This window comes from Mytilus edulis, chromosome 13, assembly GCF_963676685.1.
Source record: "Mytilus edulis chromosome 13, xbMytEdul2.2, whole genome shotgun sequence".
Lineage (NCBI taxonomy): Eukaryota > Metazoa > Mollusca > Bivalvia > Mytilida > Mytilidae > Mytilus > Mytilus edulis.
Window position 1 is genome coordinate 65,948,190 of NC_092356.1, and position 144,179 is coordinate 66,092,368.

At 32.0% G+C, this 144,179-nt stretch overlaps 4 protein-coding genes across 4 annotated transcripts in view; 3 read left to right on the forward strand and 1 right to left on the reverse strand.

Moving 5' to 3' along the window:
- LOC139500609 (exocyst complex component 8-like) overlaps positions 1–33,084 on the reverse strand; it is a gene marked incomplete at its 3' end in the record, with an annotated part of 39,644 nt that extends 6,560 nt beyond the window's left edge. Inside the window, 9 exon segments of the mRNA XM_071289362.1 lie at positions 2,420–2,471; positions 2,946–3,092; positions 4,710–4,833; positions 5,364–5,517; positions 7,866–8,008; positions 8,984–9,081; positions 9,941–10,036; positions 17,845–17,994; positions 32,975–33,084. Of these exon segments, the coding sequence (XP_071145463.1) occupies positions 2,420–2,471; positions 2,946–3,092; positions 4,710–4,833; positions 5,364–5,517; positions 7,866–8,008; positions 8,984–9,081; positions 9,941–10,036; positions 17,845–17,994; positions 32,975–33,041 (1,031 nt within the window).
- Positions 33,085–37,066: 3,982 nt separating this feature from the next.
- Positions 37,067–108,231, forward strand: LOC139500618 (uncharacterized). The gene is made up of 20 exons (XM_071289368.1): positions 37,067–37,241; positions 38,180–38,470; positions 46,051–46,098; positions 47,399–49,717; positions 51,767–52,219; positions 52,694–52,755; positions 58,088–58,321; positions 60,830–61,054; positions 66,744–66,795; positions 71,965–72,111; positions 73,467–73,655; positions 75,918–76,121; positions 77,449–77,597; positions 81,585–81,852; positions 82,216–82,289; positions 83,267–84,503; positions 91,685–92,386; positions 101,716–102,236; positions 105,600–105,814; positions 107,038–108,231. Exons 1-20 carry the CDS (start codon positions 37,070–37,072, stop codon positions 107,123–107,125), a joined length of 7,650 nt encoding a protein of 2,549 aa, XP_071145469.1. The 5' UTR covers positions 37,067–37,069; the 3' UTR covers positions 107,126–108,231.
- A 10,071-nt stretch (positions 108,232–118,302) lies between these two features.
- On the forward strand, positions 118,303–119,130 carry LOC139500472 (E3 ubiquitin-protein ligase TRIM50-like). Its single transcript, XM_071289210.1, has one exon. It carries the CDS (start codon positions 118,303–118,305, stop codon positions 119,128–119,130), a length of 828 nt encoding a protein of 275 aa, XP_071145311.1.
- A 10,744-nt stretch (positions 119,131–129,874) lies between these two features.
- Positions 129,875–143,705, forward strand: LOC139500473 (uncharacterized). The gene is made up of 5 exons (XM_071289211.1): positions 129,875–129,937; positions 132,869–133,454; positions 138,627–139,132; positions 142,666–142,880; positions 143,449–143,705. Exons 1-5 carry the CDS (start codon positions 129,875–129,877, stop codon positions 143,534–143,536), a joined length of 1,458 nt encoding a protein of 485 aa, XP_071145312.1. The 3' UTR covers positions 143,537–143,705.
- The last annotated feature ends 474 nt before the right edge of the window (positions 143,706–144,179 follow it).

Here is a 144,179-nt window from a genome sequence, read left to right on the forward strand (position 1 = left end):
ACATATTTAGTATTTAGCAATCATGTTTATTCTAGAATAACCCCCCCCCCCTCAATTTTTTTTTTCACATCCCCCTTTCCCTTATTCCAAAACTAATCTCAATTCAAATTTCTAATGGAGTTTGCAACAATAACTACTCATTTTAATACATCATAAAATATTATAAAATGTAAAAAAAGTGCTTGTTATCAATGAATGGAAAAGATTGTTTTAATTTATCAGTTGGTAGTAAAAGTGAATATACATTGTATATTGTATAAAACAATGATTTAAGTTAATTCAACTACTATTCTGGACAAAGAAAGATAACTCCAATTGAAAATTTCTTGCTATTGCGCAATATTGTGCAATTAGATATTTCTTGCTATTGCACAATACTCTGCAATTGAAAATACTTGCTATTGCACAATACTATGCAATTCCTAAAGATTTCTTGCTATTGCACAATACTGTGCAATTGAAAATTTCTTGCTATTGCACAATACTGTGCAATTGAAGATTTCTTGCTATTGCTGAATACTGTGCAATTAAAAATTCTTGCTATTGCACAATACTTAATATAATAATTTTAGATCCTGATTTGGACCAACTTGAAAACTGGGCCCATAATCAAAAATCTAAGTACATGTTTAGATTCAGCATATCAAAGAAGCCCAAGAATTCAATTTTTGGTTAAAATCAAACTTAAGTTAATTTTGGACCCTTTGGACTTTAATGTAGACCAATTTAAAAACGGGACCAAAAATTAAGAATCTTCATACACAGTTAGATTTGGCATATCAAAGAACTCCAATTATTCAATTTTTGATGAAATCAAACAAAGTTTAATTTAGGACCCCGATTTGGACCAACTTGAAAACTCGGCCAATAATAAAAAATCTAAGTACATTTTTAGATTCAGCATATCAAAGAACCCCAAGGATTCAATTTTTGTTAAAATGAAACTAAGTTTAATTTTGGACCCTTTGGACCTTAATGTAGATCTAGACCAATTTGAAAACGGGACCAAAAATTAAGAATCTACATACACAGTTAGATACGGCATATCAAAGAACCCAAATTATTCAATTTTTAATGAAATCAAACAAAGTTTAATTTTTGACCCTTTGGGCCCCTTATTCCTAAACTGTTGGGACCAAAACTCCCAAAATCAATCCCAACCTTTCTTTTATTGTCATAAACCTTGTGTTTAAATTTCATAGATTTCTTTTTACTTATACTAAAGTTATGGTGCGAAAACCAAGAAAAATGCTTATTTGGGCCCCTTTTTGGTCCCTAATTTCTAAACTGTTGGGACCTCAACTCCCAAAATCAATCCCAACCTTCCTTTTGTGGTCATAAACCTTGTGTTTAAATTTCATTGATTTCTATTTACTTATACTAAAGTTGTGCGAAAACCAAGAATAATGCTTATTTGGGCCCTTTTTTGGCCCCTAATTCCTAAACTGTTGGAACCAAAACTCCCAAAATCAATCCCAACCTTCCTTTTGTGGTCATCAACCTTGTGTCAAAATTTCATAGATTTCTATTTACTTAAACTAAAGTTATAGTGCAAAAAAACAAGAAAATGCTTATTTGGGCCCTTTTTGGACCCTAATTCCTAAACTGTTCGGACCAAAACTCCCAAAATCAATCCCATCCTTCCTTTTGTGGTCATAAACCTTGTTTTAAAATTTCATAGATTTCTATAAACTTATACTAAAGTTATAGTGCGAAAACCAAATGTCGGACTACGACGACAACGACGACAATGACGCCAATGTGATACCAATATACGACCATAAAATTTTCAATTTTTGCAGTCGTATAAAAATCTAATAAATAGAAACTAATGAATTATGAAATCTAGGTTGTAGCTTGATAAAAGAGATGAAAACACCTTTAGAGTTGTTTGTTATACTCTAAAGACGGCTAAAATATCAAGAATCAATACATACTGTTGAATAGAAGCGGTCAAGTTAGAATTTTGTATAAATTTTTATTGATATTTCTGCCATCTTTGCAGAGTTATCTCCCATATCAATGAAACTCTCCATGGGAATTTTAAAATTGTAAATTTTGAGTTTTCCTAAAGTTAGATTTTATGGGACTTTTTTCTGTGTATATTGGGGGTATAATGCTAAAGATTAAAACTTAAAAATCTTGTGTTGCAATTACTTCAAGGTTAGGGTCAAATTTATGCTATAATGACTGGACTATCTCTATTAAATTCATTTACCACTTTTGAGATTTTTGATAGTTTTGTATATAAACAAACAGTTTAAACAAAAGTAAAGTTATCCAAAATTTAAAAAAAATCCTCTCATCTTTAAATGCAGTGTTATCTAGAGCATGTCACATTGTATAGATAGCTGCATGTTGAGGTTATTTGTATCAATGGGTTGATGTCACAAAGGTATATCTTTATCTCTGTAAATACCTGAATTCTTTAACTACTGGTACTTTTGGACAGTCTTTTAAATGTTCATTTACTGAAATACAAAAATTTTATTTATAGTAGTTAAAATTTAAAGGCAAGTGTATAATATTGCCACTTTGTGGTAACTTCATATCAGTATTTTGTCTTACATTTTAAATTTAGGCTTAAAACTGTCTTGCTTTTAAAAAAAATCTGTAGACATAACTCATGATTAATATCTAACCAAGACCTCTAGCCTTATTCATTACCATAATTAATAAAAATGTTGTATACATAAAGATATGACTGTGGATAAAATATCTTTGAAGAAAAAGACTTGCTTTTAATTCAATATCAATATCTCCAAAAGAATTTATAAAAGTTTGACAAAATTATTGATGTCTAAAAAAAACTTAAACAATACAGCGAACCTAAGTATTGATTACACTAGAACTGACCCCACAATTTTAAAAGATCATTAAAAGTATGCTTTTACTGCTTGAAATTTGCAGGCTTTGCAATAATATATATTAATGGTAAACTATACCTTTCTCCACTAAATCTACTGCTCCTTCAAAGTCTCTTTGTGCTATACACATATCTAGATCTTCTGGAAGTTCTTGTATCCAATCAGCATTTAAACAATCAGTTTCTATGGCAACCATAGTTTCACTATCATCCTCAATTGGAAATGCTAACAGAAAAGAGAAGAAATAATGTTATTTATGTAGTTTAAAACAAAATGTCAGAGTTGTTAGTACAGAATGAAATAATTCAAAAAAATATGCCCTTTCTTAATTATTTAGTATTATCAATGAGTCCCTCAGAATTTGTAATTCACAAAGAGAAGGGCCCTCTTAAACTTGCAGCTAGGTGAGAGTTTTTTGCTCCAAGTTGAAGGCCTCACTGTGACAAAAGCACTGTTATTTTGCTCTTTGCATGGTTTTTGCAGTGTAATAAATTTTTGAATGACAGATACCACATATCTATCCCTTGGTTTTTTTTATGTATCATCTATTAATATTTTTAACTTTTAAGGTAGATCATAGGTATATATTTCCTAAGATAGAATTTTTGTGTACTTTGCCGAAATGAAGATTATATTATGTTTTCATAAAAGAAAGGGTCACTGTGCTCTTTTTCAAGCTACAAGTGGTTCAAAATTTATACCAAAATTTGCATAGATTGTTTATGAAAAAAGGATTTGTGTGAATAAAAAGAAATCTATGAGATAGAATTTTAAATGAAATATGACAAGATAGGATTTTTTTTATGTTTTAAAAAAATTTAAAAAAAGTGACACGAAACTTGTTTTCTTGGAACAAGTTAATAGTCCAGTCAATCTAACATAAATTTGACCCTAACCTTGTAAGTAATTGCAACAGAAGATTTTTAAGTTTTAATCTTTAGCATTATACCCCAAATATACACAGAAAAAAGTCCCATAAATTTAACTTGCGGAAAACTTAAACTCATGATTTTAAAATTTCTATGGAGATTTGCATTGATATGGGAGATAACTCTGCAAAAAGGCAGAAATAGCAATAATTTTTTTTTCTCAAAATTATCACTTTACGACTTTTGTTCAGCAGAATGTATTGATTCTTGATATTTTAGCCGTCTTTAGAGTATAACAAACAATTTTAAAGGTGTTTTCATATCTTTTATCAAGCTACAACCTAGATTTCATAATTCATTAGTTGATCATTTATTAAACTTTTCATGCATGTCAAGGTAAAGAATCTCAAATTGAATAAAACTAATTAAGCATATATTCTTCTTTTTGTGGTTTAAAATTATTTTAAACAAGGAAGATGGTGAACAAATATTATTTACAGATATAAACAATTATTGTATTATACCAAATATTCACATTATTTTTTCAAAATGGTCACAAAGCCATAAAATTGTAATTTCTTTAATGAAAAATGTGCCAAAAAACATAAAAATACCCATAACACTTCGGTTTTGTACATATCATGTGCAGAAGATTATATAATACAGTCAAATACGTACATATTTTACATGAATTTTAGAAAATCAACCAAAAACTGACATATTTTTCCAAAGTTATCTCCCCTTCCATTGCAAAATTTGAGTTTTCCTCGAAAGTTAGATTTAATGGGACTTTTTTATGTGTATATTTACGGGCTTAGTGCTATAGATTAGAATTAAAAGATTTTCTGTTTTCTTTATATAAATAAACAGTCAAAACAATGAAACAGCAACCTAACGTTAATTAAAACCAAAAGACATTTAGAGGAAAGCATACAGTCTTTAATATGTATACATGTATAGACTATAGCCTTACATTTCCTCTCCTCCTCGGGAGTATGTGCCTGTTGTTCAGCTAACAGTATAGCTGCCTCTTTCTTTTGTTTGTCTCTGGAAGCTTTAGCTTTCTTTGTTTCTTCTAGTATGTCTAACCAATGCCTCTACAACAAAATAATATTTTGGAATTTAGAATATTTGTATCTTTTCTTAAATATTTGGAAACCTTGAGCTTTCTTGTGAATTAAATCATTTAGGCAGTTTGAAACTCATTTCTGCACATTCTATATGAAAAATCCAGATCTGATGAAAAATTCTATGGTGGCCTCACAACTTTGTTTATGTGGTGCTATAGAAACAACAGCACATAACTTGCAAGAAACATACACGGTATTATTGTATTTCCAATGTATAATTTTTTTTTCTCTTTTGTGTTCACAACTTGATTATATGTTTTGTTTGTTTTCCATCTAGTGTAACATTGTTATTATTTTTTTTAACATTCTACGCCTTGAGTATTACAATATCAAAATGTTCTTATTTGAATTAGGAAATGGAATAATATAAGCTAACAGCTTGTTTCTGGATCCTATAATTATTCACTTGTATTAATATGTAAACGCCAATTTGTGTACATTACTTAACCTGAATTTAATTAATAAAATATGTTTACATTATTACTTATTACACAAACCTTTGCTTTAGCTCCATCAGCCTGATACATCTTAGCATCAGGAAACATCAGAATCTTAAATGCATTCTTTATAGGTCCAGCATCTCTAACATTAACTATAGCAAGACTGTCCAACTCATATAGGCCCTGGAACCTGTACCTTACAGGACCTCTCCTGAAAATAAATTGACATTAACTATAGCTAAAATGTCAAACTCATATAGACCTTGGAACCTGTACCTTACAGGACCTCTTGAAAAACAAGAGTGCACACACTGAAATGTCTCGCCTTCTTTACTAATCATTGATAGTATGTTGATAGTCCTAAATATAAAACTTTATTACAACTGTCACATAAACTTCACATTAACCAAGAAAGCCAAACATTGACCAATAAACCATGAAATTAAGGTCAAAGTCAGATGAACCATTTTAGAAAGACATGTACAGCTAACAATTCTTTCATACAACAAATATAGTTGACCTACTGCTTATTGTTTAAGAAAAACAGACCAAAACATTAAAACTTAATACTGAGCAATGAACCGTGAAAATGAGGTCAAGGTCAAATAAAACCTGCACAACTAATACATAGATCATAAAATATTTCCATACAACAAATATAGTTAACATATTGCATAAAGTATTAGAAAAAAGACCAAAACTCAAAAATTTAACTTTGACCACTGAACCATGAAAATGAGGTCAAGGTCAGATGACACCTGCAAGCTAGACATGTACACCTTACAATCCTTCCATACACCAAATATAGAAGACCTATTGCATATAGTATAAGAAAAACAGACCAAAACACAAAAACCTAACAATAACCACTGAACCATGAAAATGAGGTCAAGGTCAGATGACACCTGCCGGTTGGACATGTACACCTTACAATCCGTCCATACACCAAATATAGAAGACCTATTGCATATAGTATAAGAAAAACAGACCAAAACACAAAAACTTAACAATAACCACTGAACCATGAAAATGAGGTCAAGGTCAGATGACACCTGCCAGCTAGACATGTACACCTTACAATCCTTCCATACACCAAATATAGAAGACCTATTGCATATAGTATAAGAAAAACAGACCAAAACACAAAAACTTAACAATTACCACTGAACCATGAAAATGAGGTCAAGGTCAGATGACACCTGTCAGCTAGACATGTACACCTTACAATCCGTCCATACACCAAATATAGAAGACCTATTGCATATAGTATAAGAAAAACAGACCAAAACACAAAAACTTAACAATAACCACTGAACCATGAAAATGAGGTCAAGGTCAGATGACACCTGCCAGCTAGACATGTACACCTTACAATCCTTCCATACACCAAATATAGAAGACCTATTGCATATAGTATAAGAAAAACAGACCAAAACACAAAAACTTTACAATTACCACTGAACCATGAAAATGAGGTCAAGGTCAGATGACACCTGCCAGCTAGACATGTACACCTTACAATCCGTCCATACACTAAATATAGAAGACCTATTGCATATAGTATAAGAAAAACAGACCAAAACACAAAAACTTAACAATAACCACTGAACCATGAAAATGAGGTCAAGGTCAGATGACACCTGCCGGTTGGACATGTACACCTTACAGTCCTTCCATACACCGAATATACAAGACCTATAGCTTATAGTATCTGAGATATGGACTTGACCACCAAAACTTAACCTTGTTCACTGATCCATGAAATGAGGTCGAGGTCAAGTGAAAACTGTCTGACGGGCATTAGGACCTTGCAACGTACGCACATACCAAATATAGTTATCCTATTACTTATAATAAGAGAGAATTTAACATTACAAAAAATTTTAACTTTTTTTTCAAGTAGTTACTGAACCATGAAAATGAGGTCAAGGACATTGGACATGTGACTGACAGAAACTTCGTAACATGACGCATCTATATACATAGTATGAAGCATCCAGGACTTCCACCTTCTAAAATATAAAGTTTTTAAGAAGTTAGCCGCCGCCGCCGCCGCCGCTGCCGCCGCCGCCGGATCACTATCCCTATGTCGAGCTTTCTGCAACAAAAGTTGCAGGCTCGACAAAAACCAAGAGAGTGTTATTTCTATCAAAACAAACTTTGATCATCTAAAAATATACAGACATTGAATTTGGTAGCAAATCATAGCCTCCATCATATAAAGCTTATATTCCCTATTCCATGTAACTTTGATAGTTTTCGTTTAAATTATTCATATCTCTTTCGTGCTCTTGACATAAGATATTTGTCTTCCTTTGTTGACTTTTTACTGTGGATTAATGTTCATTGGATATTTATGTGGCATTGGGTTGAAGTCTAAAATAACATTTATCCCACATTTTCTTAAATATTCATATGTGAATATATGATCTATTACTACCTATCTCACATCATCTTTTATTTATATATGCCATATAATGTGGATATAATGGGTCTATGGTGGTTAGTTGTTTCATTGGCAATAATACCACATCTTCTAATTTTTATATATATATATACCTATTAGGAAGCCATGTAGCTATCATCAGACTATCATTCAGTAGGAAGGCATGGACTTTCTGTATTTGTGTGAACGATTCAGCATCCAGCTCAGCCAAGTCTCCATTGTGTATCAAATGTCGTCCTGGAACTTCTGTTACACTCTGTCAATAAATAACAAATCATTCAAAAAAGATTTTGTCACTTTCTACCTGAAATATTTTATTAAATACACAAATCAGTGGACATCTCAACAAGACTGATTTTCTTGCTTCAGCTAGTACGAATCAAGTTGAAATAACCAATGATAATCTGTTTATTGCTGTTTGACCTATGATAATGTTGTTAATTTCATCAAAAATGGCATGTGTGCCATGCATGCCCTAAGTTTCTAGTGATAATTTTTCATATCACTCTATTGTGCTGAGAAAAAAATTTATCAGTCAGTGCAATCAAAAGAAAATTTCATTAAATAGCAATAGCAGGTCTTTCCCTGAAAACAGAATGTTGACACCTTTTATTATTTTTTTTAACTGCTGATTATTTTTATAATAATTTTATCAAGTGGTAGTTTGTATGTCCTGTTTTATAATTGTGTGTAAATTAACTTTGTATAACTATATCATGTATATTTGATAGAAATGTGTTCCAAAACTGTCATCAAAATGTTAATATATAAGCAGGATAAAACAAGAATGTGTCCATAGTACACGGATGCCCCACTCGCACTATAATTTTCCATGTTCAGTGGACCATGAAATTGGGGTCAAAACTTTAATTTGGAATTAAAATTAGAAAGATAATATCATAGGGAACATGTGTACTAAGTTTCAAGTAGTTGTGACTTTAACTTCATCAAAAACTACCTCGACCAAAAACTCTAACCCAAACTTCGCACTTTCATTTTCTATGTTCAGTTGACCATGAAATTGGGGTCAAAACTATAATTTGGCATTAAAATTAGAAAGATCATATCATGGGGAACTAAGTTTCAAGTGGATTGGACTTCAACTTCATCAAAAACTACCTTGACCAAAAACTTTAACCTGAAGTCGGACGAACGAACGAACGGAGGCACAGACCAGAAAACATAATGCCCCTCTACTATCGTAGGTGGGACATAAAAAGCAATGACTTACAGAACAGCCTTCAACTTTCTCCAACAGAAATGCCAGATTTTTCCTGGTATCATCCTCTGGATTCTCTTGGGTTTGATCTTTGGGTTGCTCAACAATAGCTATATAATAAAGTAAAAAAAAATATTTAATGTTTCCTACATATTACATTTTTGTACAATGCAAGAGAAAGGTATGAATCAATTCAATGTTTCAGAATCTAATGCATTGTGGGTAAAATTTTCAAAAACGTACACCAAAACGTTGTGACTGGTGAAAAATTTGCTAAACAATTGATATTCAACCAATGATGTAACATTATTATCATTTCGGTGTACATACAATGAGATTACCCATATTCCTTTAGATTCTGAAAAGGCCAATTGGCCAGGTACGAAAATCAGTCTGAAAATAAAATTGACCAAAATGTTATAATAGCTCTTCAACAAATAATAAAACAGACAGTGTTGTGAGATCTATTAATATTTTGCAGTACAGATAGCATCAAATTCTCTACTGACAAAATAATTAAGATACATGTATACCTAAAGATATCAACCGACAAGGACTATAAATTTTAACATGTTGTGGTATTAATCTACATTTTTTTTAATTGTAGATCTAAACCTTTTTTTTATTCAACCAGTTGTTTTATAAAAGCAGTTAAAGAACTTGTCAGTGTGTTGTTTGGTAGTTTAATCTTTCAAACTGTAAGCTATCAAAATAAACCTAGATGTAGTTTACAGACAGTACTGTTGTGAGTTTGTAGCTATCCTCAAAACAATTCTTTACAACATTGCACAAGAATTCTAATCCAGATTATATTAAAATTTATCATTTAACTTACCGGTACTAAAAATCATAATTGATACTTTCATGACTTAAAAATATTCAGCTATTATTTTCTTTACCCAGCTCAATGTCATAGTTTTGTTGTTCAGATGTTAGCAAGTTAAAGATGTGGTATTAAGCTAAACCAACCTTTATCACTAACTAGTGACATCTCCATCATGGATGACATCAAACTTTTCTCCTCTGTCAGAATGTGACTCAGCTGGTACATCTCTCCTTCCAAAACTGTCATCAAAATGTTTATATAAATAAGTGAAATATGTAAATGTGGTTAGACTTCAAAATCTAAGTTCTTGACTTACATATACAAAAGAGCAATATTGACCAAAATTAAATGCATAAAATGGTAAATTATTGCCATCTGAATTCTTAACAATATAGTAAACTAGAGGCTCTAAAGAGCCTGTGTCGCTCACCTTGGTCTATGTGAATATTAAACAATGGACACAGATGGATTCATGACAAAATTGTGTTTTGGTGATGGTGATGTGTTTGTAGATCTTAATTTACTAAACATTCTTGCAGCTTACAATTATCTCACTCTATAACAGTACTTTCTGTGGAAAATGTTATTGAAAATCTTCAAATTTAAAAAAATTTGTTAAAATTGACTATGAAGGGCAATAACTCCTTAGGGGGTCAATTGACTATTTTGGTCATACTGACTTATTTTTAATTCTTACTTTGCTGTACATTATTGGTGTTTACAGTTTATCTCTATCTATAATAATATTCAAGATAATAACAAAAAAACAGCAAAATTTCCTCAAAATTACCAATTCAGGGGCAGCAACCTAACAACCAATTATCCGATTCATCTGAAAATTCCAGGGCAGATAGATCGTGACCTGTTTGTTACCGGACACATTTTTTTAACTAGATACCCCAATGATGATTATGGCCAAGTTTGGTTAAATTTGGCCAGGTAGTTTCACAGGAGAAGCTTTCTAAAAGATTACTAAGATTTACGAAAAATGGTTAAAAATTGACTATAAATAGCAATAACTCCTAAAGTGGTCAACTGACCATTTTGGTCATTTGACTTATTTGTAGATCTTACTTTGCTGAACATTATTGCAGTTTACAGTTTATCTCTATCTATAATAAATATTCAAGATAATAACCAAAAACAGCAAAATTTCCTTAAAATAACCATTTCAGGGGCAGCAACCCAACAACGGAATGTCCGATTCATCTGAAACTTTCAGGGCAGATAGATCTTGACCTGATGAACAATTTTACCTACTGTCAGATTTGCTCTAAATGCTTTGGTTTTTGAGTTATAAGCCAAAAACTACATTTTACCCCTATGTTCTATTTTTAGCCATGGCGGACATCTTGGTTGGTTGGGCGGGGCATCGGACACATTTTTTAACTAGATACCCAAATGATGATTATGGCCAAGTTTGGTTAAATTTGGCCCAGTAGTTTCAGAGGAGAAGATTTTTCTAAAAGATTACTAAGATTTACGAAAAATGGTTAAAAATTGACTATAAAGGGCAATAACTCCTAAAGTGGTCAACTGACCATTTTGGTCATGTTGACTTATTTGTAGATCTTACTTTGCTAAACATTATTGCTGTTTACAGTTTATCTCTATCTATAATAATATTCAAGATAATAACCAAAAACAGCAAAATTTCCTTAAAATTATCATTTCAGGGGCAGGAACTCAACAACGGAATGTGTGATTCATCTGAAAATTTCAGGGCAGATAAATCTTGACCTGATGAACAATTTTACTTCCTGTCAGATTTGCTCTAAATGCTTTGGTTTTTGAGTTATAAGCCAAAAACTGCATTTTACCCCTATGTTTTATTTTTAGCCATGGCGGACATCTTGGTTGGTTGGGCGTGGCATCGAACAAATTTTTTTAACTAGATACCCCAATGATGATTATGGCCAAGTTTGGTTAAATTTGGCTCAGTAGTTTCAGAGGAGAAGATTTTTCTAAAAGATTATTAACCCTTTCGCCGATGAGTCCCGGTTTACCGGGATTCACGCTTCAGACGGCTGACGATGAGTCCCGTTTTACCGGGATCGGAATACCTCTTTTATGTTTCCCGCTCAAAACAGTGCAAACATGAGTTATCTTTCTTTGATAATTACCCGGATGAAAGTGTAAACATGGCGCTTCCGTTTGTTGAAAACCGTGTCAAAATCAGATGAAATTTACGGAGTTTACGAGAATTTGAAATGAGGGAACATTTTTTTTGAAAGAATATGGAAGAATTGAAGCCAAACTAGTATACTTTTTTGACATAAAATGTCGTTTTAAGTACAAAACACTTGGAATGGACATCGTTCAGTGTGAGGAATTTGTACAGCCTCATAAAATTTTTCAAAATTTTGCCGTTTTGGGTAAAAAAAATTACGATTTGGGGTCAAAGAGCAGAATTTTGAGAATTTCACCTAGAAAATGCCGAAAATTTGAAAATTTGAATATTTAAAGAAGAAAAAATAATTAAAACATGAACAAAACTGTGAACATGGTGTTAGTGAATGAAATAAATACACAAATAACTACAAACAAGCTTTTATTGACATTTATTATGATGATCTCCCACTTGAGATTTATAGTAGCCAGGGAAGCCATCGTCTCAGAGTAGCTTCTGTCTGGGCAGCAATCGGTGAAAGTGCTAAGATTTACGAAAAATGGTTAAAAATTGACTATAAAGGGCAATTACTCCTAAAGTGGTCAACTGACCATTTTGGTCATGTTGACTTATTTGTAGATCTTACTTTGCTGAACATTATTGCTGTTTACAGTTTATCTCTATCTATAATAATATTCAAGCTAATAACCAAAAACAGCAAAATTTCCTTAAAATTACCATTTCAGGGGCAGCAACCCAACAAAGAAATGTCAGATTCATCTGAAAATTTCAGGGCAGATAGATCTTGACCTGATGAACAATATTACCCCTGTCAGATTTGCTCTAAATGCTTTGGTTTTTAAGTTATAAGCCAAAAACTGCATTTTACCCCTATGTTCTATTTTTAGGTTTGGGCGGCCATCTTGGTTAGTTGGCCGGGTCTTCGGACACATTTTTTAAACTAGATACCCCAATGATGATTGTGGCCAAGTCTGGATTAATTTGGCCCAGTAGTTTCAGAGGAGAAGATTTTTCTAAAAGATTACTAAGATTTACGAAAAATGGTTAAAAATTGACTATAAAGGGCAATAACTCCTAAAGGGGTCAACTGACCATTTCGGTCATGTGACTTATTTGTAAATCTTACTTTGCTGAACATTATTGCTGTTTACAGTTTATCTCTATCTATAATAATATTCAAGATAATAACCAAAAACAGTAAAATTTCCTTAAAATTACCAATTCAGGGGCAGCAACCCAACAAAAGGTTGTCCGATTCATCTGAAAATTTCAGGGCAGATAGATATTGACCTGATGAACAATTTTTATCCATGTCAGATTTGCTCTAAATGCTTTGGTTTTTGAGTTATAAGCCAAAAACTGTATTTTACCCCTATGTTCTATTTTTAGCCATGGTGGCCATCTTGGTTGGTTGACTGGGTCACCGTACACATTTTTTAAACTAGATACCCCAATGATGATTGTGGCTAAGTTTGGTTAAATTTGGCCCAGTAGTTTCAGATAAGAAGATTTTTGTAAAAGTTAACACAGGACGCCGCCGGACGCCAAGTGATGAGAAAAGCTCAATTGGCCCTTCGGGCCAGGTGAGCTAACAAGAGGCTCTCAAGAGCCTGAATCGCTCACCTTAATTTTTTTGGTTAAATCTCTCATCAATGATTATTTTGGCTTTTCAATTTATTTAAATGTTCTTTGAATCGTCCTATTTTCTTCAAAAGCAAAAAAAAAATCATTTTCTCCTATGTTCTATTTTAGCCATAGGAGCTATATGTTTCTGACATACAAGGAAATGAAATATAAAATTTATACTAGATACTCTGAAACTCATTTAGCCTAAGTTTGGCTGAAATTGATACAGCAGTTTCAAAGGAGAAGATTTTTTAAAGTAAGTCAACATGATGAACAAATTGTGAAAAAAGTCTTTAAAGGGCAATAACTCCTTAAGGGGTCAATTGACAATTTTGGTCAAATTGACTTATTTGTAGATCTTACTTTGCTTAACATTTTTGCTATTAACAGTTTATCTGTATCTATAATAATATTCAAGATAATAACCAAAAACTGCAAAATTTCTTTAAAATCATCAATTCAGGGGCATTATACCTGAAAAAACCAGTTACCCAATTCGGCTGAAAATTTCAGGACAGGTAGACCTTGACCTAATAAATACTTTAACTTCTTGTCTTATTTGCTCTAAATGCTGGAGTTTTTGAGATATAAGCCAAAAACTGCATTTTACCCTGTGTTCTATTTTTAGCCATGACGGCCATGTTTTTTGACGAAATTTAAAATAAAGCACAAACTTTATTTTATACACCCTACTGATCATTCAGTTGAAGTTTGGTTGAATTTGGTTTAGTAGTTTTAGAGGAGAAGATTTTTTAAAGTTAGCAAATATGATGAACAAATTGTGAAAAATTGTCATTAAAGGACAATAACCCCTTAAGGGGTCAATTGACAATTTTGGTCATATTAACTTATTTGTAGATCTTACTTTGCTGATCATTTTTGCTGTTTACAGTTTATCTTTATCTATAATAATATTCAAGATAATGACCAAAAACTGCAAAATTTCCTTAAAATTACCAATTAAGTGGCAGCAACCCAACAATGGTTTGTTTGATTCATCTGAAAATTTCAGGGCTGATAGATCTTGACCTAATGAACATTTTTACCCCATGTCAGATTTGCTCTAAATGCTTTCGTTTTTGAGATATAAGCAAAAAACTGCATTTGACCCCTATGTTCTATTTTAAGTAATGGCGGCCATGTTTTTTGACGGATCAAAAATCGAAGCACACTTTGTGCAGGATAATCTAAGGAACAATCATGCTAAGTTTCATCCAAATCCATTCAGTAGTTTCAGAGGAGAAGATTTTTTAAAGTTAGCAAATGTGATGAACAAATTGTGAAAAATTGTCATTAAAGGACAATAACCCCTTAAGGGGTCAATTGACAATTTTGGTCATATTAACTTATTTGTAGATCTTACTTTGCTGATCATTTTTGCTGTTTACAGTTTATCTTTATCTATAATAATATTCAAGATAATGACCAAAAACTGCAAAATTTCCTTAAAATTACCAATTAAGTGGCAGCAACCCAACAATGATTTGTTTGATTTATCTGAAAATTTCAGGGCTGATAGATCTTGACTTAATGAACATTTTTACCCAGTCAGATTTGCTGTAAATGCTTTTGTTTTTGAGATATAAGCCAAAAACTGCATTTGACCCCTATGTTCTATTTAAAGTAACGGCGGCCATGTTTTTTGACGGATCAAAAATCAAAGGATACACTTTGTGCAGGATAATCTAAGGAACAATCATGCTAAGTTTCATTCAAATCCATTCAGTAGTTTCAGAGGAGAAGATGTTTGAAAAATTGTTAACGACGACAGACGACGACAACGTCGACGACGACGACGACGGACGCCAAGTGATGAGAAAAGCTCACATGGCCATTTAGGCCAGGTGAGCTAATAATATTCAAGATAATAACCAAGAACTGCAAAATTTCTTTAAAATCATCAATTCAGGGGCATTATACCTGAAAAACCAGTTACCCAATTCGGCTGAAAATTTCAGGACAGGTAGACCTTGACCTAATAAATACTTTAACTTCTTGTCTTATTTGCTCTAAATGCTGGAGTTTTTGTGATATAAGCCAAAAACTGCATTTTACCCTCTGTTCTATTTTTAGCCATGACGGCCATGTTTTTTGACGAAATAAAAAATAAAGCACAAACTTTATTTTATACACCCTACTGATCATTCAGTTGAAGTTTGGTTGAATTTGGTTAAGTAGTTTTAGAGGAAAAGATTTTTTAAAGTTAGCAAATATGATGAACAAATTGTGAAAAATTGTCATTAAGGACAATAACCCCTTAAGGGGCCAATTGACAATTTTGGTCATATTTAACTTATTTGTAGATCTTACTTTGCTGATCATTTTTGCTGTTTACAGTTTATCTTTATCTATAATAATATTCAAGATAATGACCAAAAACTGCAAAATTTCCTTAAAATTACCAATTAAGTGGCAGCAACCCAACAATGGTTTGTTTGATTCATCTGAAAATTTCAGGGCTGATAGATCTTGACCTAATGAACATTTTTACCCCTTGTCAGATTTGCTCTAAATGCTTTCGTTTTGAGATATAAGCCAAAAACTGCATTTGACCCCTATGTTCTATTTTAAGTAACGGCGGCCATGTTTTTTGACGGATCAAAAATCGAAGCACACACTTTGTGCAGGATAATCTAAGGAACAATCATGCTAAGTTTCATTCAAATCCATTCATTAGTTTTAGAGGAGAAGATGTTTGAAAAATTGTTAACGACGACGACGACGACGACGACGACGACGACGACGACGGACGCCAAGTGATGAGAAAAGCTCACATGGCCTTTTAGGCCAGGTGAGCTAAAAATGTAAGAACGAAAATTAAGGTTTATTAAACAGCAAGGATCACTTTTTAGCTCACCTGGCCTAAAAGGCCATGTGAGCTTTTCTCATCACTTGGCGTCCATCGTCGTCGTCGTTAACAATTTTTCAAACATCTTCTCCTCTGAAACTACTGAATGGATTTGAATGAAACTTAAAATGATTGTTCCTTAGATTATCCTGCACAAAGTGTGTGCTTCAATTTTTGATCCGTCAAAAAACATGGCCGCCCTTACTTTAAATAGAACATAGGGGTCAAATGCAGTTTTTGGCTTATATCTCAAAAACGAAAGCATTTAGAGCAAATCTGACATGGGGTAAAAATGTTCATTAGGTCAAGATCTATCAGCCCTGAAATTTTCAGACGAATCAAACAAACCATTGTTGGGTTGCTGCCACTTAATTGGTAATTTTAAGGAAATTTTGCAGTTTTTGGTCATTATCTTGAATATCATTATAGATAAAGATAAACTGTAAACAGCAAAAATGATCAGCAAAGTAAGATCTACAAGTTTATATGACCAAAATTGTCAATTGACCCCTGAAGGGGTTATTGTCCTTTAATGACAATTTTTCACAATTTGTTCATCATATTTGCTAACTTTAAAAAATCTTCTCCTCTAAAACTACTCAACCAAATTCAACCAAACTTCAACTGAATGGTCAGTAGGGTATATTAAATAAAGTTTGTGTTTTATTTTCTATTTCGTCAATAAACATGGCCGTCATGGCTAAAAATAGAACACAGGGTAAAATGCAGTTTTTGGCTGATATCTCAAAAACTTCAGCATTTAGAGCAAATAAGACAAGAAGTTATAGTATTTATTAGGTCAAGGTCTACCTGTCCTGAAATTTTCAGCCGAATTGGGTAACTGGTTTTTCAGGTATAATGCCCCTGAATTGATGATTTTAAAGAAATTTTGCAGTGTTTGGTTATTATCTTGAATATTATTATAGATACAGATAAACTGTGAATCATCAGATTGACCTAGACTGTATCTTAATCAAGTGTAGGGCGAACTCATGCCCATTTCTTTCCAGAGGTTCCTAAGAGGCTTTACAGATAGTACATGGCCTTTGTTACTCTGTTTAATTTACAACAAACATTAATTTATTAATTTAGTTAATAAGGCATTGTTTACCAGGTGAGCGATTCAGGCTCTTGAGAGCCTCTTGTTTTTATTAGCCTTATATTGAATCGCCAATGACTACATTAATGGATCATGAATAGATCTTCTATTTATGTAATTAGAGATAAATTTAAAACAAATATTCTAAGTACAATGGCAGATAATAATAAAAGATACTGCTGCAAATCAAACAAATTTCAGTTTCAACCAATTGCAAAGCTACATGATTTGCAGTAAATAAAAAAACAAAATTGAAAATATTTTATAAGCAAATTACAAAAGTTAAAAAAATAAAAGAAATATACATTGACAAATAAGATGCATGATGTGTAATAAATCTTACTTGAAATTTCCTTGGCAGTTTCTATAAACTGTGAGTAATTTTTGTACACATTATGTTTTAAAGCATGTGCTGTCTCGTCAGATAATATCTGGATCTTCTGTTTCATGACCAACAACTGATCTTCTCCATTCTCTGTCTGTTTACTGACAACTAAAACAAAATATAAGAAACAGTAAAAACAATCGGTACTTGAAAAGGCTGAGCCTTGAAAAAGCTCAAAATTATCTCCCTTTGGTGCAAAAATACCATTTTTTTTTGCATTAAATTTGAAATATCTTTTTAAACTCATCGGTGACCTATTTTTTTTATTGTTGTTTTCAAATAAGCTGTACCGGTACATAAACTAAATAATTGAAAATTTAAGCTATTTCTGTAATTAGGTTATTTTTTTATTTCGATATTACCTCTATTTCTCCAATTAGTTCGATCAACAGAAAAAAGGACATTAACAAAAATGTATGCTTCTTCTGGAGGCAGATTGTGAGCTTAAAATTGAACGATGACCCCATTTTTTATTTCATTTTTCTTTTAAGTATATATGATAAAGTTCATTTATAAAAAAATATACAGATATAGCGAAATCCTATATTAGAAAAAAAATTATTTATATCCAGGAACCCCCTTAAAAATGTTCAAAAATATGAAATACAAATGTATTTTATGCATATTAAACAATACATGACTGTTTGTCCAAAATTATCTATTAAGTTTTTTTAAAGGCTGCATACTAGGCATAACAAAATTGATGGAATAAATCTAAAAAACGTCTTCTCATTCAACTCATATTTGAATAAGAATATAGCAGTGCGAGCAGACCCAAGGGTTAAAAGTGTGGGGTGCGAATATGTTTTGGAAGCGAAAGTACTAGATACCTTCCCATGAAACTAAACTATGAAAATTTGCTAGTGTTAAGTTCTGCAAAGCCAATCATGAAGGATCAGAGACTCAGGTTCTAGATTTGAACTCTTTATGAATGTTATGCAGACAGATGTAAACAGTTGGATAAATATGTCGACAATGACACAGAAAATACAAAATGTAAAAAACCCTTCTGTTACACATGTACACTTGAAAAGAAGTTAGCAACCTTTTGCTTAGCTCTATATTTGAGTTTCATGTGATATATAGTAAACATGGGTATTTAGAGTTAAAATATGGTATATTTATAGATTATTGTTTATCGTCTCAACATGCTCAAAGAGATTGATTTTCTCCCTTGAGCTGGTACAGAGAAAGCAAGAAAAGCAATTGAGGTGGATGCCCAATGATAATCAGTTTAATGCTATTTTACCTAGTATGATGATGTTGTCAATTTCATTAAAATGCCAAGTGGGAAAAAAACCCCACAATAGTGGAATAAAATAACTATGACAGTGCTCACTAATATTAGGTCGAGTCAAGTTTCTGTGTATAAACAACTGTAATTGGTAAGAGATTCCATTGCTTTATTGTGTATGGGAAAAATGAAGTCTGTACGAGTCTTTGGAAGTATAAATATGTCTGAAGGTGTGTGAATGATGCTTCTGGTTCTTTAAGTCTGATGGAATGTGAATTGTGCTTAATAGTATAGCAACAAGATGATGTGTGATCTCATGATCTTGTACATCATTAACAGGTGTGCACATAATCTGCAGACCTACTAAAGAGCGCCTGGGGAAGAACATAGTTGAAAAGAAAAGGCGCCAGTAGAAAAGAAAAGGCGCCCAGGATAATAAGATTATAATATTTTATAGCAACAAATGTTTTTCTGAATAAAATAAAAATAATAAGGCCTATATTAAAATATTGTTTGTTCCATGTTGTTTGCCCTTTTCCAACCCTATTTTTCATTTTGTTTTTTGAAACAGGGAAGGTTAAGGTAGGTAAAATATTTTATTTTTCTTTCCCAATAAATAATTTGTCTTGGTACATTTTTTGTCAAGGGTAGGCGGGTAGGTATAATATTTTATTTTATAGATACAAAATCTGCATGATATCAATGTTGTCTGTATTGCTTTTGTTTAAGTATTCTTTTACTTTGGAGTTTCTGGGACTATTATTATAATTCTATTCAAAGGAAATTTTTGAAAAAAATATAGAATATGGAATTAATTCATATGCACTACTATCTTTTTGCTTCAAATATAAAAATATAGGACTATGTGGCATATTTTCAAGAGTTTTACCTTACACATGTTACACTAAAATTCTGTACTACAAACCCTTACCTCAACATAAGGGTTTCCACATATTTCAATGACTTTCTATACTAAGTATATACTAGACTAGTATAGAAAGTCCCTGGTTGTAGTTATATACATGTCTGTTCAGCTTTCGACAATATTGAAATTCAAGATCCTCGATAAAAAAAATTATCTTGCGTTCTATTATGTTGCTTTATATGTTTTTTGAACTTACCAGTTTCTAAAAAAAATTTCTTTAAATACAGATAATATAATTAAATTTGTTTGCATTAAAATTGCTCCAAGGATCCAGCTAAACTGTCATAATCTTTCTTAAAGTAAGGAAATCGAAGGAAAACGGGTAATTTTTAGCCATATCATTTGAGAAAAAAATCAACGATCACAATGTGTTTAATATTAACAATTATAGGTAAAAGTACGGCCTTCACCATGGAAACTTGGCTCACCCCGAACAGCAATCTCAGCTTGTTTTTGCATAAGTTTGAGTTGCTTCAAGGTTCAAGTAATACTGATGTTTCTTAAAATAAGGAAATCGAAGGGAAACGGGTCATTTTTAGCCAATGACTGAGGGGAAAAAAATCAGCGGGGGCTGTGCCCCAAACCCCCCTATATTGAGGGCGTCAATCGGCGGCCCCAAATCCCCTGCCTCCCCTGAATTCAAACCCTAGTTACTGCCCTGTCATCTATATCTTCTTGATTGATTCTGAATTGTGGGGGTCCCAAAATGAGCAAGAGTACTGTGTTAGTGACAGACAAGTGCTTTGTATGCCTGGCTCTTCATGTTTTGATTTGATGTTTTCAGGTTTCTTTTTTTTAAGAAAGATGAGTGTTTATTGGCTTTCAAGATATTGTCATCTATATGTTTGTCCCAGTTTATGATTGATTGTAACGTGATTCCTAAGTTGCTTAGCAAATGTAACAGTTTCTAAAATGGGATTGTGAAGAGTGTAAATATGTTTAGCTTCAGCGGACACAATTATGAACAATTTTTGAAATGTGATTAATAATTTATTTATGTAGACTACTTTTCTTTAGTTGGTCATACCATAGAGTTTAAGATGCATGAAGGCTTTCCATTTTGCATCATATCCAACATAATTTTCTATTCACATTAGGATACTTTAGTAAGATTTGCATGATCTCCTTTACAGGTCAAGTTAGCCACATATGGACGCAATTCCGAACAGCACTAAATTAATATGGGGACAAAGTCCCCAATAACAGTAGAAAAATCAATAATTTTTTTTTTTTTTAAATCGGTTTCATGAAATTTTCATTGTACTATAATGAACTCAAAATCGTTCAATTTTTTTGATGTCATGTTTTGAATTCCCGCATCTGCGCAGAAATCTACAATGTACTTCCTTTTTTCGGTGTCATATGGTATTTTGAACCCCCTAAAAATTGAACCCGGGGTCAAAATATCATGCGGTAAAATGACCCCGGGGTCATTATACCGCATGGTATTTTGACCCCGGGGTCATTTTTCACATATGGTATTTTGAACCCCCCTGCGGTATATTGAACCCCCCTGTTTTTGATAAATAATATTGAAGATAATCTAATTTACAAATTATTGGCTATAATATTTTTTTATTTGAGGTCTATGGTAGGGGGTTCAATATACCGCAGGGGGGTCAAAATACCATGGCTAAGTAAAATTTTCAAAATATCTTTTCCAGCATATTTAATACATACAAACTACTTATTGGAGTATTATAACTATGTTAAGGAGCTAGAATAGATTGAATTTTTGAAATTTAAGGTCTATAGTAGGGGCTTCAATATACCGCAGGGGGGTCAAAATACCATGGCAAAGTAAAATTTTCAAAATATCTTTTCCAGCATATTTAATACATACAAACTACTTAGTGGAGTATTATAACTATGTTAAGGAGCTAGAATAGATTGAATTTTTGAAATTTAAGGTCTATAGTAGGGGGTTCAATATACCGCAGGGGGGTCAAAATACCATGGCTAAGTAAAATTTTCAAAATATCTTTTCCAGCATATTTAATACATACAAACTACTTAGTGGAGTATTATAACTATGTTAAGGAGCTAGAATAGATTGAATTTTTGAAATTCAAGGTCTATAGTAGGGGGTTCAATATACCGCAGGGGGGTCAAAATACCATGGCAAAGTAAAATTTTCAAAATATCTTTTCCAGCATATTTAATACATACAAACTACTTAGTGGAGTATTATAACTATGTTAAGGAGCTAGAATAGATTGAATTTTTGAAATTTAAGGTCTATAGTAGGGGGTTCAATATACCGCAGGGGGGCCAAAATACCATGGCTAAGTAAAATTTTCAAAATATCTTTTCCAGCATATTTAATACATACAAACTACATGTTGGGGTATTATAACTATGTTAAGGAGCTAGAATAGATTGAATTTTTGAAATTCAAGGTCTAAAGTAGGGGGTTCAATATACCGCAGGGGGGTCAAAATACCATGGCAAAGTAAAATTTTCAAAATATCTTTTCCAGCATATTTAATACATACAAACTACTTAGTGGAGTATTATAACTATGTTAAGGAGCTAGAATAGCTAGAATTTTTGAAATTTAAGGTCTATAGTAGGGGGTTCAATATACCGCAGGGGGGTCAAAATACCATATGGCAAAGTAAAATTTTCAAAATATCAAGTTTTCTATTTGAAGGCTGTATAGTAACCTTGTTACGTTGTATCAACAACATTTGGTGTTGTAGATAGAAGGTCTTTCTACACATTTAAACCTGGGATTGTTGCAGTGCAGCATAGCATAAAATCATGCTATGAATTAGTTCAAAAAAGGGATATATTCCTAATGAGAACATCAAGAAGCTAAAACCATGAAGCAAAATGGTATTAAATAAGTCTTTATATGTATAGGTGCACAGTGATATCAATATTGTTTTTACAACCCAGCGTATACCAGTGAATACAGCAATATTGTACAAGACTAACCAATTTTCACAAATATTAGGATAACTGACCAGGCCTCTATATACAGATAATTACCCTTTTTTTTATTTTGAGGTAAAATCTTTATCTTTAATTTTCATTATTAAAAGCTCAAACCATGTAGATATAAGAATCTATATTCTCAACTGATGCATAAAAGACAGTAAATGTAAACTTAAAAAACATTTAAGCATAATTCAAACAGTTATGCACATTTAAAATTATCATTAACTACTTACTCATTATGTTTTATAAGCTTTAGCCTTGGTTGTTTAGTTTTACAGTTACTTATTTTATTATTTTCTTTTCAATATGTATCCTTTAATGTTAATTTCTTAATAATGGTATCACTTTGTGTGTTATTTTAAATAAATAATAACTGATGAAATAGGAATTTCAAAAAGAAAAAGATAATATGAAGAAAAAAATCAAAGAAATTAGGATATGACTGTCAGCTGATAACTTTTTAGAAGATAAACTACCCTTGATTAACCTTTTTATATGTTAAGAGCAAGAGAAGATTTTTAAAATGCAAAGTAGCAAAACATTATGTCGGAAAAGATAAATATTTTTGAATGAAGCGCTATTTATAAACAAATAATACTTTTTGATACAAATATTAATACTTGCTGTTCAAGTTCAATGTTCAAACTTAGTATTTAAAAAAATAAATGAGTATTTAACAAGTTATTTTTTGAAAAAATAATAAGCAGAATTTCAGTAAAATTCAATTTGCATTACAATTCTGCAGATGATATTTTTAATTTGCTTCCTAATACTTTACTTTTGGACTCTTACACTTAAAAAAATTGTTGACAGACAGACAGACAGGTGTAACAACAGACAAATTGAAAACTATAGGGCTCATCCATCAATTACTTAAGATACTACAAAATGGACAGACAAAATTTTCTTTTCTTTTTTCAATTCTTTTAAAAATAAAAAAAAAATTAAAAAAATACTGTAAACTAGTATTTCGCAACCAACCCACACTTTTATAAGCCAATACAATTTTTAACTAACCACCCTGAATTTTTTTTCACAATTAAATTTTTCTTTTTGGACTGTTAATGAATTTAAAGCAAGCTTCTTGCTGGTAATATATTATTTGCAAATGCCTGACAATTCCATTTATTGTAATATTGGGCTTTTCATCATACAATGTATATGAAGGCCTGATCAGTAAAAGGAGTAAATAACACTAACAAGAGTGCACACACTGAAATGTCTCGCCTTCTTTACTAATCATTGATATTATGTTGATACTCCTAAATATAAAGCTTTATTATGACTGTCACATAAACTTAACATGAACCATGAAAATGAGGTCAAGGTCAGTTGAACCATATGCCATACAGACATGTACAGCTAACAATGCTTCCATACAACAAATATAGTTGACCTATTGCTTATAGTTTAAGAAAATAGACCAAAACACAAAAACTTAACACTGAGCAATGAACCGTGAAAACCAGGTCAAGGTCAAATAAAACCTGCACGACTGACATATAGATCATAAAATATTTCTATACACCAAATATAGTTGACCTAAGACATATAGTATTAGATGAAAAGACCAAAACTCAAACACTTAACTTTGACCACTGAACCATGAAAATGAGGTCAAGGTCAGATGACATCTACCCGCTAGACATGTACACCTTACAATCATTCCATACAACAAATATAGTAAACCTATTGCAAAAAGTATGAGAAAAACAGACCAAAACACAAAAACTTAACTATAACCACTGAACCATGAAATTGCATAAAGTATGAGAAAAACAGACCAAAACACAAAAACTTAACTATAACCACTGAACCATGAAAATGAGGTCAAGGTCAGATGACACCTGCCAGTTGGACATGTACACCTTACAGTCCTTCCATACACCAAATATACAAGACCTATTGCTTATAGTATCTGGGATATGGACTTGACCACCAAAACTTAACCTTGTTCACTGATCCATGAAATGAGGTCGAGGTCAAGTGAAAACTGTCTGACGGGCATGAGGACCTTGTAAGGTACACACATACTAAATATAGTTATCCTATTACTTACAGTAAGAGAGAATTTAACATTACAAAAAATCTTAACTTTTTTTTCAAGTGATCACTGAACCATGAAAATGAGGTCAAGGACAATGGACATGTGACTGACGGAAACTTCGTAACATGAGGCATCTATATACAAAATATGAAGCATCCAGGTCTTCCACGTTCTAAAATATATAGCTTTTAAGAAGTGAGCTAACACCGCCGCCGCCGCCGTAGCCGCCGCCGGATCACTATCCCTATGTCGAGCTTTCTGCAACAAAAGTTGCAGGCTCGACAAAAATTATAAAATAAAATACTCACCACTGCATGACTTGGCCAGGTTCTGTTGTTGGGATCACTGCTAAGGAAACTATGTAAACTGTCAAACTCTAATGTATCCATTGTAATTTTAAATGATGAATTGATTAATTGCTGATTCTTACATAGCTAGCTAGTTTTTATGGAAAGTCCTTTTTGGAATACTTTCTCATTGGTAGACCAATCATCATCAACTCAAGCAATAAAAGTTTGACACCATTTAACAAAATAGGTATTGAAGGTCCAGGGAAATGGTAAAGGTGTGAAAGTCTATTGTTCAGGTATATTGGTTGATTGTCATAATTAATTGTTAAAAAAACAAATTGTCATTACCACTGATTTGTATAGTATACATTTTTTGGTACAAATCCTTGTCATAATTTATAAACAAATGATTACCTTTGAAATTATTAAAATGGAGGTTTTCTTTTGTTTACTTAGTCTGCTACATAGTTTTCAAAACATCCAATGTCAGTCCAATACACTAATGGTTGATTAGGATATATTTCCTTGTTCACTTATTAATGAAGCCACACCTCAAATGAACTTTATGAAAAAAAATACTTTGCCAAGGTATTGTGACCCCCTACCATGGTATATTGACCCCCCTACTATAGACCTTTAATTTAGAAAAATTAACTCTTTTGCATAGTAATTATACTTACAAGAAGTAGTTTGTATGTATTTAACTTGCTTAAAATGGTATTTTGAAAATTTTACTTAGCCATGGTATTTTGACCCCCTACCAGGGTATATTGAACCCCTACTATGGACCTTTCGTTTTAAAAGTTCTTGCTACTGTAACTCCTTTGCAACAACATCATACTTCAAAAAGTAGTTTACATGGTTTATAAGTAGTTTTTATGTATTTTACTTGCTTGAAAAAAATAATTTGAAAATTTTACTTTGCCATGGTAATTTGACCCCCTACCACAGTATATTGAACCCCCTGCTATAGACCTTTAATTTCTAACATTCTAGCTACTGCAACTCCTAAACATAGTTTATATACTCCAACAAGTGGTTTGTATGTATTTTACTTGCTTGAAAAGATAATTTGAAAATTTTACTTAGCCATGGTATTTTGACCCCCATACCATGGTATAGTGAACCCCCTACTATGGACCTTTAATTTCAAAAACTCCTTAACATAGTTATCATTCTCCAATAAGTAGTTTGTATGTATTTTGCTTGCTTGAAAAGATATTTTGAAAATTTTACCTTGCCATGATATTTTGACCCCCTACCATGATATATTGAACCCCCTACTTTAAACCTTGTATTTATAAAAAAAAAACTCTTTAACATAGTAATTATATTCCAATAAGTAGTTTGTATGTATTTTACTTGCTTGAAAAGATGTTTTGAAAATTTTACTCAGCCATGGTATTTTGATCCCCCTGTGGTATATTGAACCCCTTACTATAGACCTGTCATAAAAAAATTTTTATAGCTATTCTAACCCCTAAACATAGTTATTATACTCCAATAAATAGTTTGTATGTCTTTTACTTGCTTGAATAAAAAAAATTGAAAATTTTACTTTGCCATGGTATTTTGACCCCCCTACTATGGTATATTGAACTCCCAACTATACATCTAAAGACCTTTAATGCTAAAATAGCTAGCGACTGTAACTCCTTTACATATTTATTATACTCCAATAAGTAGTTTGTATTTATTTTAGTAGCTTGAAAAGATGTTTTGAAAATTTTACTTTTTAGATTAACTGAGCCATGGTAATTTGACCCCCTCCCCCTTTTTTACCATGGAGAATTAAAACTTAAGTCTACCATTCTATATAAATATGTCACATTTCAAAGAATTAAAGTGTCCAAGCTACATGGTCTAGTTATAATGCTTTAAGAAGTTTTTTGATTGAAATTTTGTTGGTTAAGACTTCAGAGCACTTATACCAAGCAAATATTTTTCTTTTAACCAATCTCCCCTTCTTGTATTAATGATTTTTAATATTTGATTAGCTTTTATGTAATGTTAAATGTTTTATTAATCATCTAGAATGAAAAAAACAGGGGGGTTCAATTTACCATGGGGGGGTTCAATTTACCATAGCGGTATTTTGACCCCGGGGTCATTTTACCATGGGGTTCAAAATACCATATGACACCGGTCTTGTTTGTATGAAACTTTGAGTAAAATATATATTTATCAGTCTAGTGTAAAATAGGAAGGAACGCAATACCAATGCCATTTTTAATAATTCCTTAATATGAAAAAAAACATTACCTGATGATAGCGTTTCTTTGTTTACATTGCATATGACGTCATAACTTTAAAACGTCACAACTAAAATCCCACACAACAGAACCAAAATTGGAAACGTTACGGTATTTCCGTTTCTTTTTTTTAACAAATACAAATGTATTTAAGTTACAAAATAAATAATTCATACAGACTTTGTCCCCATTTACAGGTAATGCCTGCCTCATATTATATCTTGCAGAAGAAATCAATGACAACAGTCTAGATTGTTAAGCATACATTTTTCTTAATTTCAAACTCGTTTCCAGAGGAAAATAAGATGCACAAGTTTGTATTTTACTTCAATTTTTTCAGAAGTGGTTGCAGACGAAATGTCTGCCATGTTAAAGGAAAGATTTTCAAATTTGTTTTGTTTTTATGTAAGTTCCTCCTTTTAAGGAGCACTGCATTCAAGTTTTTTCATTTCGGTGGTGATCCTTTCATTTATCTATGATTTTTTTATAAAGGTCAACATTTCTTTCGGAGTTCTCTGGACTTGTCAATAAAGTTAAGATATTTTCCTTTCACCATAAATAGGGTCACAAGAGTCTAAAAAAAGTCAATTGTGGGTGTATTTTCATGCGCGGATCTAGAAATTTTCATAAGTGGGGGCCCACTGACTGCGCTAAGAGGGGGACCGCTCCAGTCACGCTTCAGTGATTCCCTATATAACCAACCAATTTTTTTCACAAAAAGGGGGGGGCCCAGGCCCCCCCCTCTAAATCCGCCTCTGATTTTGGCAAGAAAAAAGGCATCACACATATGAACAGAATCGGGAGATATTTTTCTCTCTATATATATATATAAACAAAAGAAGGCAATATGCACTTACCTTTATGTGTTTTTTTATATAATTTCCAGGGGAGATTGTTGTTCTTACAATAATTTTAGAACGATTTTGTCATCATGATCAACTTTCACCAGAGCTCCAGATAAGAATTCTCAAATTGGGTTTTTTACCCACCATTTTCTTATATAATTGGGTGATAAAGTTTTTTAATTGCATTATCAATTCCAATTCACCCCTCATGTTAATATCAAATTGGGTTTTTCACCACCAAGCTCCTGAAGGTATTGGGTTTTTTCATCAACACAATATTGAATATTTAGGCAAAATCAACCCCAGATTTTTTTCCATCTTAAATATGTTTCTTTCTTTGTTTAGCTGTTTTATTTGGTTTAGGGTTAGGGTTAGGGTTATTTGCTAGCTGTTTTATTTGGTTTATTCACTGAGGAGCAATTGTAGGTTAAATTTGTGTCCCGTTCCAAACCTTCTGCCAGTTTTGTATTTTCTCACAAAAACGGATATGTGTATTCACATGCACTCGTCTTACACCTTTATATAATAAATTCTGAGACCAGTGCCTGTGTGTGTATTCATTAATTATTAACCGTAAAATGAAAAAAAAAAAACTACATAAACTCTAATTATACTTGAATGATTTTGGTTTATTCAATTTATATAAATCTGGGTTTAGTTGTCTTTTATTAGAACTTTTGGTTTCTCATGCTTTATCATGTCATAATTGATTTGGCCTTTCACTTTTTCCAACTGATTTTGTTTTTGACGAAACCCCGTGTTTATTAGCAATGTTCTCGTTAGAAGGTACGCACACACGCCCGTGCTTTCGATGGACGCTTCCTAAAACACTGGCTTGTCTTGTTATCATAACTTAAACTTTCCCTCAGCTTTTCAAAAGAACATGAAGAAGCTGAAAACATGCTTCTATTTAATATTTTTACTGGACATTCACTTTCGTTTTAATTCAATGTATGTTATGATAAATCTCCAGCAATGCAAACAAAATATGACTAAATGACACAAGCTAATTGGATAAACGCAGAGAAGACCGAAATGTTTTCAAAAACATGTGTACCTATTGAGCAACGGGAAAACTCCAACAGGGACCCATTTCAGCTACTTGATGCAGGGATCTATTTTTAGAACGAAAGGAGATTTCCAATTATAAATATTACTAGAATACACCCGTGATATCGCGGGTCCGTGACTGATATGGACCATAATTTGCTATTGGGCTCGTTTCCTATAACGATAGAAAAGTGATAAAAATGTGTATTACTGTAAGAAAAGTTGTAACTACATCTAAATATGCCTTTATTTTTATCAACATACAAGTGTATGCTACTCTTCCCTAGAAAAAAATTTGAAATTATTATACGACAGTATTTTTGTGTCGTTTCTCGCGTTACTTTTCGCTTCCGAAGTGCATAACGCTGACTGATTTATAGATAATCGTCACCGGTATATTCGTAACTTTTGCTTTCAAATAATAAAGAACATCGACCAATAAGAATAGTCAGAAGAAAATGCCGAGAACTATAAGTATTTCTGTAGCAGGTGTAAGAACACTAGCGTTACTTTGGTTTCCAATTTCGTAACGCAAATTTTAGATGATGTAATCTGCTTTGTTGTAATAGAATTCTTTATAACAATATGCAAATATGAACTCTCGCGAGATGTTCAAACAGGTAAATCAGAGATGATTTACATTTTAGTTTTGTTCTTCGTAATAATTAAGTTAGAAAATGACGTTATCGTTATGCGTTACATTTCAAACGAAACAGAAGTCCAGTTATTTCCTTTTTTTTATTAAAATTGTTTTTGTCGTTAAGTTATTATCATTTCCGGTCATACGTGAAACATGTGACTAACATGTGATCACGCCCTTACGGCCGGATGTATGAAATACTAGGTCTAAACATTGTTTTGTTTCCAACGGGATGTTAGCAAACATAATCTGTAGACTTGTTTCGTCTTGTTTAAAAAAGGAAAATACAATTTTCAAAGAGATTGCACCGGGGGTCTATTGTTTTTCCTATGTGCATAATGTTACATACGATCTTGAGAGCCGTGGTGTAGTGGTTAGTGCATCGGACTACTAATTCTGGTTCGATTCCCGTCTGGGATGAAAATTTCAGGAACTGAATTTTCGGCTCTCCCTTGACACCATTTGCGAGTATGGTCTCGAGGTAACGATGATAGTCCGTCAGGAGGGGACGATAAATGGCTGACCCGTGTTAAGAGAGAGCCATATCTCTTGCACGTTAAAGACACCCTTGTAGATTTCGAAAAAGAGCAGGCTAATGCCGCTACAAGCAGCACTCGCACCCGCAAAGTGGAAAGGGATTAATATAAGTTGCAAAACTTGTTTCACAATCCACTATAAATAAATATGTTTAAACTAAACATGCTAAACTAACTATACGATCTTGTGTGAAAATAAATGCCCAATGACTTGACAAAATCGATTTCAGATTTGACAGACGTTATGACACACTTTGTTTCCTGATAACGATGTAAAGGGTCCTTGGAAAATTCAATCGACATTACGTCTCTTATCATTGTGCCGATGCTCGTTGGATTGATTTTGCTTCAGCAGTAAATATTACGTGATATTTTAGGTGAATAAAGATAACTTAATAAAAAATACATGTTAATATACCGTTACACTTGGAATGTACAAAGTTGGTATCTTTGTGACGTCACAATTTTTAATTATTTTTTTTTATTCATGTTCTGCAAACACTTTTCAGAAACGCAATAAACTTGTCAAAGGAGAAGTAAACTTTTACCATGCATGACTTGAAAGGAAGTACTTTATTGATTTTAGCCCACTAAAGTAGGTTAAAATGTGGAAACCATGTAGATGGTGTACAGGTCACAAATATCACATGGTGCCTATTTTAAAGATTTTAATTCCATGTTAAAAGTTTTTTTCTTTACTGGATTTAAAGAATTTTACATTGCCAATGATTTGGAATAAATTGTATATAACTGGAATTTCAAAACCAAATATAAATACATTTTTTTGGCTAAAACATCAAGATACAACGATTATGGTATCCTGTATCAATGAAGAAAATATGGAAATTTCTGAATAAATTGTACTAATTGTTTTCAAAACAAGCACATATTTAGGAGTTTTATAATACTGTTACATTTAAGATGGATTTTAAGAAAAAGTATACTGTTTAGACTATTTTAAGCAGATTTTGCAATAAAATAAAACTAAAAAAAATGCTTTCGGTTTCTTATGGTTTCCTGTCACGTTTAAAAAAAACTTTAATTAAACATTGAAAATAAATTTCATGAATTTTAAATATTAACATGAAGCAAGTAACACTAGTAATGGTGTTCATTTATGTCTTTTGAAATATATTGTACAAAATAAAGAAAATAAAGATTGGTTTCCTGTTTGGTTTCCTGTCATGTAAACGGTGAATCAAAATGTATTATTTTTTTCTTGAAAAACTCAATTGCTCCATTAATACTATTATAACACCAACACAACCCACAGAATAAAAGTTAAAGTTTTAGAACTTATAAAAAAGGATACAAAAAGAAACCAAAGGCCGAATACCAAATTATGGTCCATATATAACTATGCGTATGCCTTATTTTAGTATTGGTATTGTCATCTGATAAAGTCATGCCGATTATAACATGTATAAGGTGCACAGTTTTCTCTGCTTTCAAAATCTTTCTGTTTAAACCCGTCGACCTGGAACCTTCAATTATTGGTAATATTAATAATTTGGAAAACAAAAGGGCCTGGAATGGAGTATGTTTTACTCAACAGTATACAGCAAAATTCTAAATACACTGTTTGGTGGTGCGCCTGTCAGATGCGGAACGTACAGATAAGGTAATAGGTAACAGGTGAATATACTATTGGTATCGGTGTCGGACTCGATCCGGAACTTCTTAATTATTGGCAATCTTAATTACGTGGAAAACAAATGGGCCTAGAGTGGAGTAATTTTTAATCAACACCATTGTACTATATTAGTTATATATATAAAGTTGAATTCTTTGATTCATCGGTTTTACGTGATGACGGCTGACAAATTGGACCTCGTAATTTTAGTATTATAGATAAACATAGATTTACACGACGACTGTAAACAGATAAGAGTAAATAACGCAAACAGTAGCCAATTAAAGGGTTGAGAACTCATGGTTTGGGCAAATAATTGGGTTTTCCTTTGAAATAATTGGGTTATTGAACCCTGCAATGGGCAATTGCCTTGGTTTTTTTATTATTTTTATTGCGTGATCATGCAAATACGCAGCTTATCTGGAGCTCTGTTTCATTAAGTGCACTTGAATAATATTATCATGAAAACAAGGGAATTTTAATAGGGTTTTTATTTATAGAAACATTCTTTAATAATAATAACCAAATATGAGTTCAGAGGGCAAACATTTGAGATCGTTCGTACAAGTTTTGTGTCCAGTCGTAAATTTATATTGCGTCCGGTGGGGCTAGTTGTAACAGAGAGAACATTACACTTGTCTGGGTAAAAGGCCATATCTAATGTTCAGTTCATTGTCTATATAAATTTCTTACAATGGTCAGGATCAAAATCCTGCTTAGATAGAACTCTTGCCAATCCATGTTCAACTCTACCCTCCATGGTTTTCAATTTCCTGTTCAAACTAAAACCAAGTCAAAGTCGGGCGGTCATGAAATGGAAATTCCCTAAAATGGTTTTGAAATAACAATTCTGATTGGATTATCTGAAAGCAAGAACTTTTTTGATTAGTCAATGATAATTGGTCTTTTACTTTCGGTTTGGGTTGTTCTTGGAACACAGTCCAACACCAACAGTGTCAACAGGAGAAGTTTTGCGTAGAATGCTACAGATTCTTCTGTTGATTTGATTTAATCAATTGATGATGAACTTTTCATAGATTTTAAGAGTAAATTTGTATGTCTTGTTATGGATACATACAACAGTAATAAGTGTTTAAAATGCAGTCAACTTTCGTTTTTAAGCGAAGTGGAAGTCCCAATTTTATTGATATCATTTGCTTCAGTGTTTGTTGAAATTCAAGGCTAGCTTATTAAATTTAAAGCATTATATGTTCTTTGGTTATAAACAGGACAAAATGATTATCCGATCAATCATCATTGAAAATTGACAAATTGTTGCTTTCATTTTCCGTATATATATATGTATGCATCTTTATACACATGTATATTGGCTAACTACTTTTTGCCTCTTGATTTTTCTGATTCTCATTTGCTGTTTATTAGGGCTTTCCACTTTTCTGTTGAAAGACCTTTTGGTTTTCTTCTGATGATAATTTTTTTCTTTTTCTGCCAGATGTCGCTTAGATTTTTTGCATGTGATATCGATAGTTATTGCAACTTTAAAACTGACCCTGTTTAACCAAACAGTTTTCATTATTATAAGAGTTATCTCCCCCAATGCTATTTTTGTTGTGTACGCATCGGCAACCATAAAAGATTATGACAAATTTATGTCACCAACTTTGCTCCTCAGGATCTTTAGAATATTAATTTTGACCGAAGAGGTCTGAAAACTCCATATGAGAGTTATTTCCCCTTTTATATTTATAATAATTAAAATGTAATTGTTATTGGTAAACAATAAGTGAAAGAGACCTGAATTGAGGTCTTTGGACCAAAAAGAAGAAAACAGGGTCAAGGTCTAAGGTCAAGGTCATTTCTAAATAAACAACTGGACATGACCTTGTTTAAACTGGAAGTAGTTAATTTGTACTTGATATTAATATAAAAGTATATAGAGCCAGATAATTATTTGGAATCAGTGTCAATTTTTTTAATTTTTCAATCCGGAAGTAACAAATTATCTCCCTTTTTAAAAAAATATTGTATATAAACCATATATATTTTGAATCAGCGTACAATGAGCTATCATTTGAAGCTGAAAAAGACATTTAAAACCGAATTTTACTATTTTTATATCAAATTAAAATGCTTAGTTGTTGGGGAAAGACGGCTTAAGCTGTCAATTCCCTATGTGGCTGGCCAGTCTGCCAAGCCTCTCAGTCAATCATTTTGTTTTTATTGATTGGAAAACCCCTCCAAATTTCATAGTGAAATTGATGAGAAGGTTACACACAAATGAACAGATTGATTTTAAACACTTTTTTTACACATTTCCCTTCTGTTTTTCGAGAAATTATTGTATGTATTGGCCGTTGGCAATATTGTAATTGAGTTTGTGCCATTAAAATATTTTGTATTTGTATTATATCTTGAGCTCTCTATACCTTACTCTATTTACATCTCAGTCATGGTAAAGTGGCTTTGAAACTTTTGTTTAATTTACATGTCATGCATGTATTGCTATTTAATTTTCAACATTTGTATTTTACTAACAAAATAACAAAAAGACAAATTGTATTTCATGTACTGTAAATTCAGAAATTACTGCAAGCTTTTTATACGACCGCAAAATTTGAAAAATTTTTCGTCGTATATTGCTATCACGTTGGCGTCGTCGTCTGCATCGTCGTCGTCGTCCGAATACTTTTAGTTTTCGCACTCTAACTTTAGTAAAAGTGAATAGAAATCTATGAAATTTTAACACAAGGTTTATGACCACAAAAGGAAGGTTGGTATCGATTTTGGGAGTTTTAGTCCCAACATTTTAGGAATAAGGGCCAAAAAGGGCCCAAATAAACATTTTCTTGGTTTTCGCACTATAACTTTAGTTTAAGTTAATAGAAATCTATGAAATTTTGACACAAGGTTTATGACCACAAAAGAACGGTTGGGATTGATTTTGGGAGTTTTGGTTTCAACAGTTTAGGAATTAGGGGCCAAAAAAGGGCCCAAATAAGCATTATTCTTGGTTTTCACACAATAACTTTAGTTTAAGTAAATAGAAATCAATGAAATTTAAACACAATGTTAATGACTACAAAAGGAAGGTTGGTATTGATTTTGGGAGTTTAGGTCCCAACAGTTTAGGAATTAGGGGCCAAAAAGGGACCCAAATAAGCATTTTTCTTGGTTTTCGCACCATAACGTTAGTATAAGTAAATAGAAATCTATGAAATTTAAACACAAGGTTTATGACCATAAAAGAAAGGTTGGTATTGATTTTGGGAGTTTTGGTCCCAACATAATAAGGGGCCCAAAGGGTCCAAAATTAAACTTTGTTTGATTTCATCAAAATTGAATAATTGGGGTTCTTTGATATGCCGAATCTAACTGTCATGACTGTGTATGTAGATTCTTAACTTTTGGTCCCGTTTTCAAATTGGTCTACATTAAGGTCCAAAGGGTCCAAAATTAAACTTAGTTTGATTTTGACAAAAAATGAATCAGTTAGGTTCTTTGATATGCTGAATCTAAAAATGTACTTAGATTCTTGATTATTGGCCCAGTTTTCAAGTTGGTCCAAATCGGGGTCCAAAATTAAACTTTGTTTGATTTCATAAAAAATTGAATAAATGGGGTTCTTTGATATACCAAATCTAACTGTGTATGTAGATTCTTCATTTTTGGTCCTGTTTTCAAATTGGTCTACACTAAAGTCCAAAGGGTCCAAAATTAAACTTAGTCTGATTTTAACAAAAATTGAAATCTTGGGGTTCTTTGATATGCTGAATCCAAAAATGTACTTAGATTTTTTATTATGGGCCCAGTTTTCAAGTTGGTCCAAATCAGGATCAAAATTATTATATTAAGTATTGTGCAATAGCAAGTCTTCTCAATTGCACAGTATTGCGCAATGGCAAGAAATATCTAATTGCACAATATTGTGAAATAGCAAATTTTTTTTTAATTAGAGTTATCTTTCTTTGTCCAGAATATCAAGCAAGAAATATCTAATTGCAAAATATTGTGCAATAGCAAGATTTTTTTTTAATTGGAGTTATCTTTCTTTGTTCAGAATCAACTTAAATCTTTGTTATATACAATATACAATGTATATTCACTTTTTACTACCAACTGATAAATTAAAATAATCTTTACCTTTCAGTGATAACAAGCAGTTTTTTTACATCTTAATATTTTATGATGTATTTAAATGAGTAGTTATTGTTGCAAACTCCATTAGAAATTTTAATTGAGATTAGTTTTGGAATAAGGGAAAGGGGGATGTGATTAAAAAAATTGGGTTCAATTTTTCTCATTTGAAATTTCATAAATAAAAAAGAAAATTTCTTCAAACATTTTTTTGAGAGGATTAATATTCAACAGCATAGTGAATTGCTCTAAGAGAAAACAAAAATTTTAAGTTCATTAGAACACATTCATTCTGTGTCAGAAACCTATGCTGTGTCAACTATTTAATCACAATCCAAATTTAGAGATGAATCCAGCTTGAATGTTGTGTCCATACTTGCCCCAACCGTTCAGGGTTCAACCTCTGCGGTCGTATAAAGCTACGCCCTGCGGAGCATCTGGTTATTATTGAGAAAAATGTGACAGAGTCGTAAACGCAATAATTTAAACTCTCATTTTGAAATATTTTAAATAAATTAAACAGGATTTTTCTTAAAATCGTAAAAATAAAAATCGCATTTAAGTCAAAAATGACAAAATCGTAATAATATACGCCACAATAATTTCTAAATTTACAGTATTAACATAGGCAATTGGTTAATAAGATAGTAAAAAAGATTTTTCTGTTGTCAAATAGGGAAGTAAATCAGAACAATGGCAAGTGGGAATGATGGTGATGTTGAAATGGAGGACCTGACCGAGAAGCAGAATCCCACAAAGGAAACAGGAGTTCCAAACAATTTTGGTAAACCGTCAGAATTCAGACCTCAAGAATTCAACCAAACGTATACGTCTGGACAGAGTGAGCCTGGACAAACACAGCAAGGTTAATACAATAAACATAATATTTAGAGTTTTTTGTAAATACTCATAAAAAAAAAACCCACTAAAATCACCACAATCTAGTTATCATATAAATATAAAAGTGAAATTCTAACACAACGTCCTTCAAACGCTTCGAGTACACACCCGTGGTAAATATACTTTATTATGAATGAGCTACTCAACATCATAGAACATTGACGTCAGAATATAGGCATTTTACGGGAAAATACACGCTTGGAACTGAAAATCATCACAACAAAGAAACAAGCAAACGATGCTAAATGTGTTATATAAGCCACTTTTTGTATACATATAAGACATTAAAGTACAATTATCATTTAGATTCGTCCATTCCTATCCAAAGATGTTATTGTGAATAATTTAAGCGTGTGACTTATTCAGTTTGCTGCATTCTTTTACGTCAATTTAATGGTCGGTTAAATTATGGGAACTGCAAATAATGCCTTCATCTAGAGCACTTTGATCCAAAACAATTGCCGTATTTGTCCTATTAGAATCAAGGTAAAATATTTGTCAGAATTAAAGGGCCAACCCGTGTTAAAATCATGTTATATTGAAACCCCCATGAATTATTTCTTAAATATTTTTTGTCCTCTGCACAACACTTAAATGGGACATAGAAAAAACTGGGTGGCCCTCCATATGTACATGTATGTCTGTCCATCTGCCCAGACTTGTGAGCCTTCATGTTGACATGATTTTTTAAAAGAGTTATGCCCATGCATTTGCCTTTGAAATTTTGAAGCGTTTTGAAAAGCAAACATTATTAAAAGATTAAAATAATACATTTTATTGTTTTATTTTTAAAAAAATGCTGCAGTTGAGAGCTGCTGGAATCAACTCAGCACAAAATGTTTAAAATTCTTATATATTCACACATATTGGAGTGAAATTATGAATAATGAATTATACTTTTAGGACCTAATAGAACGATTGAAAATGATAAAAGTCCCTTGGCATCTTTGATACAGAGAGTTTCTTTGATTGGAAAGGGTAAAGATCATGAAGATACACCACAGCCCAATCAGGAACAGTTTAAAGATTCTGCTTCTGCGTCCTTTTTAGCTGAAAAAGAAAAAATGATTGATAATATTGGATCAACATCTATAGCTTCTAATAACGGAGAAAAATGGACTCCAAACATACTTGATAGTTCTACTAGTGTCAAATCAGACAAATGGAATGCTCCAAGTTCAGCAGGTCATGCAGGTATAGTGGTTTAAGTGGTGATTTTTAAGCCATTACTTCAAATATTTTACAGATCATATCAAATGTTGGTTGAATCAAATCTGTTTCACAAATGACGGCAGATATAAGTGCAATCCCATCCTCATTTCCTTGATCTTTTGAATGTGACCTAGCAAAATAGATTTCCACAGAACATGAGATCACCAAACCTTTCTGGTGGCTTTTGAGTTGCTCACTCTTTACATTTTTTATTCAGCCATGCTGAAATTAAAGGTTGCATTTCTGTAAATATCTACAATGCAATTTTCAATAGGAACTCCTTTTATCATGTTTATGACTAAAACTGTACCACTTTTACTATGAAGTTTTGAAAAAAAATATACCCTAGAATGAAAAGTTTATATGCACTACTTTTTTTCAAAGGTCAAAATATACAGCTGTGCGGCATATTTTCAACATGTGTATGCCCCAAACTTCTATGAGTTTAAACTTACACTAAAATTCTATACTTCACCAACCTTGACTTTTGGGTTACAATAGATTTCAATTAGATCAACAACACCAACAATACTTTATTTTAAGAGGGTTACACAGTTAGCTATTTAACTTATCTTCCCTGAGGCCTTCATCATGAAAAATCAAACAAAATGCAAACATATACATTACAAACATTTGTATAAAAAGTCAAGTATGAAAATAACGTTCATTAATACAACTTGATAAAATAAACATGAAGAAATAATTAGTTTTCCATATTATTTATACATCTGGGTTGATTTCAATAAATGATCTGTTATTTTGTATTTGAAAGAATTGATATTTGTAATATTTCTTAACAGTATTGGCAAATTATTCCACAAGAATGATCCAGAATACATAAAAGATTTTTTGAACAATTCTATTTTGGGTTTAGGGAGTATGAGCATGGTTTCCTTGAACAGTATTTCTCAAGGGGTATGGATATCTGTCTGAAACATAATGAAATTTGTTAGTAACATATGATGGGGCATAATTTTAAATGCACTCAAATGCCATCACAAACTTGTGATATTTTATTCTCTGTTCAACTGTCATCCAGTTTAAGTGTTTGAATAAGGGCTCAGAAGGAGCAAAAGGGTCTATCTCTAGTATAATCCAGCAGCTCTCTTTTGTAATTTTAATATCCTATTTAAGGAGGCTCGAGGGTATAAAAATGTCAGAAAAAAAAATAAACATTTGTTTTTCATTACAAATTTTATTTATTACCATTTGTAGTTGTTACTTTATCATATGGTACAAAACAAAATCAAAAAAATTAATTCGTGTTGGCCCCAGATGACTTTTAAAATGTAAACATCATCTAAAAAGTTCTAAATTATCTCCCTTTGGTGGAAAAATGCCATTTTTTGGCTTTAGAATTGAAATATCTCTTTTAACTAATCGGTGACCTATATTTTTTAATATAATTTCGATATATGCTTTACTAAAACTAAATTATTGTAAAATTTGAGCAATTTCTGTAATAAATTTCTTTTTTTATTTCGATATTACCTTTATTTCTCCTATTAGTTCAACAGGAAAAAAACACTTTTACAAAGATGTATGCTTCTTTCGAAGGCAGATTGTGAGCGCAAATGAACGGTGACCCCATTTTTTTATTTTATTTTTCTCTTAACTATAAGATAAAGTTCATTTATAGAAAAATATTGAGAAATCCTATATAAATGATTTAGACCCGCGAACCCCCTTAAACCCTCACTGCTACAACTACTCCACACTAATTAATTAGTGGCAAGATATAACCATTATAGAATAATTTTCTGTAGTCTAGATTTAGAAATTTCTTAATCTTTTATAGTAGAAATAGCCTACATGAAATTTTCGAGCAAATCACATCAATTTGGTTTGTCCATGTGAGGGAAGGGTCAATTTTAATGCCTGTGGAAGATTGTATCACTTGATTGTTAATAGTTAAACAACACTCATTGTAATGTGGCATTGCTCTTTGCTTTGTTTCAATTATCATATATTTTGTTTTATTTTCATCAAAATGCATATGCTTATTTACTGGTAACATTCCTAAGTTATGTCTCTATAATATTAAACATGGAGATCATATCTGGGAACCAGTGCGTAAACAGAATTAATTATCTATGAATATTATATATCTCCCCAAAAGAGGTGTGGTTTGAGAAACAGCTGTATTTACAAAGTGCTGTGCAACCTATAATGTGATCACTCCAAATTTTGAGAAATTGCAGTTGAGGACATATCATGAAACTTGTTATCTGTTTTCATGACTTGAAGAATATTTATTCATGATTCTAGCCATCAAATATATGCTTTCTAAATGTTATTTGCCTTTAAATTAGTTAAAGATTGGTCAAACAGCTACTTTATTTTAGATGTACAAAAAGCAATTGACATATACAGTCGACTCTCGTTATGTCGAAGTCAGCCGGACCAGAGAAATATTTCGAGATACACGTAGTTCGACTCAAACGAACACCGGAAGTTCGACAATCTAAGGGACACAACTCTTGCTAAGCTTGGTAAAGCTGAAATAAATCCGGGTGAATATGGCAAGGGGATCGATATTCTAGTATCAGATCGATGTGTTTGTATGTCACAGTCTTTTATTATTATAATGATATTATTTTTACTTATTCAATTGTTTCAATTAAAAAAAAATCCTATGGCTTTTCCAAGAGTGTAAATTCCAATCGATGGTTTCGTTATTCAGGTCGGTTATAGCTGACAAAATTGTTTATTCTCGGATACAAAAGATTTAAGAAAATTTTGATTTCTATTCATTTTGTTTTATCCCACTCTTTCTTTTCAAAATATAACAAGATCAAAGACGCCGTTTGAGTAGTTTTTAGGTGATCATCAACGGAAGCCATAATCCTCACTTTATACACACCCAAGCTCATTAGTGTAAATCATAAATTAATTGTTTTGTAAACATTTTAAATACTTTTTCATGAACATTAACAATGTATCACTAATTATTTATCAAAATTCTATAAAAGATAATCTTAGGTAAACACTCATGGAAATAGCATGTCATAAATCAATACAGTGGTCAATGACCGGAAAATTAATTACACGTGTATTGTCAGATTAACTCTTCAATCAATTTAAAACCCGGAGGTCATGTTTTGACATATGTGTATTAGTTCGAGATAAAAAATGAATTTTGAATGCTTTTGTTAACCTTGGGACCGTAGATTTAGTTCGACTCAACCGAAATTTCGACTCATCCAATTTCGACTCATCAGGAGTCGAATTACATACTTTTGTATGGAATAAAGTTCGGGACCACGTGAAAACTTCGACTCATCCGAAATTTCGAGTCAACCGAGTTCGAGACAACGAGAGTTAACTGTATCTACATTCTACAGTCAAATCTTTTTCATGAAAAATAAAGCACAAATATCTTCCTAAAACATTGTAAAATAAGGTGCATTATAATATATTATATATTATATATATGTTCTGGACCATATGAGTATTTGGACCATACACGTATGGTCATGACCATATGGGTATATACTCATATGGTCCGACTGTACGCATATGGTCGGGGTAATTAATATTCTGTTACAGCTTACTTTTAATACTTCTAAACTCTTCATATGGTATGACTGTTCATTAAATAGATGCTATCAAATAGGTAATTTTATTATTATATTATGATAAAAAGATTAGCTAAATACAAATTAGAAGTTTCACAAAGTTTATTTTAGTTACTTGTCAAAACTAAAATAAACACATTTTATACCGATGACCATTGTCGATTTGTTATTACGAGTGAATTGCAAAATGTCGACTTAAAGTATTAAATTCCAAAATTTACTGTTACACAAGAAGTTACTGGAAAGAAACATAGTTTATTTTAAATGTCTTTCGAATATGGTGTATTGCAGTCATTTTGCGATATTTGAGATCTAGTAAGAGCTTCTTAAAAACACCGTAGAGATCAAAATGGGCAAAGACGTATCACTGTACGCAGCTGCAAAAAGGCTAGCTTTTCACTCGCAAACAAAAGGTGTAACCGAAAAGGATCGTGCACTACCATGACTTGCGCAAATGCAAAAAAAAGCCATGATACCGTGTGGTAGTCACACCAAGCCTACATGAAAGAATATAACTAGCGATGAAAACTAACTATGGCATCAATATTTAATTTTTATGTAATTTTGAATTATAAAATTAACAAACCGATATGTAACCATCATTGTTTTTTTAGATAAAGTTTTTGTATTTTTCAAACGTTTATAATGTAATTTGAAAAAAATACCTAAATGGTCTAAATACTCATATGGTCTGGCCTGTTAATAAGCAAACGAGTAGTAAACTCATGCATATGGTCGGACCATACTGATATGGTCCGGAACATATATAAAGAACCTTTCGTTGCACTTTTCAGTTATCTGTAATCCATCTAAACACAAACACTCGTTGCATTGACTTTTATTTTTATGTTTCATTCCCGGGAGCCCAGACTGCTCGATTTCCAGTTAATTGACAAGTCACCCATTTCATATATATATCTCTTTATAATAAGATTTTGATCATTAAGTTTGATAAACTAAAGTTAATTGAATCATCTATCTTTGTCCATTCTTAAAAACACCTGCAGATGTTCGCTTGAGCATTCATGGATTTTGCGTCATAGTGTTAAAAAGTTCTACAAGCTTGAAAAGATTTCCAGGTTTTCGAATTCAACATGTCAATCTTCTGTACTTACTTTCTTACTTACTGCCCGGTATGCCATCGGCAATCTTCTGTACATTTGCATATATGAGTCTGGAACAAAATTTGGGGATTTATAAAGAATAGAGAAAAAATGTCAAAAAGTGCAGAATAAGGAAAAAATAAAATAAAGAAGATAGTAAAAAAAACAGAAATATAAAACAAAGAATCATAGAGAATAATAAAAAAAAAAATTGACAGAATAAAGAAAAAAGAACAAACTAAATAAAGAATATTTATTCATATTATTATTTATTGTTTATTACTCATTCACTTATTTTACATCTGTTCCATTCAGAATTAGCTCTGCTGTGGGGATGACACACTTTTATCATGTGGTATTTCAGGCAAAGTGGGAAGAATAGAAAGTGCACTTTCTGTTTGAAAAGTACACTATATAGATAGTTATAGATATATAACAAAAGAAAAAATGTATGTGATAAATGACAAATTTTGACAATTTCTCTAAACAATTATTTTTAATGTATTTTAAAACATATGAAAACATATGAAAATCATGTTTTTCATATGTTCACAAACATATGCGAACACATTTTATAAAACACATGAAAACATATCTTTACATATATTTCAAAATATATGTTGCAATTTTTCCTGGATATATAGTATATAGTTCCTTTGGAAATCTATATTGTAATAATTTTAAAATGATGAATTAATGTGATAAACATCGAATTTAATCATCAGTATTTTGAAAGTATTTTATCAGTATCTTATGCTTGTTTAAAGGGGCTAGCTGTCACCCTTTTGTTCACCGATTCCATTCAAATTCTCATATTTGATTTATAACAATGTCAAACATTTATCCAAACTTTTAAAAGTATAAAATAAAAACAATAACAGGACACATGCATGATAATAGGTAGCTTCGTTTTGTGTGTATTTGAGTCTAGACACCATCTAATTAACTATCAAGTAGACCTGTAAAGTCATCCAATGACGAATACCACATAAACGATAAAACATAGATACAAATTATGATACATTATCATCGCTTTTATTTCTTACCTTCATCCTACATTTATACCTTCAATTGCAAAGATACCCCATGCAAGCACAGCATCCAGCTGCATTATATTTTTTAAGTGTAACAAGAAAATATTTCGCTGTGCAATATGTTAAAGGTACTTATTTTCTGTGAAATAGGTTCAACAGAACATTTTCATTGATTCCTATAAAATACTTTCGCTCAAAACTAATATATCACAGGAACTTATTTCACTTTTTTTTTAAATTTTATGGAGCTGTGATTTTTGTTCCGGAACTTATTTCACACTTGGTTAACAAATTAGTTCCGGAACAAATTTTATAGTGCTGGAACATATTTTCTGTGACATAAGTTCCAGTGCATATTTCCTATGAAATTTGTTCCGGAGGAACAAATGTCTTGCCGGAACAAATTTTTTCTTACATTTATACTTGTTTTTTACTTGTAAAAGAATGATTTTTTTTGTGGATCGAATCAGTCAATCAAATGATTTATCTTTTTTTCACTTTCAATGTTACATTCTTTTGCTTTAAATAAGTTTACACATATAATTCATGTGTTATCCATCTCTTGCTAAGGGGTTAAATTGAAATTCACTAAAATACTGATTCAATGAGGCCGAATTATTCACTTGCAATTTTCATCATCAATGTTTCTTAGCTTATTTGACAAAATTGAACCATAGTGGCTGTGAAAAAAAAACGAATAATTATTTCACTATTTCACATTCATTAATGATTGAATAAAAAAAATCATATATTAGATTTGTTTAAATATCTTGTAGCTAGTGCCCCTTAAAGATATTGCACATAAGTGTATTTATATTTCTACTGTGGATATATTAATATTTTACAAAATTTAAACGCAGTGTTGAAAATACATGCATTCCTAAACTGTGCCTCAGAGTGTATCAATTTTTGACACCAGTGTAAAATTCTTAACACCCATGACCACATCAAAATAAATAATATTACCATATATTACTTCTATTTAAAAATGAAATAAAAATGCCATGTTGTTTGCTTTGTTAAAATGTTTTAGAGAAAAAATAAAGTAAGTTACTTGTAGATACTGATACTTACTTACTTATCCTCTTCATCCCCAGTAGGACATTAGACCACAACAAATTGCCTCCATTTCTCTCTGTCCTTAGTTATGAATTGAGCCTTACCCCAGGTGTAACCCATTGCTTCCAATTCTGCTGTAACAGTTCTTCCCCAGGTGATTCTAGGTCTCCCTGGTTTCCTTTTCCCTTATGGTGTCTAACTGAGATTACTAAAACGTGTTATAGTAATCTCAGTGTCTAATAAAGAGCTAGCTGTTTAGGTGTGTGATGTTGTGGCATTCTCAGTATCTGGCCTAACTATCTAAAGCTTTGTGCTTTGATTTCTGCTGTTATACTCTGAGCATTACATTTCTCCAAAAGGCTCTTGTTGCTGACCTTATTTGGCCAGAATATTCTATTGATTTTCTTAGGCAGCTAGTATGGAAAGCATCTACTTTTTGAAGGTCACTACCTTAAACACACCAAGTTTCTGAACCATATAGTAAGACAGATTTTACATTGCTGTTGTAGATTTGCAGTTTGGTCCTTAAACTGTACTGGTTGGACTTCCAGATTGTATAAAGTCTTGACATTATACCCTTTCCGACCCCATTATCTTTACTAATTATTCTTCCAAGGTAAGTCTAGATCTTCAACACTGTCCATTGAATGTTATTACAGGTATTGTGTTTCTAGTGTTTACTGGTACTTGCTTTATAGGTATTGTAATATTGCTTGATTAAAAAAATACAGTAATCTATATATAAATATTTAATTTGTGTCATAATCACAATTTTTATTTTTTTAAAGATCAGAAAGATTACACAGCAGAAGGAGCTATACCAAAAACACAGCCAGGTATTTTAAAAAGTCTTCATTGCCGATACAGAGATATTCTGCTGGAAATAGTTTCAGAAACAAAATTTGAATGAACCTGACACAGATTCTGTGGTTAATGATCAATAAGTATATTAAAACAATTTAAAAAAAATGCTTCATCAATAAATGGAAAATGGATGTAACCACGCCACAATGACAATTATCATTACATGTATCTCTGAAAACTTTACAAAATTTATGCTGAACTTATGAGCCATATGAGCTAAATTAACATCATTTGGCTTTTGACATTCATTTCTGTTGTTGTCCAAAAACTTTTGAAAAAGCTTGTCTGAAACTATTTGCCTATAGCAAATGTATAGTGTAATGTTGTGGCCCAATTTCAATTAAAAGCATCAGGTATCTAGTATGAGTCTTTTATTTGTTTTGTACTTCAAAACCATTCAACAATAGATGATAGTCATATAAGAGCTATTTGTGTAAGCTATGATTTTGAAAACCTTTTAAAAATAAAACAAAATCTGACAGGACAAAGTTGTTTAAAAGTCATGTCAATTTCTAAGAATTTTGAACTACAAATTTACTTAACATTAATTATCAAAATGCAGCTTATGGAAAATGTGCCCTGATAAATGAATATTTTGTGCTGAATATACCATTTGTGCCTGTTTTAAAATGCCTTTCTTATGGAAAATATTTGTTTAGTTCATTCACATCTCTTGTACACTCTTAACCACAATCGTTGAAAGTAGGCTAATAATTGATACATGTGAAATTTATTTATTCATTCAATTAAATGATATCATTTCACTTTTAAACTGTTGCATTGTATAAATTGTCAAAATTTGATATCTATGCTGTAGGTCACTTTATGAGGAAACCCACTTGTGGTTAGTTCCATGATATTTGGTATGCAGTTGAATTAGCACTGGATAGTTAATGTCCTTTTAAAATGATTTTTACCATTTTTGAAAAAAAAAAAATTATCTTTAAAACTAGATGCAGACAGAAACTTAAGAAGCAAAAGTGATCAGCAAGTAAAGATCACCAAAAATTTCTTTGGCAGAAATCATCAGTTGATCCGTTATTTGAGTTGTTGCTTTTTCTTTCTTCACCATTTTTATTTTTACAAATGTTTGACTGTTTTCTACTATTTTGAAAAATTTAATGCAATATAATGACCAACAAGACAAGGTGTAGCATTTAGATTCAAGCTGTGGTTATAGTTTTAAGACATCAATATTTGCTTCAATACCAATCATGCCAATTATTGAGCTGAATAGTACTTAAGTGTTTGTATGTATTTAATTTCTAACAGATCAAAGGCCAGAGAAACCTTGGAAAGATTTCTTTGTGATAGTTGGACAGTCAAATGGAACCACTTTTGACCTCCTGGAGAATTGTAATGCCAAAGATTGTGAATTATCACCAGTTAAAATGCAATACTGTATCCAGTACCATTTTACAGAATTACTTGAGATTTTTAAAGTAGACCTTGGGAAAATGATGCATAATATGAAGCAAGTTCTACCTAGCCATCAGTGTATACAGTTTGATGTCCGGAGTGTTCCGACACAGACATATATTGAAGAAATCATTGTATGTCTTCAAGATACTGCAAACAAAGTTAACTATTTCCAAAGATTCCCTGCATCAAAAGTTTTTGTTGCTGATCCTGAAACATTATTAAAAGAATATATTTCATCAGGACAACTTGCAGTTTACAGAGAGCAAGAGGCTACATATGTTGTCGGAATGGTAGAAGATAGTAAAAAAGTTACTGAAAAGCTTAAAAAGGTACCACAAGATGAAAGCATAACTTATGATACAAAAACAGTAGATCTTAAAATGGGAACTGCACAGGAATTGCTAGTACTTAAAGTCTTAGGATTTAAAGACCACTTGGACAAGGTTCAACCCAATGTCAGATTAGTTATGAATGAAGAGAAAGATTTGGTTTCTTTTCATGGAAAAACATCTGACGTAGACAGTGCAGTGGATGAAGTTGATAAATTCATGAAAAGTCTTTTGCAGAAAGATATACCATTAGAACCCATGTTTTTAAAACTCATCAAATTGCCAAGAGTAAGAGAAAGACTGAAAGAACTTTTCAGAATGCAGAATTTAAAAGTATTCTGGCATGTGTCCGCTTTTAATAACAGAGTTACCTGTTATGTGCTGAATGAACATGAAAGACAATTGTTTCATGATATGTTAAGACAAAACTTTGTAATGATAAACTACCCAATCGGGCGGCTTTCTTCAAAAGAAAATGATTTTTCTGGTTCACAGTTTTTTAATTCTTTTGTGGAAAACCATCTTGATATAGATCTAGTGTCAGAAGTTAGGGATACTAATCATTGTATAGTGACAGTCAAAGATCTTGGGAATGAATTAGCACTGATGGAAGCACAATTCAAAAGAAATGACACCATGAAGACTGCAGATGTCAACACAGTTGCAGACAGTAAAGAACTTACTTTTGAACAGAAGAGAGAAAAAACCTTTGTGGAAACCTTTGATGAAGATGTGTATATAATAAAACCTGAAAAATATTGGGAGCTTGAGAAGATGAAGCTATTAAAAAAATTCAATTTCAGCACAGACATATCAACAAAAATACCAAGTATAAAAATACAGATTACCGATGAAGAAATAAAATTTGTTGGTGTTGAGATGAAAGCAGTCAAGGATGAGATATCACTATTTATGTCAAGATTGAATAGTCTGTCAATAGATAAAATACCTCAAGTTGTATTACAGTTTTTGAAAACATCTGCAGTTGCTGTGGAAAATATTGAGTCTGGTTTAAAAAGTAAAGGCATACTGTGCCATTGGTATGTGTCTGAAGCATGTGACTGTCTTAATATAATTTCTTTGGATAGTCAGGCTGTGAAAAATGCTGAGGATCAGATTTTAGAAACTGTTAAAATTCTTGAATATTCAAGCACAGATGATATGAAAGAAATCTTGAATTGCCAAGAAATAAAGGTCTTAATGAAGAAAAGAAAAGGCCAGCTTCAGATAGATGATCTACAGTGTGATGATTTTTTAGTCTTTGGTCTTAAAGAAGCAGTTGAAGAATTTTCTTTAACTTATGAGAAGATTATGGACAAATATAAACCGTCCCAAACAAAACAAAAAGTTAAAGATACTAAAAAAGTTAAACTGGGAGCAAGAAAAGATGTTTTGGAGTTTTTCACTAAACACAAATATGATAAGTGGAGAGAATTTTTAGATGATTATCAAACTGAAAGTGAAGTTGATGGTGATGATGAAGTATGGTTAATTGGAGAAGAAAGGCAAATCCATGCTGCTATATCAGAATTTAGGAGGAAAATCAAACTAAATAGAAGAAAATGGTCATGTGAAGTCCATTATCCAATGGAAGTCCTTAAACAAATTGATGCAAACACTATCCAGTTAATTGAAAATGAATCAAAGACTTCTATTTCCATACAAAATGATACAAATCTTGTTCAACAACAACAACTTGGACAATGGGTGGACGGGCAATTCAAAATCCACTTGGTTTTAGTTCATGGAAACCTATATGAGATGGCAGCAGATGTTTTGGTTTGTCCAACAAATGAAAAGTTTGAACCATCTTCTTTGGCTAAAGTAATGCTAGACAAAGGTATGTTGTGTTGATATTAGTCCCCTATCAGTAAAGTGGAATATGGCTTTAGGATTGCACTCTGTCCGTTTGTCTATCTGTCTATCTGTTCATTCTTTAGCCTGTCAAAACCGTTTTGCACACTTTTTTCTTCATGCTTGAAGATCATGAAGATATTGATTTGATATTTGATATAAAGGTTTATCATGACCAGTTACAGATCAAGATGGAATTTTGTTTCTGGTCTGACATGTCTGATGATTTTGTACAGAGTTATGATCTTTGACTTTTGAAAATTCACGGAAATAATCATTTTTCTGCAATTTTATTCATTATGCTTGAAGATGTTGATTTGATATTTAGTTTTAACATAACAATTTTGGTATAGATCAAGATCAAATGTTTTCTTGTCTGATGAATTTTGTGCAGAGTTATAGTCCTAATGTACTTAGAAAATTAACACAATTAATCAGTTTTACAATTTTTGAAGATATTGTTTGATTTTTGGTATTAAGTTTTAGGTGTCAGATCATGGCACCAATTACTCCTTCCAATTTAGAACATATATATATATGTAAAAGTAAATGCCACGAAAATGCAAGTTTTTCTCAATCCACGAAATTTGGTACCCACGAAAATTCAGTATATTCCTGAACAAAGAATTTTTTACTGGTAGGTAGAATGCTTGTTTAATATATCATGTATATTTTTATTCATGTTAAGACTAATCCCATACATGAAGACTGTCATAATAAATATGTACCCTCTTCAAGAAAGTATGAATATTTCTTTTACATTTATCTTATTGTTTGCTTCTTTAAGTTTATTACAGTAATTGTTATTGTTGCAGTTCGTAGTGGTCTTCTTTAATTTAATTTTGGATGTAGTGTATCATAAATATCTAGATCAAATTATAGTAAATTCAGAAATTAGTGTGAACATTTATTATTGGGATTTTTTAAGAATAAAAGATAAAATACAAATTAATTATTGCAATAGCTGGAAAATCTGCATATATGTATCAGATATCAGAATGCAAGTTCTGATTATTGAGATCGATACTCACCCATGCACTAACATTATTCCCATCAATAAAAGTTTGGGACACAGATTTTATTTGTATTATAGTCACCTAGTATATTTTCATACATGCAGTCTGCACCAAAAACTTTTTCAACTACTAGTCCGAAGACCAATATTCTGACATTTTTCTAATTGGTCCAAACAAAATTTTGCAAAAAACTTACTAGTCCGAATGAAATTTTACTAGTCTGGGGCATCGGACTAGTGGCTAACCGTGCAGACTGTACATGCAACACCAAGGTGTTCCTGTTTAGCAAATAGACAGTTTAACTCCAAGATTGTCCCAAACCTCTCTATGATGACTAGAGCTACTGTTCTTATATTCTTAGAAAAAATATGTTTTGAATAAAGGAAAGCAATGCTTGTATGATCCAATTTTTATGACCTCGCAACGAACCCGCAATGAAATTGTCGGTGTCATATAGTTTTACCCTTGTCCGTAATTTATGTCATTCTGTCATTCCGTCATTCCGCAACAAACCATTATACAGAGTTTTTTCTAAACGCCTTGAGATATTTGGCTGAATTTTGGTATGTGAGCCAAACATGATCAAGTTACAGATAAAGTTTAGGTTTCATTTCACCCCACTAACTCTTTCCCGAAATTATGGGCTTTGGACTAAATTGATAAATTGTTGAAAATCACAGTTATATGAACTTTTTTTCTAAACGCCTTCAGATATTGGGCTGATTTTTGGTATGTTAGTTAACAATGATGAATTACAGATCAAGTTTAAGTTTAGTTCTGCTCAACTCATTTTTGCAGAAATTAAGGGTTTAAGACTTTGAAAATTGAAAATCACAGTTATTATGGACTTTTTTATATACTCCTTCAGATTTTGAGCTGATTTTTGATATGTGAGACTTAACCATCATGTTTATGTAATCACATGTGTTGTTGAAATTGCTGTTTTTAAACTTTTTGAAACACCATTCGTGTTGTTTTGAAACATCTAGTTTCTAGTTAGAATTTTTTTTATGTTTAAGGTGGATCCATCATGAAGGATGACTTTTCTGACACCAAGAAAAGAAAAGCAGTAGGAAAAAACATTTATGTCACTTCTAACACAGGCAACCTTCCATGTACAATGGTAGCATATCTTGTTGTTCCTGAGTATCAACATGGTATGAACATGCAGAATGATGTTGTCAAATGCATACAAGAGTTATTCTCATCTGTGGAAAATGCACAGTTACAAAGCATAGTGATTCCAGTGAAAATATTGGATCATATTCCGGAAACAACTTTCCTGCATTGGTTTGTAAGTGCCTTTAATGGATTTCACCATCAGTTGAACCACCTGAAGCACATTTACCTGTGTACACAGTATTCCATAAAGACAGAAGGATTATTTGAAGTTTTGAAAACTTCATTGCCAAAGGCACTAGAATGTTATGATTTTGATCACATGTGTGATCATCTAGAGACACAGAACATCAGTGAGTAAAAACTAAATGAATACTGATATCTTATAAATAGACTGAATAAAGTACAATATATGTGATGATAATTGTGAAATCAATTAAAAAAGAGATTATGATACCTTCTGAGGTTGTAACTATTTCAACATGCCTAATACTAGGCAAAATAACATAAAATTTTGAAACATTTACAGGCTTAACCTCATATGACACGCATCTCTTGATTGCATGTTTATGTCCCTCCCAAAGGTAACAACTTAAACAATTGACCTCTTATTATTTGGTCAATTATGGGAATTGGCAAACAGTCTATTATATAATTTAATTTATTTATTCATTTTAATTGAAATCCAACAAAAGAAAAGAAAAGTTTCAGTCTTCAATCACTTTGAAAAATGTATTTACCTTATCTTATGATCAATCCATTTTGTTACTTAAGTTGATGCATTTTTTGTCATTAAATTTTTACTCTCATTACATCTGTAATTGCAGGGTCTTTGAAGCCTCCTAAAATCACAATAAAGCTAGTAAAAGGTGTACTAGTGGATCAAAATGTAAGTTCGCATAATTACTTCTGCTGCTCCAAAATAAGTTTCTCCTTGAAATGTTTTTTCACATAGCAGTTTTTTTTTTTGCATATACTGCTCCTATCCCTTCAAAAGCATGTGGGATAAATTGATTTGTTGTTAAAAAATATCAAAATTTGTGAAACCAAAACTGCAGTGGACAGTAGATATTGAACACACATTTATTATTATTCATGTATCTCGTTTTACCTTTGAAAACCTGTGAGAGAAAAATAAAATTCTTTCGTTAGATGACCAGAATCACATCAATATTTGTGAGAACCATTGTCATCCCTGATCATTGTTGATTTTTTGGGATTTGTTTAGCTAGTAAACAAGTAAAGATGATGTATGTGATGGTGACAGGTATTGTAAGGGAATATTTTAATGTATTGAGATCCACATGAATAGCAATATAACTATCTTACTCAGAATTTAAACCTTAACAACAAGACAAGAAAGTCAGGTGTTGTACAGGCACTTAAATAAATCAAATTATATGCATTAGACAGTGGCTTAGCTTGCCTTCTGTTTATACCAAGGCAGGTGAAGCTATCAAGGTTTTTTCAATTTAAACTCGAAAAATCCATTAAAAATAATACCTGTAGTTGCTAATTAATTTCATTTCCATCATAATAATGTTGATATGCCTTAAAATAATTTATTCTACTGATTTATTAGTTGATTACAGGGAGTTGCAGGGTAACCTGCATAATTTTCAATGTTCAGACGAAGGCATAAAGCATTTACCAGATTCAAATCGTTATTAATCCTTTCAATGAACTTTCTAGATTTGAAATTTCTAAGGAATATATTAGATGGATGTATCAAGCTCAAAAGCCTTATTTCCCAATATATTTGCAAGCTGTTGTACACTTTAGTACAGGTGGCTGTACCTCACATTTAGATGATTTAACGTTTTATCAAATAGAAATCTGTATAAAATTTTCAATACGGAAAACAAATGCAACAATTAAGGTTGATTTTTTTGTAATGATAATTTTCTCGCTTGGTCGAGGGTCTCAAATCAAAGAATTGTAGATAATCACCACAAAGAGACAGACAGATTGAACAGTCAAAATTCTTGATAAACAAGGAGATGAACACATGCTACATGTAAAGTGCACCACAGCATTGGTTGTGTATTCCTTGAAAGGTCTTCAAATTATTGAATTGTGTATTGGACTTGTCCTAAATTGTTTTCAATGTCTTTATTTTTCATTTACGATAAAATGACAACTGGCGAAGTACTAATAGTCCGGCGGCTACAAGCATATTTCAGACGAATTGTGCACAATCTGCTACAAGAATGAAATTTGGCATAGACCTTCCTCATCTATTACTCTTTCATTTCAGATAGGGAGGCATTTGAAAAAAATGTCTCACTTCCGGTTAAATTCAAAATGGCGGACATGGTACTTAACTCAGCCCAATATTGAAGGCTAGCATGTGAATAGGTGTTATTATCATCTTTCTATCATAATATTTGGTACAAACCTTTGTTTTTTACTACTTTTGGATAAATTATACAGATTAGTGGTAATAAAAACCCCTACTTCCAGTAAAATCCAACATGGCGGACATTGTACTAAAATAAGCTTATTTTTTAGGGAGGGTAATTGAAATGTGTTTTAACGTATTGCTACTATCATTACATTGTGCAGGAACCTTTCTTTGGTGCTTCTCATTGATGCAATGTAAAACACATATGTCTTTAAAACCCTTACTTACTGTAATATCTAAAATGGCGGACATAGAAATATCAATTTATTATTTAAATATTCAACTTTTATCAATCCCAAGTTAATTGCCCGCCTAAACCCAATCCATAGTTCGTCTTCCCCATTTCACGGAATAGAAAAACAGTAATGACAACATCATCAGTAACGACTGTTTGCGTCATGACTCAGTTAAGTCTGTGTGTCACTGCATCGGACACATGCATCATGATTCTTGTGTCAGCTTCTTAATGTTAACATGATGCTAAACTTGAAATACATCACGTTGTGGATAATACTGAAAATAAATAAAGATTAAGAAAATACCTTGAAACTGTTACAAGAGTGGATATAGTCTTTGATGAGTATGGTAGTTGTAGCAACAAATACTCTGGATGTTCAGTGTTATCCACCACATGATCATGTTTCAAGTTTATCACCGTGTTTACATGAAGAGACTGACACTAGAATCAAGATGGATGTCTCTGATGCAGGGAAACACAGACTTAACTGAGCCATGACTCGAACAGTCTATGCTGATGTCATTGCTTTTTCGCTATACTGTGACAAAGGGGCAAACGAACTTTGGTTTGCATTTGCAAGTGGCAAAAGCTTTAGATATATGTCTATCCATGACCTTTCAAACGCACTAGTCATTGATAGATTACACGTTTGACGGAAAAGGAACTGCGTTGGTCACATGGATGGCGTTTGGAGATGTGACTTTAGCAATTATAATGATGATTGATCAGCCAACAACATCAGCTATGGATTTGATAATGTCATTGATAAAACTGTACGTGGTTTTGTTGTAAGATCAAAAAAACTTATCAGATGGGGTAAACCAAGCAGGAAAACATTTGTTTTTGGAAGGGAAAAGACTTACTGATGCTGTTCCCACGACTCGGTCTAGTCCATACGCTTATGAATGGCGAAGGAAAACATATGAACCATGGTAACCCTTTTGGACAACTCTTTGTGAGGCCTCTTCATCTTATCAAGAGCTTGTACATTATGGATATAAGAAACAATATCACAGTCTTTGTAAATGTAGAAAATTTGCTCTCCTATTGTGAATAAACATGTATTTGTGGCCTAACGAGTATGCTGATTGGGTATAATGTCCTTTCCTTAATAAAATACCTTGAAACTGTAACACGAGTGGGTGCAGTCTTGGATGCGTATGGTAGTTGTAGCAACAAATGCTCAGGATATTCTATATCATCGACCACATGATGTATTTTAAGTTAAGCACTAAGTTCACATTAAGAGGCATACACTAGAATCATGGTGCATGTGTCTGATGCAGTGAAACACGAATTTAAACGAGTCATGATTCAAACAGTCGTTACTGATGATGCAGTCATTATTTTTTCGCTATTTCGTGACATAGGGGTAGACGAACTATGGATTGTATTTGGGAGGGCAAAACACTTTGTACTTATATCTATCAATGGCCTTTCAAATGCATTTACTAAGGCAATGAGTGATCACACACACTTATTGTGATCCATGCCTTTACTGGTGGTAAAACGGTTCTCTCTTCGCTTGTAAAAGGGCAAAAAGGAAGGCTTATTCAGGCTATTCCCTTAACATGGTCTAGTCATTCAAGTTCCAGCATGTACAACGTGGAACATACAAAGGCAGGTGTTTAGGGGGACGAGCCTGGAATTGGCCCTTATGGTACCAAGTGGAGGCACTAATAGATGACAAGGGACAAAGAGGATCCCTTTTAAAAAACTCTGGGGCCTAATCATTTTGTCAGAAGCTTGTACATTGTGGATGAAAGAAAGGATGGCACGGTCGTTGTTAATTTTAGATCCTCAATGCTCTTCAACTTCATTCTTGTTTGGCTTTATAAATATTTTGATTTGAGCGTCACTAATGAGTCTTATGAAGACGAAATGCGCGTCTGGCGAACTAAATTATAATCCTGGTACCTTTGATAACTATTTACACCACTAGGTCGATGCCACTGATGGTGGACGTTTCGTCCCCGAGGGTATCACCAGCCCAGTAGTCAACACTTCTGTGTTGACATGAATATCAATAATGTGGTCATTTTTATAAATTTTCTGTTTACAAAACTTTGAATTTTCGAAAAACTAAGGATTTTCTTATCGATTACCTTAGCCGTATTTGACACAACTTTTTGGAATTTTGGATCCTCAATGTTCTTCAACTTTGTACTTGTTTGGCTTTATAAATGTTTTGATTTGAGCGTCACTGATGAGACTTATGAAGACGAAACGCGCGTCTGGCGTTCTAAATTCCAATCCTGGTACCTTTGATAACCTTTGATAACTATATATGGATCTGGTCTCCCGTGCACTGCCTTCTGTGCATGTGGGGTGACCGTGAATAAACATGTATTTTTGGCCAAAAAGTAGTAATTATGCCCCACCTACGATAGTAGAGGGGCATTATGTTTTCTGGTCTGTGCGTCCGTTCATTCGTCCGTCTGTCCCGCTTCAGGTTAAAGTTTTTGGTCAAGGTAGTTTTTGATGAAGTTGAAGTCCAATCGACTTCAAACTTAGTATACATGTTCCCTATGATATGATCTTTTTAATTTTAATGCCAATTTCACGGTCCACTGAACATAGAAAATGATAGTGCGAGTGGGGCATTCGTGTACTTGGGACACATTCTTGTTTTAAAAATGTTTTAGTTCTTAAGTTATTTTATATTGTTTTAATCGGTCTATTCAAAACTCTTTATGGAAGATATGTATTGAGGACTCATCTTTGAAATTTACGCCATATTGGTTTTTTTTACCGGAAGTATTAAGTTTTTATTTTACCCTTTACAACATAATAGAATTAGTGGTTTTGGGGATAACCTAAAGCAAAAACTGTAAAGACCAGCACAAAAAAAACCATTTTCGTTACATTTAGAAAAAAATTGAATGTTAAAATAAGAAACTGATATTTCTTTGTTCGCCATTTTGGATAATACCGGAAGTAAGGGTTTTAAATACATGTGTCTTATACATTGTAGCCATGAGAAGCACCAAAGAAAGGTTTCTGCACAATGTTATAATAGTAGCAATACGTTAAAACACATTTCAATTACCCATCTTAAAAAATAAGCTTATTTTAGTACAATGTCCGCCATGTTGGATTTTACCAGAAGTAGGGAGTTTTAAGACCACTAATCTATATAATAAATCCAAAAGTAGTAAAAAACAAAGGTTTGTATCAAATATTATGATAGAAGAATGATAATAACACCTATTCGCATGCTAGCCTTTAATATTGGGATGATTTAAGTACGATGTCCGCCATTTTGAATTTAACCGGAAGTGAGACATTTTTTTCAAATGCCTCCCTATCTGAAATGAAAGAGTAGTAGTTGAGGAAGGTCTATGCCAATTTTCATGCTTGTACGGGTAGCAGGATGTGCACAATTTTTCACCAAGCCGCCGTACTATAACATTTACGTTATTCTATAGCCTTCATGATAAGGAAAACAGTATTTGGTTGAAATTTTTATATATAACCTGACATTATGTTTTAACTTACATAATGCGCTCTAATGGTAGCATTCAGTGATGCTATCTTTGTTGAATTTGATGAAACATTTGAACATAACTTATGTTTCAGGTTGATGTAATTGTGAACAGTTGCAACAGGGAATTAGAACTTAAAAAAGGTGCAGTTTCCTCAACAATATTAAAGAAAGGTGGCCAAAGCATTTTAGCTGAGTGTGGAAAAAGATGGCCTCATGGAATAAATTTTGGAGAAGCTATTGCTACTACAGCTGGCAATATGAATTTTAAGTTCATATGTCATGGTGCACTGCCACATTGGACTCCTGGGGCAAAACTTTCATCACAGGTTGAATTAATTTTGATGATGATAATTACTATAAGATGATGTATATGTATCTTTAAAAGCAAGCTGCTTAAGTTTTAAGTAAATATTATAAAATGGTTTACCCTCCATTTCTTAACTATATTTATACTAAGTAACGAAATTTGTTATACCCCCTTTACATATTTTTTTGCATTACAATAGGTTTATCAACATACAATGTTTGTCCTGAATTTTCCTTCTGACATTCTTTTGCCAAAAACTAATAAATCAAGGTTTACCTCAGTTATAAATACCTTAAGCTTTGGGTTATGATATATATAACACAACTATAGTTTGAAAAGCATTTTTATCACACCTAACCAAAATGGCAAATTGAGTTTTCTCTTCACTTGGCATCCGTTGTCTGTTGTTTTCGTGCTTCATCAATTGTTGTCATCATTAACTTTTACAAAAAATATTCTTCTCTGAATTTAATACAATTTGGCCATTAATATTATTGGGTTATCTAATTTTAAAAAATGTGTCCAATTGGGGTAACATGCAAGATTTTGTCAATTATCTTGAAAATCATTTTACATAGAGAAAGTCTGACAAGGGCAAAGAATGTTGAGCTTTACCAATGTCTATATGCATCAAAGCTGTCAGTTGACTTTTTCTTGGAGTTATTGCCTTTAAATGACATAATTAACCATTTTTTCCCAGTTTTTGTCTATTATCTTGAAAACTATAATGAATAGAGTGAAACTTTGAGGTGCAAAAATGATCGGCATGAAAAGTTCCACAAATCAGTATAATGGTTGACATATTAGTAATCAATTAATTACTTATAAGAGCTATTGTCCTTTGATGATTATATAACCATTTTTATTTTGCATTTTGGCCTCATATCTTCACAATTATCATAGATGGATAGATAGAAACTTAAATAAGCAAAAATGATCAGCAAGAGAAGATCTAAAACTTAAATGCAGCATCGAAAAAAAATTGTCTGATGACTCCTTATTGGAGTAATTGTCCTTAAATTATTTTATTTTACCATTTTTTTTGTGTTTTGCCTTATATCATAAAAATTATATTTGAATAAATAAAAAGACAATATTTTAAAAGTACAAAAATGACCAGCATGGCAAGATCTACAAACCAGTCAATTTAATACTGATCGATACAGTTAGTAGACTCACTCTTTATATAGGAGTCAGATGCCCTGAATATATTAGATAAAATAAATAAGACCATGTAAGAACACATGCAAGAAATCTATTTCAGCAGGAGGTTTTAAATGCTTGGAATGAACTCCAAAATTAATTAGCTGTTAAGTAGGAAATTCAATTTGATGTTATCACATCTAATATTTGGAATAATAAACAAATTAAGATTGGTATTCTGTTTAAAGAATAGACATTAAAAGGAGTCTGGTTAATTAATGAGTTATTTGATTATGATGGACATTTAATGAACTGGGAGGAATTTAAAAAAACATTATATTGATACCAACTTTATTATACATGTGTATACGTACATCATTGTACATCAAGGAGTTATTTCAGCAGTTATAATTGTTATATGAAAAGTCTTGATACCAAATTTAAGTAGCTTTTAAGGCTTAAATTAAGGGCCAATTATACCAACTACTATAATTTGCAATATATTTTAAATCTACAAAAGAATCAAAAGACATGAACTGAATGTCTTAAAATATTAAATAACAAATATCACATCACAGGAAAAGTTTTTCTTAATCCTAAATAGACATAATATTATTTGGAATGAAGTATTTACATAACTAAAAATTCAACATTACAGTAGCTCTAATATAGGATCAATCACAGAATTTTCGGGACAATGAATTTCTCTACAAAATTAAAAATTTGTAAAACAAGAAATGTATACTATATGTACTGACTTAATAGAAACCAACTTATTTTCGCAGATACTTTATTTCGCATTTTACCCTTTCTGGTCCATTTCATGGCTACTTAATTTTCTAATCTACTTATGAAGTTTGATAAGTGAAGATCCAAGTTTTACATATTCGGGATGATTTATTTTTCGAGTAATTTTTCTACTCGCGAAAGTCGCGAAAATAAATCGCTCGTGAAAATAAGTTGGTTTACAGTATTACAAATTCTGGACACTGAACGCCAGGCTAGAGTGCTCCTGACAATGGGACAGGCATGCATAGATGTGTTAGGGTCAAACATGCTTGGACCACCCTTAAAATACCAATTATTTACCAAGTAAACAAATAGCCTATAACAATACTGCTTCCAGCTGTACAACATGGATAAAATACTATGAGAATGAAATTAGCAATTGTTCTTTAGGGAAACCTGGTGTTATATGAAATATTAAATGAAAAATCACAAGTGACAATACTTATGTTCATGCAACTTAATTTGTTAGATGAAATAGCTGTGAAGAGTTATGCACTTATTTGCAAATACATATCTTTAATTTACTGTTTTATATTTATTGGAATTTTTTAATCAAATACTTTATATTTGATATGTATAATTCTAAATATTTCAGTTGCTAGCAAAACTTGTGTTTGATTGCATGATATATGCAGACTCACAAAAATGCAGAAGTATTGCTTTTCCGGTTTTTGGGACTGGAAACCTAGAATATCCCTGGGATGTTGTAGCCAAAATAATGATTGACACAATCAATAAGTATGGTAGAATGAATTCAACCAAAACAGAAATAAGAGAAGTTCGAGTTGTTTTGTATGATCAAGATGCTAAATCTATTGAGGTAAGCTAGATTTAATGTTTTCCTTTTCCATGTTTTACAAGAAAAATCAAGGTGTATTTTAAAATGCAATATGTAATTGCCAAACACACCTTTGCCTGTCAACTGAAGAAAGCAAAATAATTTATTAATGGCAAAAAACCCTTCTTTTGTTTTCTTTATCCAAAAAGTATTTCTAAGAGAACAAAGTTATTGAATATATAATTGTCTGCCTTACATGGGTGTCCTATTGATAATATCAAATAAATTGATGTGTAGAAATATTATGAGGTGTATTAATGGAGGATACCCAAATTGCACCTATTTTTATACGACCGCTAAAATTGAAAAAATTTTGGTCGTATATTGGTATCACGTTGGTGTCGTCCTCGTCGTTGTCGTCGTCGTCCGAAGACATTTGGTTTTCGCACTATAACTTTAGTATAAGTGAATAGAAATCTATAAAATTTAGACACAAGGTTTATGACCACAAAAGGAAGGTTCGGGTTGATTTTAGGAGTTTTGGTTTCAAAAGTTTAGGAATTAGGGGCCAAAAAAGGGCCCAAATAAGCATTATTCTTGGTTTTCGCACAATAACTTAAGTATAAGTAAATAGAAATCAATGAAATTTAAACACAAGGTTTATGACCACAAAAGGAAGGTTCGGATTGATTTTGGGAGTTTTGGTTTCAAAAGTTTAGGAATTAGGGGCCAAAAAAGGGCCCAAATAAGCATTATTCTTGGTTTTCGCACAATAACTTAAGTATAAGTAAATAGAAATCAATGAAATTTAAACACAAGGTTTATGACCACAAAAGAACGGTTGGGATTGATTTTAGGAGTTGAGGTCAAACCAGTTTAGGAATTAGGGGCCAAAAAGGGGCCCAAATAAGCATTTTCTTGGTTTTGGCACCATAACTTTAGTATTAGTAAATAGAAATCTATGAAATTTAAACACAAGGTTTTTGACCATAAAAGGAAGGTTGAGATTGATTTTTGGAGTTTTGGTCCCAACTGTTTAGGAATAAGGGGCTCAAAGGGTCCAAAATTAAACTTATAAAAAAGAAGATGTGGTATGATTGCCTATGAGACAACTATCCACAAAAGACCAAAATGACACAGACATTAACAACTATAGGTCATCGTACGGCCTTCAACAATGAGCAAAGCCCATACCGCATAGTCAGCTATAATAGGCCCCGATAAGACAATGTAAAACAATTCAAACGAGAAAACTTACGGCCTTCAACAATGAGCAAAGCCCATACCGCATAGTCAGCTATAATAGGCCCCGATAAGACAATGTAAAACAATTCAAACGAGAAAACTAACGGCCTTATTTATGTAAAAAAATGAATGAAAAACAAATATGTAACACATAAACAAACGACAAAAAATTGAATAATTGGGGTTCTTTGATATGCTGAATCTAACTGTGTATAATTGATTCTTAATTTTTATGCCCCACCTACGATAGTAGAGGGGCATTATGTTTTCTGGTCTGTGCGTCCGTCCGTCTGTCCGTTCGTTCGTCCGTCCGTCTGTCCGTTCGTTCGTCCGTCCGTCCGTCTGTCCGTTCGTTCGTCCGTCCGTCTGTCCCGCTTCAGGTTAAAGTTTTTGGTCAAGGTAGTTTTTGATGAAGTTTAAGTCCAAACGACTTCAAACTTAGTACACATGTCCCCTATGATATGATCTTTCTAATTTTAATGCCAAATTAGAGTTTTTACCCCAATTTCACGGTCCACTGAACATGGAAAATGATAGTGCGAGTGGGGCATTCGTGTACTGAGGACACATTCTTGTTGGTCCCGTTTTCAAATTGGTCTACATTAAGGTCCAAAGTGTAAACTGAGTTTGATTTTATCAAAAATTGAATCCTTGGGTTTACGCTGAATCTAAAAATGTACTTAGATTTTTTATTATTGGCCCAGTTTTCAAGTTGGTCCAAATCGGGGTCCCAAATTAAACTTTGGTTTGATTTCATCAAAAATTGAATAATTGGGGTTCTTTGATATGCCACATCAATTTAATTTTTGCTCCCGTTTTCAAATTGGTCTACATTAAGGTCCAAAGGGTCCAAAATTAAACTAAGTTTGATTTTAACAAAAATTGAATTCTTGGCCTTTTTTGATATGCTGAATCTAAACATTTACTTAGATTTTTGATTATGGGCCCAGTTTTCAAGTTTTTCCAAATCAGGATCCAAAATTATTATATTAAGTATTGTGCAATAGCAAGAAATTTTCAATTGCACAGTATTGTGCAATATCAAGTATTTTCAATTGCACAGTATTGGGCAATAGCAAGAAATATCTAATTGCACAATATTGCACAATAGCAAGAAATATCTAATTGCACAATAGCAAGAAATCTTCAATTGGAGTTATCTTTCTTTGTCCAGAATAGTAGTTGAATCAACTTAAATCATTGTTTTATACAATATACAATGTATATATATTAACTTTTACTACCAACTGATAGATTAAAACAATCTTTACCATTCAGTGATAACAAGCACGTTTTTTTTACATTTTGATATTTTATGATGTATTTAAATGAGTAGTTAGGCCAATTAAAATTAATTGATAGATTTTCATCCCCGCCCGCCCCTCTGAAATCTTCCCGCCCCGATTTTTTTTATTTTTGAAAAAATTACGATTTCCGGATTTTTTTCATTTCCGTTACCGGTAACCGTCGATATTTCGTTTCGTGTAAAACTTCCTGTTTTAAATTTCGGTTTTCGTATTTCTTAGAGTATTCTAACTGGATGATTAAGTCGATATTTTCTGCTGATCTATGATGACAACATCATTTACCGAGAATAAATTAAAAGATTGATTATTATGAGAAGGGCGTGAAATATTCGCTGTGTCCAAGAACGCAAATCGCCGTTCACTATGTCACAAATGACAAATGTTTGCGAGTAAAATACCTTGGATTTATTTTATTTATACAATGACTTTGTGTCAAGAAATTTGGACTGTGAAGGAAACCCAAAAGCGTCAGAATCGTGGAACACATTTGACTGGAATAAAAAAATTGACACAAGCATGAACTTTTTAGATTAATGACGATTGAGTTCAGAAAATCGACAAAGATACGCATTTTTAATTTCTTAATTTACAGCAAGCTCTTAGAAATAAATTTATCCATGCCTTTCGTTTTTTTGTAAAAAAAAACCACCAGCAAACATCCTCTGTCCCAATATCTACGATAGAGTCATTAAACAACTTTGTTCTACATTGTAATTATATTTGCATCTTGCATATTAAGGACCAACCCTATTATTTCAACACTGTTTGAGTTTTCATTTTATTCTGTACTTATCGTACTCGTGTTGCATACCAATGGATTTGCTTCATTTTATTCGGACAACAAAACATAGCTTAGAAAGCAAAATATATTTCATGTAGGTAGTCCAACTGAAGAGAGCATTTCCTCACATTTCTGCTGTTTACTATAAAATAGGTTTCTAAAGCGGCAATTACATGTAGAACGGTGGTGGCCAATCAGAGATATATACTTGAATACGAATTTGAAAAAGCGACACCAGCATATGGAGTAAATGTGTCTCAATATTGATACGTTACTCTAGAGCTAGCTCAAAGTACATGTACGCTGATGTTGTTGAACGAGGAATACTGCTTTCTCAAAAGTTGCTAAGACAGGGCTATGAATCATCAAATTAAGGTCATCACTCAAATGTATAGTTGCCATCATGAGCTGATGGCCATTATGACAAAAGTGTGTCAGAAATCATATCTCAGTGATATTCTTCCTCAGTGATAACAACCTTCCATCATTACCGAACTGAACAGACAAATAACATGACGGGTGCTGTATACGGTACAGGAAATGCTTACCTTTCCGGAGCACCTGATTTCATTCCTGGTTTTTAGTGGAGTTTGTGTTGTTTCCTACTTATTATTTGTAACTGTTGGTGCAAATGTCTTTTGGTTTTATGAGTCTTTGGTTACTCCTTGGTTTTGATTGTTATAGTCTTATACACGATACCTAATGGATGTATTTACATGATATAAGCTTATTATTACACTTGCATATATGATCGAATAACACGTGACAAGAAGGTTTCATATGAAATAAAATTTCAAAAATAAAATCCTCCCACCCGCCCCATTTTTTTAAAAAATTTGGATGAAAATCTACTAATTAATTTTAGTTGGCCTTATTGTTGCAAACTCCATTAGAAATTTGAATTGAGATCAGATTTGGAATAAGGGAATTGGGGATGTGAAAAAAAAAATTGCGGGGGGAAGTTCAATTTTTCTCATTTCAGATTTCATAAATAAAAAGAAAATTTCTTCAAACATTTTTTTGAGAGGATTAATATTCAACAGCATAGTCAATTGCTCAAAGGCAAAAAAAAAATTTTAAGTTCATTAGACCACATTCATTCTGTGTCAGAAACCTATGCTGTGTCAACTTTTTAATCACAATCCAAATTTAGAGCTGAATCCAGCTTGAATGTTGTGTCCATACTTGCCCCAACCGTTCAGGGTTCAACATCTGCAGTCGTATAAAGCTGCACCCTGCAGAGCATCTGGTTAACCCTGTTGCGATGAAAATGGAAATACTGGAAGCTCCGAAGCCTTTATTTCTCTTTAGATATGAATAGAAATTCTTGAAGAAACAAAAAAGGTGCTTTTATGATATATTGTCCTTATACCTTTTATAGATAAAATATGTGAAATACTGTTTTAATGATGTAAATAATCATAGGTCATGTAGGTTCACTGACTTTGTTCATGTGGTATATATCATTCAAAGTATTGTTCTAGGTGAAAAAAATAGCACAAAACCTTGAAATAAGAGTAATGTCATCGTTTTTCAGACCATAAAACCTTGTTTTTTAATGTTTATCACTACAAACTATATAACAGTTTGAAAAATACCATAAAAATGAAGTCAGTGACCTGGTGACATGATTATTTTACATTATCAAAAGGGAAATTCAATAACCAATTATATATAGTTATACATAAAAAAAATATATGGAGTAGAAATTTAAGATTTCATGCTGAATATAACAGGGTATTTAGATTTTGGATTTTTGGCCCCATTATCAAATTGGTCTACAGTGAGGTCCAAAGGACCCAAAATAAAAAAAATAAAAAAATTCATAAAAAATTGAATACTTTGGGTTCTTTGAAATGATGAAGTTAAACATGCATTTAGATTTTGGATATTGGACAATAATTGGAAAATGTCCTTTTTCATTCAATATGTGTCAGAAACCTATGCTTTGTCAAATATTTACTGTGAATTCATTATTATTTGTTGGATACCAGTTTTCATGGAATTCGTGGGTACAGGTAAACCACAAAATTAAATGATCAACGAATGATGAATACTCTATAGGTTTGTGTGCAGACTTCAGCACAGCCATGAAATTAAATATACACGAATATGCAAGTTTTCATTAATCCACGAAAATTGGTACCCACGAAAATAAATGAATTCACAGTAATCACAATCCTAATTCAGAGCTGTATCAAGCTTGAATGATATGTCCATACTTGTATCAAGCTGATAGCCTGCAGAGAACTTCTTCATTATGTTTTACATATATTATATCATATATACTAACAATAAAAAATCAACTATTGTTATACTATCCATTAAAATTGATATTTAAATCATAACAATACATATGTAAATGTATGTACACCAGAATTGTATGTCCTTTGAACAGGCATTTGAAAACAGAAAGAAACAGACAGAAGAAATAAAGCTAGTAGTAGAAGGTAAAATACAACTGATCAAACATGCATGTGAGGGAAAAAAAATTTTATGCCCCACCTATGATAGTAGAGTGGCATTATATTTTTCGGTCTGAGTGGCGGTCCATCCTTTTTTCCGTCTGTCTGTGCTGCTTCAGGTTAAAGTTTTTAGTGAAGGTAGTTTTTGATGATGTTAAAATATAATCAACCTGAAACTTAGTATACACATGTTCCCTATGTTATGATCTTTCTTTTAAATGTAATGTCAAATTCGAGTTTTGATCCCAATTTCATGGTCCACTGAACATAGAAAATGATAGTGCAAGTGGGGCATCTGTGTACTGTGGACACAATCTTGTTTTCCACTTAAGATTGATATATTTTTGTGGATTCAAGTTTTGATGGACGGAGAAAATTTGTATTTGTATCGATATTATGTTGTATGGTTATTCCAAAAACTTCATACAAGCTTCAGATATAAAACTTGTGTTTGTTGAACATTTTAATTTATTGTTTACCTATAGTAGGTCCTATACCCATAATATCTATGAAATATTGTACCCCACAAATAAAAAAAAGAATCCACAGTATAACTAAGTGTATATCAATGTATATGATATGCCTCTAGAAATGTGCAAATATCAATTTACATAAATAAGCTCTATGGAACACAAACTGATTACCATTCAGGAGCACATTCAGTTCATACCTTGTTTTTTGAAAAGGCATCTTCTTCTTTATATCATATACATGTATATGTATATTTTTATGTTTTTTTTTTGGCATAGTGCTTTAAAGAATTTTATATATTAAAATGAGGAGATATGGTTAAATTGCCAATGAGACAACTCTCCACTAGAAACCATATCACAAAGAAATTGAACACTTTTTTAATACTTTTAATTCTGGATTACAAAAAATATGACTAGAAAAACCTTAAATGATCGTCGAATCACCCAAAACTTTTGAAGTTGCACATAGGAAGTAGTGCTCATTAGGAATTCTTATGTAGTTTATTATCGCCTGTGCTTTTGGCTAAGATGTCAAAACACAATTGTACGAAATATTTAATCGCCGAAAATCTTTTAAGACAAGTAGTTTAGATTTCCCAAATGGCAAAAGTCATAGGAATATTGTTTGTCATCAATACGTAGTACAACTACGTCAGTAGTCTATTATATAATAATTCAAATGTTCATGCTGTTGGCGGCAATTTCAAATTAGAAGACGAAATTTGTATCTTTTCAATTTGGAGGCAGGGGTTCAAATTAGCGGTGGTCCGCGACCTTCCACTTTCGACTTGGTTACTAGCCACGCCCGACGGGCCTTCCACTCTGAGACAACTATATCACAGTTATAGTAGTCTCGGTTCCACTTGAAAGAAAATTAAAAATAGCTTTGCAAACCTTTTTGCCAAAGTCTCCAAATAAACGATCTCAAAACTTATTTTAATCATTATTATTCATGACAGCGATGTCAATTTTGTTCAATCGCTAGCTATATACAGAAAATCGCCGACAAAAAATGTGTTAATACGAGTAAAATCGTATCTGACTGACAAAAATAACATTGGAACACATAACTCGAATAATTCAAGCCCTTTCCGTGTCCGATTTTCTCCCACACGAGGGCTAGAACTCCTTGTGATCATTGGCCGCGTCGCCTGCTCTCTGTGAGAGAGAGCCAATCAGCGGCGATCAGGATATGAGTCTGCGCAACTCTCTTGAAATTGTCTTACCAAACACGTGTGTTCAATTAACACAAATCCGATAATAATTAATTAACATCAGTTTACATCATTTATCATCAATTAACATCCGGAACTCCTCCTTCTTTAGCTGCCAATTTAAATCAAAATTCCCATATTGCAAAGCGGTGTGCATTTTCCGGTTGACGGTCTTGATCGAGGAAGACGTTCAGGCGTTAATGTAGCCTTCGTAGATCAGCGGAATATAACGACTGAATTATTCGGGTTATGGAACACAATGACAATGGCTGCCGTGAAAAGACAATTACAATTTCGGATCTGATTCCGGAAGCGGATAAGGGTAATTCCGGGTTTTTGGCGAATCCAGGCAGGTGACAAAATACATCTATTCATGGTAAATGAATATAAACACTAGAATTGAAAACCAAAAGATATATGTAAAAGAAAGAAAAAGCAGAAAATATTTAAAACAGAAAGTCAAAATAACTTTTGACAAATTTTAATGGCAAAATCCATTACAATGTGACAGCTGGGAACAGTATATCTAACAATATATATGTTCCTGGTCACAGTATAAATTTTCATTATCAGTAATAAATGTTGATAATGCATGTAAGATGCCTTTAAACTGTAAACATATTACTGCATTTTGAAGGGGTATTTTTTTTCTCAATTTTGAAAGGTCAGTTAAAGAAGCTGGAAGATTCTTACTTTATTTTCACAAATAACTACCTGAATGTAGGCAAATCATATGATATATAGGTGGCGTCCTTTGGGCCACTCTACCCCCTTCTGTTTGATAACTTTGAAACGGATGAGATCCCCACCTCTCAACCATATACATTCATGTATGGGACTATATATATATAACTAATCAAATGAAATATAAGGGGAGTCCATGGGGTGACCCACCCCTCCTGTTTGGGAACTTACGAAACGGTCGAGATCCCCACCCCTAAACAATATATATTCATGTATGGGTCAATATAACTAATTAAATGAAATATAGGGGGAGTCCCCCTACCCCCTCCTGTTTGAGAACTTGGAAAACGGTCGAGATCCCCACCCCTAAACCATAAATATTTATACCCCACGCGACGAAGTTGCGGAGGGTATAATGTTTTTGACCCGTCCGTCCGTCCGTCAGTCAGTCCGTCCGTCAGTCCTGTTTCTTGTCATTGCAACTCCTCTCAAACCACACAACAGAATTTCACGAAACCTTTTCAGATGAAAAGGACATACTATGTAGTTGTGCATATCGACAGGAAATTGCGATTCAATTTTTTTTATAAGAGTTACACTTCTTTGAACTTATTTGCTTAATTTACTACTGCAACAGTTTGTCATCCCAACTCCTCTGAAACTACACAACAGAATTTCACGAAACCTTTTTAGATAATAAGGACATACTATGTAGATGTGCATATCGACAGGAAATTACGATTCAATTTTTTTTCTAGGAGTTACCCCCCTTTGAACTTATTTACTATATTGTACTACTGCAACAGTTTGTCATCGCAACTCCTATGAAACTACACAACAGAATTTCATGAAACCTTTTAAGATAATAAGGACATACTATGTAGATGTGCATATCGACAGGAAATTACGATTCAATTTTTTTTCTAGGAGTTACATCTCTTTGAACTTATTTGCTTTAAGGTACTACAACAGTTTGTCATCTCAACTCCTCTGAAACCTCACAAAAGAATTTCATGAACATTTGTAGATAATAAGGACATACTATGTAGATGTGCATATCGACAGGAAATTACGATTCAATTTTTTTGTCTAGGAGTTACGCCCCTTTGAACTTACTTGCTTCAATGTACTTCTGCAACAGTTTGTCATCTCAACTCCTCTGAAACCACACAACAGAATTTCATGAAATTTTGTAGATAATAAGGACATACTATGTTGATGTGCATATTGACAGGAAATTATTATTCAATATTTTTTCTTATACAATTTTTTTTTCTTACACTTATTTAATTTCTCCAATGACAATGTGGGGACGTGGGGTATGTGAGCGTGCTCACTAAGGTTCTTTAATCATGTATGGGACAATATAAAAAATCAAATGAAATATATGGGAAGTCCCTGGGGTCATCCTATCCCTTCCTGTTTGAGAACTTGAAAACCCTCGAGATCCCCACCCCTAAACCATATATATTTATGTATGGAACAATATAACAAATCAAATGAAATATAGGGGAAGTCCCTGGGGTCACCCTACCCCTTCCTGTTTGAGAACTAGAAAACCCCTCGAGATCCCCACCCCTAAACCATATATATTCATGTATGGGACAATATAACAAATCATTTACATTTACTATGGGCAGGTCAGTCAGACCTCACCTTTGATCCTTGTAGTAGTGAACATTTGTCTGATTTGTGTTGCATAACTATTGTACTATAGAACACATACTCAGTTTTCTTTACAGGGAAACCAGTCCATTCATACTATAACATGTTCGTACTAAGTCAACACGTACTACTAACAGTCAACTAAAACCAACGTTAACTACCTACTAGAACAACTACAATCATTGCAAACTTGTACCACTGCAGACTCACCATAAAAAATATACATTTATATATTCATTGCTATTAAAACATTGATAACATATAAATTATTTGCCTTAATAATTAATTCATTAGATAAACATAAATGTACAATATATGAATGTTTAATGCCACATCAGAGGCGAATTTAGAGGGTTTTTCAGTGGGCCCACTCCCCCCCCCCCCCTTCCATTTTTGAGAAAAAATTTGGTTGATTATATAGGGAATCACTGAAGCATGACTGGAGCAGGTCCCCTGTTAGGCAGGCAGTGGATCCGCCACTGCACATAATTACGTTTGCCTGGTTTTTGGTTAACTGCCTACAGCGCTTACAGCGCTTTGATTTCTTTTGGTTAATCAACAGACATAGCCCATTGACTAAGAATAGAAAATAATGATGAAATGCATTAATTATCTTATGTTTTTAAAAACATAACAAATACAGAAAATCTTACACGGCAGAAAAATGTCTATTTCACCAAAAGAAAGTAGTTCTTTGAGGAATTATTTCCCTTAAATGACAATGTCTTTGCCTATTCTCATGGTTATCTTGAAAAATTATGCTAGATTTGTAAAAACTGTTACAGTAACAATAATAAACAATACAAAATCTACAAAAATGCTTAAATAACCAAATCTATTGAACAAATGATAGTTTAGACTGATACAGTTTTTTTTAGCCTCTTGTTTTAAGTCTCATTTCAAAGACTAATGCTAAAACAAAAATTATTATGAAGAAGGTTTTATAAACCCTTATGAAAATTTCCTGATATACAGAAGCTCAGAAAACAGATTTATCTTAACTTATAACTAGAAATTGTAAACTACAAGTTTTTTTCAGGTTCACTCAAAAACTTTCTTATCTTCAAATGGAAAATTAAAACAGTATATATGTAAATTATTGTAAACTTTCAATACAGATCCTGAACCACCTCCGAAGTATATATTAGAAGCTCGCTGTAGAAGTGTACGGGTTCAAGTTATTCCTTTATCAGATAACAGATGTCACCACTGTGAAGCTGTTGTAGATTTTTTAAACTATGGTCAGGCACTGCAGATACAAAAAGGTAAGTAGTTAATGTTAAACTATATTTAACATATGTGAACAGAAAAAATCATGAAGAAAAAATTGACCAATTATATTAAAAGTAAATTATTTTATTATTTCTTGAATACTGATTAGAAATGAGCTCCTTTATTGACATGTAAAAACATATATAGTGTATCATATAAAACGAAGGAGATGTGGTATGATTGTTGATGTATATCTACCATTCAGAGACCAATTTATGTAGCTAGACAATTCACAGTACAGCCTTCAACAATGAGCAGACCCCATACCGAATATAACAAGCTTAAAAAGACCTTGAAATAAAAAAAATTGTTAAGAAAACCTTGACACATCAGTTTGGCATTAAACACACTAAAATAAGGATTTAAACCAAACAGAACTGAAACAGATACAATGTACCAATGTAGGAGTCTTTGCAGGTACTTAAAATAATTTATATGAATTAAGGAGATGTGGAATGATTGCAAATGAGACAACTGTCCATCAAAATTCAAATGAAGTGTATTTAATCAATTATAGGCACTGTACAGCCTTCAATAATGAAAAAAACCACATACTGTATAGTTGGCTATATAGCCCTGATATGAAAAATATCTAACAATCAATTGAGAAGAAACTAACTGCCTTATTTATAACAAAATAATTTAACATAAACCAAATATGACAAATATTAACCAACAACAACCACTGAAATACATGTACAGGCTCCTGACTTTGGACAGGCACTTAAAGAATTTGGCGGGTTTAAACATGTTTGGCAGCCCTCTGACAGCCCTCAACCCTCCCCTAACCTAGGGCAGTGGTGTAACAGCGCAACATCAGAACAAACTATAAAATTCAGCTGAAAAGGCCTAACTAATAAGATAGATACAAACAAACACATCAAACAAAAACACATAATGAAAGTAGTCTCATCAGCTATATCATACCACATCTTATTTTAAGACATATAACAGTTCCCAAAATTAAGTTGAATACTACATATGAGTACTCATATTTTTTTCATAAAATGACCATCTGCATGACATATTTTTCAGAGATAAGAGCTTTTGATTTGATGATGCTATTACCTGCTGCATGTGCAGTGTATAAATGAAATAAAGCCCATATTTATGAAAAGCTAAAAGATTACATTTTCAACAAATATTTCAAATGCTATATTGTGGTGCCAAAAAGGGGTCTAACAGGGCCTACTCCTTTATAAGAGTAGATCGTTCAAAAGGGATCACATGGATCAAACCAACAGTAAATGTATGTATATGTTACTACTATTTTGCTCTTTGTCCTTTTGTATACATAATACTGTGTTGGGCAATGCTTTGAGTAACGTTTGTTTTTGTTTTGTTTCAGATAACCGAGAGTCAAAGTTGGTAACTGCAGGAATCTTAACAGAGAAATGTGCTGATAACAATTTCTGGACAGTGACTGTTTATTCTGATGAGCAACCAAAGACATACAAAGAAGCAGTTTCAAAGGCATTGCTGTTTGCGGCAGATGAAAGAATTGCCACTTTAGCTTTTTGCTTAATGCTAGGAAAAGGTATTATTTTCCAATGTTACCTAGCATGCTAAATATTAATTCAAATCAAATGGTCTTTAGAGAAAAAAAAATTCACAAAATGCATTGAGTTGGTATATTGAGTCATATACTGCTCTAATTTTATCTACTTGTTTTGGTGACAAAAACAACAAAGTGAAGTGAATGTTATATAGAGATCTCACAAAATATGTTTAACTCTGCTGTATATTTGCGCCTACCCCAAGTGAGGAACCAGTAGCCTTTTGTTTGTCATGTGTGAAATTTTAATACGACCTCAAAAGTTAAAAAAAATTTGATCGTATATTGGTATCATGTCGTTGTCGTTGTCGTCATCGTTAGCGTCATCAGAAGACGAATGGTTTCCAGATAATAACTTAAGTATGAGTGAATAGAAATCAATAAAATTTTAACACAATGTTTGTAACCACAAAAGGAAAGTTGGGATTGATTTTTTTGAGGGTTATGGTCCTAACGGTTTAGAACTTAGGGGCCCAAAGGGGCCCAAAACAAGTATTTATCTAGTTTTAGGACAATAAGTTGTGTTTGAGTATTTCAATTGCTCTGATATTTTTCCACAATGTTCATACCATAAATTAGAAGGTTGAGATATATTTTAAGGGTTATGGGGCAAACAGTCTAGGAATTAAGGGCCAAAAACAAGCATTTTTGTAGTTTCGGGAAAATAACTTATGTAAAACTGTATGGATCTCTCTGACATTGTACCACAAGGTTCCATATAAGGAAGGGAAGGGAAGGCTTTGAATTAGTTTGGAGTTAATATCCCGTAACATTTAGGAATAAGGGGCCAAAAAGAAGCATTTTTCTAGATTACAGGCAATAATTTGGGTTTAAGTGAATGGATCTCTCTGAAATTATGCTAAAAGGTTTCGTACTACAAAGGAAAGGCTGGAATTGAGTTGTGGGGTTCTTGATCCAAGGTGGGAGGGGGGTTTCAATAAGTGAGGGGTCAAAAAAGGGGCATAAATAAGCATTTTTGTAGTTTTCAGTCAATAACTTGTGTTTAAGTGTTTAAATTTCCCTGAAATTATACCACAAGTTTCCATACTACAGAGCGATGGTTATGGGGGGTTATGGCTCAAATCATTAAGCAATTAGGGGAAAACAAGGGGTTTTCTGGTTTAAGAACAATTTAGACAATTAAAAAGCAGTGTAAGGGAGGTAATGCAATTAAAATTTAAGGAATACTGTTATATATGATTACCTCAATTACACTGCTTGTTTTCAAAAGTTTAAATAAGAAAAAAGAAATCTTCAATTACACAGTATTGTGCAATAGATTTGTTAGATCTTTAACCACATTTTTATTGTGACAAAAACCTGTATTATGTGAACAATTTTTCACAATCCAAATCCAGACAGTATCAAGCTTGAATATTGTGACCAAATTTGCCCCAACCGTTCAGGGTTCGACCACTGTGGTCGTATAAAGCTGCCCCCTGCGAAGCACCTGGTTTATTATGCAGTTGGGTGGCATATTGTTTTACCCCTGTCAGTCCATCAGTCCTTATGTCTGTCCATCAATCCCAATATGAGTTTATAGTTTCAGCTTAACTCCTTCTACAGTTGAGTCCTTGGAAAGTTTTACTTTGCTGTCTGTTTGTACATATATCATTGTATATTGAAGGTGTGAACATGGTCAGGGTTTTGATTTTAATATTTGCTTTTATAGGAGATAGTTGAACTTTGTCATTTTGGGGTTATAAGTAGTTAAATATTTTAGTTAGTTTAAAATAACACATTGCATCTGCAGGGCATCAATTGTGCTCCCAGACACAATAATATCTCAAAGAATGCTCTTCATTGACTTTGTTATAATATAGTTACTTCAGAGTGAAGTGCAGGGAAATCACTTTGTCTAGTTTAGATTTTAGTTCATTTGTATATTTGGGAGTTTACAGTGTCATCCATTCAAGTGAACTAATATACATTATTGTTTAGTGTCCATCTCAAACCTGCCTCTAGGTGAGGTAATTTCATGGTGCATTGGAGACCCATTTGGTGCCCTTGTCATGTTTTTGATTCAGCCATGTTGGATGTATGCAATCACCCAAGATTTTGGAAATGGTGCAAAATTCTATTATTCTAAGTTGAAGTCATGTCATGAAAATAATTATGTCTTTCTATGACTTGCTAAAACTTTATACACCATTTTAATCATCAACTACCAACTTTTATTATGTTATTGCCTCTTAATGTACCAACAGACAAGGCTAACATGAATATGAACATATTGTATTTCAGATACATTGAAGTTAAAAGACCAAGCTACACTTATAAGGGATCTTGTTAATGGATTGCAGAAGAATAGATATTTGCAAGCTGTTAAAATTGTTGTTCCTGAAAGAGAAAAATTTGAAAAGATGTTACACAAAACTATAATTAAGCAGGAAGAAGAGAGTAAGACATTTTTCTCAAAGGTTTCAAGAGTTGGCGAATATGTATTCAGTAAGTGTTGATGTTATGTTTTTATAATTACTTTAAGTGTTACATTTAACATTTTATTGATTTATCTTTTATAAAGTGCTTGAAACACTGCAATGCCAATTAAATTAAATTTTGTTATTGTTAATCCACACACTGGAAAATTAGTTCTATCAGAAACATCCAGAGACAAAATTCTCTCTAAATATTTTTTAAAACCACAAAAAATATAACTACCATTATATATCATTCATTTGGTGGCTGTGCCATGTTTTTGATTCAGCCATGTTGGATCTATGCAATCACTCCTGATTTACATTTTCAGATGAGTGCTCATCATGTAGGTTACAATTTAATTATCTCTTAAGTTGATACCAGTACTGGATTATTGAGTTTATCCAATAGAGCTAGTTCAATTATCGATTTTTAAAAATCTGAGCCTAATTGATAATTTAAAATCCAGATCGGATAAATCCCATTAACCAATAATCCCCAAATAATTATGTATGAATAAGTTACTCAGATTCCACAAAATTAGAGAAATAGGTGTACAATTTTACCAAACAAAATATATATATACCATTTCAGTAATATCAAATAAGTTTACCATTAATATAAATTAGAAGATGTGGTATGAGTGCCAATGAGACAACTGTCCATTCAAGTCACAATGTATAAAAAGTTAATAACTATAGGTTTAAGTACAGCCTTAAACACAGAGCACTGGCTCACACTGAACAGCAAGCTATAAAGGGCATCAAAATGACTAGTGTAAAACAATTAAAACAGGAAAACCAAGTTTAATAATCTTAACCCTCATAAAACATGATTATCTAATATAGCAAATGCACAGGTTATACAAATATAGAGTTTGTGTTGTTTAAGTGTTAAAATCTAAAGGTACCCCCTTCCTTGTCCTGTAGGGAGCATTAAGTTTTATCCTTGTATAGCTATCTGTTATTTTACATCTGTACGTCCCAAAATTGGTTTCCGTTCACTAAATTTAGTTTACCTCAAGCAAATGGTAAGAAACATATACACAATGCTTATAACTACAAAACACAAATCAAGTTTGAATGTTGTGTCCATACTTGCCCCTACTGTTCAAGGTTAGACTTCTGCGGTCGTATAATGGTTAACATTGATAAGCACACTTTTATCCCTCTTGCTGCCGCTAATTTGTTATATAGTCTCTATAAACATTTTAACATCAATTAAATATTTAATGTCATGTAGAAGTGAGTTTCCCTTTCCTTTCATATGTTTCCTTGTGAATGTAGACTTACCAATGTAAATTTTTTCAACATGACTGTACATTTTTACTGTATACTTTTTTTTTTATCAATTTCAGATTCAAACAAACTTCAGTGGAAATGTGTTAGTTACTCTGAAATCATTGAATCACCAAGATTAATTATTTCTGCTTTAGCAGAGAATGAAAGCAGTATGAAAAATCTTAAAGTAAAACTAGAAGGTGTAATAGAAAAAGTAGTTAGACAGGTGAGTTCTTAAACAGTTTCAATCTTATTTTACAAAAACCACCCATGGTTTGAAGTTTTCATTCTATGGTCTTGTGCTCTTTGAAAGAGCACAAATAGTTGAATAAGCTAGATATTGAAATAAGAAGATGTGGTATGATTGCAATTGAACAACTATAAATTCTCTTAGCTGTGTGACCAAAAGTTATCAAAACTCATAAGAATCATAATGGATCCTCTTTAAATCTGTTAAAGCAGAATACATATATATATATATATATGTAGGACTCTGAACCCCTAAGGTCACACTGAGGAGTTGTGCTTTGACGCTGAAGTGCAATGGTGGCATTGTGATGCTATCTTGTTGTTAGCTACACTGAAGTGCGATGGTGGTAACACTGAAGTGTGATGGTCTTCACAAACTACATTTTCAAGGCTTTTCATGTCGATGTAGAAGTCAATGTGTATCTTAGAGCAGTTTTTAAGTTGATACAGGGCTTATAAACTTTTGAGACTGCAAGAAACTGGGAATTAGTAAACAGTCAGTGGCATTACCTAAACAAGTAACAATTAAAATTACCTATACAAGTAATGTTGAAAACGAGGCTATTTTAAATATAACTTATATAAGTAACTTTTCTGAACAATATTTTTTATAGGTGTCCAATAATACAGATTTTACTAACTTTAACAAATTTTCACAGTCATCTGGTTATTTTTCCCATGAAATATAAAATCTAATTCTTCTGAAACACTAATTAACTTTCTGACGCACTTATCTTTCATACCAACGCTTCTTGGTCAAAGATTGGTCTCTTGGGACTATTAAATTATCTTTTTCCTCCAAAATCTTGAAGGTAGACTGATATAAATAGATAGATACTTGAGAATTAATTAAGACTTAAAGTTATTTATAATTTGTAATCAAAATCATTCACATATGTTCCTAAAATAAGTGTAATTACTATGTTTTTCAAAAATGTATAAAATAACTTATTCAAGTCATATTTGTGTCATTATTTTTAAATTAACCCTTTATTTCTATATCATAAAACAAAGAATTAATTCGATTTGAGAGGAGTATAAAGTGATGTAAAAATTCATGAAAACTACATTTAGTCTATGTTTCTATTAAAAATTAAAATAACTCTATTAAGTAATTTTATTATTTTTAGAAACAAAAATTACTTATATAAGTAACTTAAAAAAAAAACTTGTTTAAGTAACGCCCCTGACTGGTAAATAGGGGAATGTTAACCTTTTGCAAAGATTTTTTTCAAACATTATTTTTGAAGGGTTCTGTTTTATGTACAATGGAACTGAGACTACTATAATAACTGCAATAGCAGTCTCAGATGAAGAGTGACATTCTCTAAATACATACGGTCGGCAGACAGACTTTCTACATTACAATATTACGTTGAACAAGTAACTCATGAGAAAAACAACGAAAAGATAAAATGCTATTGCAGAATTATGTCCACATGTAGAAAATCAAATATGACAATTTTTGATTTAGTATGCAATAGTAATTAAGGGCAGCAATGAATGAATGTAAATTTATATATTATATTAGAAAGTATACTTTCTCATGATAATTGAAGGTCTGTAGATTTTAAACTAGCAATCATGCGTCAAATAGACCATTACACTTCAACCTAGACTATCCACTTAAACGTGACCATCCCACTTCAGCGTCCGAATCACACCTCCAAGTCCTACATTTATGTATATAGAGAGAAATAAGAAGATGTGGCAATGAGACAACTCTCCAACTAAGTCACAATTTGTAAAAGTAAACCATTATAGGTTAAAGTATGGCCTTCAACACAGAGCCTTGGCTCTCACCAAAAATGTTCCATTGTTACAACACAGAGGGTCAATCACTGCACTTGCTTCATACTTATAACCTGTTCAATTAATAATGAGCTGTTAATTTTTAAAATGAAGTTTGGTAAATGATTTTTTTCATTTTTTCTTCAAGTTTACCAATCAGAAACATTAGAATAGATATACTGTAAAATCAGAAATTTTCGTTGAGGTTTTAATTTCGTTTATTTCGTGGAAAGAATATATCCACGAAAATTTAACCTTCATATAAAACCACTTACAGTTTAAGGAAACCACGAAATTAAATCCCCATGAAATCTTACAGAGAGACAAATCCACGAAATTTTAACCCCACGAAAATTATTGTTTCTCCAGTACTAGGAAGATGTGCAGTGAGTGCCAATGAGACAACTCTCCATCCAAATAACAATTCATAAAAGTAAAAGACTAGTTTATAATTGTCACAGTAATTTGATTTTAAATCTAATTTAATCACTAAAACTTATACTATGATTGCCAATTAGACAACTCTCCAGAAGAGACCAAATGAGGCCTAAATTAAAATATTGTTTGTTTGAACTTTTCCGACCCTAATTTTTGAAACAGGAATATGTAGGTAGGTAAAATATTTTATTTTTCTTTCCCAAAAAATAACTTGGCTCGGTACATTTTTTGTCATGGGTAGGCAGTTAGGTATAGTATTTTATTTTATAGATACAAAATCTGCATGATATCATTTTTGTCTGTATTGCTTTTGTTTAAGTATGCTTTTACTATTAAGTTTCTGGGACTATTGGTATAATAGTCCCAAAATGTTTTGACAGAAAAATATCATATAGAATGTGAAGTTAATTCATATGCACTACTATTTTGTTTTCAAATATCAAAATATAGGATTGTGTGGCATATTTTTAATGTTATTATGCCTGGAACTTTTAAGAGTTTTAACTTAGACTAATATTCTGTACTACGTACCTTGTACGCTTACCTCGACCTAAAGGTTTATTAATATTATATATCTCCCTAGCATGGTTTGTGAAACAGCTCAGTGTACAATGTGCAATCTATAGCATGTTTTATTCCGACATTCTAACAATTTTATTAAAATTTGAACTTAAATTACCAGAGATGATATCTGTGAAATAAAAAGAATATTTGACTAGAATATAAAGCCACTGCCCAGCAGTCCATTTCCCACCATCATCGTCATGCAACCAGTTGGAAGAGCTAAAACTAAGCATTTGTCTTATTTTATTTACAACCCTAGAGTGTTTAAATTTTCGTGTGTGCCCGTGTTTCCAATTAAAATGCTTCAAGACTTGAAACTCAATTGTCACGTATTTTACAGCGCATTTATAAATGGTCTATATGGAAAAACTTGGCGATTTTACTGCCAATTATTCTCCTTTTTACAGGCCTTTGGTTCATGTCAGATATGAATAATATGTCATATGGTCGTAGGCATCGTTAACATAATCATCCTGATCTACAGATCACCAAAGGCCATCCCTAAATAGTATACAACGTCCGTTTACAAAATATTTTGTACACACGTTGATAATTTTGTATTGGACGAACTTTTTTGAATGAACCCTGATCTTCAAGTATAAGGACAAAGGGCAACGTTTGTCATATCATGATTTCAAAACTTTCAACATCGATTTCAAACAAATTGAATCTCTAAATGCAAGTGTTCATGTCAAACGCTCACGTGATACCAAACGGACTTAACCTTATACGGGGAAGATAAATCCTAGGATTCCAGTAAAAAAGTTTTGAGCAGGAAATACAAATATAAGATTTTCGGTAGGAACGAAAAAATAAAATAAAATATAGCTGGTGAATACAAATAAAAGATTTTCAGTCGGAACGAATTGATAGGGTCGGTCGGTAAAGGGCAAATAACAATATTTTAATTTAAGCCTGACATAGAAATTTAAACCACTATCAGTCACATCACAGCCTTCAATGATAATTAAAATCCATACCACATAGTCAGCTTAAGTTCATAAGTATATATATCATGTGATCTGTTGAGGAAATACAATCAGAAAGATAAGGAAGTTATGGTAATAAGATATAGGTACATGTACCAGTGTAATATTCAATCTTTCCAAAAAAAATATCCTGTTATTTTTTTTAGTTTCATAAAAATATAAAAGTGTTACTTTGAATATAGGGAGGACAATTAATGGGCATGACTATTAAACAAGATGTTGGAAAAAGGAAACACCAGCAATGGATGAGAACACATAAGACTGACAAAGGACACATTAAAAAAATTTGTCTATCAGAAATGGTTTGTAAGCAGTTAGATGATGCATTAAAAGACAAACTTCCAAGTACAGAAGTAGCAGATGGAGAAGATGTATTTCTGTACCACCTTGATAAATATGAGTACAGTGTTATTGGAAAAGATGATATTCGAGGAATATTCTTCAAAGGAGGTTTGCATAAAAAATCATTAACTCACTTTTAAAGAGTGAAGTATATGTTTAGCTAAAGCATCGGTAACAAAATTGAAAAATATTTAATTTTGCCATATTCTAATAAATAAGGCATTAAGACGGTTTCTGAATAAAATGTCACATACAAATGAGTAGCCATCCCATTATAAATTGTTTTTATGTCTATACAACTACTCAGATTTGCTCTCCTTCTCCTTATTCTTTTAAATTTTCATCTCAAGATATTTTTAATATTCCATGGAAGTGTAATTACCACCTTGATTCTATTGTGATATGAGAAGTATTTGTAATGCAAAGAATATTTTCTGTTGATCAAAATAGAACTTAACATTCTCTTCTCAGATTATTCCAGTGACCCACAGCAGAAAGGTAATGAAAAAGACGAAGTGAAAAAGGAAAAAGTTGTTAACAGACAGGTATGATTATTTGAATAGAAATAGAATTAATATCAAGTGTGCATTTCAATATACCCTTTGTTTTCCTTCCAACCTGGGCGAGTGGTATAACAGCACAACATATGAACACACTATATTCAATCAGTACAAAATGTCTGGACTGGTCAATTTGGCATGAAACACAAAGCAATTTCCATGATTACAACTGGTATGGGAGTACTTGCATTTGCTGAATGCTAGTTCAAAGCCAATTACATCTAATATAAAAAAAAAAAATCTGTCCACTTCCAAAAGTTCTGGTATCAAGTATGAGAAAAGCATGATCTTATGCTATTAATATCTAAATATTGATTAAACTGGTCCCTATTGCTTTGATTTTGCATCTTCAAAAAGCAAGACTTAGGTATACTGTTTCCAGCACATCAGCAGTTGTGTCAACAATTCATTAAGGTCAGAAAGTGATGAGGTCAGTGATCTAATTAGTCAATGATTAACTAAAGTGATTAAATCAGTTATAGGGAAACAACAAAAGATGAAAAAAAAGATCATATTTGGTTATATAAGCATTCATATTGTGACTCGCAGCTGATAATTTTGAATATTTAAAACGTTTAACTAGCCTCGCGTTTTAAATTTCAAAAACTTAACTGTCTCGAGTTGATAAATATCGTATCACATGCACTCTATCGGTATGCAATGGTAGAATCTATATTCACACATCTATCTGTTAGCATGCAGTTCATTGGTTTTACAAATTTTCAATCTATTATTAGGTTTTGGATTTCAATATATCATTGCAAGAAATATCATTGAAAAGATATTAGTTTTCAAAATGCACATCTGGTTTTATAAAAAAAATGGTACCATTAATTTTAAGAAATTAAAAGAATTTAATTCAAAAGTCAATATACAATTTAAATGTGTAATATTTTCTGAATAGATAAATATATATTAATTGCTTTGAATTCTTTTAAGTGAATGAATATGTTTTCATTTAGGTTTCTGATGGCATCATCGATGAAATTCTTGGTGATGTCAGTAGTAAACTACTAGAAAAATATAAGCTTCAAGATATAGTAAAGAAAGTGCAACACAAGTTTTTAGATGTTGAACCATTACCTGTTACCAGTGGGGTACTGACATTCAAGTTTAAATCATTGGATTTGCTTGAACATGTCAACAAATTTTTACAGATCACATACAAAGTAACAGACTCTTGTATTGAAAAATCTAATAAGCAGAAAACAAAAGAACCACCCAAAAGACCTCCAAGTATAGGTTCTAATGCTACACAACATGAAGTTAGAGTAGATATGGAACGTGAACAATTTGACAAACTGATGTTTTTTTGCAGAGACACTTTGAAAAGTGCTATTTATAGAGATAAACAACTGTTTATAAAGGTTAGCTCAAAAAGTGAATGCCGGAAGTATGAGGATTTGATTAGAGATGAAGTTGACAAAATAAACCAGTTATCCCAAGTTGACATCAAATTTGAAGATGATAAAAAGAAAACTGATATTGAGAAATTCATTAAAGAAGAATTTAGTTCAATTTTTTGGAAAATAGATGGAAAAGTTATACAGCTATTTGGATCAAACTACCAGATCTTACAGCAGGCAAAACATCAGGTTGAAATTGTCAGTGGAAGCAAACAAGAAACCAAAGGAAGAAGAAACAGAAAGTTTGCTGATCCTGTTGACAGCTACACTTCTCAGTCAAATAATGACTTGGATACATCTAGAAAAGACACATCTAGAAACACAACAAACATTCCTTCAGAAAGTTTGTCAAGAAGTTATGGTTCTTTGGGTGGGGCTTCAATCTCCATGGCGCAAACATATACAACTTCTGAAGGGATTATAGTAAAAGTTTATGTTGGAAATATTTTGAAATTGGATGTGGAATGCATTGTCAATGCAGCCAATGAGAGTTTATCTCATGGTGGTGGAGTAGCTGCAGTTATCTCTACGGCAGCTGGATACCAGTTTGATCAGGAATCTGATGATTATGTTAGACTTCATGGAACTATACCGGTTGGTTCATGTTGTTCAACTTCTGCTGGCAACCTGCACTACAAAAAAGTTATTCATACTGTTGGACCTAGATGGGCTTCTTACAAATATGATGAGAAAAATCAGTGTGCTAAGGATTTAAGAAAATCAATAGTGTGTTGTTTTGAAGAGGCTGAAATCTTCAAACTGAAGTCTATAGCTTTGCCATCTATAAGTGCAGGTATGAATACAATATATAATACTAAAACACACCTATGATATTGCAGGTCCGTGACTGAGTGAAAAAGGGGGGGAGGGGGGGGGTTACACAGGAAACATTTATTTAACTTTAGAGAATCCAATAATGCAAATTAATCAAGAAAATAAGTCTGCTTCATTTGAATTCTGACATAAATATATACACCATATTAAAACAATAAATGTACAAGAAGAAGGATCAATGCTGTTGAAGGTTAGAGGATGAAGACAACAACTTAAAACAGTGAATTCCTGACTGCAGAATGACTTCAGATGTCAAATGAAACATGTGTTTTTCATTTGAATAAATTACCTAAATTTTGAAGTAGACAGAAAACTATATTTATAAAGAAATACCCTAGTATGACTTGAAAGTAAACACATAGGTTTAGTTTGAGGCCAATACTTGTTACCTTATCCAAGCATCATTTATGATGTGAAGGATAAGGTGCATTATATGAAGAAGCCAAAGGGCTTCGAGGGTTAATAAGTGAATCTTTACTTTATGGTAAGGCCGCACGCCTTTTTTCACAGCTGAGTGATTTTTTGTCTGACCACTACTATATAAGCCCGTGCAAAGTAGTGACCAGCCTCTTTTTAAAAAACCAAGCCGCCACGGGCATTTATTGGTCTTAATATTTATTTTTGGGACGGGCGTATTACTGATTATATAATTTGGGAGGGTACATATTATCCCTCGAAGCCCTTTGGCTTCTTCATATAATGCACCTTATCCTTCACATCATATATATGATGCTTGGATAAGGTAACATTATATATCATAATCCTGGGCTTGCTCAGGTTAATAAGTGAACTCTTTGTAGCTCTAATAAATGCAACTTACAAAATAGAATAAGATATAAATGGAAATTGATAACCAACTGATCTCATGAACATTACCCAGGGTTTTGGAAATGCTATGCCCGACTCGCCGACTCGTACATTTGAACAACCGGACAAGTAATTATTCTTGTCTTGGTTGCCCGTGGACAAGTAAAAAAATATACAAGACAAAGTTCAAATCCAACAAAAACATTGAATTAATTTCAAAACATATAAAGATGTTTAATTTATGTAAAAGAAACCAATGTTCAGCAAGTTAATACATCAATGTTCATGACGATAAATATTACATGATACCGGAAATAGATCGATTACCAAAATAAATAAAAATAAGTATGCGAACCCGAGTCGCATAACATTGCATTGGCTTTGTCCATTGACCCGAGATCGTCGAATAGGTCTTATCCATCATTTACTGGAAGTGTCATTTCTTTAAATTTTGTATCGAGATTCAGATTGATATTGGTATTTAAAATACTAATAAAAAGGTGGGCAAGCAAGACAAAAAGAGTCATGAGTCGAGTAGAAAACCTTAAATGCAAATGGAGGACACAGAGTATTTAAAAAAAAACGGAAGCGAGAATTTCAGACATCGTGGATATCAGATTGCCCCTGGCTGGCTATCTATGGAAATTCAGAAAATAAATTAAGTTTTTGTCTTAATTATTGATGAAGTCTTATTTATAGATGAAAAGTCAACATTATTTGTTGTCAAAGTGGTAAATAAAAGGGACGCTTTAATTGCCCATAAAGACAATAATAAATAATCAAGAAAAAAAACAAGTGTGTCAGTTGAGAGAAACACCACAAAATCAATAGTTTATCTATTATTTAGTTTACATTTCTTCAATCACTGTCCTCAAATTAAGTATATGTACCTACTGGCTACAATTTTTATTTAAAAACTGCTGCAAAATTGTCCTTTACATGTCATTTCATTGGTTGGTTTGCTGTTAGGTTTCTGTCCCATTGATGTTAAGTTGAATAACCCATTTCCTACTTTCCTAATTTTTTACACATATAAACAAATAGACTTCATTTGTTTGTGATGCACAACAGTGCTAAGTAAGAATCATATATTAGCTAAAAAGAAATACTTCAACTTTTATTGGGATCATCAGGGCAAGTAAATTTTTTTCCGGACAAGTAAAATTTTAGGTTTCACTTGCCCGGGGACAAGTGCTCACAACAAATATTTCCACACCCCTGTTACCAGTAAAAAACTTGAACAGAGATATAAACAAAGAAATTCACCAAACATAGATATCCAACACAAACTAATTTGAAAGTCGGATCATTCTGACAATTTTTTGTTTAAGACGGACAAGTCTTTGCTCTCAAGTCTTTATTCCACATACTTTTAAATTTCATCAAATACCAAAATTAAGTCTTAACTAGACGCAGTATAAAGCAAATCTTTCACCTAAAAATTCTTGTAATAACGCAGAAAAATTAAAAATATATGATTAATTCTTTTAATCTTGTTGTCTATTAATATGCATCACACAATATAATTGGAAAACAATAATTATGTCCATCACTAGTTTATAAATCTTTAGTATGTCCATACACGCAACATGATATCATTGCAAATGTCCAGTCACTATTCACTATTAAGAATCAACATCTGGAATAATGGTTCCTCCATCTCCAATCTGTTAGTTCCTTAGACAGTACATCTCCTGATGCAGAAAAACCCTGGAACTGTATCTCTAAGTCATTGTCAGCATCAACATGATCAGGCTGTAAAAGTATGATTAAACACTGAATGAACATAATTTGAATTTGTATTGTCTACCTCAATTTCCTTACAGTAAAACTTTTTGAAGGTCTGAGCTGATGCCCAATTTGCTGTTTTCAGGATATCGTTTAATGATATACCTGCTCTTTTAGCTGCAGAAGACGAATGCAGATCTGTATGAATGAGCTTTAAATTTCAACACATTTATGCCTGCATTAGACAGTACCAATTTTAACCATCTGGCAATTGAACAGCTTGTTACAGCTTTTAAAGTTCTGAATGAAATAAACAATTTACTACTTTTTCTCAAGTCTTTAGTTCGGTGAATATAATGTTTTAAAGTTTCAACAGGGCAAATTTCTTTTTTCTGAAAGACAGGAATAATAACATCTTGTCCTATGTTTTTAGGTCATGTCGTCTTTTAATAAAGTTGTGACACAAAAAATAAATGATGTGCCTGTACTGAGAACAGAGTTTAAATTAAGACTTGCAAGTGTTTGTGATCTTTGAGCAGATGCTAGAGCAATTAAAGCAACACATTTTAGAGTTGACATTTTTAAATCCAAATTCTGTAACGGGTACAGAGATTCTAAATAGCTCAATACTTTGCCAACATCCCAAGTAAACAAATATCTTGGTCTTGGTGGTCTAAGATGAAACACACCTTTCAAAAATCTTTGAATATAACTGTTATTTTCAAAAGATAAGTTACCCAATAAAGTCAGTGTCTGACATATTGCTGATTTGTGTCTATTTATACAGCTATAAGATCGTCCTTTTTGAAACAACATGGACAGATAATCTAAGAGTAACTTTACAGATGGAGAAGTGGGACTAGTTTGTCTTGAATTACACCACAAAACCCAGCTTCTCCAAGAGTATTCATACTGAACATTGGTTGACTTTCTCTAAGATTTAAGAAACATTTTTTTGTGTTCATTGCATGACTTTGATTGTTGTGTGCTAGAGTTAGCAAGTTTGACAACTGAGGCAATTTTACAGGAAAATCTATTAATGCTTTCAATAACTTTGGATACCATAACTGAGTTGTCCATACAGGGACGATTAAAATTGCCCTGCTTACCTGATCGTCTTCTATCTTTTGAAGTTCTCTGCTGATTTGACTGAAAGGAGGAAATATATAAGGATATAATTTATGCCATGAAAATGAAAAAGCATCAGTTGCATAAGCATCAGGATCTGGAAACCAGCTTACAAAATTATTCAATTGTTTATTTAGCCTTGAGGCAAACAAATCTGTATCTGGGATGAAAAAATGTTTGGTTACTTCATTAAAAACCGATTCATTGAGTTTCCACTCTAAAGTGTCATAAAAATTTCTTGATAAATTATCTGATATAACATTTTCTTTCCCTGGAATATGAACAGCAGATAGTAAAACTTTGTTTTTTATACACCAATGCCATATTTGTTTTGTTATTTCTAATAATGGTAAAACTGATCCTCCTTGATTATTTATGTAGTTTACAGCAGTGGAACTATCAGATTTTACACAAATATGTGTTCTTTCTACGTGACAGCAAAGTGATATTATGCTAAAATAGATAGCTTTTAATTCTAGAATATTAATGTGTAAACACTGCTCCTCCAAACTCCAATGACCTTGAGTTTGCTTTCCATGAACAACAGCTCCCCAACCATTGAGGAAGGCATCTGTATGTAAATAATAACTTGGGGAATCATTTCTAATAGGTCTCCCATTAACTGTTTTAACATTTTCTAACCACCAAACTATTTCAGATTTGCTTTCTACTGATATGTTCAAAAATGAATTGAAATTGTTATTTGATGCATGTAAAGCTCGTGTTTTGTCTAAATCTAAATATCTATGAAACAAGTGAGCATATTGTACTGCATAATGTGCAGATGAATAAAGTCCTGTTAATTGTGCTAGACTTCTAATTGATACTTTGTGAGCTTTAAGCATTTTCTTAGAAAGTTCAATTATTTTCTGTACTTTCTCGTCTGGTAAAAATACCTTAAGGCAGCAACCATTTGATTTTCTGGGGGGGGCTATGGTTTTTTTTGGAAAAAAAAAGTTTGTTTCCAGTTTTTTGGAGAAAAAAATAATTTGTTTTTGATTCTGAGAAAAAAAATTTGTTTGTTTCACCCTCAGCTGCCACTATATGTAATGCTAAAATTGAAAGAAAAAAATTGTTTTCGACTTGTCGCGAAAAAAATAGATTGTTTTTCGCCGCAGGCGAAAAAAAAAATTTGTCCAGAAAAAAAAACCATAGCCCCCCCCAGAAAATCAAATGGTTGCTGCCTAAATAGTACTGAATCTATAATATATCCCAAAAATATAATTCTATTGGTTGGAATAAAAACTGATTTTTCACTATTGATATCATCATCATAGTTACCTAGTCTTTATCTTCCTCCTGTAGCAGGAGCTTTGCTTCTATAGCGTACTTCTTATTCATGTTATTTGCACCCTTATTTGCATCCTAACCCTATCACACGGGGCACTCATAAAATCAGCATTAATATAGTTATTATAATTTATAACAGTAACATATATACAGCATACGGACTAATCCATCACCATGTAAACGAAGTTAACTATATTTATCATATATTTAGTACAAAATACAGCTTTTTTGTATATCTAATAAAGGTTCTTTTTTCCAGTCTGTATCACCTACCCTGTATCGCATACCCCGTATCGCATGGCTAAACCCGTATCGCATACCCCGTATCGCATGGCTAAACCTGTATCGCATACCTAGCGTTACGTCATAATTCGAATGACGTCATCGTTTGACCTATGACGTCCAGTTGTATTTGCAATCCTTGCATAGGAAAAAAATGAGTTCCCACTAAAACAAATGTCATATCATTTCAACTTAAATCGATATTTTTCCAAAAATTATTTCCCAGTAACTTTATGAGTGACTTTTATATATATATATATAAAAGACACAATAAGATGTAGAAATATCTGAAGTTTTATTTTTTGTTTGGTCATAATTTTCGTGAATTTTCATTACCTGATGGATTAAACACAAATGCAAATTTTATTTTTATTTGGTTAGAATAGATAGCAAACTTTTCAAGGAATATTTTTCTTGCTGTTCGTTCACCTCGTCAAAAAATTAAAATTAACATTAAAACGATTATGAATAATATCTTCGTCAAATAAACAAAAAAACTTTAAACATTTCTACATCTTTGAAAAATATTAATTTTAGTTGAAATAATAGGACAGTATTGTTAGAGGATGCATTTTAATACATATACATGTATGGTTTTAAACGTATATTGAAAATGTAATAGGTTAAAGAGGACATTACGATGTGGATATTAGTCAAATAAGGAAGTCAATAAAAATAAAGTCAGCTGGAAAAATACAAGAAAATCATAATGTTCTTTTCTAGCTTATAATTTTAGACTATATCCCATGAATCTGATATATTAGAATATATGATAAACAGAATAATACATGGCAAAATCCGTATCGCATGCAGTATCACCACTCGACCAATATCAGCCCTCGGGACCTTCGGCCCTCGGGACTGATATTGGTTTCTCGTGGTGATACAGCATGCAATACGGATTATTCTATATATATTACGCAGTCCAATCGTTCATAGCCGGTTCACTATTTATATCTCCATATCACATAGGCTTAACAATTCGACATAACACTCCTGCCCTTGCATTAGCGTTTACTATTCAAACACTATCCTTGTTATCTTTAAAATCTAAAAACTTTCCACTGTTCATTTGGTAAGCAATTATTCCATGTATAACACGCAAATAAAGTACTTAAAATCTAAAACCACTTGATATCTTATAAGCCTTGGATACGAGTTTTCAGTTCAAACACTATCCACCTCTTATTCAGAGGCGGATTTAGGGGGGGCAGGGGGCCCTGGCCCCCCTTATGAGAAAAAAACTTGGTTGCTTATTTAGGGGATCACTGAAGCGTGACGAAATCAGGCCTCCTCTTTGGCAGCCAGTGGGCCTCCACTTATGAAAATTTCTGGATCCGCCACTGTTTATATTGCAGAATAATCACTATATAAATCCTGACACAATCCAGTAAAATGTGGATCAAATGCATATATGTATATCGAATTGTTATCTAATATGTATTATACTTTGGTTTTCCTTTATACCGACTATACTGAGAATAAAATTACTCAGACATTAAAAGTAAAAGTTTGTGAAATTTTCAGTAATTTCCCACAGATTCTGTAAGCTTCTGTCTGTAGTTGAATTTTTTGTAGACATCATTGTCAATTAAAATAATTTGTCAAACTCTAAGAAATTTAATATAATTACATCAGCAGACATTATTATAGTGCTTATCAAGACCTGGTTTTCCAAAAATAATTTGCCTTATAATAATAAAATCTAATGAATGGAGATTATATCATTTTACCCCTTGCAATGAAATAGGGGCATAAAGCTAATCTAGTCTATATATAGTGTTATTTAAACGAGTGTGCATTGATGCAGATGCATATAGACCTAGGTGAGAGCCTCTAGCTAGTTGGTTCTGCTTTCATTATGTTTATGAGATGGTATAATTGTTTTGCCATTTTAATTTACAGGTATATTTGGGGTGCCGAAGGAAGTATGTGTAGCAGAGTACAAAAATGCTGTAGCTGAATTCAGTGGAAATAGAAAAAATGGAACATGTTTAAGAGAAATCCATTTTATTGATAAAGATTTTGGCCTTATAAGTTTGATTCAGCAAGAATTCACCAAAACCTTTCAGCAATCATCACAAAGTAGCAGTTCAACATTGCCTGGAGAAAAACAAGATTTCAGAAGATCAATGTCTTCAGTATCAAATGATGGAAAACTCCAGCAAGGAAGTGGAAGTAGATCTACCCGATTTGCTCAATCAGTCGGTAGTAAAACAGGGGTCTTTGTTGTGAGACAAAAGATAAAAGTCATAGTCAAAACAGGAGATATTACAAAATGTGAAGCTGATGCTATTGTTTGTCCACAAGAAGAGCTCCTTTTAAGTAAAGGTCACATTGCCAGGGAAGTGGAAAAAATTTGTGGACATGATTATACAGTAGAACTTAACAAACTTTCAATTAAAAAGTATGGGGCCAAAAGAATGAATGCTCCAAGAAAATGTGTCTGGAAATATGTCATCCAGGCTGTGCCTCCAAGATTTACCTATGAGGCAGAAAAAAATCCACAAATGTTTGAAAACAATTTGAAGGAAACAATACTTAATATATTGATTGCAACAAACTACAGCCGAATAAAGAACTTAGCCATTCCACTAATGGGAATAGGTAAGACTTTTATTATATCATATGAAATAAACAATTTCAAGAGTGAATTAGAATATTTATAGATCAAACAGTTTAGGAATACACTTTTTCTAATCAGTATAAGATAGGAATAAATTATGACACTTTGATTAGCGATTAGCTTAACATGAAGATATTAATTAAAAAGATGTTGTTTAAACATTGATGAGATATTGAAGAAGAATATATAGTAAGATTTTATAGAAAAATTTTCTATGTTTGGTAAAAAAAAAAATATCCCACTCAAGGGCATTATGTGTTTCAATATGTTGTGTCTAACAGGTTAAAGTTTTTGGTCACGACAGTTCTTAATAAAGTTGAAGTCAAATCAACTGAACATAGAAAATGATAGCATGGATAGTGCCCGCTTCAGATTAAAGTTTTTGGTCAAGGTAGTTTTTGATGAAGTTGAAGTCAAATCAACTTGAAACTTAGTACACATATTCCCTATAATATGATCTTTGACCCAAATTTCATGATAGCCCGCTTTTTTTTGGGCAAGGAAGTTCTTGTTGAAGTTAAAGTACAATCAACATAGAACATGGAAAATGATATATAGCGTAAGTGGGGAATCTGTGTACTATGGACACATTCTTGTTCTGGCTTTAAACTTCAGAAATTTATTAAAGGATGTTCCTGTATTCATTCTTTGAAGATTATATTATATAAAAACTTTTTTTAAGGCATCTTTTGTCTGTACCCAGTACCAGCAAAATTAAACTAAAAGCACAGAGTCTGTATTTGGCATGTCATTAGATAATTGATTATCGCCCCTGATTAATGGCGGTTGGTGGAAAAATTCACTGGTAAAATATTCTGAGAATCCTGGGTTTTTTTAACAGTTTCCATCATTTAAAATACACCAAATATTTATATCAGAGAGGAAGAAACACTAAGATAACTTCCGATCGATCAATTATATTTACAAACATTTATTTACGCTGATTTACGTGTGTGCACATATAACTATATAAACACGTGTTGACTACAAGCCGGTCATCATGGTAGATTTAGGCAAATTGAAAATTGACCTATCGATGGACAAAACCATTAATGACTATCCTCTTTCATCTCTCCCATCAAAGCAAAACAAGAGGACTGGTAAAGCAAAATTAAGCCTTTTCGAGCAAATTGACCCAAACTTGTATGATGAACATGCTAAAATCATCACATTCTACACAAACCTTGACAGAATCCAACCATGGATAAAAACACTAGATATTTACTATTATGACAATCTTGGAAAGGAACCTGATTATGATATTGAATGGTATGACGAACCCAAAACATGGGAAAACCGAAACAACAGTGGAAATTCTGTGATGATTGAAGTATTAAAAAAGGGGGAACTTCAATTTAATATTACATTTTTTGTCACAACAGGAACAATAAGAGTACAAGGCAGTCATTATTATGAGTTTGTGGATATTCATTTTCCAATTCTGAAAGATATTCTTGATAAAGTTCTTACAAACATATCACAAACCAGTCCTACTAATACATGTATTTCACACGAATGTCATGATGACAATAACAATACACACATTAATGAATTGACAAGGTCACTTGTGTATTACCTGACTCCCAGACTGGGTTAAAATCAGTACTAGTACAAGAAGATCAACCTCAAAAAGATGATTTTCAAAGGCTTGAATTAAATGTTAATTAAAGCTCAACATGAAGATCAAATGAAATGTCACAATCAAATACTGGAGGAGACTAGAGCAGAAATGAAAAAGGTATTAACTACTTCAAACTCTGAGATAGACTTTCTATCGGTAAGCCTACAAACCAAAAATGAAGAAATTGACAAACTAACTGATACTCTAAAACGACATACTCAACACTTGGAGAAATTACAAGAAGAAAATATCTCTCTCCGCTCCCAAATGATTTCTCGATTTGAAGACTGCTTTCAATTTAGAAGAAACTAAACAAGCTATTTTGGAGATATCGGATATAATTCCAAATCTAGTAGTGTTTCATTCCCTGACGAATGATTTGAAAATAAAATCACCACAGCAATGTGTAGAAGAAATACAAGATATTGTCAAGCTTGCACTTCAAAAATGGCAAAATAGTGGTTGCATCATCTCTCTTACTACTCCTCGACTCGACAGTGTAATTTTCAACACAAATGGACAAATCATAAATGCCTTGTTGAAACAAATATATGATGACAATAAAGATGTTCTACTTGTTGATCATGGCAATATGTTGCGAAATGGAAACCCAATTGCAGAGCTACTAAGTGAAGATAAATTTCATCTCTCTGACTCTGGCGTGTCTCAGCTATCGGCAAACTTAAAGCGTGGAATACACACTGCCTTAAACATTCCCATGCCAAATTCAAGAGGTAGATCCAAATCGCGCAACACAAGAGGACGTGGACGTGGACGTGGCAGAGGTCATCATGAATAACTTGCTTTTTAATATTATACATATTACCATATCATTATGTTGACTTCCTTTAACATGTTTAAAGTCATTTTCATATAATTTATATATACATGTACAACTTTATATATTTCTTCTTTTTTTTTTGGGCTGATAAATTCATATTCTCATTTGAATAGATTTTTCAAATGAAACAGCCATTATGTGAAGAAGTCACACTATTACATGGTCATATATATGTAACCTCTGCTAGGTATAAAAGTTCGCCATTATTTATTTTATTTCATTCATTTTTATTTTTAGTTTTCACATTTGAATCATACTTTTGATCTTGAATTAACCCAGGATATCAGGTTATTCAACCCAAATCAGTTTAATAGTTATTCAGTTAAAAGAGGATACATAGAAAAGAAATTATCTGTCATTATATCATAGACTATTTGTATTTAGAAAACCATTGTAAAAACTATCCTCTAAATAAATCTACTTATTTCAAATATTTACATTTCTGAATATTTTCCTTGTTGTCTCTTCCTTTTATTTAGAGACAAATTTTTTATTATTTTTTTTTTATAGATAGAAAATCTATTCTATTATTTATACCAGATTTAATTGTATCAACCAAAATGCCAAAATCAAACCAATCATCTGTAAAATTTGGTTATTGGAATATAGGTGGCTTATTTTCAAAGGGCATGAATAAAGCAGAGGATCCCCTTTTTCTGAAACATATAGAGAATTACGACATTGTTTTTTTAGTCGAAACTCATGTGGGATATAATTCCCAAATACACAATATTGGTAAATTTCATTATCATCCAATATGTAGAAAATTATCAAATAATAACCGTCATTTTGGGGGTATAGCAATTCTACAGAAAAGTCACGTTAAACCTCATGTCAAAATATTGATTAACAGTAATCCAGATTATCAATGGATTAAATTAGAAAAATCCTTTTTTGGATTTAAAAGTGACCTATTTATTTGTGTACTGTACAACCCCCCTGTTACGTCTAAATATACCCAAGAACTCTCTTCTGATGTTTTTGAATGCATAGAAAAAGATATCTTTCAGTATAAAAAAATGGGTGAAATTTTGTTATGTGGAGATTTTAATGCCAGAATAGGCTCTGAAAATGACTTTATAGTAAACGATGATTCAAAATTTACTCCAATTTTTGATACATACCCTACTGACAAAAACATTATGACAAGAAAAAGTCGAGACCAAAAAATTGATCAAAGAGGCAAAGAAGTTTTGGATTTTTGCATTAGTAAACAAATAAGAATTTTAAATGGCAGAGTTCTTGGTGATACATTTGGTAATTTTACTTGCTATACCCCCAATGGTGCAAGTGTGGTTGATTATGTTGCTGTGTCGGAAGAAATTCTTGAAAATGTACTGTATTTTAAAGTATCCAGATTTATTCCCACATTATCTGATTGTCATTGTAAACTTGAGTGGGAATTATCTGCAAAATATTGTGTTCCTGGAGAAAATGATATTCCAATCCAGTTGAAAAATATGACACCTAATTATATCTGGACTGACTGTTCAGCAATAAAATTTCAAGAAACACTTTCTTCAGATACACTACAAAACTACATACTAGAATTCAACAACAGCACAATTCAATTTACTCAGACATCAGTAGATGAAGCATCATCAAAACTTTCAAACATCTTTTTATCAGCAGCAAATCTATCACTTAAACGACCTTTAAAAAAACACACAAACAAACAAAAAAACAAAAAGTGGTTTGATGCAAGTTTACAACAAGCTCGAACTAACTTGCTTAATTATGGAAAAATTTATTCAAGATTTCCATATGATCCAATTATCAAAAATCACTTTTATAAACTGAATCGTGAATACTCCAAACTAAGGAAATATAAATACAAACAATACAAACAATCATTGATTAGTCAGCTGGACTCCTTGCACGAAGAGAATCCAAAGCTGTATTGGAACTTAATTAATGAACTACAGGAAAAAAATGAAACTAAAAAAAAATGTGGAGTACAACCATCAACTTTGATATCACATTTCCAAAAGTTGTCACAACTGAAAGGTGAATTTCAAAGTAGATATACAGAGCTATGTGAAAAACTGAAACAGTTAGAAAACTCAAAATGTTTCAACGAGTTGGACTCCGTTATCACTGAGTCTGAAATATCCAAAGCCATTTCACACTTAAAATGCAATAAATCATCAGGCTTGGATAACATTAGTAATAATATGATAAAGAATGGACAGACTTTCCTTTTAAAAAGTTTTCAACAGATGTTTAATACTTGTCTGTCTTCAGGTATATACCCAACATCTTGGGCTGAAGGTTATATTACACCAATTTTTAAAAGCAACGATACAAGTGACCCTAACAATTATAGAGGAATAACAATAACAAGTGCAATTGGAAAGCTTTTTAATAGAATATTAAGTCTAAGACTGGACAAATTTCTTCAGGAACATAATATTATACATGATAGTCAAATTGGATTCACAAGGAAAGCCAGAACTGCAGATCATATGTTTATTTTAAACTGTCTTATTAACAAATACTGTAATTCAAAAGAAGGTAGACTGTTTGCCTGTTTTGTTGATTTTCAGAAGGCTTTTGATACTGTTATACATACAGGGATCAAGATTAAACTACTAGATATTGGGGCTGGGTCTTATTTTTATAACATTATTAAAAGTATGTATGAAATTAGCAAATCATGTGTCAAAATTCAAAATCAAGTAAGTGATTTTTTCCCATTAGATATTGGAGTCAAACAAGGTGACAACCTCAGTCCGAATTTATTCAAGATATTCATAAATGATTTGCCCAGATATTTGTCAGATACTAGAGACCCAGTTAATGTCAATGACAAAGATCTACATTGTTTAATGTATGCTGATGATATTGTTTTATTATCTACATCAGCTGAAGGACTACGAGAAAAGCTGGGAATGCTTGATAAATTTTGCAAAGATTGGTGTCTCAATGTGAATACTAATAAGACAAAGGTGCTGATTTTCAACAAGGCAGGCAGACATGTAAAACAGATATTCACATTTCAGAATATAAATCTGGAATGTGTTTCAAAATACAAATACCTAGGTTTATATTTAAGCTCATCTGGTTCATTCAGTTATGCTCAAAATGAACTATACAAAAAATCCCTGAAAGCTCATTTCAAATTAAGGAAAGATCTTTTATCACTTAATCCTGATGTAAAAACAAGTATTCATGTTTTTGACCACACTGTAAAACCTATTTTATTATATGGTAGCGAAATATGGGGGATGTTTAATTCTCTTTCCTCTAAATGTAAGAAGGAAGATATATCTTTTGAAAAATTATATTCAGGTTTACCCTGTGAGAAACTTCATATAAAATTTTGTAAATTTATACTTGGGGTACACAAGAAAACAACAAATGCTGCAGTGTTATCTGAACTTGGAAGATTTCCAATATATTTTAATATTATAAAAGGAATGTTATTGTACTGGTATAGATTAGAGAATTTAGGTGATAATTTTCCTCTATTAAAAGAGGCATATACACAATCAAAGACACTACATCACATGAATATAACATCATGGTATGGTTCAATAAATGTTGTTTTTAAAATACTTGGTATTGACTATACAAATGCCATAAATGCTCCATTTTGTGAATCCTTATACAAATTTAAGAAATATATACAAACCAAGCTATCAATATTGTTTATTAGCTGTTGGAAAAAACAAATAGATAAATTTTCAGACAGTAAACTGAAAACCTACCTTTTATATAAAACAAATTTTGGTTTTGAAAAATATCTAACATTGATCAAGAATTTTGAACTTAGAAGAAGTTTTACTAAATTACGTGTATCTTCTCATAGATTACAAATAGAATTAGGTAGATATCAGGGTATTCCCCGAATTAACAGAATATGTAATAAATGTTCTTCCAATACTGTCGAAGATGAGGCTCATTTTCTATTTGATTGTAACAAATTTGAGGATGATAGAAATTGTATGTTAGCTAGTATTGCACAATATAATTCTTATTTTAATCATATGAACAGTCAAAGCAAAATTATCTGGTTATTTAGTGTAGAAAATGTTGAGTTACTTAAAATAATATGCAATTTTATATACAAACATCTTCCTTAGTGAAGATTAGTTAAAGGAAATCTATGTGTGTATATACATTTGATTGGACATAGAAAATTATATTCATCTGAATATCACAAACATACTAGCCGATTTAAAAAAAAAAAAAATAATTGTTAAGATATATTATTTATTCAAATGTTCTCTTATATCCTTGAGGCATCGTCCCCTGGTATCAACTGCATTCAAGTTACCTATGATGCTTCCTTGTTTGCTTTTGATACAGGTAGGAAAGAGACATTTACACACATTTTACATGCCTATGGCCCATAAGGTATCGCCCCCTGGTGTCAGCTGCCTTTAGGAAACCATAATGCTTTCCTATTTGCTGCTGACACAGGATGAGTCATGGACATGTTTAATTTCTACTTTCTTTTTGGCTAATTATTATATATTTAATTGATCCAACTTTTTGTGTACTATACATATGTGGATATCTATTTTTCTTTTTTTCTTTTTGGGCTACTTGTTTGTTATCTATATCAACCACACTTGCAATAAAATGCATTAGTATTAAAAAAAAAACATACTATAGATTCTTTATCTACGTATTCTTTAAGAACTTAAAAAGTTCTCGTTTAACTTTTTTTTTTATTTATCTCATTGTTTGTATTGTATTATGAAAAAATTATTGATGTTGTAATGTTTATGCCCTTTGGGGCCCATAATTGGAAAAATAAAGTATCTTATCTTATCTTATCTTATCTTATAAGGTTTTACAGAATATATTTAAATTTGAATTCCCTTAACAATGCTTAACTTCCAGTTGAGTGGTATTAGCTAAAGTGTGACTATAATGTATCAGTTTTCGGCACTTTTGTAATACCTGAATCAAATAATCATATTCAAAAATTAACTCACAGATTAAAGAATTATGACTTATGTAACTCTCACATGTATTAGATCAGTTGTTTGTGCATTTTAATCTAGCTGTTAACATAAATTGTTAATGAAACTTTGACTCAGCTTGTATGCTGTTTAAATTTTATGATTAGAATATGATACAGCAGCATCCACGAAAATTGGACAGGTTTGACTCATCAAGTATTAAATTAAGAAATTATGTGGGGTTTTTTTTAAGATTATAAATTCAAAAGTTAGAAAGTTAGAAATGTATTAATCTTGCATGAAATACTTCTAAAATAGTTTGTGTCTCAATTGTTGTCAGATAAGGCAGAAATTTTTTAAGACAATCTGATTGGTAACAACATTACTCATTTTTGGGATATTTTCTTGAGTATTATTATAGATCAAGATAAACTGTAAAATCAATAATGTTCAGCAAGGTAAGATCTACAATAAGTCCACATGACCAAAATAGTCAGTTTACCCCTTAAGGAGTTATTGCCCTTTATAGTCAATTTTTAACAATTTTCATAAATTTGGTAACTACTCGGCCAAGTTCATTATAGATAGAGATAATTGTAAGCAGCAAGAATGTTCAGTAAAGTAAGACTTACAAACGCATCACCATCACCAAAACACAATTTTGTCATGAATCCATGTGTGTCCTTTGTTTAATATGCACATAGACCAAGGTGAGCCTCTAGTCCTACTTTCTGTTTGCTTTTTTAAGCTCACCTGACCCGTTAACTTTACAAAAATCTTCCCCTCGGAAACTACTGGGTCAAATTTAACCTAAATTGGCCACAATCATCATGGGTGTATCTTGTTTTAAAAAATGTGTCTGGTGACATGGCCGCCATGGCTAAAAATATAAAATAGGGGTAAAATGTAGATTTTGGATTATAACTCTGAACCAAAGCATTTAGAGCAAATCTGACACAGCGTAAATTTGTTTACCAAAACAAAATCTATCTGCCCTGAAATTTTTAAATGAATCTGACAACTGGTTGTTGGGTTGCTGGCCCCTGAATTGGTTATTTTAAGGAAATTTTGCTGTTTTTGGTTATCATCTTGAATATTATTATAGATAGAGATAAACTGTAAACAGCAATAATGTTCAGCCAAGTAAGATCTACAAATATGTCATCATGACCAAAATGGTTAATGACCCCTTAAGGAGTTACTGCCCTTTATAGTCATTTTTTACCAATTATTTCGTAAATTTTTTATATCTTTTACAAAAATCTTCTCCTCTGAAACTACTGAGCCAAACTTAATCAAACTTAGCCACAATTAAAATGATTATGATAATTATGATCAAAATGGTCAGTTGACCCCTCAAGGAGTTGTTGCCCTTTATAGTCAATTGTTAACAATTTTAATTGATTTGGTAAATTTTTGTAAACTTTTACAAAATATTTTCCTCTGTATCTAAAGGGCCAAGTTTATTATAGATAGAGAAAATTGTAAGTAGCAAGAATGTTCAGTAAAGTAACATCTACAAACACATCACCATCACCAAAACACAATTTTGTCATGAATCCATAGAATCTGTGTCCTTTGTTTAATATGCACATAGACCAAGGTGAGTGACACGTTTTACTAGTCCGTTTTTTACAACAAATCCATCTATTTGCAACCTACAATGAGCTTTTTACTTTTTGTGTAATACATAATTGGAAGGAAACATTGAATTATACAGCTATTGTATTATTAATGTGCATTACATGGGGAAATGTTGGCATGGATTGCAATTTTAGCTCCTACAGAAGGACTTGTTGAGCAAGTGAGATGCTTGACAAATATAGGCAGTAACTGCCATACAGGTTAACTAATGTGGTTGATCTGTCAACTTCCTAGTCTTTTTGTAACTAAAATTATTTTGTCCAGCATTATATAGAATGTCTTTTTTTATAGCTGACACAGGTAAAACACCAGTCCAGAAATTTGCAGATCAATTTGCAATAGCTGTTCTCAAACAAGTTGAAGATAAGGATTTTACAGTTGAAGAAATCCAAGTGATTGTTCATGACATGAAAGTTGTCCAAAAAATAACTGGCATTTTGGAAACAAAAGAGTTAGATGGCATAAAAAAAGTTGTCAAATCAGGACATAGAAGCCATCCTGGAAGTTTAGAGGAAGCCATGGATGTAGGTGATGGGGGAACTGGGGATGTAAATGGAGAATGCTGTATTTGTATGGACAAACTTGATAATCCCAAGACGCTTGCCTGTGGACATGTTTTTTGTACTGACTGCATTGAACAGCAGTTTAAGTACAAGCCATCCTGTCCCCAGTGTGGACAAATACATGGTGTAGTAACTGGGACACAACCAGATGGACGAATGAAAATCACATCAAAGAAGTATAGCTTACCTGGTTATTCTGGTACAAACACAATTGAAATAGAATACATGATTTATTCTGGAACACAGGGGGTAAATATATACATGTTTTTAATTCAATTTTTATACTTAGTACCGCAAAAACATGCTGATTGTAGCAGTAACATAACAAGAGAGTTAAAACCATGATAAAAAATACACAGAGCGTGCAGAAAGTATGAGCTCATATTTATGCTGATTAATATATAATAAAATAATAGACTTTAATCTATTTTTCATGGCTTGATAATCACATCATATAAAGGGCTAAATTCCTCAACTGCTATCCTTAAAAGTTCATTAATGTGTGATCTTTTAGCCTGAATATGTGAATTTGATAGTGGTTACCTAACATCCTTCTTATTGAGTAGTCCCATAATATAACAAGACGTAGGGATTAATATATATGGATTGATCCTGTGGTGGCAGCAAAACCTTAAATAAAACTATATGTAGAAAGCTAATATTTCTGAAAGTAGAAGAGGAAATGGTTAATATCTTGTTTGCAGATGCCTTATCATGAGACATGTATGTTTACGTCTGCCATACATGTATATGTCCATTGTCCTTTACCTCCTTTTCTTTGCACAGTGACTGCTTGAAAAAAAAAAGTAGAGTTTTTATTCCCAGTTGCATAGCGATCAGGGCATTACGTTTTACCCTTCAAACTTGGTTTCAATTCTCCAACTTGAGATTGTTCCAAACAAATTTTATGACACTTATAAAAAAAGAAAAGAAACCATGGGCTATTTTCAAATTGTTTCAACTATTTGGAGATATAAAACAAAACATCAGTTATTTGATTTTTTAAGGATGTGAATTTAAGCATGGTTGCAATGTTGGTACATGTACTCCTCATTACAGAACCATGGGTTATTTGGAGTTGATTCACATCCATTTTATAATGATCCAATATGGATTCAAAAATTAAATGGTGGCACTATATGATAAACATTGCAATAAATAAGAATACATCTACAAATAGTTATCAAAGGTACCAGGATTATCATTTCGTACGCCAGACACGCATTTCGTCTACATAAGACTCATCAGTGACGCTCAGATCAACATAGTTGTAACACCAACATGACCAAACAAGTACAAAGTTGAAGAGCATTGAGGACCCAAAATTCCAAAAAGTTGTGCCAAATACTGCTAAGGTAATTTATTCCTGGGATTATTAAAGACAAAGTAAACATTTTTCTCCAGATCATATTTATATATGTGGTAAACCATCAAAATAGGTGCATCTTGGGTACCCTCTAGTTATATCATATTTGTTTTTCCTATATTGTTTTGTACATACAAATCAAGCTGTTAGTTTTCTTGTTTAAATTATTTTGCATTTGTTAATAATATTTCAATATTGTATTTACTCTTTGAGGGTCTTTGGCGCCCCTTTGTTTAGACATATTTCTGTACATGTCACAACATAAAGTAAAGTACCAATGCTGTTTTTTATGTATGGTGTTAATAAATTAATTAGGCAAACACTATTAAGTTTCCAGTTACCAGGTCAGTAGCTATATTTATCCCGATGAAGGAGGAGTATTTACTTTTGTTTATCTTTCCAATTAACAATCTATTATTTGAACTTGGACTTATTTTTAATTATGGAATTTGCATATTTTCTTGTGCTCAATGAAATTTTTAATAAATTCCATGCTTATTTGTTATTATAATGTTTTGAGCCGTTCATAACACATGTAACACTTTCATTTGCCATACATCATTTGCGAGTATGGTCTTGAGGAAATGATGAAAGAGCGTATGAAGGGAATGATAAATGGCTGACCCATGTTAAGAGAGAGCCATATCTCTTGCACATTAAAGACACCCTTGTAGATTTCGAAAAAGAGTAGGCTAATGACGCTACAAGAAAGCACTCGCACCCGCAAAGTCGAAAGGGATTAATATAATTTGCAAAACTTGTTTCCTAATCCACTATTATATATAAAATAAATATGTTTAAACTAACAATTTACATACAATGTATTTTGTATACTAGATAATGTTGTGCGTGGACAGTACATTCTATTGAAAATGTACTGTCTTCTTTGTAATAGAAAGTGTTGTGCGTAGCACAGAACATTATAGTACAGAATAAACATGGAATTGATTAAAAATTTCATTGAGCATGGAGATTAATTTTGGGGCCCAAAAAGGCATTTTTCTAGTTTCCAGACAAAACCTTGTGGAACAGTGTATGAATCTCTCTGAAATTATACCACAAGTTTTCATACCAGAAAAGGATGGTAAGGATTGGATTTGAAGGTCAATGGCTTAAATCGTTTAGAAATTAGGGGCAAAAAGGGGGAAAAACAAGGGTGTCTTGGTTAATGGACAATTAAGTAAGGAAGGTAACCCAAACTTATTTAGGTAATTCAAACATAATATGTTTGGATTACCTCCCTTACACTGCTTTAAAATTATGTGTAAAAAAATGTTGTATTGTCTTGAGGTGATTAGCTGTCAATTTACTTTAAGATTTTACTATTGAATTTATGCTGATTTAGTAAAGGAGTATTAATATTCTATTTTAAGACTTTTATGATGTATTTAAATGGGTAATTATGGTTACATCTCCAATTGAAATTTCAATTGAGATTATACAATATCTTGTGGGAAAGAATATTAATTTGAAAAAAAATGGGGGGAGGGGCAATTTTTTCTCATTTCAGATTTCAGAAAATTAGAGAACATTCTTCATATATATATATTATTTTTTTTAATACAAATTCTTTTTTAAAGAATTGGGGTGGGGTCAATATGCAACAGCTTTGCAAAAAAAAAGGGGGATACAATTTTTTTTTTTTAAAGGTGTTGGGTTCAATATGCAACATCATAGTCATAGTGTTTTGCACAAAATAAAAAAAAGGAGAGAGGAGACTATTTTTTTCATTTATGGGAGGGGGCAATTCACAACAGCATAATGTATTGTCCAATAGCACACAGTTGAAATATAACCTATTCTAAGTTCTTTGACTAGTTATTTTGTGTCATATAAATAATTAAAATCCAAATTCAGGCCTGTATCACGTGTGAATATTGTATCCATTTTTGGCCAAATGGTTCAGGGTTGGACCTCTGCGGTTGTATCCAACTATGCTTGTTGAAGCAATTTATTGTTTTCTGCAATTACAAAGGATAATTTCCTGATATGATATGCACCAATTAAGCTTTTTCTTATAAGAAGTTGTGACATTTTTCAATTTCATTTCATATTCTACTACCTGTTTGCTGGAATAGTCAAAAACAAAATTAGATCAAAAACAATTATAGAGGGTACCAGCAGGTCATGCATATTCTTTCTCATTTTTATGGAACAGATTTAGAAAAATTGTGTTGAAAAATCATTTTCTGCTCTCTTCTCTCCTTTTAAATACATTTGAAAACTTATGATGACCTTATTTGCAGAAAGAACATCCAAATCCTGGTAGATACTTTGAAGGCATAACCAGAACAGCTTTTCTACCTGAGACAAAGAAAGGAAAAATGGTTTTAAAACTTTTGGACATTGCTTTCAAAAGAAAATTGGTATTTACCATTGGTACTTCTACAACAACAGGAAAGACTGGAGTTGTCACATGGAATGATATTCACCATAAGACTAATCCAAAACCAAACACTCAGTAAGTCCATCAATTTGTCCATTGCTAGTTTTGTTCTATGTTAACATGGTTAAAATGTCACCTGATTTTATTGTCTCGCCTTGACAGAGTCAAAAAGCAAGATATATGTATGCTGTTTCTGGCGGTGCCGACAGCATCATCAACAATGTATTAGTTTGTGATTAGGTCAATTCAAGGGGAACCATAAGTGGTAGGCCAATGTTAATTGGTATTCAGTTGTATATATAAACATTGGCACATCTCATTTCCATGGAGAATATTTGGCCTCACCCCTCAGTCACAGTGTAATGACTTTGAAACTTACCTAAGTTTACATGTATTAGTTTGTGATTAGATCAGTTTAAGATGAACTGTTAATGTGAAGTCAATGATATTTGGTATACAAATTTATTGGCATTTGCAAGTATCGTTTCCATGGAGATTATATAGCCCCACCCCCTCTTATTGAATTTGATGAAACTTTTCTATAGTTTACTAGTTAATGTTTGTATTTACATTTGGGAACAACTTATAATAATTCAATGGTCATGATGGTCTTTGGTATGCAGTTGTATACCTATTGGCACATCTCATTTACATGGAGACTATGTTTAGCCATGTAACTCAGTCATAGTTCATTGACTTTGAATATTTTCATAACTTGTTTAAGATGTTAAAGTATTGCTAATTTGATTTCAACATTTGCATAATCAAAATTCCAAAAAGGCGAGACATATCTATGTGATAACTGTTTATATAGTTTATCAATACATGCAATAGTATTAAAATCCATATATTGTTCTTGTTTATCATTAAGGATACGTTAAAATTAACTTATATGTTTTTTTCAATTTGTTTGCACATGTGGATATATTTATATATCTATACATATATATTATATTATAATTCGCAACACCATAATGTATTGCACAAAAGCAAAAAATTGAATATCAATTCAAATCATATAACCAATTCTAAGTTCACAGTTATTCTGTGTCAGAAACCTAATATGTGTCAAATATTTGATTACAATCCAAATGTAGACCTGTATCAAGTGCTAATACTGTGTCCATTTCTGTCCCAACTGTTCAGGGTTGACCTCTGACGTTGTATCCAGCTGCACTCAGCAAAGCAATTTATTTTTATATGTAAATACTAACAAACCATGGTATTGGGTAATCCAGTTTAATGCTACTGCTTAATTAAAATTAAATAAAACAGTTATTATACTATTTCTGTTGTAGATTTGGATATCCGGATGACACTTACCTTGATAGAGTTCTTGAAGAATTAGCAGCAAAAGGAATAACAGAAAAGGACTTACAAGATTAACATTTTTCTTATTATTACATTTATTTTAGTTTTGTATATAAATATATAACCAGGTTGCACATTTTTAAATGTATAATATTTAAGTTGTAAACCTTCATCTAACCACTGTGATAAACTTACATTACACTATTTATATATACATTTTTCATTACTAATAATTAATATATATTTGATAATACTTTCTATTTTTAAAGAAAAAAAAACTGTTTTACAGCAATTCATCTTATATTTAACTACACAACTTAAATTCTAAAATTTGTTCAAAAAAATAAGCAAGGTTTTGCAGTTTATACAGATAACTATTTAAACTCATTACCTGATTTATAAAAAAAAGAATTCTGAAATTTCTGAAATATTCCTACACAGAAATTGAGTCTGAGGATATCTATGAACAGATCAGTACACTTTGTCATGAAATTATACATTAATCTATACCGATACAGGTTCCAAATGTCCTCCTTTATAAGCCATTAGTCATGGTGGTGATCCTTATAAAGGATGCTCATACGGAGACAAGAAGAAGTATGAAATATTTTTTTTAAAAAGATGTAGGATAAAAAAAAACTATTATGATATCAATGTGTTGAAAAGGATATATTTGACAGAAAAAAAATACATTGTTAAGCAAATTTATAATACTTTGATTTTTGATATTCAATTGGGAGAATAGCCTTCTCATACTTTCCACATTGTTTTCATTATATTTGATATTTTCAATCAGTCATTGATAATCATCTTAACTGTATTTAATTTTGCTTAATTGAGTGGGATATGGCTAATGTATTTAAACATTGAATTCACTACACGTTATATATTGATGATTTGTGTTAAAATTTGCATTTGAATTATAATGCTGTTGACTGTTGTAACAGTCTGTTATATTGTACAATTTCAAACTTTCTTATCTGACCTGGTATTCATGTGTTTTTAGTCAAGAAGGGACTACACCTAGTTTTTATCCATCTGAGTTTCCTGGTTTTTGGTTGGTTTCCTGTTGGTCAATGATCAGTTTTTAATGAAGTATTGGGTTAAAAAGTATAACAAAAACACTCCAGGCAAATTACATAAAAACTGATAAAATGAAACGCTATCAAACAGTAGAATGAGTGAAAAACAACTGCCATATTAAATAAAAAATGTAAAACAATTCAAAAGAGAAAACTAATGGCCTAATTAAAGTAAAAACAAATGAACAGAAAACAAATATGAAACATAGCATCAAACTAAAAGTATTCCTGAAAAATTGTAGATCACCATCTTGTTTTGAATATAAGCGTGAAGCTTGTGTATTTTAAAGAATGAAGGGATATTGGGGTAATGAATATTTTTAAAATGTCTCTTCAAGTTCAAGTAATCAAAATATAAAAACTGACCAACTAGTTATTAAAAACTTTCTAAAAACTGTTTACTGGAACATATGTTAATGGAATGAACACTTATAAAACTTTTAATAATGTTGATTACTCCAACTCCAACCAAACATTCCCCAAATGTTGTTATAATAAGGACCAAAAGTAAACTAGGCGTTTATTTTCGACTTATGAGTTTGAAAGTCCATTAGTTATCTTTAGTCTCTCTGTTTCTTTATTCAGAAATGTTCATTATATGTTTTAAGGTGCATTGAATTAGATAAGGAAGTTGGCACACACGTATATGAGCTATGTCAATCATTCACTGGGAGAAACATTCATAGCTTTCTGTTTAGTTTAGCAATAACATACTAGGTGTTTATTTGAAAACCCAATTTTTGTGTAGATGCAGAGTTTGACATCAAAACGATGAAAACAAAACTAATCAAACATACAAATGTTCTAAATAATCTCATCATAGATACCAGGACTAAAATTTGTTTATACGCCAGACGCGCGTTTCGTCTACAAAAGACTCATCAGTGACGCTCGAATCCAAAAAAGTTAAAAAGGCCAAAAAAGTACAAAGTTGAAGAGCTTTGAGGACCAAAATTCCTAAAAGTGTTCCCAAATACAGCTAAGGTAATCTATTCCTGAGGTAGAAAATCCTTAGTATTTCAAAAAATTCTAAATTTTGTAAACAGTAAATTTATAACTATAACCATATCAATGACAATTCATGTCAGCACAAAAGTGCTGACTACTGGGCTTGTGATACCCCTCGGGGAAATAAATCTCCACCAGCAGTGGCATTGACCCAGTGGTAGTAAATAAACTCATCATAGATACCAGGACTAAAATTTTTTATAAGCCAGACGCGCGTTTCGTCTACAAAAGACTCATCAGTGACGCTCGAATACAAAAAAGTTAAAAAGGCAAAAAAAGTACAATTATATACTAATATATTATGTCAGAATTGCATTTTCTTGCATATAAATTTTAACGAATGTGTTTGTCTTCAACGATTTAGGCTTCTGGCAACCTTTAGTTTTTAAGCCCAAGCCACCATTATTTGAATGAGATTGAAAAATGAAAAGTAACAATCATTAAGAACAGTCAACAAGTTAATTACCCATTTTGCAAAACAATACAGAATCATCATGTTTTTTTTTAATGTTATATAAGTATATATATAGGAGTGTTATGTGAAATTTACATATACATGTTTTAATTTTTTTCAGAGCTTCACACATTGTGATTTGATTTATAAATAAATAGATACATAGTCTTTTCTTTTTATGTATATTTTGATTTGTGCATGTTTTAAAAAAATCGACTGATGGGGTAAAACAGCTAAAGGTGGCTGGGGCGGTCTTGAATAAAAACCATAGAATTTTTTGATAATTTGTCAAAAGGAAGTTTTTATCGGACTATTTTCAAATTTACAATAAAAAGTATGGGTCACCCGACTTTTTCACACACCAGATTGTTCAGAATTGTGTAATTATGTATAAATTTGAAATGGAAAATTCAATTTCTTGAAAATTTCTTTAAAAAGGAAAATGCAAATTACACAGATGGATTCATGACAAAATTGTGTTTTAGTGATGGTGATGTGTTTGTAGATCTTACTTTACTGAACACTCTTGCTACATACATTTTTCTCTATCTATAATAAACTTGGCCCTTTCGTTACAGAGGAAAAAACTTGTAAAAATTTACAAAAATTTACCAAATTAATGAAAATTGTTAAAAATTGACTATAAAGGGCAATAAATCCTTAAGGGGTCAACTGACCATTTTGGTCATGTAGACTTATTTGTAGATCTTACTCTGCTTAACATTATTGCTATTTACAGTTTATCTCTATCTATAACAGTATTCAAGATAATAACCAAAAATAGCAACCCAACAACCAGTTGTCCAATTCTTCTGTAAATTTCAGGGCAGATAGATATTGACTTGATAAACAATTTATTTGCTTGTCAGATTTGCTCTTAATGCTTTGTTTTCAGAGTTGTAAGCCAAAAACTACATTTTACCCCTATGTCCTATTTTTAGCCATGGCGGCCATCTTGGTTGGTTGGCTGGGTCACGGCACACACTTTTTAAACTAGATACCCTAATAATAATTGTGACTAAGTTTATATAAATTTGGTCCAGTAGTTTAAGAGAAGAGTTTTGTAAAAGATCACGAAAATTTACGTAAAATTTGTAAAAAATGATTAGTAAGGGCAATAACTCCTTGAGGGGTCAACTGACCATTTTGGTCATGTTGACTTATTTGTAGATCTTACTCATCTCTATATATAATAGTATTCATGATATTAACCAAAAACGACAAAATTTCCTAAAAATTACAAATTCAGGGGCAGAACCTAACAACGGGTTAGATTTGCTCTAAATGCTTTGGTTTCAGAGTTATACATGTTATAAGCCAAAATCTACATTTGACCCCTATGTTCAATTTTTAGCCGTGGCGGCCGTCCTGGTGAGTTGGTCGGGTCATTTTTTTAAACTAGATACCTCAATAGTTCAATGATTATGGCCAAGTTTCGTTTAATGTGGCCCAGTAGTTTCAGAGGAGAAGACTTGTAAAAGTTAACGACGACAACGACAGACGCCGGACGCCAAGTGATGAGAAAAGCTCACTTGTCCCTTTGGGCCAGGTGAGCTAAAAATGAGGTCCCCAGATTTGTTTTCTTGCTACATATTAAAAAAGGTAAATTACACCACTTTCTATTGTAAAATAACTTTATCTAAGTCATCTCCCTGCTATATGAGTTATCTTCCATTATTTGGCAAAGTTTGAAAAAAAATTAAATCAAACAAAAATATTGAGTTATTGAGTAAATACAGCCGTACATATAAACAAATAATTGTCTATGTAAACATAAGAAGTCTTAAACATGAATTACATACTATGGATTTGAATTTGGATACTTCAAAATCCAAGATGGAGCAAGCCATCCGATCCATCTTTGAATCCAATTGAAAAAAAAACAATAACACTTACATCCAACCATACAGAAATTAACAAATTTTAACAACAAACTTTAGGTGGCATACCACCAATTACTCCCTCAAATTTAGAAAGTATGCGAAAGTAGGCCTACTCGGACAAAAAAAAAAGTGCATTTGATGTCATTGTTTACCTAAACTAACCAACAAATTTGCAGAAATGAAAGTTTTGTTGAAAGAAAAATATATATAGACCATTTTGAGCCAAAATTTACCTGTCTATGAGTTAGCATTAAAAATTGAGGATTAATGCGCTCCATAGTATACTAATTTAAGATTTCCAGAAATTTAAACCAGGGGTTATTTTTAGTGATACCTCCTTTCGGAAGCTATCTGCTTTCTTATATGATTTTGAATGTATGTTGAAAATTGGCATGCAGAAAGGTGACACCTGTACAATTCAGGATATACCTAGTTTTTATGAAGTTAAGGTAAAAAATTTAGAAAGCTGTGAAAATTGCAAAATTTGGTTGAACAGATAGGGACTTTTAATTGGTGGTATGACACCTTTAAGCAAAATGCGGTGAACAATGGTGAAACATCAAAATCAGAAAACAATTGTTTTTTTTTTGTCATAACTGATCATTTGAGATAACAGTAGCCACATTTCAATCTTTTTGGGGGCAACATGTCACATATTGCAAATTTAGAGCCTAAAACTTGAGTTTGTCCTTTTTTAGCTTTTCCCATCCTGACAATAAGCTTTTATATAAAAAAAAATGTCCTACATAATGTTATAAATGCACAGAAAGTTATTCTGTGGTGTTAAACATTGAAACATAAGTTGTTTACTACCCCCAAACACCTTTGAATCCAATTGAAAAAAAAACAATAACATTTACATCCAACCATACAGAAATTAACAAATTTTAACAACAAACTTTAGGTGTCATACCACCAGTTACTCCCTCAAATTTAGAACGTAAAACTATGTGAAAGTAGGCCTACTCGGACAAAAAAAAAATGCATTTGATGTCATTGTTCACCTAAACTAACCAACAAATTTGCAGAAATGAAAGTTTTGTTGAAAGAGAAATATATTAAGACCATTTTGAGCCAAAATTTACCTGTCTATGAGATAAACTTAAGATAAAATATTTAAAAAGCTGTGAAAATTGCAAAATTTGGTTGAACAGATAGGGACATTTAATTGGTGGTATGACACCTTAAGTTTATATGACTGTTAAACTCCGATTAGTTTCAACATCTTAAATCCAGATTGATGTTCCTATTTAACTGGATTCCTACTGTTGTTACAATCTTATCTACACAAACTTGTCGAAGTATCAATCAGCGGGTGGCCAGTTAATGTTTCTATTTATCAACGTATTTAACACGCGAAGCAATGAATGTGTTTTTATTTGATAGATGCTTTTGTGTTATTTGTAAAATTGTAACACGGTGATGACTAATGTACCCATATTTTGACTATTTTTTTTTATTATCTCTGTTTACTTCACGCATTGTTGTAAATATAACGGAATTTGATTAGACTCGTACAAAAAGTATAATCACAAAAATACTGAACTTAGAGGAAAATCAATTCGGAAAGTCCATAATCACATGGCAAAATCAAATAATAAAACGCATCAAAAACGAATGGACAAGAACTGTCATAGTCCTGACTTGGTAGAGGCATTTTCAAATGTAGAAAATGGTGGATTAAACCTGGTTTATAGCGCTAACCCTCTCACTTTGATGACATTCTCATCAAATTCCGTTATATTTACATTGATGCGTTAACTAATTAGACACAATAAATAAAATAGTCAAAATATGGGTACATCAGTCATCATCGTATAACAATTTTAAAAGGAGCAGTTTAACAGAACACAAAAACATCTATCTACAAACACATGCATTGATTTGTGTGTCTGACGTCAGAAAATTTTATACGTCACATAGACTTGTCGTTCAATGTGCATACAATCAATTTTAAAATTTACATAGGCAATGTTAGCATACAGGGTTAAAAAATCAAAAGTATGTAAGAATAAATTTCAGAAATAGACCGAGATTGAAAAAAGTCCAACAGTTATATATATAGAATTTATCGTATAACAATTTTAAAAGGAACAATTTAACAGAACACAAAAAACATAGTGAGAGGTTAAGCGCTATAAAACCATGCAGGTTTAATCCACTATTTTCTACATTTGAAAATGCATGTACCAAGCCAGTCATACGACAGTTGTTGTCCATTCGTTTTTGGTGTGTTTTGTCATTTGATTTTGCAATGTGATTAGGGACTTCCGATTTTATTTTCCTCGGAGTTCAGTATTTTTATGATTTTACTTTTTGTTACTTGAAAGACAGGATTCAACAATTTGATGGAAAACAAAAATGTGTCAATGATACAAACAAAGCGAGGCATAGAAACTGCAATTTGAAAAACACTTTTCATGGAGCAGTAGGTAATACTATATGCACCTCTTATGCAAGTATATACTATAAATATGCAAAGCTAAACAATCTCCATAAGGAGCAAATATTAATTAAGTTTAAACCTTGACCTTATACACATCTTAAATAAAAATACAAACCACCAGTTAAAGTAAAAACTTCCTTACATTCAAATTGAAGGAAGAATTATCTATGCATATCTTATATTATGCCAGTATATACCCTAGTATCAATCAAAATCAAAACTCCGACCACATGAACATATGGCATTCCATTATTTGGCAAATATAACATTAGAAGTCTTAAACATGAATAACATACTCCTCTCAAAACTTGCACATTCCATTTAAGAATTAAATTTAAAAATGTAATACTTCACATTCCAAGATGGAGGGAGATATTCGAGCCACCTTTGAATCCAATTAGAAAAAAAAAGAAGATATTTACATCCAACTTTATGCAGAAATGAACAAATGTTAACAACAGACAACACTTACACTAAAGCATAGGTAAACAAGAATTTGTCCACAGTACACGGATGCCCCACCCGCACTTTTATTTTCTTTGTTCAGTAGACCCAAAAATCTAATTCGGCATTGAAATTAGAAAGAGCACATCATAAGGAACATGTATACTAAGTTTTAAATTGATCGGACTTCAACTTCATAAACAACTACCTTGACCAAAAACTTTAACCTGAAGCGGGACAGACGAACGAAGGAACGAACAGACGCGGACGACGACGGAATGTAGGATCGCTATGTCTCGCTTTTTCGACTAAAGTCAGAGGCTCGACAATAATAAATGGAGAGAAAATGTAAATGGCAAAAATGTTCAGTATACTAAGATGTGGAAACAAGTCAAAATCCTGAAACTGAAATTGCAGGTAAGCGATATCAGGCACTCGTGAGCCTCTTGTTAAAGATGTCAAGTTCCCATGTATTATAGATAGAAAACAGAGACTTTAGAAAAATAGTGGTCAAAATGTCTACAAATTGTCCCTGATGTTTTGAAGAGAAATATCCGTTACAGACATTTCCATTCTCAATTTTATTGTCTTACAGCAAACAAACATCACCCAGATTTCGTAATAAGTTTTGGATGAACTTGAATATAGAATATAAATTTTGAAGAAAAAAAAAGGTCCACCTTACCTCATATTGTGTAGAATTGGTAAAACAAGGTACATTGAAAAAGAGAAAGTCAATTAAACATGACATAATCAAACGTTATCATTCAGTGAAGTACAAAAAATACAACTGTCCAGTTCTTAACTTGTGTTATTCTTTATAGAGCACGAATATCCGAAAGATCCTTGACTAGTTTAACGCTGTTGATAAACATATACCTAATAAAAAATAAAAGATTAAAAACTAAGAGAATCGAATAAACTCAAAAAGGAGCAATACCGATTTCGTTGAAATAAAAGTACCACCTGCCATGTAAATTCACACTCAGTCAAAACGACATCGACATAATAGCACATTTACAAACGATTTATGACTTTTGAACAACGGTATACTAACTATGTTGCCCTTTTTTGTACAGATCAGATCATATTTCTGGTCATGGTAATTAGGAATAGGACACAATTTTTTATAGATTCAGGATTTTATATATAAACAGCAAAAACTAATCGTATCACATATATATCATCTCCGTCAACTTAAGTTAATATGACTGTTAAACTCCAATTAGTTTCAACATCTGAAATCCATATTGATGTTCCTACTTATCAACATAATAGGTTTAATGTTTATTCCTTTGTTGGATTGGACATTTTCAATATACACAAGTCTGACCACGAAATAAAGACATTGCGTACTGCTGCTTTGATCTTTGAATCTGTATTAGAAAATCTAACAAACCCTATATATGTCATCATATCTGAGGATTTTATGAAGTTTTTGGTATCAAAAGTTAAGAAGAATATTTACATTGTCCAGATGTTAACACCAACGTTCTTGTTTTATCTGTCGACCTTTATATATATTTTGTATAACGATGCTGATTGAATCTACAAGTATGTCTGTTGAAACAACTCTTTATTTCTCCTAATTTTCAATTAAAAAAAAAAGAAATCTACAACATCAGGCTCTATTGAAGGGTAAAAAAAAACACCTTGTAAATGCAATGGAAATTAAAACAAGCAAAGTCATGACAAACACTAAAATGCGAACAACATTAACAAACACTAAACATTTTCTCTGACACGTTTAGTTGTGGAAAATACGATAACACATATTACTTTTATTGATATATGAGATCTTTGCAAGACTTACATATTCGTCAGATAGTATTTATCTTACCTTGACCTCTTCTTTGATCATTTAACAATGTTAAGTTTAAGTGATAATGTACGTTTCTCAGATAATATATTTAGTAGGTGTCCTTTTTAAAATGTATGAAACCCCAATGACCCAAAAACTGAGGGTGATCTCAGGTGCTCTGGAAGGGTAAGCAGATCCTGCTCCACATATGGCACCAATATTGTTGCTCATGTCATTACAAACACGGCAAATATTTCAATTATGTAGGTCATATTCGTGAAAAGGGAACGGTATAGCAGCTATGACATAAGGAACATATCCGATATCATCTACGAAACGGATGTTTCATAACGGTCAACCAGCTCGTGATGACGTCGGTAAAATTAACGAAGGAATGAATTCCACTTCACCAGTTGGAATCTTGTTTAATAGACCTTTTGAGTAGGAAGGAGCTCATGATAAGACATTCAAGCCCGGGAATATCAAATCAATTGGGAGACATATACTCCGTATGGAGGCGGTGCTGGAATGTTGCTACATAGAAATAGAAAGTTCACAATTGAGAAGAGGAATTCATCTCTTTTGTCGTAAAGTTTTGTTTTCAACCGACTCTTAATGTCAATATCTAGATGTAAGTCAAGATATAGTTCGCTGGGATAGATGCGTTCAACTTAGTCACCAAAATTTGAGTTATTTAGTGAGAGAACATCATCTATATATAGCGGAAAATAAAGTTAAAGTATATTCTTTTTTCTTCATAAAAAGTTGCTGTCAGACAGTCCAAAAATGAATAAAGAAACAAGTCAGCAAAAAGATGGGCGCAATTTTTTCCTATGGGAATGCCAATAGTTTGTAGTAAAACGTCCTCCAAACGTAACAAATTTGTCAATAAAAGATCGCAACTTGTCTGTACTCGAAGGTTGTTTTTAATAATGAATTTAAACTCTTTAATTAATTTTTGAACTATTTTCAAAATATGATATGCGAAAATCCACAATAATAAGTGATAAGAATCTGATTTTAATAATAAATTTCGCCTTTTTTACCAGTTTTACAACGGTATTATCAGAGCACATCAAGGCATATCGACACCTTTGCAATTTATATTTGATTGAAAAGTTTTTGTGAAAAGTAATATATTATACGTAGCGTTGTCGTTTTTTCTTTAATGAATTCTTGTTTCTCGATGTGTTATTTTGAGGTAGCGTAAATTACTTTAAATCCATGTTCAAATGGCAAAAGAAAAACAAACCACATAATGTATAATATCAGTTTAACATATAAAACAGCTTAACAATAAACCTGATTTCACTAAGTTAAACAAAATATCACTGTCCTCTCGTTCTCTAACTGTCCTCTCAACTCTTTTAACTAACATCTCAATTCCTCCTTGATCTCTCTGACCCCTTATATACTTAATTACAAGCCGTACCACGACGGTTCCAAATATGGGGTACTGAGCGGTTCTAAAGATACCGAGCGGAACCCGACGGTTCCAAAGATGGGGTACAGGGCGGTTCTAATTAAGATACCGATAAATTGGACACCGTTCAAATAATTTTTTTTATTGAAATGTAATTTTACGAGAATGTATTAAAAAGAAAGACATTTTACATAATTATAAATTAAACTGTCAAAATTAAATTCGCTACCATATACATGATATATACAGGTAGACAGGTTTTACCTTTTAAAACATAAGTAAATAATATGTTCCTATGACTTTTGATGTCTTTTAACTGCCATGTACAAATGAACAAACGAAAACAACAAGTCTCCAAACTTCGCTTGGTGACTTAGGAAACTACCTATTGGAGAGTAATTATAACACATCTACCTATTTTTAGATAATAGATCACCATTTGGAAACCCGAATTTATCTTTCAAAAAGAATAAAGTATGATTCTATGTTACGACCGACAATGATATTTTGACGATATTTGACATTCTATTTAGTTCAAAAGTTCAAATATTTATTTTTAAGTTATACGTTTTTCATGTTTTTCTCATATCTTGTTTCTGTTCAGCAGCTATTTATAAATTATTAAATAACACGTCATGCATTGTTGATCGGAAGTATGATACGCCATATTGTAATAATAACAGTTAGATACGTGTAGATAATATCATGAATATGGCTCAAGTTCCAGCGGGAAAGTGTGGGTTTTGCAACAATGCAGTAGCAGCTTTATTCTGTGAAGATTGTCATCAGATTTTGTGTGTTGAATGTCGACAGAATGTACATGATAAAGTTCCAAGTTTTCAGAGTCACAAGGTGGCAAATATTCAAAAGGAAGGAAATCGTGTTTTCAGACCCCAACCTGTTTGTGAAACTCATAAGAATCAATTTCTTTATTATTGCAGTAAATGTGAATGTCTCACATGTGCAGAATGTATGACAGGTAACCACAATGAACATAAAACTGAAAAGATTAAAACTATTGCAGATACATGTCGACAAACTGTTATCCATTATATGGAAACGATTGAAACGAAAGTTGAATTAGTCAAGAAGAAACTTGAAACCATTGATACGGAACATTCTGTCCAAATAAAGTCCGACTGCGAGTCTTATGTTTCAAAAGTAACGATAACTTCAGGTGAATTACACGAGATCATTGATCGGTTTAAACAAATACACATGACAACTGCATGTGACTTTAAAGACATTGAAAACCAAAATTTACTTAATAAAAGGGTGTTCTTCCAACGACGCCATGATGAATCAGCGGATAGTTTATTGAAGTTTGAAAATCTTTTGCAAGAAACGAATGACTGCATTTTTCTCACAGACTTTAAAGCTCTTCAAACAGATTTCAAAATCAATGATGAAGAGACTGATGATCCACTAGCTTGCCCACGTCAACTCGCAATTTTCCATCCGAGTAGTTTTGGAAGATCAGTCATTGAAGAAATTGATGAAAAATTCCAAATGAGGCAAGTAATGAAAAAAGTAAAATAGGAAAATACTGAACCCTAAGGAAATTTCTGAACGTCCTTTATCAAATGGCTAAATTCAAAGTTCAAGCACATTAAACGAATGGAAAACTATTGTCATATTCCTATTTTTAAGACCAATAAAATTAATTTGTTCCCATGTTCACATTATCACACCAGTTTGTCTCTGTATACGTTTAGATTTAAAATAGTTCTTCGTTGTCATCCTGTTTTTGTATTTTGTAAACATTTCAGCCAATAATTGCCTATTCAAAATTAAAAGAAAACTCGGAGGTTTTGGTGTATACAATTACAAACGCATTTACACTCACTAGGTTTTGGTGATCGTCTGGTGGAAAATTGTAACAAATCACGAAAATATATTATACATGTATCACAGTTATCTAGAATTAAATTGTATACTTTTTGTCAACAAATAAACTGCCAGCCACATGAGCCACGCACCTTGTTACTTTACACTTTGTAAAAACAGTTACTTTACAAACAACGCCTCTTTTGGGGAGTGGGGAGTTATTGGACAATCATGGATGTTATGTTTATCTTCTGGTTTCCTTACATGATCTCTATGTGTCATCTCATACAACTTTATAAATTCTAATAAAAATGTCAGAATAAGCGAAGATATTGTAACGGACACAACAAATAACGGCAACGGTAGTTTATATACTCCTGTTCAAAAGTAAAAAATCGATAAAGAGTTAGCAAATCCGGACAACAAATTAAAACTAAAAATGATGCACCATAGCGGAGAGTTTGCCTTTTATTTTTGTCCGTCTGTCCATAATATATACATTTCGAAATTGGTTGCCGTTCTCTCTTATTTGCATCAACCAAATGTTGTGAAACTAATACACAATGCTTATTGCCACCTACAAAGGTCAAGTTTGAATTTTTGTGTTGTCATCTTATCGTTCAAGAGTCCCTTTACAAATAGACAAAGTCGAAATGTTTGGTTTAGGTTCTATAATTAAATTATTTCGTTTCCGTTTGCCTCAACCAAATGCGATAAAGCTAATCAACAATTCTTAATACCACAAAAACAGTTCAAGTTTGAATTTTGGTTGCGCCACTTTTAACTTTCTAGACTTGTGTGCTCCTACACAAATGGATTTCTTTTTATTGTAGATTAAAGGAAAAAGAAAATACAGTAAATGAATTACAAATAGAAAATACCAAACTAAAGGCTGAAATACAATTAAAAGAAGATGAAAATGAGAAATTGGCAAAGTAAGTTATAGTACAAATGTAGATAGCATCCAATAAACTCTTGTTCAATGACAAAAAAGTGTAGTAACTTGTGTATTAGACATGTTCACCATAACAAATGCATAAGCCGATGCCGAAACCGAAACCGATACCGATACCGATACCGATACCGAAACCGAAAAATATTTGTGAGGTAAATGGTAAATGTTTATAACTCTTTTACTCCATTATGATATTGTTTGACATTTGAATGGACTAGATAGAGTATTAATTCAATTCATCATTTCATATGCATCTAAAAAAAAAATCCATCCGTTATTACATATGTAACATTCTCAAAAGCATGTCCGATCCTCCAAAACGTTTCCATTACGCCTTAAAGTGTCCGTCTAATCATTAATCGCCCAAACGTGTCTGATTTTATCTCCCCAAAAGTGTTCAGTAATTGTTATTCTCTAAAACGTTTTCAGAAAAAAATATGCGTATTTAAAAAAAAAATACTGAAAACATTGCTATTTATTTGTTTTGTATAGTTCACGGCCGACACTCGGCTAACCGAGAGATTGGTCGGTTAACCTATATTGAGTATGCGGCTATATTGGCGGTTGGTCTGTTAATCGGGTTGGTTATATGTAAAGAGTAAAACGCACAATGTAATGTCAAACTCTGTTAAATATACAGATTTTTGGCATATTATAAGAAACAAATCAAAAAAAGAAAAGTGTCTGACAAAATGATATCTATCATAGAACATTTGCCACCTGTAAAAACATTTCATTGTCTGCACAGTTTTCACTAAAACTAAAAGGCGTCGCGCAGGTCTGTAGTATCTATGCTTATACGCATAGCATATTGTTTTATAAAAGGCGAAACAATTAATTTTAGATATCATTTAAAAGACACAAAATAGTACTTTGGTTCTAAAAAATAAATTGACACTAGTAAATATTTCATAATTGTAATATACATGTAACGTGAAATTTCGCAATATAGTGAAAATTGTGGGAATAAAGTCGGTTAATGGGTTGGACAATTAAAATTGTGTCAGTTAAGGGTTATTTAGCCACGACAATAGTTTTGCTACATTTGTATTTTTCCATTGAAAAAGTTAACAATGAGATGGTCTTGAGTAAAAAACAGACAATACGATGCAACAGTATCCTTCTAGTAAGAGTATTTTTCTTTTGACTTTCTTTGCATTTAATTGAAGGGTGTGTCACTTCAATATGTATAGATTATCGGGTTTTCTACACATTGATATCGTAAATTATCAGCCGCGAGCCATAATGTGAACCTTTTTGGCGAGTGAGCTAAAAAGTTTCACATTGAGTGGAGCGGCTAATATTTTACGATATTTATACGAAGAAAACTCATTTATCTGTTTATCGTTCTATTTCTGGTCTTTTATCTATCCCTAAGACAGTTTTACGCTTGACGAAAGCAAGCTTGATAACGTCTCCTCTCGCATTGTGACGTCACTGATAACTTCTCCTCTCACATTGTGACGTCGCTGATAATGCCTGCTCTCGTTTTGAAACCTTGATAAGAGAATTACGGAGCGACAGAGCAGGGTGATTTAGGCGTAGGGAAGGACAATAAAGCGTGATATGGATTGGCCGCTGGAATATGCATGAATTTATTATAAACGTTTTCAATCAGCCTTAATTTTTGTGTCTGTTCAAAGTAGCACGTTCTACAATCCGACTAAAATTGTCTTTCTAATACACGGGGTACATATAACGTGTTGTCGTTCTCATATGCACATGGTATTTGTCACTGGACGTTCAATCCTCAATCCTCATTCGTCAGCATCATTCAGTTGCTTCTTATCTTCTATTACTTAATTACATATTGTTTACAAATCATTCTAAAGAAGTAAATGGAAAGGAGTGAATGCAGCTACATTTGGTTATCTAAGTTTTAATTAATTTTATTGTGTTTAGTTCCTTTCTACATATGTGCAGAGGAGAACTGCAGTTATCTGCATGTAAACTTCTAGCATTTGTCACCAATTTGAGTACATCGCAATCCGTTACTGTTTAGACACCCAGGGGTGTTTCATGTCTGTATTCTAAAACAATTATTATTTTTTCTCTCTTTTTTTTATCAATGCATCCGTCTCTACTGTCCTTGTCTATTATTCTATATTCTGCGTCTCCATCCAGATTCTCGTGTAAACCATGAGGATCTGGATTGGGGGTGCTGTTTATTTTTGTATTCTTTAAATTGTTATGTCACTTTTCCCTACATTTTATTTATCTTACTCATTATTCTTTTTCTATTCTTCATATTCTAGCATCCCAATATATTTTACTTACTGATGTTTAGTTACATTACGACGTTTGTCGCGGATTTATATACTGGTTACCAATGTAGATGGCAAATTGGTGTCATTAATGCCAATTAAACAGAATCCACATGATATGTGCGACCATTCTTGGATCGAATTAATAGCACTTTAATATTATACTTTTTGAAACCATTTTTATCAAATTTCAATTTTTATTGTCAAAATTGTTCATTGTTCATGTGTTGTTTCCGTATATTTTATGTGTCAGTATTCATATGTTGTTTCCGTATATTTTAGACGCTCGTCTTGATTAAGCCTACCCATTTGATCCGACAACACCCAACATAGCACTACAATTATAATTTATTGCCATTCATAACTCTTAAAAGACCAATTAACAAACTGTGTTTATACATCCGACCCATTAACAGACCTGTTTTTAAATACATATTGATAAATGTCACCAACATACAGATTTTCGTGTAGATTTTTCACACAATGATATTTATATGGTTAACAAACATAATGCCTGTCTTTTTGGGGTTTTCACAAAATATTGCACACGAGTAAATTCAACCAACGTGTCAATTTGTGTACATTTTGTGTGTGTGAAATGTGTAAACATTTATTGATGAGTAAGCCGCCTTTTATCGAAGCTAGGAAAAAAATAATAATACCACTGGATTAAGTACATTGAATTGTTTTGTCAGACATTAATAATTTTCACAATAAAAATATATTTAAAAGGTTATACAATGAAACATACTGAACTTGCATTGATTTTCTCGATAACACCTGATTAACAGACTTTAGCCAATCCGATTAACAGACCAACCGCCGATATAGCCGCATACTCAATATAGATTAACCGACCAGTCTCTCGGTTAGCCGAGTGTCGGCCATGTAGTTTAAATCATCGTTAAGTAAGTGGATCATATTGTATTCTCTGATGATGCCTAAATGTCTTTTTTATATGCGAGAGATATTGCATGAACTGCTCATGCAGAAGTAGTTTCTGTGCTTCAAAAATGGTGACCTTATAGGTTCATATAAACCAGACACTGGTAGCCTTTTTAAAACAAAATGTATACAAAATGACTGCTGTACCTATATTTCGACTATTTTATTAATTGTGTCTGTTAAGTTAACGCATCATTGTAAATATAACGGAATTTTATGAGACTGTCATCAAAGTGAGAGGGTTAGCGCCATAAAACCAGGCTTAATCCACCATTTTCTACATTTGAAAATGCCTGTACCAAGTCAGGAATATGACAGTTCTTGTCCATTCGTTTTTTATGTGTTTTGTTATTTGATTTCTGTGGAAAGACCTATTGTTTTTCTTCTGATTATTTTTTTTTCTTCCGCCTAATTTTGTTCTTGCGATAAATATTTGTTTCGCAATATGTCGCTTTGATGTTTGGTACATCATATCGAACAGTTTATGCACTTTTGAAATTTACCCTGCGTTACAGAATACTTTTCTTTGTAGGAGTTATCTCCCAAAACACTGTTTTCCTTGTGTCCACTACTCCTTCGCAATCGTAAAAGATTACGACAAATTTATTCTATAGAATTGCTCGTTTTATCCTTTGCATGATTTGTCTTATTTTGACCAAACCCTTATGAACGCTCCATATGAGAGTTATTTCCCCTTATGCATTTGATATAAGTGATATGCATTTCTATCTTGTAAACCATAAGTGATTGAGAACTAGGATCTTTCGATTTGAGGTCCTTGGTCCAAAAAAATTAAAATAAGGTCAAGGTCAAAGGTCAAGGTCATATTCTGATTTTTGTATTTGGCTTATTTTCACTTATTTCCAAAAACCGTATAAGATATCAACAAATTATTTTTACTAAATTGTAAGTTGCGACATGTCGTAACACGTTAATTTTGATTGCAAGGGTACGTTGAACGTAAAAGGGAGTTTTCTCCCCTCTTGTATCTAAAAATACGCTTATGGTGATATAACTCATTAACCAAATATAATTAAGACCTATGGTCTTTTGAATTGAGGTCCTTCAGTTGGTTTCTGACCTTGAAATTGATCTCAAGGTCATAGCTTAATTTGACGTTCTAGGTTTTGACCTTTGCTTTTACCTCATATGTCAGTGTATGTATACATGCTAAAGCCATGAGACTTTTGGCAAAAGGTATCAAACCATTTAACCTTGAAAAAAACCCCGGAAGTAGCTATTTTTTGTACCTTATTAATATAAAAGTATATAGAACCAGATATTTTTGGAATCGGTGTCAAGTAAATATTCAAATATTATCGGAAGTAGCATTTTTCAAACCGGAAGTAACAAATTATTTACCTTATATAAAATAATAATGTATAGAAACCAGATATTTTTGGAATCAGCATACAATAAGCTATCATTTGACGATTGAAATGAAATTTTAAAACTTTAATATTAAAATACATTGATTTTGGTGGAAGACCTTCAGAGAACAATTGTTTTTTTTGATTATTTTTTTTTTCTTCCGCCTAATTTTGTTCTTGCGATAAATATTTGTTTCACAATATGTCGCTTAGATGTTTGGTACATCATATCGTACAGTTTATGCACTTTTTAAATACCCTGTGCCACAGAATACTTTTCTTTGTAGGAGTTATCTCCCCAAACACTGTTTTCCTTGTGTCCACTACTCCTTCGCAACCGTAAAAGATTACGACAAATTTATTCTATAAAATTGCTTGTTATATCCTTCGCATGATTTTCTTATTTTGACCGAAGCAATATGAACGCTCCATATGAGAGTTATTTCCACTAATGCATTTGATATAAGTGATATGAATTTCTATCTTGTAAACCATAAGTAATAGAGACCAAGGATCTTTTGATTTGAAGTCCTTGGTCCATAAAAATTAAAATTAGGTCAAGGTCAAAGGTCAGGGTCATAATGTAATTTTATGAATTTGACTTATTTTCACTTATTCCCAAAAAACCGTGTAAGATATCAACAAATTATTTTTACTAAATTGTAAGTTGCAACATGTCGTAACACGTTAATTTTGATTGCAAGGGTACGTTGAACGTAAAAGGGAGTTTTCTCCCCTCTTGTAACTAAAATTACGTGTATGGTGATATAGCTCATTAACCAAATGACCTTCAAATTGATCTCAAGGTCAAAGCTTAATTTGACGTTCTATATTTTGAACTTTGCTTTTACCTCATATGTATACATGACAAAGCCATGAGACTTTTGGCAAAAGGTCTCAAACCATTTAACCTTGAAAAAACAACCAGAAGTGACCTTGTGTAAACCGGAAGAAGCTTTTTTTGTACTTTATTAATATAAAAGTATGTAGAACCAGATATTTTTGGAATCAACCTTCATAGATTCCAATTCTTTGTCTTAAGACCATGTTATCATTGATCTAAAGTCTTGATGAAAAAATTGGCCACATATCATTTTCAGTTTTTTACTTCGACGAAACTTCATTATTAATGTACACCATAAATAGATATGTATCCACATCTTAATTGTTTATTGCATGCATTAATGAATTTTCTACTCGTTGAATTTAACCGTTTTTATATAGATTCAAGTATATTGTTGAATTGAAGTAATACTCGATCTAGTGTATTCAAATTTCAAACAATATAATCCTGATAATGGAGTAAAGAGTTGAGTTAATTATCTTTTTAAACATGTACCATGTACCTCACTAATATTTTTGGTTTCGGTATCGGAATCGGTGTCGGTTTCGGTATCGGCTTATGGTGAACATGTTTATCATTTAATAATTGATAATGTACAATTTGTGAATGAAAAATTTAATTTGATGATGTGTTGAAAGTCAATGTAGCCGATGATGAACGTTTAATCGTATTTAAGTTCTATTTATTTATTTATTACATATTTTATTAATTCCCTATTATATGAAACAGCAAAACCATACATAACTTAATAAACAGATTCATAAATTAAAAAAGAAATATATATGTATTCTCTTCTTTTGAACTTTGACAAATAGTTGCCTCATTGGTAATAATACCATATCTCTATGTTTATGTGTTAAAACTAGATGAACGGAGCATTGCAGTCAAGAAAGAATAGCCAAATACCATTTGGAACGAGAAAATGTTCCGTCATCTCGTAAAAAACACAACATTGCAATCTAAACACTGCACAAAACGAACCCACCAAATGCATCAAAGCGTTTTCGCTTATTCGACAACCTGTATCTAGCTGTGTTGGAGTTATTGCGATTCTTCCCATTTTTGTTTGTTACCATGATTTGTACTTTCTTTACCAATTTATTATTTTCGACATCGGTAAATAGGAAAATAAACAAATACCGAATTCCAATGATAATTCAAAATGGAAAGTGCCTTAACAAATGGCAAAAATTAAAAGCTCAATCACATCAAACGAATTGAAAACAACTGCCATATTCCTGATTTGATAGAGGCATTTAATTATGTAGAAGTTAGTTAATTAAACCTGGTTTATAGCTAGTGTAACAGTCGTATAACATTTCATTATATTGACAACAATGTGTAAACATAATGTTTCACTGAATTATAACATATTTTTTTGGGGAAGCCAGCTGAGGCCTACCAATAGGTGCCGGATTTTCTAACTGCGTTGAAGACACTTTCGGCTGTTATTTGCTCTTTAATCGGGTTGTTTTTGTTTTTTTGACATTTTCTCCGTTTTCATTCTCAATTTTATATAGTATATAAAGATGTAAACAAATAGAGGACAGCACATAACATTGTGTTATAATCTTAATCAGTATAAAAACAAAAAAAAGTGTCAACAGAAAACCCCAAAATACACAAAGACAATGCACATAAAATTGAAAGAATGCAAAAATGTTTAATAACACAATGGCAGGATGTTAAATTCCGAGCCATGACTAAACATTATAACAAACAATTGTCAAAGTAACGGTTAATAATATACAAGTAAACAAAAAATATCAATACACGTGATTAAGAAGCAAACAACATAGGTACCTTAAAATATTGAATTAAGGGTCCTCAATGCTCTTAAGGTAGATGGGGTGTCTAAATTATAATCCATAGAATCTTTTAATAATTTGCCAAAATGTAGTTCATATCCTGCTTGTTTAAAAACATTAATAAAAAGAATGGGTCACCGGACTTATTTTCACGCTACAGGTTGTTCAAAATTGTCAAGATTTTGTATAGATTATGCATGAAAATCCCATTTTTCCGCCATAAAACGCAAACCACACCATAGAATTTTGAGATAAAATATGAAAAGATAGCTTCAATATTATGCTTTCAGATAAGAAAAAAAAAATGGGGTCACTGAACTTGTTTTCTTGCTACATGTAAAAATGGGTAAATTCCTAACACATTCTATTGTAAAAGTAACACTATCTGGATTATCTGCCCTTGCATTTGAGTTGCCTCCCCTTATTTGACAAAGTTGGAAAAAAATGTATCAAACAAAAGGATTCTTATTTTTGTAAAATACAATCATAAATATATGATCAAACATGGGATTTTCTATATTATAATGAAAATTCTTACACATGAATTACCTACTACTATAAAAATTTGCAAATTTCATCAAAGATCTAGACCTTGTTTTCTAGTATTTCAAAATCCAAGATGGAGGAAGACACCCTATCTACCTTAAACTATGTACTTGTTTGGCTTTATAACTATTTGGTTCTGAGCGTCACTGGTGAATGTTATGTAGACGAAACGCGCGCCTGATGTTTCAAATTATAATCCTGGTACCTTTGATAACTATTTACCTCACGTTATGCGTTTTGTGTAATTCTGGGGACTTACGGCGATCCATAATAAATCGTCTTAACTTCACATAATTTTGGTGGAAGAATGTACGTTATGTAGACAGATATGTCCCCTCGTCCTCTTCATTACACCCTACCTGATTTTTTTGATGTGCATCCATTTGTTTTATTTTGAAGATGCATATACATATATGAACACATTTCACTAAAAGAGTTCTATTGAAAGATAAAAAAAAATGATTACTCAATAGTTTCTTCACTATGAATACCAATGCAAAAAACGGTCCACCAGACAACAAATACTGTAAAGGTACTTGTGATTAAATGTACGTCATCGTACCACCGTCAACAATGAACAAACCAATACCGAATAGCAGTTATGCAAGAAAGGCTAGATATGACAAACGTAGAACAATTCCATCGGGAAACTTAATTGTGTGACGATCATAACTTACGAATAAACGAACAAATATATATATATATGATATACAGCAACAAACTTATTTAATTTTCAGAGAATTAGATATTAAAGCAGATCATAACGAAAAGCTTACCATACAATTTGAGGACAAAATTAAAGATTTGGAAACAAAATTGAATCTAGCTGAAAAGGAGAACACAAGTACACCTAAAGCTCGCACAGGCAAGTATCATTAAAACATAACATGATATATCTGTAATCTATGAATTTAGTCCGCAAATTTAGTGGTTTAGCACCTTTTAATATCGCATAGAAAGGTTTTCAATTATTCGATAAGTTCTCTTTACAAAATAATTTTTCTTTAAAGGCACATCATTGTCTCACATTAAATTTTCCAACAAGCAATGAATCATCCATAGGATACATTCATATGAGGAAGACTTTATGCAGGAGAATGTTAGGAAAGTAAGCTGCGTTTTTGTTTAGATCTGTCATACCAAGTTTATTATAACTGTCCCATATTAACTGACAGTTCATGCTGGTACTTCTCGTGTTCAACATCATTGTATATACAGTGATGCATGTTGCTATTATAATAGGCTGAGCCATCATTATCCTTATCAGCATATTTAGGTATTCTAATCCAGACTAATAAATGGTGAGTATGATCGAGTAGATAATTATCATATATTTAATATAGATTTAGCATTTCTTACTCTTTGATTTCAGACTGTAATTGAAAAAAAATAATATTTCAATACATGTATTATGAATTATCTATGTATTTATGTATCATAACGCTTGGTTTTTTTTTTCAGATAAAATAAAAATAAATTACAAAAAAAATATGCTGTGTCTATTTTTATACCCATAAGTGACATTTTTCGTCTCGGATACGCATGGTCGTTTACAGAAGGGAATGCTCACTTTGTCGCAGCACATGCAATCGATTCATTTTGGCATTCATGCAATGGTCTAAGTTTTTGTTTTTGTCTCGATTAGTAATTTCTTAATGGGTTAATTATAATCGAATATTAGAACTACTACTGTTGCCTCTTACTTACTACACACACTTTATAACATGTATGATATCATTGTAGATTTCCATATACCAAGACAACAAATAGAAGAGGATCAGAAAGAGGTATTTAAAGATGATATTTGTAGTTATCGTTCTGTAAATTGATAAAAATAATACTAGTAGTTATCTTGGTGTAATCAGGGGTGTACATAATTTTACACCGTTGTTGAAAATTCATACACCCTGACGCGCAGCCGAATGGGTGTATGAATTTTCAACAACGGTGTAAAATTCCGTACACCCCTGATAACACCAAGATAACGAATTTATTTCTTATGAACATTTCCTTTACTCATTTTGAAACCAGGATGTAAAATTGGTAATGAAACATTTCCAGCGTAATATTTTTTCAATGTCAATGTTGCTGCACATTGTCAAATACTTTTTTACTTTATTTTTGGAAAAATTCAGAAAATTGTTGTGTTCTTTTGAGTTTTCAAAAAAAAAAAAAAAATTAAAATTTTTTTTTTAATTTTCTTCTTCTTATTTTTTTTTTAATTTGGACAAAATTTCATATTTTTTTTTTTTAATTTTGGCAAAATTTTATTTATCCCCGGGTGAACAAGGGTGGAGTGTTATTTACACCGGGGTAGTCAACCAATCAGATTGCAGTATTTTTGCTGCATAAGAAATAAATATATATATAACCATGTCTTGTTGATTTGCTGTTTCTAAGCATCTGTTCGTCAATTAAAACAAATTCTGAAAAAAGAAATGTATCAAAATTCTCCTGTACAGTGCTCTATCAAACTACGAATACTTGTTTATGCAGTTTGGTCGGAGTACTGAATTTTCTGTTCAATCACTAGGTTTTTATGCGGTTCAAATTCAAGTTCATTGTCTGGCTGTATGAAATGCTGAATAATTAAGAATAGCTTACAAAGATATTACTTTTATGGCCACTGAGGCATTTACAGAAATACTGGTTTGCCGTAAACCGAACCTTCTAGAAAGTACAAATACATATAGGGAAGCTGGAAAGTAAAAAGACATGGAGTCTTTTAAAGGGTCGCAAGCTACGAGATATATAATATATATATTTTTGTTCAAGCATTAATGAAATGCAAATAGTGAAATAATAGTTCGCTTTTAGCAGTAAGTATGTCTTAATTTTGTCAAAAAAAGCTAAGAAACATTGATTATAATTTATTCACTTGCAATGAACAATTCGACCTCGTTGAACCCGTATCCATGTAAAATTAAATTTAACTCCTTAGATAACACGTTTATTGTATGTGTAAAGATATATTAAGGAAAAGAATGTCAAAATTGAAAGTGCAAATAGAGATAAATCATTTGATTGACTGATTCGATCCACAGAAGATCATTCTTATACAGTTAAAACAATGATCAACTTTTGTTGTTTTATCTATACTATACTATGAAATTAAATAGACCTAGAAAAATCCAACAGCACTAGTTTGCTTAATGTATTTATCTATATTTATGTTAGCATCGCTTATATGGTCATTGGAGGACTTTAGAGGTCAACTCGATAGTTGCTAAGATGGTTTCTAAAATAAAATACACACGAAACGAAGCTACGTATTTTCATTACAATATAAGCATTTGATTAAATTCGGTGAACAAGATTTTGACAGCTAGTGCTCCTTTAATATTTAGTACTATTCCTTTTATTTAAAATTATTGTAAAATTAGATACCTGTATTTTACTATACTTGATTTGTACTCAATAGTTTGGTTTAAAATTAATACCAACAGTGATCGCAATATTTCCTGTTTGAAAATCATATTTAACATTCAAAATGCTGAAAATGTAACAGTGTAATAAAAAATCTGTTGGACGTAGATTTAAAGTACAAATCAAGTACTGTATAAAGTATGTTTTTACCCTCTTGAGTACAGGCCGATTTAGCCGTTATTTCAACTGAACTACCTTTATCTGCAGGTTGACTGGCATTTTATCCTAATGTACAGGTCGGTTGTCAGGGAAAATATTTTTTGTATTTTTTATTTTAATTTTTATGTCCGACTAAAAATTGTCAATATGGAACTTTTCAAATAAAACTACGGTTTGTTTGTGGCACAACTTTTTGGAATTTTGGATCCTCAATGCTCTTCAACTTTGTACTTGTTTGGCTTTATAAATATTTGATATGAGCGTCACTGATGAGTCTTATGTAGACGAAACGCGCATCTGGCGTACAAAATTATAGTCCTGGTACCTTTGATAACTATTTGTTTCTTTATCCTTCATTTCGATCGAACCTTTCTTATTTTGTGACTAACAATAGAAATGAAAGATTAGTGTTTAGTGAGAGAACTCTAAGTCACAACATGAAAAGAAACCAATATAAGTCAAAGGATGGCCTTCAACACGGGACGTTTAGTCACACAGAAAAGTGAAGCTATAAGTGCCACTAAATGACCACGCGTCAAAATTCACGCTTACCTGAAATATTAGTGTAAAATCAGAACATAGAAAGACACAATAATATTAAATCAATTGAAATGGCTTAACTCGATCTTATGGACATATTAACAGAAACAAGTAAACAAACGCTGAAAAAATAAATTTGATTTATGTATAACAAAATCAGAAAGAAAACTATGACATTGGGTAACAATGCTGTTAAATAAATTACGTAAAAGTTGATTGTTATTTTCACTCCAAAATGTTCAATTTGTAGCCCTAATATGTTACATAGTCTAAGCACACTTTCCAAAAAGTTCTGAATGGTCAAAGAAGTGAACTCTCTAGGAAGCTACTTCTCATAGTAAGCCAACATTTCAGACAGTCGGATCACAAACTTGTGACATTAAACATTTTAAAGTCCAAGTGACTGAACAAGCTTCCCCATACAAGAATTTAATGAAAGTTACCAAAACGGCATCAAGATAAAAAAAAACCAATAGAGTGAGTGCACAAAATATAAAAACAAGGTTATCAAAATGTCATTAAAACTGTTGATCAGTGTCAGGTTTATAAAAAGATGTGACAGTTATTTTTTTACAAACTCTAACAATTTGCAGCTAACTAAACAGACATCAGATGTTGTTCCAGGAACCGAGTATGAAACAAAGGGTAGAAGAGGAAGAAGGTTTGGTGATCCTTTTGATAACAAGTATGTGGCTAAAAAGAAAACAGGTTTCCCATCTGCAGGTTTTTCTAAAAGTTATAATCCATCCGGAGGAGATCTAGATTCAAAGTCTACAGAACAATCATATTCAACTCCTGAAGGAATGACAATACATGTTTATGTTCGAAATATTTTGAAATTGGATGTGGAATGCATTGTCAATGCAGCCAATGAAACTTTATCTCATGGTGGTGGAGTAGCAGCAGTTATCTGTGAAGCAGCAGGATACCAGTTTGATCAGGAATCTGCTGAATACGTCAGACGTTATGGTAACCTCACTGTTGGTACTTGTTGCTCCACATCAGCTGGTAAATTGCATTACAAATACGTTATCCATACAGTTGGACCTAGATGGTATGAATATAAACATGATGAGAAAACATTCTGTGCTATGGACTTGAGAAAGTCTATTGTTTGCTGCTTTGAAGAAGCTGAAATGTTACAGCTGAAGTCTATTGCTTTACCACCTATTTCTTCTGGTAAGAATCAAATTTGTTATGAATATTTTTACAAGGTGTTTAATAAACGCCACAGTAGTATACTGATGTTCAAAACTCATAAATCGATAGAAAAAAACAAATCCGGATCACAGATCAAAACCGAGGGAACTGCATTAAATATATGAGGAGAATGACGACACAACATTAAAATGTAACACACAGAAAAACGAACTAAGGATTAGAAAAAATTAAATGAGAATAACATGAATAACAAATATAACATCAAAACTAAATACATGAATTTTGGATAGAAAAGTACCGTGGCACGTCTTATAATAGTGTGAATTCACTCTCAAATAAAAGAGGAAACAAACGACACAAAAGAAACACAACGTTGAAATGTAACACACACAGAAACGAACTTTAATATAACAATGACCATATTCCTGACTTGGTACAGGACATTTTTAAAGAAAAAAATGGTGGGTTAAACCTGGTTTTGTGGCATGCCAAACCTCCGGCTTTAATGGCCATGTTAAATATAACATTAAAATGACAACACAACTTTACAGGACTACAATAAAAATAAATAGAACATCTTTGACAAAGAAACACACGATTAATAGCTAACAAAATGCACCAGGTTCAAAATTTAATTCTCCAGTGCGTTTCGCCCAAATGAGACTTACTAGAGTCGCCCAGGTATGTCGGCCAGATACAAAAGTGTGAAAGCCAAAACAAGTAAAAAGTTGAACAGCATCGAGGACCAAAAGTTCAAAAAAGTTGTGACAAAGTTACAAATTGTCCAGATTAACCAGTTTTGTAAGCAATATGCTAATGACCGAATAAAGGCAACAGTATAATACCGCCGTTAAAAATACCCTTTCATAACATAAAGGTAACACATCAGTGAATAATTAAATAAGGGGAAAACTGGCAGGTGGTTGAACTGCACGCTTAACATAGGCCACTTGTTGCAATGCAGCTACATTAATTTTAAGTTATATCCAGTTGGTTTTTTTAGATTTATCTTGTAATTTTTAGGTTAATTTCAATCATTAAATATTTCTCTGCAAACTTTTATTTAGCTTTTTAGGGCCACGAAATTGTAGTTTTCGACGTCTTTAATGAAGTGTAAATCTGCTGAAACCCACTCCAAAATTCCCAATTAACACACATAGTTTCTTTGCTAAACATTCTTTCAATCAAAACAACCTTGTTCTTATCTAAATATAAACACAAAACACAATATAGGAAATTAAAAACTTAGCACCACGAACCCCATTAAAAACTGGGGTTGATCTCAGGTATCCTGGAAAGGTAAGCAGATTCTGCTCCACATGTGGTACCTGTTGTGTTGCTCATTTTAGTACAAACCAGTAGCAAGTCTAATTCGTAGTCACATTCGTGAACAAAGGACGGAGTTGTAGTTACAACATCAATAACATATCCCCTTACATCTGTGAAACGGTCAACCAACTCGTTTTTGCTTCCTTAAAATTGACGAAGGGATGATTTCAACTTCACCATTTGGAACTCTTGGTTTAATAGCTTCCTAGTGAGCAGCAACCCTCTATCAATGAAATCATTATATAAACTACAAGTGCTGAAATATCGTATCAATTGGGAGATATGTACTCAATAAGCAGGCAGTGCTGGAATATTGCTACTTAGAAATTGACAATTTCTAGATGTAAGTCTAGATATGAGGCAGACATAACTGTGTCTGTAGTATCCTTTATCTCAAATTCGATGGATAGATGCGTTCAATATTTCGAATAATTTACTTCGAGGGAGAGAACATCATCTATATAGCGGAAAGTAAAGTTAAAAGATACTGCTAACTTCTCTTTTAGTTCTTCCTGAAGGGGTACATGTATGAGTTCAGCCTCATAAAAATAAAGGAACAAGTGCGCAAGAATAGGGTAACAGTTGGGTCTCATTAGAATGACAAACGAAAATTTAAAAACACGTTCTCCAAACGTAATTAATAAGTTGACAATCAAGAAATCAAGCATATTGATGCTGTAAGTTTCAGAGAATTTATCGTTTGAATCAGAGCAAGCATCGGGTAATGCAAATTTGTAATTGTAATGCATGGATTGTGTGATGCAGTAATTTTTGAATTACATGTATTTGGAATTTAATGCATTACTTAATCAAAAAAGTTGTGTAATGTCATGCATTACATGGCATTACTTTTTTTCATATATTATATATATTTCACAGATTGTTCGAGATTTAGCTATATCAGCATTTAAGAGTTCTGGATTAATTAAGAACATAATCATTGGGATTTGAATTTTTATGTTTTTTTTTTCATTTGAAAAACACTGAAAAAGTGTTGTATTGTTGTCAAAACATTAATGGATACCTTGTCATAATTGCAAAACAGAAAATTGACCATAGTAATAAAACACTAATTAGATTGTTTTACAATCAATCTTTTCAAAATTTTGAAACTTGATCATAAAATTAAGCTCTTTGTTTTTCATTTCATTAGAAAAAAATTCTCAGTAAATATTTTTTTATTGAAATTAATAAAACAAATGTTTATTTATAAAAGTGAGGTTTCCATCAATGAAAAAATTATTGAACTTCATCTCTGTAATTTCTTTTTAGAGAAAACACACAGATGTAAACATTGAAACCCTTATGATTTTGAAATGTAAAAGTTGTATTGAATAGACGTTTTACTTGATACTTAAATTAAATTTGTAAACGGAACATTTATTGCATATGCTAGAATCTTTTGTGACGTCCTGTTGATTTTCAACTTAATATTAACATTTACAAATGTAATGTGTAATTCAATGCATTACTTTGCCAAAGGAATTGTTGTCTAATGCATTACTTTGATAAATGCATGTAATTGTAATATAACACATTGCAATTTAATTTGTTCCATGCCTGAATTAGAGTGATGTTTTAGAAAGTAGGATTTATCCCTTCCTTAGACAAGATTTTTGTATCTACGTTAGCAATTCTTTTTATGAATCAAAGCAATACCAACGTTTTCAATTTGTCCTTCAGTTTGGAATTAGGAATACGTGTGGAAATATCTGAAGATTGAATTATAATAAAAATTAAGTATTCAATGTTTCATAGATTTTCCAAATTCGAAAAGTCCTTCGTGAATATGTTTTAATAAAACTCCCCAAAAAGAATCAAAAAGCCTTTTTAAATTCAATAAGGAGGAAAATACAAGGTAACACATTTTGTACTATAACATACTATTTTCACCAATATATCTTTCAAAAACAAAACCTTGCTTGATCATTGTTTATTAAAAGTAAGATAGACCCAAGTTCATATATGATGTTTAAAAGACTAATAGGTCCCATTTTTTTTCCATATTGTCTTGGTTTAGACCCTTTGATATCAGCTTTATTAAATGAACTCCTTTTCCAATGTTTAATTCATTTCCTTGAAATGTCTCAGTGATGTTGCACAAATATGACGTTTTGCGGCTGCCTTTTTGAACGTTTTAAAAATTTTCGCATATTATTACTAAATTGGCAACTTGTTATTTAGGAAAAAGGTACGTAAGATGGTGCCAGTTCTGTTATTAATCATCTACTACAATTGTAATCTCATTTTGTGTTCAATCCATATATTTGGAACATAACAGAGAATTGCAAAAATTGTGAGATTGTGCACCTTAGATTATGCAGTTGTTTAAAAAATGTTCCCATTTTCCTGTTTAATATTTCCATAAATATAATGTACGTTAGTTCAGATCAATCTCAATCGTGGCAGAAAACCAACTTTTAGGTCTTATATACCTTTTGATTATATGGTACATCTGGGACTTCGATCTTTTGAAGTGTGAAAAAAAAGTCGGCAATGTAAACATAGTATATATTTGTTTAGGGGCCAGCTGAAGGACGACTCCTGGTGCGGGAATTTCTCGTTACATTGAAGACCTGTTGGTGACCTTCTGCTCTTGTCTGCTCTATGGTTGGGTTGTTGTCTCTTTGGCACATTCCCCATTTCCATTCTCAATTTTATAGCAATCTGTATTCCATTGTTGTATGTTTAAATTTCTGTTTAAATTGATAACTTTTTCTTACCTTTTTTTAAAATACAGAAGATTCAGTAACATTTTGATTCTTTTTTTCTTTTGAAAGATTGTGAACTGATGAATGTATTAAAATGGTATTTAGTTAAAATTCAGTTCCTATGTAGAATTTAAAGTTTTTAAACAACAACTATGCAGAAATAAAAAAAAAAGGAGGGAAGCTTTCATGTTGATTAAGAGACAACACCTGAAACCTCACTTTACAACGTTTCACTGACGTGTAGTCTTGTTGCGTTATTACATTTCTTGTAAACCATCAGAGCAACATATGGAAATGAAGCACGGGATTCAAGCACTTTACGAACGTATTAGACTATTCGTAAATCAACATCTTGTGCATATGTACAGAAGTAGTTCATACTTACTAGAATTGAGTGAAATCATGTGAAGTTGACCAAACTGTACAATTATTTTCATTTGTAAATTCTTGCATGAGTTATGGGACTTTGTTCATTCTTTTGTACTACATGTAATACAAATTCATCTTAGCTTGTCAATATAGTTGCACGGTGCGAACGCAACACCAAGTGGGACTGTTTTTTCAGGAAGCTTTCATGCTTGGTAGTATTGTTTATCATTATGTGTAGTTGACAATTTTAGATCATCATTTTGATTTTACAAGGTTTTCTTTATACTCTACTTTGATATTTAAAGCTATATAAAGACACTGGCGGGGATTTAAAAAAAGTAGAAGTGGCAAAATATTTCCCTTGTATTACAGACAAGAACATAGCAGAACCAAATATGTTTGAATTAAGAATCAGTTTACTTTTCATAAAACACCAGACATAATTTCAAAAAACCAACGACGCTAAATACTCCCTTATTTCAAGTTGATAAAGAACACAGACACAAGATATTCAGTATACAAACCTCGGACATCGGAAGTTGCTTTATGTAAACTGACAGTTGGTAGCTGCTTATTATTTTCCATTGGTCATATTAAACATGTTTGAACTGTATATTTTGTGAATGAGTTTCAGATAGTTATCTTCTGAAGTGACATTCTAAATTGGACGATATTTTTTCTAAATTGTTTTTATATATAAACTATCACTGAACCATTTATGGGAAGAGACAACAAATTTTTCATTAAAGTATTTAAATCTGATCATTTTTATTGTTTACAGGTATATTTGGGGTACCAAAAGAAGTTTGTGTTGCTGAATATAAAAATGCAGTTGCTGATTTTAGTAGAAACAGTACAGGTGGTGAATATTTGAAAGAAATCCATTTTATTGATAAAGATTTGGGTCTGATCAGGTTGATTCAGCAGGAGTTCAACTCCATTTTCAAGCAGATTTCAAAAAGTAGCAGTCCAGCATCATCGAACAGACAGCCAAAGTTTAGAAGATCAACGGAAACTGGTGATTTTAGTGGAGAATGCTGTATTTGTATGGACAAACTAGATAATCCCAAGACGCTTGCTTGTGGACATATGTTTTGTACTGACTGCATTGAACAGCAGTTTAAATATAAGCCATCCTGCCCCGAGTGTGGACAAATACATGGTGTAGTAACTGGGACACAACCAGATGGACGAATGAATATTAAAACAAAGAAGTATAGCTTACCAGGCTATTCTGGTACAAACACAATTGAAATAGAATACATGATATATTCTGGAAAACAGGGGGTTAGTATGAAAAAATATAGAAAACTATAAATGAAGATTACTATTATCCGTACGAGTAATAGGATAACTTTGCTACAATTGGTATATTGGATCTTTGCAATGTCTGCATGTCTGCTAGACAGGGTTCACCTGACCCCGACATTATTTCATGAATCAATGTAAAATTTTCCTGATCCGGCATCTGCTTGAAGAAGATGAAATTTTAATTGTCATTTGAAATACTCAAATATGAGTAATAAGATAACTTTATTTGGTTAATTGGATCCTTGCAGTGTCTACATGCCTCATTTCATGAATCAGTGATCAATGTTTAGTTTTCAAAGTCCAGTCTTTATCTCATATACTATATTTGGTGCATAGATTTATTGTAAATAAGGTGTACATGATCGACTGGCAGCTGGTTTCATAGATCTGACACTAACCTCAAGAACATTATTAGATGTTTGTGTTCATTGCTGAAAATGTTTACTTAAATTAGATATAAGAACATGTGATATGAGTGCCAATTAGACAACTCCCCATCCAAGTCACAATATGTTAAAGTAAACCATTATAAGTCAAAGCGCAGTATTCTACACATTGTCTCACATCAAACACCCTAAGGGAACATATCATAATAAAAAGGCTGATCATCTATACAAATTTAGTTTAACAATTGTCAGCCTGTACGTCCGTCCGTTAGAATGTCCGCAAGTTGGTTTCTATTCTCTAACTTAAGTTCGCCTCAACAAAATGTTATGATACTTACACACAATGCATATTACCACAAAATACAGATCAAACTTAAATTTTGGATGTGTCCCTGTTACAGTTCTTGAGTTATGCCCCTTTTATAGTGGTTATTGTAGTATAACACTGATCTGATCACTGATCAAGTTTGTTTGTTTTTTGGAGACATCACTTATAGCGATCTAGAGTTATGCCTTCTACAAATTATATATTTATGGAAAAACTGCTGAATTGTTCGTTTCCATTCTCTAACTTTAAATAAGTTTGCCTTAGCCAAAAGTTATGAAACTTATACAGAATACTTATTACCACATAACACAAATGAATGTGGAATGTTGATGGGGTCATTTTAACTGTTCTAGAATAATAAAATTGAGAATGGAAATGGGGAATATGCCATAAAGACAACAACCCGACCGTAGAGCAGACAACAGCAGATGGTCACCAACAGGTTGTCAATGCAACGAGAAATTCCCGCACCCGGAGGCGTCCTTCAGTTTGCCGCCTAAACAAATATATTTGAGTTCAGTGATAATGAACCCCATGCTAATCTCCAAATTGTACACAAGAAACTAAAAGTTAAAAAAAGACTAGCAAAGGCCAGAGGCTCCTGACTTGGGACAGGCGCAAAAATGCGGCGGGATTTAACATGTTTGTGAGATCTCAACCCCCCTATACCTCTAGGAATGCAGAAAAGTAAACGCATAACTGTACGCACATTAAAATTCAGTTCAAGAGAAGTACGAGTCTGATGTCAGAAGATATAACTTAAAGAATACCCCTTTTTAAATACAAATGAAAAAAAGCTGAATTTTTTGTTTTAGTTTTCTTACTTTATAAGTTGATGTGACCAAATGCAATGAAACTACATTACAATTATCAAGTTTTGAATTTTGGAGGCATCACTTAAACCATTTGAGAGTTATGCCCCTTTATAACTGGAAAAAATGCAGAATTTTTTGCTTCCGTTCTCTAACCTTAGTTTGTCCCAATCAAATGTTGTGAAACGAAATGCTTTTTACCACTAAACTCAAATCAGGAACACATTTGGGCATTAAGACTTTTACAATGTTTTACTAATCTTGATTTATGTTCCTTTATTTCGTTTTATGCATCAGAGGCATCCTTGATCTGTGTCCCATGGACACATTCCCTATTTATCATTACATATTCCGTTAGCAGAGGGTACTGACTAATTTAAATCAGTTACTATGATCATAGACATGTTTTATACAGTTACGATTATTTTTCAAGTAAATTGTCCACACGTTACGACTATCTTCACTTAGAGTTACGATGATATTGCTGACTCTAACAGTGTAAGTTTTTGGATTTTTAAATTGATCATTGGTCCTCATTGAGGTCCAAAGGGTCCAAAATTAAACTTTGTTTGATTTCAACAAAAATTGAATATATATAGGGTTCTAAAATATGCTGAATCTAACTATGTATTTATATTTTTGATTTTGAGGACCTGTTTGCAAATTGGTCCACATCGAGGTTAAAAGGGATTCTTTGATATGCTGAATTTTAATCATTTATCTAGATTTTGGATATTGGTCCATAATAGGTAAACTTTTGTATTTTTATTTTTGAATTTAATCACATTCATTCTGTGTCAGAAAAGTATGTTGTGTCAAATCTTTAATGCCAATCTAAATTCAGAGCTGTATCAAGTTTGAATGTTTTGTCCATACTTGCACCGAATGTTCAGAAATTGACCTCTGCGCTCATATCCAGCTGCGCCCTGTTGAGCATTTAATTATCACCTGTCATGAAGGAGGGGTATCCTGGTTTTGAAAACCCTTATACAAAAAGAGAAAAATCTGACAGGAGCAAAAATGATCAGACTGTTCAGATCTACATTTTTTTTATACATGAAAACTGTCAGAGGACGTCTTTAGGAATTGTTGCCCTTAAATAGCAAATGTTACAATTGTTATGCCCCACTTACAATAGTAGAGGGGCATTATTTTTTCTAGTCTGTGGTTCTGTTTGTCCGCCCGTTCATTCATTCGTTTGTCCATCCGTCTCCTGCTTCAGGTAAAAGATTTTGTTTAAAGTTTTTTAATGAAGTTGATGTCTAATCAACTTGACACTTAATCCATCATTTTCTACATTTGAAAATGCCTGTACCAAGTCAAAATTATGACAGTTCTTGTCCATTCGTTTTTGATGAGTTTTGTCATTTGATTTTGCCATGTGATAATGGGTTTTCCTCTGAGTTCAGTATTTTTATGATTTTACTTTTTAGTACACATTTTTCCTATGAGATAATCTTTCTAATTAAAATGCCAAATTACAGTTTTGACCCAAATTTCACGGTCCACTGCGCCTGAAAAATCAGTTGAAAATATCATCCTCTCTCCGTTTTATTACCATTAAAACTTAAAACATGTTATGGAATAGAGAATGGAGATGTGGAATCTGTCAAACAACCCAATCAAATTAAAAAACACAGCATGAATATCCTGCACTCAGGATTTGGCTGCAGCTGACCCCTAAACAGTAATGTAGTCTACTTTAGTGAAATGGATGCCATTAAACTTCAAAACATGACAATGAATCAAATTTTAAAAAATCACACAAGATTTACAAAGACTAGAGGTTCCTGACTTTTGGAAAGGTGGAAAAATGCATGGAAGTTAAACTTGTTTTGTAAGATCTCAACACTCCAAATTTACCTCTCGCCAACTTTGAAAATAAACGATATACACATTAAAACTCTGTTTAAAAGAAGTATGAGTTCTATTTTAGAAAAGGTGAAAGATGTAACTATGCAAAATTACACTTTTTGTTCACAGGAAGAACATCCAAATCCTGGTAGAGTATTTGAAGGCATAACCAGAACAGCTTTTCTACCTGAGACCAAGAAAGGTAAAATGGTTTTAAAACTTTTGGAAGTTGCTTTCAAAAGAAAAATGGTATTTACCATTGGTACTTCTACAACAACAGGAAAGACTGGAGTTGTCACATGGAATGATATTCACCATAAGACTAATCCAAAACCAAATACTCAGTAAGTTTTTAATTAATAAATTTTTGTTAGTTTTGTCCTGCGTTAACATGGTTATAATGTTTAGATCACCTGATTTTTTTTATAGTTTATCAATAGTATTAAAAACCATATATTGTAATTGTTTACCATTAAGGAAATATGTTTATTAACGTTCAAATTAACCTATATGTTTTTTTCGCGATTTGTTTGCACATGTGGATATATTTATGTATCTATACATATATATTACATTATAATTTACAGCAGCATAGTGTATTGCACAAAAGCAAAAAAAATAATATAAATTCAAATCATATAACCAGTTCACAGTTCTTTTTTGTCAGAAACCTGTTAAGTGTCAAATATTTAACTTCAATCCAAATGCAGACCTGTATCAAGTGCTAATATTGTGTCAATTTTTGCTCCAACTGTTCAGGGTTGGACCTCTAACATTGTATCCAGCTGCGCTCAGCGAAGCAATTTATTGTTATGTGTAAAAACTAACAAACCATTGTTTTGAGTAATCCAGTTTAATTCTACTGCTTAATTAAAATTAAATAAAACATTTATGATACTCTTTCTTTTGTAGATTTGGATATCCTGATGACACTTACATTGATAGAGTTCTTGAAGAATTAGCAGCAAAAGGAATAACAGAAAAGGACTTACAAGACTAACATTTTTCTTATTATTACATTTATTTTAGTTTTGTATATAAATATATAACCAGGTTGCACGTTTTTAAACATTGGTAAACATTTATCTGACCACTGTGATAAACTTACATTACACTAAATATATATACATTTTTCATTACTAATAATTAATATATATTTGATAATACTTGCTATTTTTTAAGAAAACAACTGTTTTACAGCAATTCATCTTATATCTAACTGAACAACTTTGATTCTAAAATGTGTTTAAAATTAAGCAAGGTATTGCAGTTTATACAGATAACTATGTGATATAGATACAATGGATAAGCGTTGATTCTTGAAAAAGAAACCATGAGCCCGGAGGGCGAATGGTTTGTTTTTCATGAATCAACGCTTATCCATTGTATCTATAACTTAAACTATTGTGCTAATGTCTTGTCAAAATTAACGCCTATTCTTAATTAGAAGGTATTGTAAGTGAGTTTAAATAACCATGTAATCGTGTCAAACGATCCATTACAATAAATTAAATATCACAAATAAATATTTAAAAAAACAAGTACATTATTACACAACACGTCTGCCCTTTAAGATCTTCATATTATCAGGCATCTGCATATTATCTGTTTATAAAAAATAAGTTCTATTCGGACTTATTTCT

Coding starts and splice junctions, on each gene's coding strand:
- LOC139500472 (XM_071289210.1), top strand. CDS start 118,303: ATGGCTCAAGTTCCAGCGGGAAAGTGTGGGTTTTGCAACAATGCAGTA.
- LOC139500473 (XM_071289211.1), top strand. CDS start 129,875: ATGTATGATATCATTGTAGATTTCCATATACCAAGACAACAAATAGAA. Junction 133,455..138,626: donor TTTACCACCTATTTCTTCTG/GTAAGAATCAAA, acceptor TATTGTTTACAG/GTATATTTGGGGTACCAAAA. Junction 139,133..142,665: donor TATATTCTGGAAAACAGGGG/GTTAGTATGAAA, acceptor TTTTGTTCACAG/GAAGAACATCCAAATCCTGG.
- LOC139500618 (XM_071289368.1), top strand. CDS start 37,070: ATGGCAAGTGGGAATGATGGTGATGTTGAAATGGAGGACCTGACCGAG. Junction 38,471..46,050: donor AAGTTCAGCAGGTCATGCAG/GTATAGTGGTTT, acceptor ATTTTTTTAAAG/ATCAGAAAGATTACACAGCA. Junction 61,055..66,743: donor AAGATGCTAAATCTATTGAG/GTAAGCTAGATT, acceptor TCCTTTGAACAG/GCATTTGAAAACAGAAAGAA.